General features: G+C 41.5%; 1 protein-coding gene across 1 annotated transcript in view; it reads right to left on the minus strand.

The window, feature by feature from the left end:
- Positions 1-143,894: 143,894 nt before the first annotated feature.
- The window catches only part of LOC140679063 (uncharacterized), a 3,669-nt gene continuing 3,384 nt past the window's right edge, over positions 143,895-144,179 (minus strand). Inside the window, exon 3 of the mRNA XM_072914020.1 lies at positions 143,895-144,179. This exon is cut by the window's right edge and continues 572 nt beyond it. Within this exon, the coding sequence (XP_072770121.1) occupies positions 143,895-144,179 (285 nt within the window).

The following is a 144,179-nucleotide window of genomic DNA, read 5'->3' on the forward strand; positions in this document are numbered from 1 at the left end:
ACCAGTGGTCCACAACCGGTCCGTGACACATTTGCTACCGGGCCGCACAGAAACATTAATTGATTTATAAACTAACACATTTTCTCCAACTTAACTTTCATCCGTCCCACTAAACACACCAATAAGCTTGTTTATAGATGTACATTACAACTCCTGACAGGAAGTCGCCATTTGTTATAGTACATTAATGCACATTAATGAACAGATGCAACTTTAATGTGTCAGGTTGTTACCAAAGGCTAATTTTCATCTGCAGGGTAATTGTATATAGCAGGGGTTCTTAACCTGTTTGACTTTAGGACCTACACTACAGAGGGACCCGGGACCCACTCCAATATCAACACTGAATTAGTACTCTTACTCTTGATTTTGATCATATTAAATAAAATACAATATCTAACCTACTTACAGTTCCCTACCTTGTAAAATGATATAAAAGCATGTGTTAATCACAAAGACAAAATTATTAATACAACAAATAAACCTTAGGCTTAGGTCAGACTGATTAGACCAGTGGTTCTTAACCTGGGTTCGATTGGGCTCAGGGGTTCGACGGAGGTCAAGACACACCTGACTCATCGTGTAAATAAAAACTTCTCCCTATCGGCGTATTACGGATACGGCAACAGCATAAGTCAGACTGATTTGCAGGTGTGTAATTTGTTGTGAGTTTATGCACTGTGTTGGTTTTGTTGTTTGAACAAGGTAATCTTCGTGCACGGTTCATTTTGTGCACCAGTAAAAAAACATGGTAACACTTTAGTATGGGGAACATATTCACCATTAATTAGTTGCTTATTAACATGCAAATTAATAACATATTGGCTCTTAACTAGTCATTATTACGTACTTAATAATGCCTTATTCGGCATGACCTTATTATAACCCTAACCCTCTAACCCTGGCCCTAACCCTCTAACCCTAACCCTAACCAAATAACTCAAAATTAAGCCTTTGTTACTTAGAATATGTTGCACTAGTGTCCAAAAAACTCAAAATTAAGTCTGTGTTACTTAGAATATGTTCCTCATACTAAAGTGTTACCAAAAACATATAACTTTGTCTTGAATTTGAAAACTTTTTTTTTTTTTTTTTTTCACTAAAGAAGGGTTCGGTGAATGCGCATATGAAACTGGTGGGGTTTGGTACCTCCAACAAGGTTAAGAATCACTGGATTAGACAAAATACATTTATATACAATATACATTATGTTCTGCTAAAAGAAATAAACTAAATTAATAATAAATATATTTTTTTTTACTAAACTGTCAATAAAATTAAAGTGCAAATGAAAATACCACTTTAATCATAATTTTTGCGCTTAAGAAATTTCCCTATGAATTTCACTCTGGTTGTTTTATATTGTCATTACTGCCAAAAGTGATAGAATAGTGTATTACAACTAAGTACCGCTGTGGCCTATGCGGACCACAGCTGAAAAAACACATATATTACATTCTAGGGGGCGCTCGCGGCCCAACACTGGGTCCCACCCCTATGGTTAAGAAACACTGGTATATAGTATATGCCATCAACGTGCCGGCGACCATCTTTTGGCAAAGAAACACGCCCAGGGCTCCCATTATTTCAGAGTTATAGTGAGTCGATTTTTCATGCAAATTTTTTTGCTGCTTTTATCTGCCACATGTGAAAAGCCGGTCCGTGAAAATAATGCATCCATTAAACCGGTCCCTGGTGGAAAAAAAGTTGCGGACCACTGGTTTAGACCATCGTTTTTTACAATTCTAACTCCTTTTGGCACTGGTTTTATATGCTCGCTACTGTAATGGTTTTTATCAAACACCTATCTGAGGGCTTTGCCTAGCAGCTAGCAGAACTCAATCATCTGTGCTTAGATGCATCTCTGCAGATTAAAACACTGAATAATAGCAGAACTATGAAGCAGATAGACCATGTGGAAGCTAAAATTGTCCCCTGGAGAAACATCTTCTGCAGTCCCTGACACGTGTCCTGCACACACACACACACACACACACACACACACACACACACACACACACACACACACATTAACATACTACGTTGTAGTCAATACCAGCACCGACAGTACACAAAGTCACACAAATTCAGGATATTCCTTCCTACCATGAAATGGAAATCCATCCATCCATCCATTTTCTACCGCTTGTCCCTTAATTATGCTTGCAAATTCTATCAAATAAGTTTGAATGGTACAAAGTTAGAGGACGTGCAGCTCCTTTGTTTTCAACCTTCAAAGTGGCATTGCTTGTGCAACTGAATAGAACCTGTACTTATAGTAATGTAATGCTGTTGTCATTTACTAATGTATAAGACAAGAAAAAGCACAACATCCAAATAAAACAACAAACAATAGACATGTGATCGAAAATAACTACGTGGATATGGGAATTTCAGCTCTTTGAAGTGGGCCAGCTATTTTGACCCGGCTCCTGAAAAACAGCCAGCTTCTTAGATTTTTTTTTTTGTTGCCTACATTATTAATGACCAAAAACTAGTAAAATTAATAAATGTAAAACTCTAATTATGTCTATGTTTATTGTTTGTATGGCTTTATTTAAATTTTCAACAGGGAACAGATTGGTACATACAGTAAAATACAAAAAACAAAGACCCATTTCAATTGGACAGTAAGGTCCAATCTAAGTGTGTTTTATTTGTATTTACAGTGAAACAACACTAAATCAACACAACATAGATTGAAAAGTGCAAAACTAAAAAGAAAAAGCAGCAAACCATTAACATCTAGTCTTTAGTGAAGATCGGCATAAAAAGTGCCTTAATTTTTGTTTCCTGCTGCTCATTTTCCTCACCTTGCCAGAATGTAGTCTCTAATTGTGTAGCAACTTTCTTTCACTCAGTGGCGCCTCCTTACCTCCCCTTTCTGCTCAATTTAGACTCATACAGCACCATACATTTTGACCAATCACGAGTGGCTTTAAAAGAAGAAAGATGAATATTGGGAGCCAGAGTCGACTTCTTTAATAGCCAGATCGCTCGCAAATGACCCATTACTAGCAGGTTTATTAATGAAGAGCGGCATTGGCAGTTGTAACATAATTATTGTATCTGTACGATCATTTCCCCCTCTGTATGGTGTTCCATCAACAATTCCAAAAATCCTGTAATGTATGCGAGTTAGCCTCATCTATGCAAGCACAAACAGCTGTTGTACAATGTCTCATGTGCTCTTTACAGCCAAATGGGGACGCTGTTCTGCCAGTGCCAGCTTTTTACAACATTGTTGTTAGTTTATTAAGGGATAAAACGGACTTAAAAGCTTTACAGTACTTTACATGGTCTGTGGTAATGTTTAACTGTAGCAGATGTTCCTGAGCAACATCAAATCCAGTATGGACAAACATTTTCCTCAAAATATGTAACTTCTGGTACGATAATTTGTCATTTACCATCTGGCAACACTGATCACACGCCCAGTGTGGTTTTACAGTCCATTGTTTTGGCGGTATGCAGCTCTTCATTTCAGTGATCAGGAAAAGCCCAACTTTAAACCCAATGTGACTTTCACGGCCCGGGCGGACATCAGTGCGCATTCATCTGTGCGTGGCGCTGGGCGCACCTCCAAGAGCACACCACGTGCGCGCCAGCCCGGCTGCAGCAAGCAGCTGCAATCAATCGCCAGCAATCAACGCACCTGTCGTTGATGAGAAGACCTGCCTACTTATGCCAGTGCAAACCTGCATCCTGTGCCAGAACGGAGCTACTTGTTCCTGTGCAGTAAGCCGATATTCTACTCGCTATGTGCATATACTCTCTCTGTGTGTCTCCCCCTCCGTGTTGATTGGTCTCATGTCCCCTTTGTAGTCTTGCAGCAGTCTACCTCAGTTCCCGCGTTACGAGCTGTGTGTCTCGTCTCCCTGAGTTCCCCTCTGGTTCTCTGGCTGCACCTTTGGATCTCGACCTCCCGCCTGGACACAGACACTACGGGTAACATTTAATAACCACACATTGTCACACGCCATACACATATTTGGATTAGTTCACACACCTCATTTATTATTAATATATAATATGGATATATATATATATATATATATATATGTATATATATATATATATATATATATATATATATATATATATATATATATAATATATATATATAAACATTGAGTTAAACCGTAACAGTGATGTTAGAGTAAAATAAATGGATTTATATATTATTTCCCCAAATACAATAAACACCTTTTTTTTTTTAATTGCTATGTTTTCACATTAAATTTGTGAGTGTCATGTTTTTTTTTTTTATCCATTGCTCCTGAAACCACTGCTGTAGACGCTCAGATAAACGCCCCTCAGTTGACGGACTCTTTATATGTCAGCTATTAAATCTCAATGTGCGCTTTAATCAATACGCGTCATCCTCCTACATAGATATGTTATTGAGGGAGAACTCAGGAAGACAGTAATGGACTTACAATGACAAACTTGCTTGAGGTTTATTTTAAAGGGGGTTGTATAGGTGAAAAATGATCTACTACCTTTCACTGTGGTACTGAGGACTGTGTGATGTGACAAATGATATTCTCTTTTAAACTCTATGGTCTTCTAACATATATTTTTCCAAGGGGTGACAATGTGGTTCAAACCAAAGTGCTGTCACATAATACACACGTTTACTTCACCAGGCTGCAGAGGACATAGTAATAATATGGTAGAACAGTGGTTCTCAAATGGGGGTACGCGTACCCCTGGGGGTACTTGAAGGTATGCCAAGGGGTACGTGAGATTTTTTTTTAATATTCTAAAAATAGCAACAATTCAAAAATCCTTTATAAATATATTTATTGAATAATACTTCAACAAAATATGAATGTAAGTTCATAAACTGAACATCAAATCAAGTAGGCTATTCCATTCATTATCATAAACCCAGAGTTTCCCCCATGCCATGATGGTTTGACCCTTCTTTGTGAAGAAATGTTTAGAACTAAGTTCATGAATCTAGATGGATCTCTATTACAATCCCTAAAGAGGGCACTTTAAGTTGATGATTACTTCTATGTGTAGAAATCTTTATTTATAATGGAATCACTTGTTTATTTTTCAACACGTTTTTAGTTATTTTTATATCTTTTTTTCCAAATAGTTCAAGAAAGACCACTACAAATGAGCAATATTTTGCACTGTTATACAATTTAATAAATCAGAAACGGATGACATAGAGCTGCATTTTACTCCTTTATCTCTTTTTTTCAACCAAAAATGCTTTGCTCTGATTAGGGGGTACTTGAATTAAAAAAATGTTCACAGGGGGTACATCACTGAAAAAAGGTTGAGAACAACTGTGGTAGAATACGCGTCAGGGCCCCTAACAAAGGTAATTAATTAATTTCAGCACTAAATTGTAAAAATTGGATTTCCACCTCTTGTATATGCCGGCATTACTAAGGAAATGAAGAAAAACCTGCTCTGTGGCCTTGTGGTTAGAGTGTCCGCCCTGAGGTCGGTAGGTCGTGAGTTTAAACCCCGGCCGAGTCATACCAAAGACTATAAAAATGGGACCCATTACGTCCCTGCTTGGCACTCAGCATCAAGGGTTAGAATTGGGGGTTAAATCACCAAATGATTCCCGAGCGCGACCACCGCTGCTGCTCACTGCTCCCCTCACCTCCCAGGGGGTGGAACAAGGGTCAAACGCAGAGGGTAATTTCACCACACCTAGTGTGTGTGTGACTATCAGTGGTACTTTAAAAACACAACCTTTTAGGGTGAAGCAGTGGTTGTACAATTTGTAATTCCACTAAAGTGTTCCAACTGCAATCATGCATGTTTCCTGAGACTTCAACAAAATCGGACTTCATTTTAGTGTTTATATAAAGTTATACGCCTCACGAGGAAAAACAATAATCTCTCGGTGTGCCTTAGAAATAGTCGACTATTTGGCGGTTTGATTCAGAGGAATCTGACTCAGCCATCAACCTTGCAGTAGAATCGTCGGGACATTGAACTTTCCTTGGGAGCATGTACCGAAGGCCCCCCACGGGCGGTGAGTGTGTTGGGAGGATATTTTGGAGATGGGGGACGGGGGACCCATCACAGGACCAGAGCCCGCAGTGCCACCGAGGCACATGACAGGACTTCACCTGGAGGGCTTCGACCAGTTTGCTCGGGCAGGAGGCATCCCTCACTGCTCGGCTAATGATATGTATGACTTTTTCTGCCGCTAGATCACATGTGTCAAACTCAAAGCCCACGGGCCAAATAAGGCCCGCCATGTCATTTTATGTGGGGGAGCTTAAAATGGTTTGTTTATTATTTGTGTGAAGACCCTCATTTTAAAGCCTTTTACAAACCCCGTTTCCATATGAGTTGGGAAATTGTGTTAGATGTAAATATAAACGGAATACAATGATTTGCAAATCCTTTTCAACCCATATTCAATTGAATGCACTACAAAGACAAGATATTTGATGTTCAAACTCATAAACTTTATTTTTTTTTTGCAAATAATAATTAACTTAGAATTTCATGACTGCAACACGTGCCAAAGTAGTTGGGAAAGGGCATGTTCACCACTGTGTTACATGGCCTTTCCTTTTAACAACACTCAGTAAACGTTTGGGAACTGAGGAGACACATTTTTTAAGCTTCTCAGGTGGAATTCTTTCCCATTCTTGCTTGATGTACAGCTTAAGTTGTTCAACAGTCCGGGGTCTCTGTTGTGGTATTTTAGGCTTCATAATGCGCCACACATTTTCAATAGCAGACAGGTCTGGACTACAGGCAGGCCAGTCTAGTACCCGCACACTGTTACTATGAAGCCACGTTGATGTAACACGTGGCTTGGCATTGTCTTGCTGAAATAAGCAGGGGCGTCCATGGTAACGTTGCTTGGATGGCAACATATGTTGCTCCAAAACCTGTATGTACCTTTCAGCATTAATGGCGCCTTCACAGATGTGTAAGTTACCCATGTCTTGGGCACTAATACACCCCCATACCATCACAGATGCTGGCTTTTACACTTTGCGCCTATAACAATCCGGATGTTTCCTTTCCTCATTGGTCCGGAGGACACGACGTCCACAGTTTCCAAAAACATTTTGAAATGTGGACTCGTCAGACCACAGAACACTTTTCCACTTTGTATCAGTCCATCTTAGATGAGCTCAGGCCCAGCGAAGCCGACAGCGTTTCTGGGTGTTGTTGATAAACGGTTTTCGCCTTGCATAGGAGAGTTTTAACTTGCACTTACAGATGTAGTGACCAACTGTAGTTACTGACAGTGGGTTTCTGAAGTGTTCCTGAGCCCATGTGGTGATATCCTTTACACACTGATGTCGCTTGTTGATGCAGTACAGCCTGAGGGATCGAAGGTCACGGGCTTAGCTGCTTACGTGCAGTGATTTCTCCAGATTATCTGAACCCTTTGATGATATTACAGAGCGTAGATGGTTAAATCCCTAAATTCCCTGCAATAGCTGGTTGAGAAAAGTTTTTCTTAAACTGTTCAACAATTTGCTCACGCATTTGCTGACAAAGTGGTGACCCTCGCCCTATCCTTGTTTGTGAATGACTGAGCATTTCATGGCATCTACTTTTATACCCAATTATGGCACCCACCTGTTCTTAATTTGCCTGTTCACCTGTGGGATGTTCCAAATAAGTGTTTGATGAGCATTCCTCAACTTTATCAGTATTTATTGCCACCTTTCCCAACTTCTTTGTCACGTGTTGCTGGCATCAAATTCTAAAGTTAATGATTATTTGCAAAAAAAAAAAAAGTTAATCAGTTTGAACATCAAATATGTTGTCTTTGTAGCATATTCAACTGAATATGGGTTGAAAAGGATTTGCAAATCATTGTATTCCGTTTATATTTACATCTAACACAATTTCCCAACTCATATGGAAATGGGGTTTGTATTTTGAAAGCGTCAATTTTTCTTGTGTTACATTTACTTAATTTTTTCTCTTTTTCCTCATTCAATCGGTGCACAAGTCATTAACAATGAGTGTTCTAATGTTATAAGAAAACATATTTGAAGCTATATGGCTTCTCCTAAGTTTGTGCAGTGTTTATTTTTGTTTTACCATCGAAGTCGGAATTGTTGCTGTCATTTAGTAAATAGCACCTAGCTGCTATGAGACTAACTATTATTGCTGATCGGCAGTGTTGGGACTAACGCGTTACAAAGTAACGCGTTACTGTAACGCCGTTAGTTTCGGCGGTAACTAGTAATCTAACGCGTTAATTTTTTTTTATTCAGTAATTTAGTTACCGTTACTACATGATGCGTTACTGCGTTATTTTACGTTACTTTTTATGTAGTATCGGCTAGAAACAGAAGCGCTGCGGTGTCTTTCTTCTGAATCTTCCTCTGTCACAAGCCGGAGAGAAGAAAAGAGGCGCGGTCTATGTGTGTGTGGAGGGGTGGGGGTGTGTGTGTGGAGGGGTGGGGGGGCGGGGAGGGGAGGTTTGATCCGCGGTTTGATATATGAAACAAAAAAAAAAAGTTGTTGGCACGTTCAGTCCACACACAGCGTGGTCATGGCGAGCGCAATAACGGAGGAGCTTGAACGCCCCCGCCATTGAATCGGTGTGTTTATAAGTGCAGATTCGGTTGTGCAAAACGAGGGTTTTAAACACATGCTGAACGTGCTTGAACCACGTTACGACATCCCGTCGCGCACCCACTTCAGCAATAAGATTGTGCCAGATCTTTATGAGCAGGAGAAGAAAAAAGTTGTGGATGAACTATCCCGAGCATCATCTGTTGCGCTCTTGACAGACGGGTGGACGTCCAGCGGAACTATAAGCGCTCACTTCATCACAGCAGACTGGGAGATGAGAAGACACGCCCCCTCTACGAGAGTCACCTTGCGCAGGTACTGACACAAGCAGTGGAGGAATGGAAGATAAAGATATCCCAGTCACACGTGATAATGCCAAAAATCAAATAATTACAGTGAATGAGGCAGGACTGGGACCACAGATAGATGCTTTGCACATGTAGTGAATTTGGCATCACAGAAGGGAATCTCAGTCAATAGGATGGAGCGCCTCTTTGGGAGGATCAGGAAGGTTTCTTACTTCCACCCAAGCACAACAGCTGCTCATGTGCTTAAGACAAAGCAAGAAATGCTAAAGCTGCCTGCTCATACATGATGTCCCAACGAGGTGGAACTCCACTTATGATATGTTGGAGCAGCAGGCAGCTATATACTCTGCATTGACCCACAACACCCTGAAGACAAATGTCGCCCTGTCTGATGATGATGTGAGAGTGGCAGGTGAGGTCCTCCAGGTGCTTAAACCCCTCAAAAGTGTTACATCTCTAATGAGCACTGAAACTTCACCATCTGTGTCAATGATCCTGCCACTAAAAACAAGGATTCTACAATCCATGGCTCCAAGTGTGGAAGACAGCAGCATCACTCCAGATGTCAGGCTTTATGTTTCAAGGAAGATGATGTTTCTTCTTATGTTGCACTTAAACTTGTTTTTTATTAATGGTCATTGGTCCAAGTTTAAAGAAAGGAGGAATGCCTTTTTATGTTGCACTGTTTTTCATTAATTATGTTAAAAGGAAAATAAAAATGCATGTCAAGTTGATCAACAGATTGTATTATTCTCCAGTGCAATAACAGTACTGAAATGAAGGCAAAAAGGGCATTAATGGGAGCTTTAAAAAATAGAAGAAAAAAAGAAGTAACTAAATAGTTACTTTTCACAGTAACGCATTACTTTTTGGTGTAAGTAACTGAGTTAGTAACTGAGTTACTTTTGAAATAAAGTAACTAGTAATTGTAACTAGTTACTGGTTTTCAGTAACTAACCCAACACTGCTGATCGGAGACAACAATATAAAGGACTGTTCACATGTATGTTGTATGTTAACTGCCCTTGTTTGAATTGAAGCTCACTTTCTATGGATATAAGTTTAGTGTCTAAAATAAAACTTTACAATAAAACATTTTTTTTCACAAAAAACAGTTATTTAACAATATGTTAAGGATAGTTTTATTTTTCCATACATTTAGTCACATTTACTCTCTGAGTTATAACAAGCAAAACATTTTATGCCTCACAAAAATAAGGTCCTGGGTTCGATCCCAGAGCTAAGGGTCTTTCTGTGTGGAGTTTGCATGTTCTCCCAGTGAATGCGTGGGTCCCCTTCGGGTACGCCAGCTTCCTCCCACCTCCACCTGGGGAAAGGTTGATATGCAAAACTAAATTGCCATTTGTGTGTGAATGGGAGTGTGAATGTTGTCTGTCTATCTGTGTTGGCCCTGCAATGAGGTGGCGACTTGTTTCGGGTGTACCTCGCTTTCCGCCCGAATGCAGCTGGGATAGGCTCCAGCCACTCTTGGGACCCCAAGAGGGACAAGCGGTAGAAAGTGGATGGATGGATGAACAGTTACAACAGGTCCTTTGAAGCAAATATAATGGTTATATAGCCCTCTGTGACAATAAGTTTGACACACTTGCTTTAGATTGTCAAGTTTGACGGTCTTTTCGAAGCCGACCCTCTTGGGGACGATCCAAAGACCTCACTAAACCGTGTTTTAGCCATTTTCTCCCAAATGACATTTGTTTATTTGTGGGGATACCCATGAACAGTGCTCTTGAAATTAAATAAAATGTTTGATGATTAGTCCACTATTCGCAAAATCTAATCATTCAAATTCCACAATGAAAATCCTTAGTCGAAGACAGCCCTAGCAATCTCTTTTTGCATGTTTGTCACTGAAAATTAAAGGGGAACATTATCACCAGACCTATGTAAGCGTCGATATATACCTTGATGTTGCAGAAAAAAGACCATATATTTTTTTAACCGATTTCCGAACTCTAAATGGGTGAATTTTGGCGAATTAAACGCCTTTCTATTATTCGCCCTCGGAGCGATGACGTCACAACGTCACAACGTGACGTCACATCGAGAAGCAATCCGCTATTTTCTCAAACACATTACAAACACTGAGTCAAATCCGCTCTGTTATTTTCAGTTTTTTCGACTGTTTTCCGTACCTTGGAGACATCATGCCTTGTCGGTGTGTTGTCGGAGGGTGTAACAACACGAACAGGGACGGATTCAAGTTGCACCAGTGGCCCAAAGATGCGAAAGTGGCAAGAAATTGGACGTTGTTTCCGCACACTTTACCGACGAAAGCTATGCTACGACAGAGATGGCAAGAATGTGTGGATATCCTGCGACACTCAAAGCAGATGCATTTCCAACGATAAAGTCAAAGAAATCTGCCGTCAGACCCCCATTGAATCTGCCGGAGTGTGTGAGCAATTCAGGGACAAAGGACCTCAGTAGCACGGCAAGCAATGGCAGCAGTTTGTTCCCACAGACGAGCGAGCTAAACCCCCTGGATGTCTTGGCTCACACCGTCCCTTATGCCACCGAAGATGATCAAGAGAAGAATATCGACCCTAGCTTCCCTGGCCTGCTGACATCAACTCCAAAACTAGACAGATCAGCTTTCAGGAAAAAAGAGCGGATGAGGGTATGTCTACAGAATATATTATTGATGAAAATTGGGCTGTCTGCACTCTCAAAGTGTATGTTGTTGCCAAATGTATTTCATATGCTGTAAACCTAGTTCATAGTTGTTAGTTTCCTTTAATGCCAAACAAACACATACCAATCGTTTGTTAGAAGGCGATCGCCGAATTCGTCCTCGCTTTCTCCCGTGTCGCTGGCTGTCGTGTCGTTTTCGTGGGTTTCGCTTGCATACGGTTCAAACCGATATGGCTCAATAGCTTCAGTTTCTTCTTCAATTTCGTTTTCGCTACCTGCCTCCACACTACAACCATCCGTTTCAATACATGCGTAATCTGTTGAATCGCTTAAGCCGCTGAAATCCGAGTCTGAATCCGAGCTAATGTCGCTATAGCTTGCTGTTCTATGCGCCATGTTTGTTTGTGTTGGCATCACTATGTGACGTCACAGGAAAATGGACGGGTTTATATAACGATGGTTAAAATCAGGCACTTTGAAGCTTTTTTTAGGGATATTGCATAATGGGTAAAATTTTGAAAAAAACTTAGAAAAATAAAATAAGCCACTGGGAACTGATTTTTAATGGTTTTAACCCTTCTGTAATTGTGATAATGTTCCCCTTTAAGGTTTAGTCAACATTTGATTATGTTTACGTTCATACAGAGGATGACTTTGCGTGCTCTTACATTCATAGCCTTTTCAACCTTGAAGAAGAGAAAGGGAAACACGGGCGTGAAAACAACTCGTTTCCCTCGACAGTCAAAATGTTTTTCTTTCTTCGGAATGCTGCTCATTTTATCACCTTGTTCTTTCTGATGTGCAAAAGCAACACAACTTTGCCATTACTTTCTTTGCACTCTCACCCTACACATGCCTTATTTGTTACCCTTCCCTCTGTCACACACCCCTACTAAGCACCCTGTTCCTCCAACAAGCATCTGCCCTTGACTGGTAAAGTTGCCACTCCACATTTATTTTACAGTATGACACACATCAACTCTTCCACTTCTCCAATCACAAACACAACACCTCTGTGAGGCAACAACAAGCCATTAGCACTCTCCAGTCAGTGTGTGCACTTTCACAAGGTTCTGACCGGGAACTCTACAGGGATGTCTGTCTCGCTTTTTTTTTATTCCCTTGAAATCCCTTGAGATAAAGTGTTCACTCCATCAAAACACTGAAGACTGGTCACACCTCATTAATCAACTAGGAATCCTTGTTTTTCCGCTGCAATACACCTGTATCGTTTGTAACAATCTCCACAAATCTATCAACACGTAAGGAAGACACATAGGGTAGTGGCACTTTCGCAGTAAGGTGTGCATGAGGAATAGGGCGAGACAAGCTTGATTTAACCACATATTTTCCAAGTTCTTTCCTCTAAGCCACTGTACAGGGTAGAGCACAGACGTATAATTGGGTCCCGTGTTGGACACAGTTAATTGGACATTCCCATCACACCCATACAGATAGACCAGTCCATCTTCACCAATCATCATCTGTTCTCTCCAAGGCTACACACAACCCTTGTGAATGTGTTTCCCTTGAAACCACAAAGATAAACAATGTCCCATTCTGTTTACACCTATGGCTGTCTATTAGCCGTAACACATGATCAAAAGAACATGCGTCCACTTCAAGGACACCACTGTCACGTTCCTGTTTAGATTTTGGTACAGATGGTCTTTACTCTCATCTATGTAACATTACACCCCTACAGTCCATCCCACAGGGAACAAACCTCCCGAAAAAGAGTGTAAGAGTTGAGGTTGACATATTGTACTGTTACTTTACGACAACAACCTCTTGTTATATCTTAAAATGATTTAGAGTTTTTAACATTTTATACAGAACTGAACCAAAATAATTAAATATGTTTTATAAGGTAACATTTTGAGCCAGTGTTAAACCTAGTGCTGAGTGACAACTTTGGACAATAATGATGATTTAAAAATGTTTTTTCATTTTAATGGGGGTGTTCTCCAGTTCTTCCCGAGGCCCTTTTCCACCAAAAGTTCAGGATCTCAAAGTTTCTGGAACCTTTAGTGCCTCGAACGATAGGTTCCTGTAGACCTGTGTGGTTTGTTTTTTACACCGCATTTCTCAGTCCAGGGTAGTTTATTCAAATCAGTTTGATAACATATGAAGGAGTGGTTTAGTATATTATAAATGATAAATGATAAATGGGTTATATTTGTATAGCGCTTTTCTACCTTCAAGGTACTCAAAGCGCTTTGACAGTATTTCCACATTCACCCATTCACACACACATTCACACACTGATGGCGGGAGCTGCCATGCAAGGCGCTAACCAGCACCCATCAGGAGCAAGGGTGAAGTGTCTTGCCCAAGGACACAACGGACGTGACTAGGATGGTAGAAGGTGGGGATTGAACCCTAGTAACCAGCAACCCTCTGATTGCTGACACGGCCACTCTGCCAACTTCGCCACGCCGTCCCACTACACTGCAGTGAAGTGCGGTGAGGTTCATGGCTGGTGAGGCACTGACTTCATCGCAGTCAGATTTACAAACATATGAACCCTAAAGCTTCGATGAGATGGCGACTTGTCCAGGGTGTACCCCGCCTTCCGCCCGATTGTAGCTGAGATAGGCTCCAGTGCACCCGTGCCCCCTAAGGGAATAAGCGGTAGAAAATGGATGGATGGATGGATGAACCCTAAAGAGTATCTTATTCACCATTTGATTGGCAGCAGTTAACGGGTTATGTTTAAAAGCTCATACCAGCATTCTTCCCTGCTTGGCACTCAGCATCAAGGGTTGGAATTGGGGGTTAAATCACCAAAAATGATTCCCGGTCGCGGCGCCGCTGCTGCCCACTGCTCCCCTCACCTCCCAGGGGGTGATCAAGGGGATGGGTCAAATGCAGAGGACAACTTTCACCACACCTAGTGTGTGTGTGACAATCATTGGTACTTTAACTTAACTTTAACTTTACACATACAAACTGTATCACACAAAAAAGCACATTTAATAAAAAAAACGTTATTATGGTCTTACCTTTACTTATAAATGAAGTCCATCCGCCGCTCCTTCTCAACAAAAGCATAGATAACTTGTTTATAGAAGTCTTCCTTATCTTTCTTCAGTTTTAAAAGTCTTTCTGTCTCGATGGAGATCTTCCTTTAAGTATTAACTCCTGCTTCGATTGAAAGTCCAGTTTAGAAAACTGTTTTATTTTAGATATGTAATCCTCCATGTTAAAATTCCAGGCAAGAGGAAAAAATAAACGATCGCTGCTAATTGTTGCTGCTTGTTGTCACTTCTTCTGCAGCCGAGTAATCGCAGAAATGCTCCCTGGGATCACTACCGCCCTCTACCACCAGGAGGCGGGATTACTGCGAGCCTCACACAGTGCGTCTTCGCAGCAGTTTTATGATTGCTCAGCACAAGAAATACGTTACACACATACAGTTGTTGACAAAATACACTGCACATTATATACCTCAGCTAACTAAACTATGGAAATGTATAATATAATTCATATAGCAATACGGTCTCACTGCACAGCAGGCCAGCAGTTAGCCAAGTCATTGCGCAATCCATGGTGAGGCTCAACTCAGTGACGTGGCTTGTGACTCAGCGCAAGTCTCTTCTCAGTATTTGAACGGCAAATGTGAAAATTCAGCGATTTTGAATAAAAATAATCTAAAACTGGTGAAGTTAAATGAAAAATAACTTTGTAGTATAATCACTGGATACATATAACAATTTTTTAATTTTTTTTTATTTTTACATTTTTTTTCATTCCATGATGGCACGTTAGGCCCCGCCTCCCCTGACTGCATGTCACTGCTACACTGATACACTGTACATAAACCCACAATGTTAGGTCTGAATTATTTTACTTAAATGTAGGTAAATAAAATACATAACAATAGGATTTAAAAGTAAAGTGTAACGAATTGTTCATAAAAAGTCAAGCTTTTGTCTCACTTTTTACTCCTATAGTCGGAAAGTCGTCCTGTTAGTAAACAATGAATTCATGAGGGTAATCTGAGTCCTTATGGTCTATTTTATCTGTAAATAACAATATACAATAATAAATGTCAGTGTTTGTCTCCGGTGACAACACGAACACATCAGATTTAGCACTGGCCTGTTAGCAATAGCATTCAGTTAACTCGGGTTGAGACGAATAATAACTACACAAATGGAGTGTCGCTGACTATTTTTACAACATGTAACAAAGAAAATAGTGATTAATCAATTAAATTGACATTTGTTCCGCTTGTGTATCATCTCCTTTATTTCACCTTTATCCAACAAAGTCTCAAGAGTAGTGAGCAACTGAGGTCACCACTTCAAGAGCTTCATAAAAATATGTTGCTTTTAGCGTTATTTCTGTCACTGCATGTCACACGTCAGTGTTATTATGCGCATGCCAAGATTAGATTAAGTTTGAAAATATTACAATATCCTACCTTTTCTTGTGTTTCCTTAAACTCAGCTAGCCTCATGCAGAGCTCCTTCCCGCCTGGCAGATAGATTTACTTAATATCCAAATAAGTACATCCACCTCACTGTGAAATCACAACATAGCCAGACAGCAAAATACTGCAGGCAGAGGCATCCAAAACTGCATGCAAGCAAACGCCCTAATACACCTTATGATCAGTGACGTGCAGTCACTAGAGGCAGGTGAGGCGGGGCCTCACCTGCCATCATGGAAAGAAAAAAATGTAAAAAGAAAAAAAAAAAATTAAATTGTTATATGTATCCAGTGATTATACTACAAAGTTATTTTCCATTTAACTTCACCAGTTTTAGATTATTTGTATTCAAAATCGCTGAATTTTCACATTTGCCGTTCAAATACTGAGAAGAGACGGTGCGGTGAACAGCAGCCAATTGAGGCACGTCACTCAGTGCCTCGACATGGATTCCGGACTCGGCTAACTGCTGGCCTGCTGTGCAGTGAGACCGTATTGCTATATGAACTATATTATACATTTCCATAGTTTAGTTAGCTGAGGTGTATAATGTACAGTGTATTTTGTCAACAACTGTATGTGTGTAACGTATTTCTTGTGCTCAGCGATCATAAAGCGGCTGCAAAAGACGCACTAGCTGAGGCTCCAGTAATCCCGCCTCCTGCACCCCGCCGTAGAATTGTTAAACCAACTAAAGCCCACACTTAAACTTTCCACGTGCAAGATTGAATCTATTTAAAAAAGTTATTTGATAAGAAGCCAACAAGTGCAAAAACAATAATGTTCGTGTTGGAGGAGTTGTGAATGACTGCAGGGCCACATTAGGTACACCTGCAGACTGCAGGTGTATCTAATTCACAACTCCTCCAACACGAACATTATTGTTTTTGCACTTTTTGGCTTCTTATTAAATAACTTTTGTAACCTATTTTCATGGGCTTTTCTCTTTGTGATGTTAAGTTCCTGTTATGCGCTGTTATACAGTATATGCCTTGAGCTCTTATTTTGAAGGCGCTAAGAGCGGAAGTGATGACACGGAGTGGAGCGGAGGTTTTTGAAAGAAGGTAAATAAAGTGGTCCTCGTGTAAACTGAAGCCTCCGTGTTTGTTATTTTGTAGTTTCATACAGTATAGGCGACATTTATAAACCCTCGGTTACACTTTTTTAAATAGATTAAATCTTTCACGTGGAAAGTTTAAGTGAGGGCTTTAGTTGTGGACTTCATTTATAAGTAAATGTAAGACCATAATAACGTTTTTTTTATTAAATGTGCTTTTTTGTGTGCTACAGTTTGTATGTGTAAAGTTAAAGTTAAGTTAAAGTACCAATGATTGTCACACACACACACTAGGTGTAATGCAATTTGTCGTCTGCATTTGACCCATCCCCTTGTTCACCCCCTGGGAGGTGAGGGGAGCAGTGGGCAGCAGCGGCGCCGCGCCCGGGAATCATTTTTGGTGATTTAACCCCCAATTCCAACCCTTGATGCTGAGGGCCAAGCAGGGAAGAATGCTGGTATGAGCTTTTAAACATAACCCGTTAACTGCTGCCAATCAAATGGTGAATAAGATACTCATTAGGGTTCATATTGTCAGGCTTGTCCCTGACAGTTTGACTGTGTTTTAGTTTTTTCTCTGAGTTTGTCTTAGTTTTCTGTCCAGCACTTTTATTTTGTCTTTATTTCCTACTTGTCTCCCTGAGTGCTGTGTCCCCTCAGCTGTGGCTGATTGGCACCTGGCCACACCTGGTGTCAATCAGCCAGCTGCTATTTATACCTGCCCTACCCTCCAGTCACTGCTGGATCATTGTCATCACTACCTGATTGTCATTGCCGATGTCATTGTAGTGTCTACCTGTCCTTGTCGCTGTCGTCATAGCGGTAAGCTGTTCCTTATAGCTATTTACGGTTGGTTTCTCCTAGCTTCTTGTTTTCCTGTTAGCCAGATCCTGTTAGCCGTTTGCTATTTCCAGTTTTTCTGTTTTCTGGTTCCTGTTTCCATTTTGCCTGTTCCTAGTTTGTGTTTTTACTTTATTTCGAACATTAAATCATGTTTTCCTGTATAACGCCTTCCGCCTTCTCTGCATCTTGGGTTTCGCGTCCTACAAACTCTGACATAATGATCCAGCCAAATTCGAACCTCGCAGACATGTCCATGGCGGAGAGGATGAACAAGGCTTTGGAATTAATGGATAAATTAAAGAGAAGTTCGGCCTCATTCCAAGCCCTCTCCCACCCACCCCTGTCGTCTGTGGGCCTATCTGATGATGTCTGGGATCCGTCCCTTGAGGGGGGAGGCTATGAGTGGCTGTGCAGCTAGGGAGGCACAGCTACTTCTCGCCCCAGTGGGTCTGCAAAAGACAACGCCATCATCTCAGGTGGGTCTGCAACAAACGCCACCATCATTTCCGGTGGGCCAGCAGACGCCACCATCATCTCCGGTGGGTCTGCAACCTACGGCGCCACCATGCACTCCGGTGGGCCGGCAGACGCCACCATGCAGTCCGGTGGGCCGGCAGACGCCACCATGCAGTCCGGTGGGCCGGCAGACGCCACCATGCAGTCCGGTGGGCCGGCAGACGCCACCATGCAGTCCGGTGGGCCGGCAGACGCCACCATGCACTCCGGTGGGTCTACAACCGACGGCACCACCATCCTGTCCGGTGGGCCAGCAGCAGACGGCGCCATCATCCTCCTCTCCGGTGGGCCAGCAGCAGACGGCACCACCATCCTCCTCTCCGGTGGGCCAGCAGCAGACGGCGCCAACATCCTCCTCTCCGGTGGGCCAGCAGCAGACGGCGCCACCATCCTCCTCTCCGGTGGGCCAGCAGCAGACGGCGCCACCATCCTCCTCTCCGGTGGGCCAGCAGCAGACGGCGCCACCATCCTCCTCTCCGGTGGGCCAGCAGCAGAGGGCGCCACCATCCTCTTCTCCGGTGGGCCAGCAGCAGAGGGCGCCACCATCCTCTTCTCCGGTGGGCCAGCAGCAGAAGGCGCCACCATCCTCTTCTCCGGTGGGCCAGCAGCATAGGGCGCCACCATCCTCCTCTCCGGTGGGCCATCAGCAGAGGGCGCCACCATCCTCCTCTCCGGTGAGCCAACAGACGCCGCCACCATGCACTCCGGTGGGCCAGCAGAGGGCGCCACCGCCATCCTCCCCGGTGGGCCAGCAGAGGGCGCCACCGCCATCCTCCCCGGTGGGCCAGCAGAGGGCGCCACCGCCATCCTCCCCGGTGGGCCAGCAGAGGGCGCCACAGCCATCTTCTCCGGTGGGCCAGCAGAGGGCGCCACCATCTTCTCCGGTGGGCCAGCAGAGGGCGCCACCATCGTCTCCGGTGGGTTCTCCCACACCGGCGGACAAGCCGCCTCGCCAATTGCGGCGGCGTTCAACTCGCCGTCGCCACCTAACTCTTCCCCGCTGGTTGCGGGGACACTTAGCCTGGTGGCCCACCTCCTTGTCCTCCCTCCACCCTCCTGTGACTTTGGACTTTTTTGGGGCGGGGGGGGGTTCTAGAACGTCTGGTATCCATTATAGGAAGGGGGGCTACTGTCAGGCTTGTCCCTGACAGTTTGACTGTGTTTAATTTTTTTCTCTGAGTTTGTCTTAGTTTTCTGTCCAGCACTTTTATTTTGTCTTTATTTCCTACTTGTCTCCCTGAGTGCTGTGTCCCCTCAGCTGTGGCTGATTGGCACCTGGCCACACCTGGTGTCAATCAGCCAGCTGCTATTTATACCTGCCCTACCCTCCAGTCACTGCTGGATCATTGTCATCACTACCTGATTGTCATTGCCGATGTCATTGTAGTGTCTACCTGTCCTTGTCGCTGTCGTCATAGCGGTAAGCTGTTCCTTATAGCTATTTACGGTTGGTTTCTCCTAGCTTCTTGTTTTCCTGTTAGCCAGATCCTGTTAGCCGTTTGCTATTTCCAGTTTTTCTGTTTTCTGGTTCCTGTTTCCATTTTGCCTGTTCCTAGTTTGTGTTTTTACTTTATTTCGTACATTAAATCATGTTTTCCTGTATAACGCCTTGGGGTTCGCGTCCTACAAACTCTGACACATATGTTTGTAAATCTGACTGTGATGAAGTCAGTGCCTCACCAGCCATGAACCTCACCGCACGTCACTGCTTATGATTTGACGCTTTAACAGTAGCATTTAACATTGTAAGAGTTTTTTTAAAACAGAAAAGATGAAAATCATCATGGATCCCATTTAGAATTAATGCGTTAGCGCAAACTATTGACAAATTATTATATTAATCAGGTAAAATACAGATTAACCAGGCTGTTTATTTTGACTGCGAATGCTCCTTTACCTTAACCCTGGATGGTTACTCGAGTTGTTAACGATAAACCGATGTGACCGGATACCCGGTTTGAGAGGCGGCCGATTCGGCCACGCCGGTTCACTTTGCCTCCGTAATTCCTGCTGCACCTTGGGAGAACGATCTGTGCAGTAAAATGCGACGACAGCGTAATAATTCCTTTCAATTTATGAGGTAACAGCATTAACATGCAGGCAGTGTTACTTAGTACCTGTTGTATTCAGATGCATGCTAGCGTTACTGCTGCTGGGATGACATCGGAGTGGTTCAAAAACACAACATTATAGTTATCGCATGCTGGCTGTTTAAATGGTACAGCAAAATGCTAGTATGTCCTTTTTTGATGAAATATTAGCCTTGTAGTATTTACAATTAGCACTGTTGCAATCTGAATTTGACTATTTTTGACTATTTTTGATGATAACTACACACATACACATAATAAACTTAGTATATGAAATTTGCCATCGTATTTCTGCATGCAAACTATCATATGAGTGTGGTATAAATGTAGGTATTACTGTAAATGGTTAGTTTTAAAGTCATACGTATAAAGGGACACACAATGGGGCGGTATAGCTCGGTTGGTAGAGTGGCCGTGCCAGCAACTTGAGGGTTGCAGGTTCGATTCCCGCTTCCGCCATCCTAGTCACTGTCATTGTGTCCTTGGGCAAGACATTTTACCCAGCTGCTCCCAGTGCCACCCACACTGTTTTAAATGTAACTTAGATATCAGGTTTCACAATGTAAAGCGCTTTGAGTCACTTGAGAAAAAGCGCAATATAAATGTAATTCACTTCACTTCACTTCACAATAGAGCCCTGACATGAGGGTGAGAGGTATTTGCGAGCGGCAATAATCATCAAGATAAGCCAGCAGATGGGACAAAGATAACCCAACATACTTTTGGTAAATAATATGTCAGTCCTTGGGAACAAGGAGAAGACATACATTTTGCGAGGAGCCAGCAGGACGGCTCCCTTTCCCTACTTGTGACCAATTGTATTTCTTCGCTTCAAACAATCACACTGTAAAATAAATCTAAGATGGTGAATCTGAAAATTGACGAGTTGGTGCGTATTATTAGAAATTGAACAAATATGCGTAGAAGAAAAAGTTCTCCTCCCTTCAAATTTTTTCTTGTAAAATGTTGCCTGACTTTGGAGCGTCTCTGCTGCTATGAGCGCAATGTACCTGTCTAACATCACTACCCGCGTTGCCTAATGTTGTCATTCCTGCCCGCAGGAATCGTTAAGAGAATCGTTTTTAAAAAAATGGCAAGCCAGTGTATCAAAGCATGGGAACCAGTTCTGAATACCATACCTAGGTGTTGCCATCATCGTAAGGAGGTATGGTGGTAGATTGCAGTGGCTAGGAATCTTATTCGACTAGAAACCTTTATCTGCTGCGATGGCTGCTGCTTCTTGCTGTAGAGGTGTTATATCTGGATCGGTCTGGCGTGGGTTATTGACCGCCTGGACTAGGACTTGCAGTTACAGATAACAGTGGCAGATAACCATGGTTCTGTGGATAGGAAGCGCAGGGCTTCGGCGATTGGAAATAACTACTTTGGTGGCCCGTGGGGGTGTGCCATTTTTATTAGGCATGACCAACGCTGTTTGTGGTGTCCTCTGCGTTGAGCGTTATGTAAAATATGTAAACAATTTTAGCAAAGCTGTTATGAACACAGCAGTGACGTGCGGTGAGGTTCATGGCTGGTGAGGCACTGACTTCATCACAGTCAGATTTACAAACATATGAACCCTAAAGAGTATCTTATTCACCATTTTATTGGCAGCAGTTAACGGGTTATGTTTAAAAGCTCATACCAGCATTCTTCCCTGCTTGGCACTCAGCATCAAGGGTTGGAATTGGGGGTTAAATCACCAAAAATTATTCCCGGGCGCGGCGCCGCTGCTGCCCACTGCTCCCCTCACCTCCCAGGGGGTGAACAAGGGGATGGGTCAAATGCAGAGGACAAATTTCATTACACCTAGTGTGTGTGTGACAATCATTGGTACTTTAACTTAACTTTAACTTTACACATACAAACTGTAGCACACAAAAAAAGCACATTTAATTAAAAAAACGTTATTATGGTCTTACCTTTACTTATAAATAAAGTCCATGCGCCACTGTTGTGCTGGATTAATGCACCCCCTGACGGGAGTGTTATATCAACTAAAGCCCTCACTTAAACTTTCCACGTGCAAGATTGAATCTATTTAAAAAAGTGTAACCGAGGGTTTATAAATGTCGCCTATACTGTATGAAACTACAAAATAACAAACACGGAGACTCCAGTTTACACGAGGACCATTTTATTTACCTTCTTTCAAAAACCTCCGCTCCACTCCAACGTGCCATCACTTCCGCTCTTAGCGCCTTCAAAATAAGAGCTCAAGGCATATACTGTATAACAGCGCATAACAGGAACTTAACATCACAAAGAGGAAAGTCCATAAAAATAGGTTACAAAAGTTATTTAATAAGAAGCCAAAAAGTGCAAAAACAATAATGTTTGTGTTGGAGGAGTTGTGAATTAGGTACACCTGCAGTCTGCAGGTGTACCTAATGTTGTGGCCCTGCAGTCATTCACAACTCCTCCAACATGAACATTATTGTTTTTGCACTTTTTGGCTTCTTATGAAATAACTTTTTTAAATAGATTCAATCTTGCACGTGGAAAGTTTAAGTGTGGGCTTTAGTTGATATAACACTCCCGTCAGAGGGTGCATTCTACGGCGGGGGTGCAGAAGGCGGGATTACTGCGAGCCTCAGCCAGTGCGTCTTTTGCAGCCGTTTTATGATCGCTCAGCACAAGAAATACGTTACACACATACAGTTGTTGACAAAATACACTGTACATTATATACCTCAGCTAACTAAACTATGGAAATGTATAATATAGTTCATATAGCAATACGGTCTCACTGCACAGCAGGCCAGCAGTTAGCCGAGTCCGCAATCCATGTTGAGGCACAACTGAGTGACGTGCCTCAACTGGCTGCTGATCACCGCACCGTCTCTTCTCAGTATTTGAACGGCAAATGTGAAAATTCAGCGATTTTGAATAAAAATAATCTAAAACTGGTGAAGTTAAATGGAAAATAACTTTATAGTATAATCACTGGATACATATAACAATTTAATTATTTGTTTTTCTTTTTAAATTTTTTTTCTTTCCATGATGGCACGTGAGGCCCCGCCTCACCTGCCTCCAGTGACTACACGTCACTGGAACACAGCCACTGGAGCTAGAAGCCCGTTTAGTCTGGCTGAGAATGGCAAGCAATGATAGCTGGTATGAATTTTACAGTGCATGGTATGCAGAGAGGTGATAGCCTAAATTCATTTTGCATACTTGGTCCATCATCATAGTTTTAAAGATATTGTTTTGTGTGTAAGTGTTTATGTCTTTGTTTGATTTGGCTTTTGTTTTTTCCTGTACACATTTGAGGTACATAAAGAGGAAGACAAAGCAATGAAGAGAACACACAAGTGCAAATGTTGGTTACCAGAATACAGAGAATATGCTAACTTTGTTTTCTGTGTGACTGATGTGTGCCCCTTATGTCATATGTCCACAGTCACCTGGTAAGGAGAAAGCCGACTTCAAAAGTCAACAACTTTATTGGCGGTCTCCATAATTCAGCAGCTATACCAGGGGTCGTAGTCTTTCCTTTGAGGCTGAGCTGCAGAGATGAATCTTTAATGCACTCCTGCCTCGGAATAATGGATGGCACACAGGCAAGCTACTACCCATCCATGCTGTGCTGTAGCTATTGTGAGAAGAGGGGGGGGTAATGAATAGTGGTGAGGATGGGAGTGAGGTGAGCGGGAGAGAGTACAAGTAAGGACCGTAGATGGTGCCTGAATTGAACAAAGTGAGTGAAATGCAGACGTCAGACTGTGGGAGTGAATTAGCATTTAGTTAATAAAATATGTTGGTCTTTCCTTTTTTTTGCAACAGTGTGTTGGCCTGCATGGCTAATATATATGTCTCGTGTGTATATTCATAAGCACACACTGCATCTTATATCACATAGGTTTGCTGTACATAATATGACATTTTCCTGGATGACAGGCTTCTCACAACTGCTGCGCTCCGAGGTGCCTTCAGGGGAAAAAAATGATTGAGCTGCACCACCCTTCCCACAGTGACCCACTAAGCCTCTCTGCCCCATTCAATCCCTTGGCAGTCCTGTTTCTGCCCACCAGCTCTCCTTGCATCTTGACAAGAAAGGTGGGCTGACGCTACTCCTGTCAGTCTGGAAAATGTGAAATCTTTGAGAAACCAGAAGGGTTACAAAGATAGTTAATGCTTGGATGCTATTCGGTGTTACAGCGTTCCCAAACAGCCACCGAAATAGCAGTTTCATGCTTCACATAGGGTTTATTTCTCGCTTTACTCAAACTGGCATCAGATATTACTTAAAGCATAAGTGCATTTTTTTTTAAATATTTTGCCTATCAATCACAATCATTATAAGAGACATGAAAACTCTTCTTTTTTTTAGGATTTTAAAGATGATTAAAAAAAAAAACGCTTGCAAGATGCGATTAACGGAAGTCCTGTTGTAGCCTTCAAAGTCCTCTAAAACAACTATAAAACCCTCCTCCAACGTTATATATACACTCAAGATTCCCCACCTGTGGTAATCTGAAATCTCCTTGTTCATTTCTGTTGTTGTTTGCACACAATGTTCACTCTCTCTCTCATCCTCAGTATGGAGTGCAGCTGGTGCGAGGCAGCAGCACACACCTGACATTAATTAGGAGCAGCCTATTTAACCTGGCTGCTGACGGCCTGTGAGCGCCGGAACTTTGTTACTGCTTGCTACCTGTTGATCTTGCCAGAGAACTCACTAGTTCGTCGTGTGCTCTTCATATCAGGTTTGCCTGTATATTTCCTAGCCTTGTCTAGCGTTTTCATTTTGTACTTTGTTTAGCTATTTACTTCTTCCATGAAGTATGTTTTCCTAGCCTTGTCTAGCGTTTTTAGTTTGTACTTTGTTTTATATTAACTTCTTTCATGAAGTATTTTTTCCTAGCCTTGTCTAGCGCTTTTAGTTTGTGTGTTATCTCTCGTAGTAGTTTTTTTTTACATGGTGTGTTTTGTTGTGTTTACCACCATCGCCTTTATTTTGCTACTTTGTGCTTCCTCCTAAATAAACGGAAGAGCTATTGTACACAATAAGTCTCTGCATCCTTGGGATCCACCCTACCAATTCCTAACAGAAAAGTTCCGGCCAAACTATGGAACCCGCAGAGACAGATGCCTGGAAAAGAGCATTACAAGGCCAGGCTCAACGGATCAACCAGCAGGGGGACCAGCTAGACCACCTGAGTCGAGGTCTACAGGGACTGTCGGAGCATCAAGACACCATGTTGGAGCGAGTCAACATGTTGCTAGCCACTGTTGTACCCACCTCGACCACCGTGCCTGACCAGACATCCGCCCAGCCTACACAACCCGCAAGTACCAGCAACATACGGCTATCCCGACCCGAACGTTTTTCCGGAGAAAGGGAAGACGTAAGACAATTCCTGACTCAGTGTGAACTACATTTCGAGCTAAACGCTTCCGCTTTCACCTCTGAGCGGGCTAAGGTAGCGTTTGTTATCTCCCACCTGTCTGGCCGTGCGGGCACCTGGGCGACTGCTGAATGGAACCGTCAGACCACCTCCAGCTCCACATATGCGAACTTTTCCAAAGCCATGAAGCAAATCTTCCAACGACGACTCCCAGGTAGAGAGGCAGCGAGATCCCTTTTTCGGCTGCAACAGGGTTCACGACGGGTCGCAGATTACGCGATCGAGTTCCGCACCATGGCCGCCGACTGTGACTGGGGTCCCTCGGCGCTGTTGGACGCTTTTTTCCTGGGTCTCGCGGACGAGATTCGTCACATGATGATCCCGCTGTCACTCCCGACGAACCTGGATGATCTCATCGAACTGGCGGTGCAAATCGACTTCCGCCTATTGGAGGAGAGGCGGGATCGACGAGGGAGACAAGCCCCACCTAGCAACCAATCAGCACCTGCTAGACCTGCCATCTGCAAAACTGAGCAATTCGTTCCCGAAGACACCTCTCCTTCAGGGCAGATAGATGAGCCGATGCAACTGGGAGGTCGTCGACTCACCACTGCCGAGAGGGAACGCCGTTTTCGCCTCCAACTCTGCCTATACTGTGGGGCCGCTGATCACCTCATCTCCCGCTGCAAGGAACTGCCGCGCCCCGCCGCACGGCCAAGAGTGCGCCCTCACTCACCAGAGGACACGTCCACCAGAGGTCGCCGTTCTCCTTCGTTGGCCGCAGGCAGAATGCAGCTAAAAGGTACTCTTTCTTGGTCTAACCAACAAATAGACATTTGCGCTCTCATTGACTCAGGAGCAGATGATAACTTTTTGGACTTTGAGTTCATGAGACTCCATAAGATTCCAGTTGTAAAACTGTATGTGCCCAAGAGGGTGTATTCTCTAGATGGGCGCCTATTAGCCAGTATAACCCACCAGACCCTCCCGCTCAACCTGCGCTTGTCTGGTAATCATTGTGAGAAAATAATTTTTTTTATCGTGCCATCACGGTCCGCGCCTGTCATTTTGGGGATAACCTGGCTACATAAGCATAACCCGCACATAGACTGGCCTCGCTCGGCCATTATTAATTGGAGTGTTACCTGCCACATACATTGTCTTCGTTCCGCAGCAGGATCCCACACACCGCCACCTACCTCCGTTATAGAAAACATAGACTTAACAAACGTGCCCACAAACTACCATGATTTAAAAGCGGTATTTAGCAAGGATAGAGCACTCTCACTTCCCCCCCACCGACCCTACGATTGTGGTATCGATTTGCTAGCCGGCGCGGCTTTACCTTCGACCCGTTTGTACAAGGTGTCTAATACCGAACTCAAAGCACTAGAAGAATACATAAACACATCACGAGCTGCGGGCCTCATTCGTCCTTCTACTGCACCGGTAGCTGCTGGATTTTTTTTTGTCGAAAAGAAGGACAAGTCCCTACGGCCTTGTATAGACTACCGTGCTCTTAATCAGATTACTGTCAAGAATAAGTATCCTCTTCCACTCCTTGATTCTGCTTTTACTCCCTTACAGTCTGCAAAGTTTTTTACTAAACTCGATCTACGTAACGCGTACCATCTAGTTCGCATCCGAGAGGGGGATGAATGGAAGACCGCATTCAACACCCCTCTCGGACATTTTGAGTATTTAGTCATGCCTTTTGGACTTACAAATGCACCTGGTGTTTTTCAGGGTTTTATTAATGACATTTTTCGGGACATGACAGGTCGGTTTCTCTTTGTTTACCTGGACGATATATTAATTTATTCATCAACATTTGACGAACATGTGCAGCAGGTTCGATTAGTCCTTCAACGATTGCTCGAGAATAAACTGTTCGTCAAAGCGGAAAAATGCGAGTTTCACTCTTCCTCCATTCCCTTCTTAGGATTTATCATTGAGGAGGGTAGACTCAGACCGGACCCTGCTAAGGTAAAAGCAGTAGTAGATTGGCCCACTCCAGTTTCCAAGAAGCACCTTCAGAGATTCTTGGGCTTCTCTAATTTTTATCGGCGATTTATTCGTAATTTTAGTCGTGTCGCTGAGCCACTTACGAGGCTAACCTCTACTAAGGTTCTGTTTGAATGGACACCCGAAGCCAATTCCGCGTTCTTGAGGCTGAAAAGATTGTTTACTTCGGCTCCTGTTCTTTGTTACCCTGACCGTTCTCTCCAATTTTTTGTTGAGGTGGACGCTTCTGATTCAGGTGTAGGGGCCGTACTCTCCCAGCAATCTATCTCCGACCAGAAGTTGCACCCCTGTGCTTTCTTCTCTCGTCGCCTATCCCCTGCTGAGAGAAATTATGACATTGGCAACAGGGAGCTCCTGGCGGTCATCTGGGCCCTTCAGGAGTGGAGACATTGGCTGGAAGGGGCGGAGCTACCATTCATCATCTACACGGACCACAAGAACCTGTCCTACTTAAGGACTGCACAGAGACTGAACCCCCGCCAAGCCAGGTGGGCACTATTTCTGACCCGTTTCAATTTTATCATCACTTTCCGACCTGGTTCTCAGAATGGGAAGCCCGATGCCCTGTCCCGTCTCTACTCTTCGTCCTTTGAGAATTCTTCACAGGAACCAATTGTTCCCCATACCCACATCATTGGGGGACTCCAGTGGGACATCGAGCGGCAAGTCTTGGAGGCTCTGAAGTCGGACACATCTCCTCGGGGCTGCCCACCAGGTCGGCTATTTGTGGTTCCTCGGCTTCGTTCCAACGTTCTGGATTGGGCACATGGGTCGAAGATCGCTTGCCATCCAGGTATTCGTCGCACCAGTTTTGTCCTCTCCCAGCGTTTTTGGTGGCCATCCATTCTTGCAGATACAAAGGCGTTTGTGGCAGCATGTCGGATCTGCGCCCGGAACAAGGCATCCCACCAGGCTCCAGCAGGACTGTTACACCCATTACCCATCCCCTCCCGCCCGTGGTCACACATAGCTGTGGACTTTGTCACAGGACTGCCCCCTTCCGAGGGAAATGACACGGTCTTGACCATTGTGGACCGGTTCTCGAAGATGGCCCACTTCGTGGCCCTCCCCAAGCTGCCTTCAGCTCTGGAAACAGCCCAACTAGTAGTGCTCCATGCTTTCCGGCTGCACGGCATACCCACTGATGTGGTATCCGACAGAGGGCCACAGTTTTCCTCGGCTGTCTGGAGGGCATTCTGCAAGTCTCTGGGGGCCTCCCCTAGCCTATCCTCCGGCTACCACCCTCAGAGCAATGGACAGACCGAGCGGACCAACCAAGACCTGGAGGCGGCCATCAGGTGCACATGTCATCAGCAACCCTCAACCTGGTCTGAGAATCTCCCATGGATCGAATACGCTCACAATTCCCTCATTAGCTCCGCCACCGGCCTGTCTCCATTTCACGTCGCCTATGGTTTCCAACCCCCAGTTTTTTCTTCTACCCAACCCAATGCTGACGTTCCATCCGTAACGGCACACCTGCGCCGGGCTCATCAAGCTTGGCGTAACACCAGGGCGGCGTTAAGGAGAACATCGGCCAGGAACCAACTCTTAGCCAACCGCCATCGCACACCAGCCCCACACTACCAGTTGGGACAGAAGGTCTGGTTATCGTCCCGGGACCTACCATTGGCCACCGACTCTAAGAAACTGGCTCCCAGGTTCATTGGACCATACCCCATTGTCAAGATCATCAATCGTGTTGCAGTCAGGCTCCATCTCCCAAAATCTCTCAAGTGCCATCCTGTTTTTCACGTGTCCCGCATCAAGCCTGTCGCATCCAGCCCGCTCAGTCCTCCTGAGGTACCGCCTCCTCCACCCAGGCTGGTTGAAGGTCACCCAGCATTTACAGTAAACACCATCTTAGATGTGAGAAGAAGGGGCAGGGGTTTCCAATACCTGGTAGACTGGGAGGGGTACGGCCCGGAGGAGCGGTCATGGATTTCTAGATCGCTTATAATTGACAAGGACTTGATCAAGGAATTTTACGTTCGATTTCCAGACAAACCAGGTAGGCCGCCAGGAGGCGTCCGTTGAGGGGGGGTACTGTGGTAATCTGAAATCTCCTTGTTCATTTCTGTTGTTGTTTGCACACAATGTTCACTCTCTCTCTCATCCTCAGTATGGAGTGCAGCTGGTGCGAGGCAGCAGCACACACCTGACATTAATTAGGAGCAGCCTATTTAACCTGGCTGCTGACGGCCTGTGAGCGCCGGAACTTTGTTACTGCTTGCTACCTGTTGATCTTGCCAGAGAACTCACTAGTTCGTCGTGTGCTCTTCATATCAGGTTTGCCTGTATATTTCCTAGCCTTGTCTAGCGTTTTCATTTTGTACTTTGTTTAGCTATTTACTTCTTCCATGAAGTATGTTTTCCTAGCCTTGTCTAGCGTTTTTAGTTTGTACTTTGTTTTATATTAACTTCTTTCATGAAGTATTTTTTCCTAGCCTTGTCTAGCGCTTTTAGTTTGTGTGTTATCTCTCGTAGTAGTTTTTTTTTACATGGTGTGTTTTGTTGTGTTTACCACCATCGCCTTTATTTTGCTACTTTGTGCTTCCTCCTAAATAAACGGAAGAGCTATTGTACACAATAAGTCTCTGCATCCTTGGGATCCACCCTACCAATTCCTAACACCACCAAGTGTTTGAATCAGTGCCCAGTCTGCATCCAGACGTGACGTTTTGTACAACAGTATCAAAATGTGGCACTGTTTGTTTTTACGTGAATCGATATCCGGGAGAACTGACGGAATTCAGCCAGTGCCTATTAAATTTGGTAGCCATCCCTACAAGTTGTATTCAGACACGTGAGTTTTGAACGGAAGTAAACGAAGTGGTGGGCTACCAAAACAATATGGCTACTGTGCAGAAAACAGAGTGCGACCCATCTAAGTGCGCAAGGGGCCTAGATTGTACCACCAAAAGTAGATAGGAGCAAAAATGTAAACAATGGTGCAATAGAATCTATCCCTATATGTAAATAAAATAAGATTTGTCGTTTGATCTCAAGGATTATCCGTTGGTCACGTTCCCAGGCATGTCAAACTATCTGGTGCTCCAGACATCATTCTGCATGACAAAACAGATGACAACGTGGAAAAGCGTGGAGGTCTACAACTTATTTGTTTGTGGCTGGTTCAAGGAACTAAGTATCAAGATTCTACTGGATAAGTCTTGCATCATTTTTGCATTTTATGATTTAATTTAAGTCATGTTTGTTTCCTATTGTTGTACGCCCCGTTTACAAGTATGCCTATTTTCCCTAGTCTTTATCAAAATGTAGCTATAGATCTCAACATTGTGTATGTGCTGAAAGCTTCATCTATGATTGCTGTCTTTCGTAAAAACTTAACTCTAAAACTTAGCTCACATTTGATTTCTTTTATTTGGTTTACGTAACACTCGTAGCAAAAATGCGTTTTAAGAAATCCAAAACAAGATCAAATACAAATAATATCAAGATAATACTTAAAGGGGAAATACTGAACTTAAAAAGAATATATCGAACAAACCTTTAACAAAGTCCCCACATCTGCGGTACCTTCCAAGGTTTGTCATTGTATCCCGTTGGGTTAGGTTTTTTCTTGCCCTGATGTGGCATCTGAGCCCAGGATGTCGTTGTGGCTTGTGCAGCCCTTTGAGACACTTGTGATTAAGGGCTATATAAATCAACTTTGATTGATTGATTGATTTTTCTTCGAGAAAGGCAACATACTGACGCTCGCTGGACACGTGTCATGTCTGTGATCATGTTTTGTTTAAGTTATGTTCTGTTTGGTTTTTGGACTCTTTTTTGTTCCTGTTCGGTCACCATAGCAACCCATTAGTCCTTTGCACTCACGCACCTGTTGCTATTTATGTTCAAGACTATTTAAGCCGATAGTTGCCAGGAAGTCAGCCTGGCGACATTAACTCTGATACCTCTGTCATTATCATGCCCTGTTTTTTCCTTAGTTTATGCTTCATGCCATGCCACGTAAGTGTTTGTTTTTTCACGTCACAGTAAGTGTAGTTTTTCATGTCCATAGTTTCTATCTAAGTGTTAGTTCTGTTTATAGCCAAGTTTGTTCTACGCCTTGTGCGCCCTTTTTGTTTTTACCCTTTTGTTTGTTCTTTTGTTAGTGTAAAATGTAATTATGTATTTACCTTCATCCCATGTCCGATCCAATTCCTTTGCATTCCGGGAAAACAAACCATCCCACAGTCCACGTCGTGACACCACTTCCCGATTGCATAGTTAACGCGCCAGACATCCGGTAAATACAAACTATTTACTACACTTTAACCTTTTTACAGTATGTTATCTTCCTTAGGTGTTTCTTCATTTACATAAACACACCAGCTCAGGCTGAATAACCAATGTTTATGTCCCTAACGGCCCAAATGAGCTTAAGTCCTTTTGATGTGTTGAGTGCTGTCAGAGTGGTGTCAAGCACAGCACTAACATGCAAACGTACGGCACAGCTGTGCCTGAGGGGAGAGAAAGTAACACAGCAGAATAGCAGAGTTTGTATTTTCCCTCACAGAGTTTGTCGACATATTCCATTAAATCAGATCCACCCAGTGCAAAATAACAGTAATGGATCAAAAGGGGAGGAATACGAGAGGAAGGGAGTCAAAGTGGGTCACTGACTACCATAATGTGAAAACTGCTTCCTCTAAGCCGAAATGAGGTTTAAAATACAAACAAATGAGCTTTTGATGCAATAAACTAAGCATCACGCATTGCCCCAGTTGGCCTGCAGGCACACACACATTTCACATTTCAGCAAGCTCAAGTCAATCTCAGCATTTTAGTCAATCAAATAGAGGACCAATTTCACCACACCTAGTGTGTGTTTGACAATCATTCGTACTTTAACTTTAACTTTAACTTAAACAGAATCTTTCACTCCTTCAGAATCTTTCACTCCTTCCCTCATCTTGGCTCTGTAAAACCATCTTAGGGTGTAGCCAGAGGTGAAGGTACGGTGGAGGGGAGGGGGAAGTGTCAAATCGAGTGATAACGCACATAAAAAAATGAATTCAAGACCCAAGAAAGAGACAAGAGAGGGCAGACCTCTACCAAAGCTAAAACCTTTGTCACACAAAATGTTGAAAGAACCATATTGGACCAAAAATTAAAAATAAAAATCTGTCTGGAGCCGCAAAAAATTAAAAGTCTTATATAAGTGTTATAATGAAGGCAACATATGATGTAAGTGTCTATATTAGCCTACTATCAAAGGCTGACACAAATCTTCGTTGACAGAAATGTTGTATTTAAATTTTTATTCTACACATTTTTGCAACATTGGAAATCATTAGTAAAATTGAGGCTTCTCACATGATGAGATAACTTCTGGAAATTACTGACTCAGAAAGGTATAAATGTGTATGTCCAAGTTAAAGGAAATGGCAGGGTGTCTTCTAATGGATTTATTACAATCGTTGTAAGCTGGGTAACGTTTGCTGTGGTCTGGAACAACACGGCACACAAACAACTATGATAAATGCAGCCAATATTACATACAGATAATGTGTCATGAGACATGCAAATATAAATTAAATACAGAGACGACATACAGTTGTCATGAAGTGGTGGTGACGAACCCCAAGATGCAGAGATGACAGGCTTGGTACAAGAAAACATTGTTTTAATGTTGAAAAAAAGCAAGGAAAACACAAACCAGAAACCAGGAAACAGCAAACAGGGACAGGAGTCAGGATCCAGGGAATTGCTCACAGCATGCAAGAAACAGGCAGTCCACAGCATACAGCAAACAATACTCCAGCACTGACTGGAGGGCAAGGCAGTTTAAAATAATGCCTCTGATTAGTGCTCGGGCAGCAGGTGAGCGGGCGAACACTCATCAGAGGCAGGTGGAATTAATAAGTAACCATGGTAACTAAAACAAACAAGGGTGCACAAAAAACAGGAACTATGGAGTCCAAAACTAACAGAACATAACAAAACATGATCCTGGACATGGATCATGACAACAGTAAGTAAAGGAAATTAAATGAGCTCAAATATACCTACAAACGAGACATAAGGATGTAAAATGTATGTACAGCTAGCCTAAATAGCATGTTAGCATCAATTAGCTTGCGGTAATGTATTGACCAAATATGCCTCATTAGCGCTCCAGCAAATCAATAAAATCAACAAAGCTCACCTTGGTGCATTGACGCACAGCCTAAAACGTTTGGTGGACAAAATGAGACCAAGAAGGAGTTGCATTAAACACGACTTTCTGTGGCAGCATCGGAGAAAATTGTACATGTAAGCAAACTACGATGAGTTCAAGGATCGCTGAAATTAGTAGGACAAAACGGTGCTTGCCAAATACTGTCATCAGTGAAGCATGTATAACATAAACAGTGGGATTTCTAATAATTAGGAAGGTTTGTGTCATGTTTGTTCTCCTACAGAAACTATATTAAAACAAAAACTTTTTTTTTTCTTCATCTTTTTCCATTTTCACACATCTCTGAAAGAAGTCCAGGGAGCCACTAGGGCGGCGCTAAAGAGCCGCATGCGGCTCTAGAGCCGCGGGTTGCTGACCCCTGCACTAAAATGTATATCAGCACTTACATTGCTTCAATGTTGTTGTCTAAGATTTGGAATTAATGATAGTCACATTAAAGTTTATTTAAAACATGCTGAACAGATCTACAATTAAAATATAATTGTTTTTACCTTTTGAAATATCATTCCTGCACTTTCCCAGCCTTAACTGCCACACTTTTGTGTACTCCTTAGAGGGGAACTGCACTTTTTGGGGGGAATTTTGCCTATGAGACAAGAACACAGGTCTTTTTAAAAATATATATATTTTAAAGATGATAAAAAAAACACTTGGAAGAGGCGGATAATGGGAGCCACCATTGTAGCCTTCAAAGCCCTCCAACGTTTTATATACACAATGCAAGTATATATATATAATGCAGTAACTGACACGTTCATAACAATATGTAATATGTACACTATTTACTGTATTTTGGTTGTTTTAATCATTGCCAAAACTAGTTTTGTGGCTCATTTATTTCCGTTTCCATAGCAGCGCACTTCAGAGTTCTGGCAACAACGTGTGTCCTACTTCCGCAAACAAGACATGTGTGTCTTCTAATCATGGCAGACACTGTAACAAACAACAAAAACAACAATTTTTTGACTAATGAGGATTCAAAACCTTATATTTTTAAAGATAAATATACCGAGGATGAACTACCGTATTTTTCGGAGTATAAGTCGCACCGGAGTATAAGTCGCACCTGCCGAAAATGCATAATTAAGAAGGAAAAAAACATATATAAGTCGCACCGGAGCCTGGCCAAACTATGAAAAAAAACTGCGACTTATAGTCCGAAAAATACGGTACTGCTTATAGAAGGCAGCACGAAGGAAGAGTGAGATGTTGGAGCAGATGGAAGCCGAGAGAGTGAGGTGAAAGTTACTCGAAGCTGGAACATGTGGAATTTGAAGCCATTCTATTTTGACATAAATGGCGTGGTTACCCAAAAACAGGGGAAAAAATGCCCCCAGCCAGCTGGACCAAACAGACAAGTACATCGAGTGAGTCACACTTTATATAGATCATGATACACGCAGCTCATCATGCGTGTTAATACAACTACAATACATACACTGTCTGGCAAGCTGTGTACAAACAAAACAAGAAATGTGGGCTAATACTTTACATATACTGTAATATGATGTTTTTCAGTTAGTAAGATTGGTGTCTTAACACATTGTTGTGCATTACAAACTTAAACGCATTTCGATTTGACGTCGAAGCTAGCTTATCTCTTGCCGTAGCTAGCTTTTATGGCTAATATTGTGTTACTACGCTAGAAAAAGAGCTCTTCAGTGTTCACTCTTATAATAACAATGTCGCTACAGCTTGGTTATTATATGGGTTACAGAGCATAAATGAAGTATTGTTGACGGTTTTTGAATGCATTTTTAAGGGATTTAGAGGTAGAATTGTTTGTTCCCATTAAATGCATTTTTAGCCACCAAGAAGAGCCAATTTTTACATGTTAGAATGTGGGGAAAAAAAACTTTTGATTGATTGATTGAGAAGTTTATTGACATCTTAAAGAATTTAATCCATGTAATGCTTTAAAAAGGCAAATGGATGGCACAAAAATCAAAAAGGCTTGTTTCCATTGTGGTCCATTAAATATTCATCACATTTGATACATTCAATAATAAAAGATATATAACCTGTAACATGTATATAAACAATTACGTTAAAAGAATGAATAAATTATACAGTATACATGTCAGGTGATTTGAAAAACAATATATACAAAAAATGGGAGGGGGGGGTTTGCCAAGAGTGTCTCCAAGAATGTGCTAAACAGAATGAAACAATATATATACACTTTAACCACATATAAATTTGATGCTTCGAAGAGTTGCTTCGGATCAATTTTGGTTCAGATCAGGTAGAGGTTGAGCTAAACCATGATTTTATTTTTGGGTGAGAAAAATAATATTCAGTCTAAGTCTGGGCCCCTGGAGAGGGGGTCCAGACTGAGGCCAAGGAAAAAAAACCTCATAGCTATAGCACACATACCGTATTTCCTTGAATTGGCGCCGGCGCGGTAATTAATTTAAAGCCTCTTCTCACTCCAGCGCTTACCAAAGACATGTGGTACATTTAGGCCTGCGCTTTGAGTGTGATGTAAAGATACCATAATGAAAAGCACATTTAATTAAAAAAACGTTATTATGGTCTTACCTTTACTTATAAATGAAGTCCATGCGCAGCTCCTTCTGACCAAAAGCATTGATAACTTGTTTATAGAAGTCTTCCTTATCTTTCTTCAGTTTTAAAAGTCTCTCTGTCTCGATGGAGATATTTCTTTAATTATTACCTCCTGCTTCGATTGAAAGTCCAGTTTAGAAAACGGTTTTATTTTAGATATGTAATCCTCCATGTTAAAAGTGCAAGCGAGAGGAAAAAATAAACAATCACTGCTAACTGTTGCTGCTTGTTGTCACTTCTTATGCAGCCGAGTAGTCGCAAGAAGGATCACTAGCGCCCTCTACCACCAGAAGGCGGGAGTCATTTAATGACTCATATTTGACACACGCAGCTATGATATATTAATAAAACATAGCTGCTTACTGTTCTTTTTAGCATAATCAATAGCTTGGACCTTAAATCCTACTGAATAGCTCTTTATCTTCTTCCCTTTATGCGATTTCAAATTATTGAAATCAGCCTCCTCCATTTTGAAAATGATGACAGGTGAAGTGTCACTCGTGACGTGACGAGTTTGACCCGGCGGAAATTCTAGGCATATGCTAATTATTTTGCGAAACGAGTTTGGCCCGGCGGAAATTCTAGACATGCGCTAATAAAAATAATATTTTGCGAAACGAGTTTGACCCGGCGTTAATCCTGAGCCGGCGGTAATGCTAAGCATGTGCTAATTAGCTTGCGAAACGAGTTTGACCCGGCTGTAATTCTAGGCATGCGCATACTATATACCCGGAGGCAATTCAAGGAATGCACATACTATATACCAGGCGGCAATTCAAGGAAATACGGTAAGCGTGTGTAACAGGGAAACGTCAAAGAACACAAAGGATATTAAAGACATTAAAAGAGCAGCACTGATGCAACCAGCCACTTCTACACACAACCACAAAAGTAAAACAACAACAAAAAAACATATACACTGTGGTGGCCTCCGCGGTGTTCCACGCCATCGTCTGCTGGGGTGAGTAGAGAATGGCCAGAGACAGGAGCAGGCCCAACAAAGCAACCAAGAGAGCCGACTCCACCCTTGGCCGCCCACTAACTCTCGTCCAGTGTCCAGTCCGCATGGATGAGCGAGGATACGTCCAAGGAGACCGAGGTGTCCGATACCTCCTCATTCAGCCAAGACACTGTGAAGCTTGTCTGTCCCAGCTCCGCAGCCCTGTCTCTTTCATCCGCATCTCCTCCAGTCTCACCAAACGGACTCTGGTGTGGCAGATCCATGGACAAAAGGCTCCCGGGAGGCAGATCCAGAAGTTCACTAAAAAGCATCGCAAAAGTCACAAAAGTGCCACCCCTTGTCACACAGTCCCAAAAAGTCCCGAACCAAAAGGCAAAAAAAAACAAAAAACACATGAAAACAAGAGGGAAACATGAGGAACACAAAAGGATGACACGAGAGCACAGAGCACAGGGAAATGCACAACAACAATGAAATGTGAACATTCCAAAACATTTTAGCATGATGATCATTTTAAAACTTTACTTTTTAAGTTGTAAATGGAAAAAAATCCAACAAATGAACCAAAAAAACCCTATGGACAAACCCACCCATATTAAAACACAACCTCCATGGTGCAGAAACAAACATAGAGAGAGAGACAGTGAGTAAGAGAGAGAACATTATCCCTTACTTCAGCTTAAAATACATTCTCCATTCAGTAAATGTGATGGCTGACAAAGCAGCTGAAATCTTGTAATATTGGTATAGAGTTCATTATGGAGTGACACAGACTCCTGCTGATTTGCAGGGGACAAATCACATTGTAGAATGAGTCATATACATTTTTTCCCCTCTCTATTCCTGTTTCCTGGCATGCAATGAAATATTAACTTGTGAATGGCCATTGAAGAGGCTGCCAGCCTGCCTGTAAGATATGTTGAGGGCTGCTGACACAATAGGCCTAGCAAATGTGCTTTTACCTCGTTTTAATTTAAACCATTTTCTTGGCTGCCTGACTGATATCACCTTGGACAGATTGGTGATCTGAGGACTGCAAGAACATTCTGTTTGAGAGTGTTGAATTCCACTCTCACCTCAATTTATAGGATGTATAGCATCCAGATGATCGCATGTTAACTAAGAAGTTCTCTTTTGTTTATAATGCTCCTTTTTAGCACAAAAAACAGAACACATAACAAAACCATGCAAACAATAGGACGAGCGCTGCCGTGGGAGTGGTCTTTGACTAGCTATATTTAAAAATACATACATTGTTCTTGTTTGTCAAATCAGGTATCTTGATCTTGTCGCAGTTTGGTCCTGAACACTGTCCTCCACTTGTTCTTGAATTCCAGTCCCTGTACTCGCAGGTGGTGTATCAGCATTTCCATCAAAACATTTTTATCAACAGTCAAGCCCATTGTTCTTGTGTAGCCTTACCCCATTTATTGTTCTTTGCTTGCTGTCAGCAGTAGCGTTACCTGGCATCTGTCCTTTGCTTGTACAAAACCCGAAACCAGTGAAGTTGGCATGTTGTGTGATTCAGAAATAAAAACAGAATACGATGATTTACAAATCCTTTTCAACTTATATTAAATTGAATTGACTGCAAAGACAAGATATTTAATGTTCGAACTGAGAAAGGTAAACATTTTTTTTTACAAATAATCATTAACTTAGAATTTAATGGCAGCAACACATTGCAAAAAAGTTGGCACGGGGTAATTTTTACCACTGTGTTACATGGCTTTTCCTTTTAACAAGACTCAGAAAACGTTTGGGAACTGAGGAGACCAATTTTTGAAGCTTTTTAGGTGGAATTATTTCCCATTCTTGCTTGATGTACAGTTTAAGTTGTTCAACAGTCCGGGTTCCACGTTCGTAAATTGGTCTGAGGCTACAGTCACACTGCAGGATTTTTTTGTCAAATCCGATCTTTTTATATAGTCAACATTACAAAAAAAATTTATTTCTAATTTGAACGCAAACTGAAGTCACACCTGCTGCTGTGTTTACAACTCTAGTAGGTCTCAGCCCTGGAGCAGTTCTGGCAATTTCAAGGTTTTTTTGTGCAATGAAATGACATTTTCTGGACCAAATTTTTGCGTGCAGAAGATGAAGAGGGAAAGTAATTTGGTTCTGGCAGTTTGTGGGACATTTGTACGACGTCTGCTCCAAAGAGCATCAGAGACAGGAGCGGTAGAACATTGACGTGAATTTCTAAGACATTATTTTCACCTGTTTTATGCTCTTTTGTCAACTATTTGTTTTGTAACGATCTATTTTGGTGAACAATTATGACACTTATCATTTTTTCATGACGTTCCGGTCGGATGTATGCGACCTGTACGTTCACAATTCAGTTGCATTTGATACATATCTAATTTATATCCACATACAAAATTTAATACAATTCGGAATTGCACTGTTTACACTGACATTTAACAAATTTGATACAGGTCACATATGGGCAAAAAAATCGGAATTGACCTACTTTGTAAACACCATTGTCATCCAATTAATAAAATTGATGTTACAAAGTTAACAGATGGCGTTATTTGTATATTCAATCGTCATTTATCATTGTAACCTTTTTTTGTGAAAGTATCATTCTATATTCGGTCGAGATTATTGTTTTCTTGAAAAACTTAATATGACATAGGGCAGACGCTATTTTAAGATGGTGATCAAATGCACCGTTTTGCATCATGTTTCTTATGCAGCCACCGTGTTAAAGGAATCAGTATCATGTTTAATTTTGTAAGGGGATCTTTTCAACCAACTGTTATTCAAATGTTATTTGCTTTACTTCTACCTAAAAGTAATTATTGGGTAAATAAATATAAAAAAATGTGTTGGGCTGTGACCTTAATCACATTTATGGATAGATTTATTTAAAACAAAACACAAACCAGGATATAGCACACTTTCTGTCTTTTTCATTACAGTTTCTATAAAATCATTGCATGGTAAGGGGATATAAACAGGTATTTGATCAATTAAAAGTTTGCTGCTGCACGTCTTTGCAGGATTTCACTTAAACTGTTATACATGTTGTAGACCAGGCCTGGGCAATTAATTTGACCTGGGGGCCAAATTCAGAGAAAAAAATGTGTCTGGGGGCCGGTATATCTGATTTTTAGGAACACTAATACAAAACCTCACAATAATGTCTGATTGAATGCAAAAAACGTTATGACAGACCTCCTTAAACGGAATGGAATTTAACATTTTTTTACTGATTGAGACACCCAGAATGTACATGAAAATAAAGAATGTGGGATTTACAATACAAACTATAAAACATTGAATATTGACAACATATGAACGTCACACCCCCTCTCGATTGGCATAATACAATTTACAATTAAGCGAAATGCAACAAAAATGCAACAAACAGCCAAATATGAAAAATCTCATTCCGCGTCTGTCGCTGACACCCGCATTTCAGGCTGGTTGCTCTGGAAACATTCTGTGGAAACGCTCCCCACCCACACCGCTTGGTGCCTCATCTGCGCTGCTGTGACGTACATTACCATAGTAACTATTATCTCATGGAAAAGTGCAGATTCCACCCATTGAAATACTTTGTATAGTTCAAGACAGTTCTTATATGTCTTGTACATGTTAAACAATGGAAAACAATAAAGCATCCTGAATCTTGATCTTGAATCTTGATGACAACACTTTTTTTTTTGCTATTATTGAATGACTAAATGTACATCTATCTCTCCCAGAATTTCAAAAGAATGTCTTCAAAATTATTTTTGAAATAATTGACTAAATCAAGATTGCTCTGCCAGTCAAAGAGAGTTCATTCTACATAAATCCAGCACAACAATTAATTTGCAGTTTTAACATATGAGCATTAATAAATATTTAAAAAGAAAACATCTCAGCTATTGGTCTTGCAAATACTAAATCAACGTATTTAAAAGTTCAGGGCACTCCATGCAGTTAATATTTTATACATTTTTATTAGTTACACTCAACCGATTAATCGAAGCTACCAAATATAATTTTTTTTTTTTTTTACTGATCAAATGAAATAATGAATGCAGCCCGAGTTTTATTATTTTTGTGTGAGCCAAGCGATGGCTGGATCATTAAAAATTGACTCTAAATGCATTTGATGAATAATCATAAGCATTAGTGAACTACTTCATTCTCTTCAACCTTCTCAACTTGGATGACCGATAACTTTTCCTTAAAGGGGAACTGGACTTTTTAAAAATTCTGCCTCTAAACCTCTAGTAAGAAATTCTAGTTGGCAAAAAGGAACTAAAATAAATAGAAAAATATATAATTTTTATTTAATAAGGAAATCTTTGAGGGCTGCCCCATATAACACATATGGAAAATGGGAGGACTTTTTTGACTGCCCGTTGCCGTGGGATGCCATATTCAAATTAATCTACAAAACTACTATCAATGTGCAAAATCGTTATTTTGAAATTAAAATGATTCATCTTCTTACCCACGGGAAAAATTTTAAAACTATGGAATGTGACAGAGTCGGATGATTGCTGATTTTGTTGTCAGGAGTCTGAATCCACCCTGCATTTGTTTTGGTATTGTCATATTGTGTCTTCGTTTTGGGTGGAAGTTGAAAAAATGTGTTTAATGATTGGTTTGTTTATGAAGCTTGATGTGGTTTCTGTTATTTTAGGAGAGTTCATTGACAGTCATGATTTAGTCAATTTAATTATAGTACTCTGTAAAAGGTTTATTTTTAAGGCCAAAAACAGATATTCACTTAGTATTACTCTCAAAACATTTATTCAGTATTTTTCAACTTTAGAAAGTCATATGGTTGAAACCGATAATGATGCCAAAAAACATAAAAAAAGATGGGACGTCCTTCTAATGCTTGTTTTGAAAATTTAATTTTGTTTACAGATTAAATGCAATCTGTTGTTGTGTTTCCTAATTTGTGTGTACATTAATGAAGGTGTGTGTTGCCGAGTCCGACCTGGACATAATCTGAACTGTACATAAATGCTTATTTTGAAAATGTAATTTTGTTTATAGATTATATGAAATCTGCTGTTGTGTTCCATAATTTTGAATGTACATAAATTAAGGTGTGTGTTGCTGAGCCCACCTGGACAAAGTCTGGACTGTATACAAATGCTTATTTTGAAAATGTACTTTTGTTTACAGATTACATGCAATCTGTTGTTGAAGTTCCCAAATTTTGAGTGTACATAAATGAAGGTGTGTGTTGCTGAGCCCGACCTGGACATAATCTGGACTGGACTTGGTTTTAAGAACCCTTTAAACAATCTAATTTCATTGACAACCAGGTCTGGTGAAGTTAAGGTCCTTTTTAAAAAAAATAAAAAAATAAAATAAAATAAGATAAATAAATTAAAAACATTTTCTTGAATAAAAAAGAAAGTAAAACAATATACAAACAGTTACACAGAAACTAGCAATTAATGAAAATTAGTAAAATTAACTGTTAAAGGTTAGTACTATTAGTGGACCAGCAGCACGCACAATCATGTGTGCTTACGGACTGTATCCCTTGCAGACTGTATTGATATATAATGTAGGAACCAGAATATTAATAACAGAAAGAAACAACTCTTTTGTGTGAATTAATGTAAATGGGGGAGGGAGGTTTTTTGGGTTGGAAAAAAAAATAAAAAATCTGCCTGTCATAATTTATAATCCCTATTTAGGTAAAACGAGCACAAGTTATTATGTTTTAAATGCATTGCAAATTGCAAATACAACATATTTATAAATTAGAATGCATACACAAAAGGTATGTGTGCTTGTCTTACATAGGATTGTGAATGATATGCAACATTCCAAAAAAATATTTCCCCATTAAGCACAGCACTATAGACTTAGACTTAGACTTAGACTTCCTTTTTATTGTCATTCAAATTTGAACTTTACAGCACAGATAAGAACAACATTTTGTTACATAAGCTCATGGTAGTGCAGGATAAAAAAGCAATAAGGTGCATATATAAATAATAAATATATATAAATAATATATAAATATATATATACATATATATATATATATATATATATATATATATATGTATATATATATATATATATATATATATATATATATATATATATATATATATATATATATATATATATAAATAAATAAATAGATTACTGTACAGATAAATACATTGCACTATGGCCCCCAATCTTCAGCACCAGATCAGTGGTACATCTGCGGGAAGGAATTGTACTTGTTAAACACTCCACTTTAGGATCCAGTAATAATCGATGCCCTAGCAGAGGCAGTGTAGCAATGCCTGAACGGACAACCACCCACTCGGATCATTTTAATCATCCCATTTTTCCTCTCTTCTCTGTTAGTATGGAGCACCGAGTGGTCAGTTGCATGTAGTGTGTCACTGCTTCCACTAGCTGAGGAGCTATGTGCAAACGTCAGATGTTGATGTGAACATTGTAGCAGAAGGCTTGCAATGTTCAGTGAGGCTGTTAATGTTAGTGGGACTCATTCTTCATGGAATTTTAGTGATTTGTAACAAGTTCATTGCTACCACGAATATAACTCTCACATCTTCTTATGGACAAAACTGTGTGCATAGCGGTGATCAATTGTCTGTTCACTGGAAATTTCAGACTGCAGACAGCAGTGATTCACAAATCTGAATAGTATATTCAACGTAACCATATAATTAACTTTAGAGTGTGATGAAAAGCACATTTGGTGTAACTGTCTGATTATTGCGAGATGGTTCCTAAACATTTTATGTATCTGACTGCTCTTACCTGTACAAATTCCTGGTTAGATATAATTGAGTTGAGTTTGAAGTTTATTTACCGATAATTACCGTATTTTTCGGACCATAGGGCGCACCGGATTAAAAGGCGCACTGCCGATGAGCGGGTCTATTCAGGTCTTTTTTCATACAAAAGGTGCATTAAAGGGGTCATATTATGATTTTTTTTCCTAAATTTAAAACATATCTTGTGGTCTACATAACATGTAATGGTGGTTCTTTGGTGAAAGTGTTGCATAGATTATGTTTTACAGATCATTTTCAAGTTACTTTCTGAACGTCTCTTCAGGTTGCGCCGTATTGTGTGCGGTCTTACCTACGTGGCTCACCTTCGATAGAGTCTTCTCCCCGTCATCTTTGTTGTAGCGGTGTAGCGTGCAAGGACGGGGGTGGAAGAAGTGTCAAAAGATGGAGCTAATTGTTTAAATGACATTCAGACTTTACTTAAATCAATGACGGAGCAGCATCTCCTTATCCGTGGCTCAATAATGCAACATCAACGCCGGAAATGTGTCCCGCAAAAAACGTCCGACCGGAACCTTCCAATAACTCCAGTTCCATGGGTGAATTATGTAAACCCACTACAATTTTTAGCGCTTTGATAGCTAGTCTACTAAAGTAACTCTCTAAAGTAATAACTTTACGCTACTTTATATTAGAAATGGCAACAGCGGAAGATGAATGCCACATAAGAAGGTAGAGAAAAAGAAGAAGCTTATGACTTCGGTGCGGACGCGCGCACATTTTCAGGACTTATGCAGATCCCAAATGCACATCAGCAGGTACCAGAATGTAAGAAAAGTTGGTTTTGCATATTATTGCGAAACAAAACACCAGGTAATATATCTGCAAATAGGTGCCATTTTGCGGTCCTTATACACGCACCATAATAATACTCGTATGTTTAATGTGCCGACAATCCATCAAGCGGTGCGGCTTCATAGCTTACCGAAGTCGTACTAAAAACATTTTGGCAGATTTTTGAGCGACGTGTGTAATGTTCTATATTCTCAATGGAACATTTAAAGTTTTGGTGTTGTTTACTGCCATCATATTGCAGTCTACACATATCTCTTATGTATGACTGCTGTCTACTGGTCACACTTATCATTACACCATGTACCAAATAAAATTGCTTCAAGGTCAGTGAGCACAACCAGAATTATGCTGTACATTAGGCGCACCATGTTATAAGGCGCACTGTCGATTCTGGAAAAATTAAAGGATTTTAAGTGTGCCTTATAGTCCGAAAAATACGGTACAAGCATTTTTTTACCAATAATTACAAGCAAAATTAAAAACGCTGGAACTAAAAAGACAAACAAGATTCTCAACAGTACCTTAACGACAATTAACATTAACGACCAATAATGCACATACTGTTTGTTCTTCCTCTTTCGTTTTACAACTTTTCTGATCGTACCCCTTTTTTATGTGTTAATATATTAGCCATTCCCTCTAGGCTGTTATGCATCTAATAAATTAAATAATACGTTAACGTTCTGTAAAATGAAATGCATTGCTATAGTTCTGGGTTATATATGTCCAAAATATAAAATCCCCGATTTTTTCACAAAACATTTGATTGACGATTTGTTCCTATTTTTCCCGACAATTAAAAGAACCATAGAATACAAATGATAGAAATAATTTCAAACAAGGTTTTCCTTTTTTTAATCAAAAACTATTAGTTTGAAATGGCACTGCATACACTGCATCTTACACTTGGCGAAATTCTACTTTGTATAATGTTGTTCAGTAAAAGCATTTAAGTCCCATCTTAAAACTCATTTGTATACACTGGCCTTTAAATAGACCCCCCTTTTAGACCAGTTGATCTGCCGTCTCTTTTCTGCTCTGCCCCCCTCTCCTGCGTGGAGAGGTTATTAGGTGACCACAGATGCACCGCTAGCTGTTCAAAGTCGGGATCCGGGGTGGACCACTCATCTGTGCATCAGTTGGGGACGTTTCTTCGCTGCTGACTTGTCTCCGCTCAAGATGATCCCCTGCTGGCCCCACTATGGACTGGACTCTCACACTATTAACTGGATCCACTCGACGTGCATTGCACCGGTCGCCCAGTTGAGAGGACTATAGTTTGTTTCAGTAAGTAGATAATGTAAATGCAAAGTAAACTGGAATGAGTCCGTGGTGCTGATGCCTTTTTGAAACAAACTTTGCAGCGTCCATTCATTTGTTCTACGCCCGCGCCGCACAACAATAACACATCTTTTCTTGGTAACAAACGTCTCGCTCTAGTTAGCGTTAGCCATTTTTTGCTATGTGAGCCGCTAAGGAAGTAAAGGGACAGCGCAAACTACGGAAGCTCCTGAGGGGCAAAAAGTATGCCGGAGCAAGAGGAGAAAAACAAGATTTTTAAATGTTAGAATCGATAGAATCAATATTTTTCCCAGTCCTATATTGCATTATACAAGCAAGGATTTTTGTTAAAAATAACCATAGTGAAAGTAGTCACACAGACAGAAAAAACTTGGCTCCTATGGGTGGGAGCTAAGATGGGGCAAGTAGAGAAAACCCCAAATGTTTGACTCTGCACTTGAATTTATCGATTTTACTTTTATCAAATATCACATAACACAACAAATAGTAAAGTATGAATGATCACTTGTATTATTATATAACAGTTATATCAGCAAGCACTGCTTATTTACCTGAGGATGTTGTTGTGGCTTGTGCAGCCCTTTGAGACATTTGTGATTAAGGGCTATATAAGTAATCTTTGATTGATTGATTGATTAACTAGATTTTTTGGTGTTTCAGGTAGTCCATTTCAAAAGACTGAGAGGTGTAGACAATGCAAACATAAGGTAATTATCTAGCAGGCTTTCCTCTTGCTGGGTTGCACATTGACCTGTACCTTCCGTCTGAGAACTGAGAACTTGAATTACGGGTGACGTTCTCTAGGTCACATAGTTGCAACCCAGCAATAAAGCTTGTGATGTGAAAGCCATTAGTATTTGTTTTTATTTGGTATAAATTGACTAAACGTCTTTTGCAAATCCAGTGAAGCCAGGCAAAATCTTAAACTTACTGAATATTTTCTGAGATACTCAAACTACACATGGGTCGGTTCAAATTCAAAATGTTATTTATTCATGTTTTTTTCCCTAGCATTTTTTAAACTCGTAGCTTAATTTGTAATATTTTGCTGCAAGAATAAAATCAAAAAACGGGAATTTCCGCTTTTCTGTGGATATTTCACATGGCCATCTCTATATCTTGTTATATTCAGAATATATATACTCTAGGGTTGTACGGTATACCGGTACTAATAAAGTACTGCAGTACTGATGAATTAAAAACAGTGTTCAGATAGAAAAGGGAGAATAGACGCATTTTGGCTTAAAACTTAACGATCAATTTGAAGCTATAAATACTGAAGCGCCGCTCTGCAAGAAGTCCTTAGCTCTTGCTCTTGTTAGCTGTTAACTAGCTACATTTTTTTACAAGTAACATGCCCGCAGGACGAGGAATAGCTAAACATGCTTCATGACACTCCGTTGGAAGATGCAATAGCTAACCGCTGACAGCACCCTTGAATCTATTGAAATTCCGTGGGTGGATGGATCTATACAGACATCTACGGTAATGATACCAAGTTCAAAAGCCGTACATTCTCGGTACGACAATGATAACATCGTTATTTTTAATTATCACAATATCTTTTCTGTTTTTTTATTGTTCATAAACCAATGAAATACGTCCCCGGACACAGGAGAACTTAAAATATGACCATTGTATGACTCTGTAACTGCTTGGTATTGGATTGATACCAAAATTTGTAGTATCACCCAAAACTTGTGTAAAGTATCTAACAAGAGAAGAATAAGTGATTATTACATTTCAACAGAAGTGTAGAACATGTTTAAACAGAAAGCAAGCAGTTATTAACAGTAAATGTATGCGTAGATTAACAATCCATTTTTTAATGCTTATTTCTCATAATTTTGACAAAATAATAATATGGGAAATTCAACAATCTGTTACTGCAAATGTCAGCAGCCAAATTAGGATCATGTGTTTGCTTACTTGCTACTAAAAGAGAAGTTGTCAAGCATGTACACTATTTTAATTATTGCCGAAATTGTTCTTTGATTGCAATAAGAAACATATGTTTAATGGAGTGGTTCTTAACCGTGTTGGAGGTACCGAACCCCACCAGTTTTATATGCGCATTCACCAAACCCTTTTTAAGTGAAAAATAAAAAATACACATTTTTCAAATTCAAGGCAAAGTTATATTTTTTTTTACTGGTGCACAAAATGAACCGTGCATGAACATCACCCTGTTCAAAGAACAAAACCAACAAAGTGCATGAAATCACAACAAATTACACACCTGCAATTCAGTGTGACTTCTGCTGTTGCCTTTGAGAGACCAGTTCAGATATGCGTGACTTCACCTTGGCAAGTGCCACTCTTATGTCATTTTAAATGATAAATGATGAAATAAAATAATTTATTTATTTTCACGGCAAAGTCTGTACCTTTTCTTCGTTTTCCACCCAGACATACATTACTAGTACACAACTCATGAAAAACAATATTTGTTATTGTCATTGCAAGTGGGCCAAAACACTTATATTACAAACTAATCTCATGGAAATGACTGCTGTCAGTTGATTATAAAAATAAAACATTTTAATTTGTTATTTAGTCAGGTTTGGGACATGTGTGCTCACATGTGCTCCACTGAATGCTCAAGGAGTTTTTGCATTTGCTGACGCATATGGAAAATTAGAGGGAACATTGTTTGAGGGTATTCATAATACGCCGATAGGGAGAAGTTTTTATTTAAACAATGAGTCGGGTGTGTCTTGACCTCCGCGGCGGAGGCTCCGCCGAACCCCTGAAGCCGACTCACCGAACCCCTAGGGTTCGATCGAACCCAGGTTAAGAACCACTGGTTTAATGTATCATAATATTTTCTGTTAAAATAAAGCTATAATTCCTTTTTTTGTGGTCCCCTTTATTTTGAAAAGTATCGAAATACATTTTGATACTGGTACTGGTACCAAAATATTGCTATCGGGACAACCCTATTATACTCCCAAACAAATACAAACCAATCACTCATACTCAGCACTTCAGCCTTATTGATAAAAAAATAACACTGACTTTGAACAATGGGGTGGTCTAACACCTACCTTCGAGCACCTGCTGGTGGGTGGAGAAGAAATCCTCATCTTAAAGTGCTCCTCCCTAGACTTCCAGTTTATTGGAAATAAACTAGAAAAGTACAACCGCAGTGAAGTGGGAATAGAAAATAACAAAGTACTTGTACTTATGTCTAACATATGTTGTGGTTTCCCATCGCCTTAAAGGCATCTTTGGTACGTACAACTTTCTCTACCAATGTTCGTCTTTGTTTATTTGTGTTCTCCGTTGAGATTGGCTGGAAGGGTGGGAAAGGGCGGACGTAAGCGGAGAATGTGGAGAACATTAGGTTCCCACGCATGTTGAGTGATTAGAAATGACGGAGTAAGACGGTTCTGTTTGTGTCTTAGTTGTTTAAATTGGCGTTGACTATGGATTGTAACGACTTCTTTCAAAGGTTGATAAATCTTTGATAAAGGCTCTAGTCTAGGCATTAAATTATTCAATTAAGTAAGGGCAGCTGGGATAGACTCCAGCACCCTCCGCAATCCCAATATGGACAATCGGTAGAAAATGGACTGATGGATTTTTTGGCGCATCTCTAGATGGAGGCTGTGAGAATCACTGTCTTAATGAATTGCTGGAGACTTTCTGTGCTGCCTCGCGTCTGGTCACCTGTCTTTTTATCGCCGTCTTCTCTAGGCAGATCCACTGCACAGCCCCTTGTTCTCATATCTTGTTCGACATCTGTGCCATTGTCGTAGGTCTTCACCCTGTTGTTCCAATGAATCATTGTCCTCGTCAGCGGCTTCTGGAAGCGGATCCCTCTTTCCTTCAGCAGCCTTTTCATAGCCGTGTAGAATTTTTGCTTCTGGACTATTTCAGCATGGCAATCATGGTCAATAAAGATTTGTTTGCGTCCTACTTGAACTTGTGTTTTTCCATGACGCTTCTAAAATTTCTTCTTTCGTCTCAAACTTGAGAAAGTTAGTAATAATGGATCTTGGTGTAGGTTTCAATTGTGGTTTCTGTGTAAGAGCACGACGTGTACGCTGAATACGCAGCTGTTTCTTCAGGTAGCTTTAGCTCTGTTTTTAACAGTTGCTCAATGTATTGGTAGTTCTTTCACCCGTGTTGTTATTTGTAGCCATCAAGTTAACTTTGTATTGTGGTTTTATTATGTCTGACTCGGAAGAGCTACGCATCTGCCCTCTCCGCCATCTAACCGGAGGTCTTCCAAAAAGTTTTCTTTTATGTGTTTTTTGCTCCTGAAAAAACAATATGGCAGTCATTTCCCATTATGTCAATTAGTTTTGAAAAATCTGTAGTGAGGTACGTAACTGTACTTGAGACAGTACAGTTCCTTTGCCAGACTGTCACGGTGGGTAAAACTGGTGGACCCAAATGCAGGAAAGACAAGCAGAATTAAAGTTCAAGAGTTATTATTAATAAAACCAGAGGGAAAGCAGGTAGCTCTTAGTCTTTGGCTTTGCAGTCCAGGAGAGCACACTGAGGCTAGCAGGCTGAGGCTAGCAGGCTGAGGCTAGCAGGCTGAGGCTAGCAGGCTGAGGCTAGCAGGCTGAGGCTAGCAGGCTGAGCGGGCACACACGGCAGGTGGGGAACTGAAGGCAGAGGGAAAAAACAGGGGTAGAATAAGGAGCCAAAAAACACAAAAATGGCAGATTCACAAGATTATCAAAAGTGCTGGAATTCAAGAACAAACGGGCAAGAAGCGTTACCACATGTAGAAAGGTGAAACGATCTGACGATCGCGCCGAGTGAGGTCCAAACATTTGTAGACTGCAGGTGATGAGTTGATGGCAGGAAGGTGAGTGATTAGGGTGCTGGGATCAGCTGTGCCAGGCTGAGAGCTGGAGCCACGCCTACGCCCAAAACACGCCCACTCTCCCAAAGACACACAGAGACAAACAGACAGAGACTGTGACACAGACTCGATATGCTGGCCCCCATGGTGTGACATCATCTACAGAACTGGGGCCCATTTCCCCGCATAGACAGTATGAATAAAGGCATATAAAACTATTATTTTAATCACTTAGTTGCATGTTTCTGTCGCCCTGGTCCATGATTACTTCAAAACTGATATGGTTAACAATATGAGCAAAAAATAAATACAAAAATATCGCCATTTATCGACTACCCTGCTCTTCCGTCTCCTCTCCCATAGACACCATAGCCTGTTTTTCCTCATGCTCTTTCAGTATTTCCTCAAGCATATTGGGGAAAATATCAGTAGAAGAATATGCAAAGTAAGAATACCAAGCATGTTTTTGTGTTGTTTCGCCAGTTCCGGGTCCTAAATGGCTGTTAAAGTGTACCAACTTGTCGGATTACATCCTCAGCCATCTACTTTCCAGGTGACAGGCATGATTTATGATCTCCAATAAACTTCCAAGGAGCTGGGAAGCGAGGAAACAGCAGACAAGTCGATGATGTAAACATAGGGACACATGGAGGTAGTCACGTCGCCGCTATAAATGGTTTGTCTGCATTAGCATATAAAATAACAATTATCACTAATACTTGGTTAATATTCAAGTCACAAAATGTTAATGGAGTATTGTTGGCACTTTTTGAATAGAAATTGATGGGAAGAGTAGAGGAGCGAAATTTTATTTACATTTATTTAATATTTAGAATGCATAAACATAAAAAATCCATCCGCCCATCTGTCGTTCATAATGATTGTGAACGATAGGCAAAAGTGCAGTTCCCTTTTAAGGACATCCTTGGTTGATGCGAAGCAAATGTTTTCCCTAACAAAAAAAAGAGCTGTCATTCATGTGACATACAAAAAAAAACTTGTTCTATTCTGATTAACTGTTAATTATATTACATAATTGTGTATATTTGTATCAAACACATTGCTGTTTGCATTTCGGCTGTCATGTCATATCAACTCTCTATATGAGAAAATGCAAAATGATGCCCCATTTTGAATATGTTCGTTTAAACTGATGAGATGTTTGCAGTATGTAAATAATTAAACTATTTTATCATCCACAGAACAGTGTCCATATTGTGTTAAACACAATTGTAGTGCACCATTTCTCATCGACCTTAATTTCCATTTCTGCCAAGCTTCTCACTTCATGAAAAATACATTTGGGTTGGCATGTAGTCAACTATTTCAAAGAACCCTTTTGTTATTGCAACCAAAACACATGTACTACAACTACACTACATTGTTTAATTACCTTTTAAAAGAGAGTGTGTTTATATCTTTACTATAGTAAACACATTTACCAACAAATGTTTTTTAATTAAGCATTTTATAATGTGAATTTTGATCAATAATTAATCTTCCCATGCAGATTCATCAATGACAAACCAGCACAATTTAATCAAAAGGACATAAACTGAGTTGACAAGAAGTCAGACACGTGTGGCCTCACAGCTGCTTATTCTCGATTGAATGACATTGGGTACACCAACATGATAAAACGTTGGCCTCATACCAGAAATCACCCAGAAGGTTTTCATCAAGGACGCTAAGTTTTATCTTATAGAAGTTAATCATTTTATAAATGATGTACAGTGTATCAGCTCCATTTATAATCATTGTATCGTCTCTTTAGAAGACCAAAAGACTGTGTATTCTACAGAAAACCACGACCACGGTGATGGAAAGGTACAGCATCCCAAAAGTCAGGAGCATTTTGACAGAAGCACTCGTGTGAGTTTCGAACGTGCAACCAATTCCCTCTAAAAACTCCCCTAGCATTCAGTGGAGCACATGTGAGCAACATCAGACATACCAGCAGTACACCTGGCTCAATGCTGACATCGTAACAATTTAACTGTCTTATTATTTTAATCAAATCACGGCAGTTATTTCCATGATACTATTTTTAATATAGGTGATTTGGCCCACTTTTTGTTTTTCATGAGCTGTGTACTAGTATTGTATATTGTATACCAGATTTCCTACAGCTAAGTTTTTACTAATGTTTTGGTGTGGTTATGGCCGAATATAAACAGTTTTGCTCAATAAAGTAATCAAGGGAATAAGCGGTAGGAAACGGATGGATGGATGGACTTGGATTTTCATGCATCACACCTTAAATCGGAATACTTTACTTTGACATGCGCACCATATACCGTAATAGGAAAGGTGTGTTATTGTTTGTGCTTTAGCGCCATCATTTGGATGAGTTTGCTCACTGCAGGTGCTGAAAAAGCAGTGACTTCCACTGTAAACAAACATGGCTTTGTGCATTTTTGCTTGTCCGACGTCACTATATTTATGTATCTATTTTTTTATTCTCTTCACTACTTTTGTTATACCTCTCTTTTTGAAATGTAGCTGTTCTGTGCCATTAATGTTGCGATATGTACGGGTTGCCGCGCATCTTCATGTCACTACATTCTGTGTATGTGTCATGTCTGTGTAATCATGTTTTGTCTTAGTCATGTTTTGTTTAGTTTCTGGCTTTTTCACTCCCTTGTCTTGTCACCATAGTTACCCATTAGTTTCACCTGTCATGTCACGCACCTGTTTTGAGTCACGCACCTGTTGTTAATCATGTCTGTGTTATTTAAGCTTTTCATTTTCTGTTGTTCGTCCTGGAGTCATAGCCTTTCTCACCCTGCTATCCTCGCATTTATGCCCCCTGTCACACTCTGTCCACGTCTGCGCACTTAATGTCCATGCCAAGTAAGTTTGTTTCTTATTGCCACAGTTAGTGTTTTTTATTGTTCATAGTTTTTTTGCCCCCGTGCAAGTCTTTTGTTTTCATTAGTCAAGTTTGTACATCCGCCTTGAGCGCGCCTTTTGTTCTTTTGAGTGTTATTATTAAAAATGTATTTACCTTCAAGCCATGTCCGATCCAAATCCTTTTGCATCTTGGGAAAACAAAAACTCCACAGTCCAAGTCATGACATTATGACTCCAGCTAATCGCTTTCCCGCAAAGAATTTGGTCGAAGAAGGAAGTTGGGAGTCGTTAGGAGCCATGGCGGAGCGAGACCTGACGTGGGGGCCAAATGGGAAGCTTATTCCTATTAGCTCCATTTGGTCCGAGGACGAGGCTGCGTCACCGCAATCCCGGAAGCGCCGCTCCAGACCGAGGACGTCAGGGAAGGCGAGCAGACCGCACGCAGCGCTCCCGCAGGCTCCTCCCACTCTGGGCGGAAGCAGGCTGCTGCCAGCTCCGCAGCTCCAAAATGACGTCACAGACCAGGATTTTTTTTTCAACTCTTTTTCTCTTGATCACTCACCTCCAGCAAAAGACTCCAATCCCATGACCATGATTCAACACTACCAAAATATGATTTTGAACAATAGATCCTATCAGTCCAAGCCACGTCCCATATTTCATGCCCCGCCCCCCAAGACTCATGCCCCGCCCCCCAAGACTCAAGTCCCGCCCCCGTCACAATTTTTTTCTTTTTTTTCCGCCCACACAACCCCAGGTGGGGGATAAAAAAACAAAACAATTTGGACAATTTAATGGGGAAGTTTCTGCCCTCCTCCGCCCACCCCTACAGAGAGTTCCAGACCGCAGGGAGCGCGTCTGGTATCCGCCCCTTGAGGGGGGGGCTGGGGTCGGGAGCTGTGTTGGTGGGGTGGCTCGGCATCACCATGCCAAGCCACAGCCTCCAGCACGGCCGCCACCACCAGTCTTCCGACCTGCCAAGCCACAGCCTCCAGCACGGCCACCACCACCGGTCTTTCACCATGCCAAGCCGCAACCCCCAGCTAGGCCACCTCCACCTGCACCAAATCTAGCACCTGTAGCTAGCACCTGTAGCTACTCCACGGCTAGCACCTGTCGCCGCACCAAGGCTAGCACCAGCTCCACTACGCCAAGACTCACCACGCCAAGCTCCGGTACCAGCTCCACGACGCCAAGTGCCGCCAGTCGCAGCTCCACGACGTCAAGTGCCGCCAGTCGCAGCCCCACGACGTCAAGTGCCGCCAGTCGTAGCCCCACGACAAGTGCCGCCAGTCGCAGCTCGACGTCAAGACCAAGACCAAGACCAAGACCCGCCATGCCAAGACCAAGACCCGCCATGCCAAGACCAAGACCCGCCATGCCAAGACCAAGACCCGCCATGCCAAGACCAAGACCCGCCATGCCAAGACCAAGACACACCATGCCAAGACCAAGACACGCCATGCCAAGACCAAGACACGCCAAGCCAAGACCAAGACCCGCCAAACCAAGACCAAGACCAAGACCAAGACCCGCTAAACCAAGACCAAGACAAAGACCCACACCAAGACCAAGACAAAGACCCACACCAAGACCAAGACAAAGACCCACACCAAGACCAAGACAAAGACCCACACCAAGACCAAGACCAAGACCCGCCATGCCAAGACCAAGACCCGCCATGCCAAGACCTAGACCAAGGCAAGACCCACGCCGAGCTTCGCCGCCTGACGTGCCACGCCGAGCTTCCACGCCTGCAAAGATGACGACGCGCCTGTCTCCTCGTCGGCCACGGATATGGCCGCTACCTGGTCGCCCGCCACGCCAAGTGCGCCCACCTCCCAGTCGGCCACGGATGTGGCCTGTCCCGGGTCGCCCACCTCGCCTGCTGCAGCGGCGTTCCACTCGCCGCCGCCACATGACTATGCCTCGATGGATTCGGGGCCACTTGGGCTGGCGACCCACCGCCATGTCCCCCTCCCGCCCTCCCATGACTCTTGTTAAGTTTTTTCTTGGACATCTGGGATCTGTCCGTAAGGGGGGAGTTCTGTCATGTCTGTGTAATCATGTTTTGTCTTAGTCATGTTTTGTTTAGTTTCTGGCTTTTTCACTCCCTTGTCTTGTCACCATAGTTACCCATTAGTTTCACCTGTCATGTCACGCACCTGTTTTGAGTCACGCACCTGTTGTTAATCATGTCTGTGTTATTTAAGCTTTTCATTTTCTGTTGTTCGTCCTGGAGTCATAGCCTTTCTCACCCTGCTATCCTCGCATTTATGCCCCCTGTCACACTCTGTCCACGTCTGCGCACTTCATGTCCATGCCAAGTAAGTTTGTTTCTTATTGCCACAGTTAGTGTTTTTTATTGTTCATAGTTTTTTGCCCCCGTGCAAGTCTTTTGTTTTCATTAGTCAAGTTTGTACATCCGCCTTGAGCGCGCCTTTTGTTCTTTTGAGTGTTATTATTAAAAATGTATTTACCTTCAAGCCATGTCCGATCCAAATCCTTTTGCATCTTGGGAAAACAAAAACTCCACAGTCCAAGTCATGACAGTATGTGTTTGAGGTTAACAGTAAGCGCTTGGAGTAGCTATAAGGTCATTGAGATGACAACTGGATCACTCCTTCTATTGTTACATCGACACGTGACACTCTGTAGTATTACAACCGGCCCGCAGGCCACAGCCACCTGCTGCTGTTTTGCACGCACCAATATGCCATCAGTGTTGGCGCTAGGAATTTTCAAAATGGGGTCCCACTTTTTTGTAACCGCTTAGAAAACAAATGATAAATGTATGCATCATCCTGTTATATCTCACATTCTATTTTTGTGCTATAGAAAAAGACTGTCATAAACGTTAATTCATTAAAAAAAAGAATACAAAAGAAAACACATTTTTATGCATATGTAAATGTATTCAGTTATAAACATTCACTCACTTTCTATGTCACATCTATGAACTCCCGCCTGGCTATCCTGATTGGTTCATTATTATTTGCTATCCTGAAGGAGTTTGCAATGCCCTCGAGCCCAGATCCTTGTGTGGAGCTTAGCGAACTACTAGGATCTGGCGAGAGTCATGTTACCAAAGTATAGCTGACGTCAAAGACTTGCGCAGTAAGGATAATTTCAACCCAAATTTTGAAATACCGTATTTTCCGCACTATAAGGCGCACCGGATTATTAGCCGCACCTTCTATGAATTACATATTTCATAATTTTGTCCACCAATAAGCCGCCCCGGACTATAAGCCGCGCCTACGCTGCGCTAAAGTGAATGTCAAAAAAACGCTGCGCTAAAGTAAATGTCAAAAAAACAGTCAGATAGTTCAGTCAAACTTTAATAATATATTGAAAACCAGCGTTCTAACAACTCTGTCCCAAAATGTACGCAAATGTGCAATCACAAACATAGTAAAATTCAAAATGGTGTAGAGCAAAAGCAACATAATGTTGCTCGAACGTTAATGTCACAACACACAAAATAAACATAGCGCTCACCTTCTGAAGTTATTCTTCATTCGTAAATCCTTCGAATTCTTCGTCTTCGGTGTCCGAATTGAAAAGTTGCGCAAGCGTGGGATCCAAAAATGGCCGGCTCCGTCTCGTCGAAGTCATCGGATTCAGTGTCGCTGTTGTTGTGCAGCAGTTCTGTGAATCCTGCCTTCCGGAAAGCTCGGACCACAGTTGTGACCGAAATATCTGCCCAGGCATTTACGATCCACTGGCAAATGTTGTCGTATGTCGTCCGGCGCTGTCTGCCCGTCTTAGTGAAGGTGTGTTCGCCTTCGGAGCTGTGTGAAAAAAGCCACCCGGCCTCTTCGCGTAAACTTCCCTTAACCACTCGCTCATCTTTTCTTCATCCATCCATCCCTTCGAGTTAGCTTTTATGATGACGCCGGCTGGAAAGGTCTCTTTTGGCAAGGTCTTCCTTTTGAATATCACCATGGGTGGAAGTTAGCATGGCAAGCTAGAACCACAGTGAAGGATGACTTCTCATTCCCTGTGGTGCGAATATTCACCGTACGTGCTCCCGTTCCACAGTGCGGTTCACAGGAATATCAGTTGCTGTGAAATACGGTAGTAATCCGTGTGCGGATGGAGAGATTGCGTCTTTTTATGAACCGGATCCTTGTCGCTTTGTAGGAGCCATTTTGTGGTCTTTACAGATGTAAACAGGAAATGAAACGTACGGTGATATCCGCGCGTTTTTTCTTCTTCTTCCGGGGGCGGGTAGAAGAAGAAGCGCTTCCTGTTCTATGGGGGCGGGTGCTTTCCTTGGCGGTTGCTTGCGTAGAAGAAGAAGCGCTTCCTGTTCTACCGGGAAAAAAGATGGCGGCTGTTTACCGAAGTTGCGAGATCGAAACTTTATGAAAATGAATCGTAATAAAGCGCACCGGGTTATAAGGCGCACTGTCAGCTTTTGAGAAAAATTGTGGTTTTTAGGTGCGCCTTATAGTGCGGAAAATACGGTAAGTGTTTTCATGTGCTCCAATCCAAATGACCATTGGCATGAACAACCCGTCTCGATCGGAATTAAATTTTGATCCGAACTTGTGTGATCGGTTCAGAATATACCGAAGAGCGCATTTCCATGCCGGTTAGATCTTTAATCCAATAATTGTGTCCATGTGCACATAGCTAGTGTTGACGCACATTGTTTTATCTGTTGTGATCACTCGTTGTCACCTGTCACTCACAGTTGTATTGCAAATTCATACATTTATTGTGGCCTGTCATGCCATTTTTTGTGGCTAACCACATAATTTTATGCGGTTTTCCGAATCATTTATTGTGGCCCGACATTTAATTTTACCTGGCCTGCGAAAGGCTCGGAAATAATGAAGCAGTTTCTTTGCTATTTGTTCTTTACATTTTGATAGTAAAATGTACTGCATGTATTTTCATATGTTTTACACTTTAATAATATCTGATCATCCAACTAGATATTTCAAAACTTAAATATCTGCTTGTCACCTTTACATAGTAAATCAAAGCAAGTTATCCAACGATATGCTAAAAGGAAATATAATAAAAACAGCTGCCTATGAGAATTGTGAAACAAGGCTATTATATGTTTATAATCATATACATACACTATATTCACTGTTATAAGGGGCCGTCTGATGGCAGACATTTTTGGGATGTGGCTCATGCTATGGCTTGATTTGTAGAGCGGTCGTGCCAGCAACATGTTCCAGGTTCAATCCCCGCTTCTGCCATCCTCGTCACTGCCGTTGTGTCCTTGGGCAAGAAACTTTACCCACCTGCTCCCAGTGCCACCCACACTGGTTTAAATGTAACTTGGATAATGGGTTTCACTGTGTAAAGCGCTTTGAGTCGCTAAAGAATGTAATTCACTTCACGAAAAAAGCAAGTTTGACATTCCTGCTCTACATTATGCCAAACTGGTGTCGTTCCTCTCTGATTGGCTGGCCTAGGGTGTATCCGTCTTCTCACCCGAAGTCAGCATGGGATAGGCTCCATCTAGTCCAAGACTCTAACGTGGACAAGGTGTTACAAGATGTATTTTAAAGCAATGACATCACCCCACTTGCTCCACATTGAGGGATGTTGTCTTTTGTGTTGTGTTTGTGCTGGTTTGTGCCCGTAAAATTGTCATTTGTGCTATTGTGTTTTTAAAGATATCACAAGAGTTATTCTCAAGCAATGACATCATCCAGACCCACACGTGCTACAAGATCTTTCATTGTTCATTTGTGCTTTAAAAAAAGGTTTATTCCGCGCTACAATTCAGTCTTAGCTTACTTATACACTATATTGCCAAAAGTATTTGGCCACCTGCCTTGACTCACATATGAACTTGAAGTGCCATCCCATTCCTAACCCACAGGGTTCATAATGATGTCGGTCCACCTTTTGCAGCTATTACAGCTTCAACTCCTCTGGGAAGGCTGTCCACGAGGTTGCGGAGTGTGTTTATAAGATTTTTCAACCATTCTTCCAAAAGCACATTGGTGAGGTCACACACTGATGTTGGTCGAGAAGGCCTGGCTCTCAGTCTCCGTTTTAATTCCTCCCAACGGTGTTCTATCGGGTTCAGGTCAGGACTCTGTGCAGGCCAGTCAAGTTCATCCACACCAGACTCTGTCATCCATGTCTTTATAGTCATGTTGGAAGAGGAAGGGGCCCGCTCCAAACTGTTTCCACAAGATTGGGAGCATGGAATTGTCCAAAATGTGTTTATCCTGGAGCATTCAAAGTTTCTTTCACTGTAACTAAGGGGCGAAGCCTAACTCCTGAAAAACAACCCCACACCATAATTCCTCCTCCACCAAATTTCACACATCTACCATTTTGTGGCTGAGTTGCTGTTGTTCCCAAACTCTTCCATTTTCTTATAATAAAGCCGACAGTTGACTTTGGAATATTTAGGAGTGAGGAAATTTCACAACTGGATTTGTTGCACAGGTGGCATCCTATGATAGTTCCACGCTGGAAATCACTGAGCTCCTGAGAGCGGCCCATTCTTTCACAAATGTTTGTGAAAGAAAGTGGCCTAGTGGTTAGAGTGTCCGCCCTGGGATCGGTAGGTTGTGAGTTCAAACCCCGGCCGAGTCATACCAAAAACTATAAAAATGGGACCCATTACCTTCCTGCTTGGCACTCAGCATCAAGGGTTGGAATTGGGGGTTAAATCACCAAAATGATTCCCGGGCGCGGCACCGTTGCTGCCCACTGCTCCCCTCACCTCCCAGGGGGTGAACAAGGGGATGGGTCAAATGCAGTGGACAAATTTCACCACACCTCGTGTGTGTGACAATCATTGGTACTTTAACTTTAAACAGTTTCCATGCTTGAATTTAGACACCTGTGGCCGGGCCAAGTAATTAGGACACTTGATTCTGATCATTTGGATGGGTGGCCAAATACTTTTGGCAATATAGTGTATCATTACAAACCAATTAAATTGCAAGTGTCTTTTTCCCAGGACTTATATGTGCAGAATCTCCGCAAGCTTTGTTTTGCTTTTTCTTTGCAAGGAATTCAAAACCCCAAATCCTTCTCCAGGAGCCGTAACTTTATTTTACATTGATGATTACAACTACCACACCTCTGGTTTCCCTCGTAACGCCTCTCTGAGGAATTTGGTTGGGGTCCAATTAGCCGCGTTGCTTGATTATATGGAACATGTGCAATGCTCTTTTCGTAGGTGCAGGGTTGTGGGAGTCTTGAGAGTCTTTGTCGACGCAGTGGTTCCCTTTAGGAGAGTGCTGGCCATTAGCAGGCCTCTCACCCAGCCAACATGGGGGATTAAGGGAATAAAGGAATGAGACTGCCTGACCTTGGACTCACACTGCCACACCAGCATCAGCTCATCACACAGAGGTTGTGTTGCCAGTAGCCTTGCATGCAATGTGTGTACATGGTGTTCTTTTGTGTACAGGATGTACACAAGTGTGTGTTTGTGTTGGGACTGTTGCCCTACCCTCTGAGATGTGGGGGAAAAAACAGATAGAAAACACTTCCTTCAAGGGCAGCCCCTACTGCACAAACCACCTCTTATTCTCGACACATGTGTTTTCTTTGTCAACTGAGATGTGGAAATGGAATGAAGGTTCATCACATTGCATGCTGAGATACTGACATTATCTACGGGATGAGCTGAGATTTCCAGAGAGACAGTGTAGAAAGGGGGAATTGCGCCGCAGAGTACTCAGCGAGAAGTCGTTTTATCTCTCGGTCTGTCTCTATCAACCTATCAATTAACATCAAAATGATCCCATGGCACTTGACAGCCTATCCCCAATGGGTTGCATGCTGGGAAAGAAGCATGGATAAAAACAAACAATCCCCATGCAACTCTATTTAGGGCAAATGCCATACATTCATCCCCCGCAGAGATAGTAGGCCATTTACAAACAATTTGGTTTCTTTTCATTTATTATTTTTTGTCTTTCTGTTGCATGCATCATCCCTCCCGCTACAGCTATTATTCCTGTTCTTAATTGGATGCCACCATGGCTTCTCTCCTGAAAGCACACACTGTGCAATGTGCAGAAATACTAATATGAACATAACTTGCATTATGTGACATTAAATGGTGGTTTCCTTCAGTACCAGTAGAGGGCAACAAAGCACTATCGTTTCTTCATGTGCAGCTTTTTAATGTGCTGGTTACGAGGTTATCAGTGTTTTTGAGCTGGTTGATAGCATCAAGTAAATTAGTTACATGCATCGAGTACCTTTATGGTGACATGATTCAAACACGCATAGGGACAAGAGAGGCGAATGGTGTGCTGAGCTATTCAGCTATGTTGGACGTGTGAAACTACATCATTCACTCGTGTTTGGCAATGAAGAGCCCCAGTGATCATTCTCCATAGTCCATTTTGCAATGCATTAACATGAATCAGACCAAAATGTGTGAGATGGAGAGAGCCATTCATCATAGTTATCTGCACAATGCTTGAAAAGATTTTCTTTCACCCTTATCAATGCCAAACTTTTTATTCTTACTTAACGCTCAACGCCCCTCCCTGTTGAATAAAAGAAGGACATTGTGCATCAAAGTTTATTCACCTGTGACCTTGTGTTTTTGGCCAATATGAAGAAATGTTTTTCCATGAAACTGACTTGCATAAATTACATTAAAGGGGAACATTATCACAATTTCAGAAGGGTTAAAACCATAAAAAATCAGTTCCCAGTGGCTTATTTTATTTTTCAAAGTTTTTTTCAAAATTTTACCCATCACGCAATATCCCTAAAAAAAGCTTCAAAGTGCCTGATTTTAACCATCGTTATAAACACCCGTCCATTTTCCTGTGACGTCACACAGTGATGCCAATACAAACAAACATGGCGGAAAGAACAGCAAGGGAAAGCAACATTAGCTCTGATTCAGACTCGGATTTCAGACGCTTAAGCGATTCAACAGATTACGCATGTATTGAAACGGATGGTTGTAGTGTGGAGGCAGGTAGCGAAAATGAAATTGAAGAAGAAACTGAAGCTATTGAGCCATATCGGTTTGAACCGTATGCAAGCAAAACCGACGAAAACGACACGACAGCCAGCGACACGGGAGAAAGCGAGGACGAATTTGGCGATCGCCTTCTAACCAACGAGTGGCATGTGTTTGTTTGGCATTAAAGGAAACTAACAACTATGAACTAGGTTTACAGCATATGAAATACATTTGGCAACAACATGCACTTTGAGAGTGCAGACAGCCCAGTTTTCATCAATTAATATATTCTGTAGACCAGGGACGTGCACATGATTATAGAGGGGCAGGGGCTCAAAGTCAGAAAAGGGCAGGACATTTTTTTTTGGTCCTTTACACAATATGGAAATTAATGTAAAATTTAATTTGCTATTAGGAAGCTAACTATTTAGCTGTGTGTCCTTTGTAGGTAAAAGTGATTGCCATTTCTTTTGTGTCAACAAATTATTGTCATAATGAGTTAATTCACATTATCATAGGCTTGGAAGACATGAAAAGCAACAAAACACTGGTTTATTATTAGGCTATTTATTGTTAAAGATAAGCACTTTAATATTGAACATTGAACAGTGCAACATCTCAGGTGTGACACATTCTGAGGTCTGTGGTCTTTCTTGAATTCTGGTGCAGTACTTGGTTTTAGCCATGCATTAAGAGGTCTGCTACCCTTAGCTGCTTCCTGGCGCTCCTTCTCCTTCCTTTTCTGTATCCTTTCTTTTTTTTGGCATTGTGCTGCAGGCATAATCTACATGAATCAAGTTTAAATACAGATGGTAATATTCCTAACAGATAACCTACATCTTATATCCCCAGAATGCTGAAATTATTATTATTATTAATAATTAGTATTATTATTATCATTATCATTATTATTATTCTTACTATTGTTATTATTATCATTATTATTATTATTATTATTATTATTTTGTTAACCCACACAGTAATAGCAAAGTCACAATAAACTTTATATCTAAACCTCTACTGTGAGAGAAATGTGATCCTCCGTAAACACAGTGCATTTTATTTTGAAAATTAACCCAGTGTTTTATTTTGTATTCTGTACACTACTTCCTGTCCCGCACGATCCGCTCTGCTCTGTGCGGAATTGATGTGCCGTGCTCCGACGTCCGGCAAAAACAGAAGCTGACTCATTGAATAATAGAATAATACAGCGTTTTTCTAAAATATTACCCACATTAGATGCTGAATAAGTGAACGGCGACCAGACCATAACTCACAGGTTCAAGTTGCTCTACTGTCACGTCTCCTCTCACTTACTCACTCACTCGCCCTCTCTCTCTCTCTCTGGCGGAAGCGGCAGGCTCAAACAACCCGGTATTACAAGAAAACGTGGAGTTTTTGTACCGCTGTTATTTTGTGTGTTTTTTTTACATCCCTGACAGGAATTTATTAATGTTGTTTAAAGAAAAAAAAAGAAAAAAAAAAAAAAAAAACACACACACAGGCAGAGGGCACTTTTTAAGACGAGGCAAAAAAGGGCAGGGGCTCAAGCACCCATAGGGCCCTATGTGTGCACGTGCCTGCTGTAGACATACCCTCATCCGCTCTCTTTTCCTGAAAGTTGATCTGTCCAGTCCAGTTGGAAATGCATCTGCTTTGAGTGTCGCAGGATATCCACACATTCTTGCCATCTCTGTCGTAGCATAGCTTTCGTCGGTAAAGTGTGCTGAACAAACGTCCAATTTCTTGCCACTTTCGCATCTTTGGGCCACTGGTGCAACTTGAATCCGTCCCTGTTCGTGTTGTTACACCCTCCGACAACACACCGACGAGGCATGATGTCTCCAAGGTACGGAAAACAGTCGAAAAAACGGAAAATAACAGAGCTGATTTGACTCTGTGTTTGTAATGTGTTTGAGAAAATGGCGGATTGCTTCCCGATGTGACATAATAGAAAGGTGTTTAATTCGCCAAAATTCACCCATTTAGAGTTCGGAAATCGGTTAAAAAAATATATGGTCTTTTTTCTGCAACATCAAGGTATATATTGACTCTTACATAGGTCTGGTGATAATGTTCCCCTTTAATTATCCATACATTTAGTGTGCACATTATCTTTTGTAGTTAATGACTGCTTTTACATGCCTTATATTGAATGCCCTAAATGGGGGGAGGCAACAATAAAAAGAGGGGTCACTAATGTACAATAATAATAATGACTCAACCTTCTGTCAGGATTTGTTGCGCTGGTCATGTTATGTTTAGTTTGGTATTTCCTTAGTTGTTTATTTCTCTTTGAGCACCTGTCTCTGATTAGTGGTCGGGATGCTCACTGCTCCCGGTCACTAATCAGAGAGCCTCACATGACGCTTACTTTCATTGATTATTTTCATGCAAGTTTATATGTACTGGCTTCTTGCTCCGTTGTTGCTAGTTTTCCTTGTTAAGATTTGCCGTAGCCACATATCAAGAAAAGTATATTTGGCTCTAAAGTGCTTGTAGGTTTGAATGCGAGTGTGGAGGGTTGTCAGTCCTGTAATGCAGTGGTTCTCAACCTTTTTTCAGTGATGTACCCCCTGTGAAATTTTTTTTTAATTCAAGTACCCCCTAATCAGAGCAAAGCATTTCTGGTTCAAAGAAAGAGATAAAGAAGTAAAATACAGCACTATGTCATCAGTTTCTGATTTATTAAATTGTATAACAGTGCAAAATATTGCTCATTTGTAGTGGTCTTTCTTGAACTATTTGGAAAACAAGATTGGTTTTTGTTTATATTTATAAAGGATTTTTGAATTGTTGCTATTTTTAGAATATTTGAAAAAAATCTCACGTACCCCTTGGCATACCTTCAAGTACCCCCAGGGGTACACATACCCCCATTTGAGAACCACTGCTGTAATGGACTGGCAAACTGTCAAGGGTGTACTCTCCAGCTTGTCCTTAGTCAATAGGGATGGATGGAGGTGTGACAACAAAGGGCCTGTGGTACTAAGATCCAAATGAACATGCGCTAAACAGCGTGTGCAAACGATAAAATTGTGTGCACTATTAGTTTGCGTGTTACGGTTTATCTACTAAGACTGTGTGCTCAATTGATAAATGCAAAAGTAGTGCAGACCTGGGAAAAATTTGGCCCCTTAGGCTTTTCAGTCCAGCCCGCCAAACCTTTCCAAATTATTTTTTAAAAAACTTTAAAAGGGGGATGTTAGCAACTCTCTCAGTTACATTTTTCAAAGCAAAATATATAAAGACACCATTGGCCAGCTTATGTTACTATTAGTGGTTTAACAGCACAAATTAGTTTTAAAATGTTCTTAATTTTTTACAATTAGTAAGTTTATGTTATAAAAAATTTCGATTAAGTGAATGAAATAATTGGTGTTTACGGCAGTCACTGACCCTGTCCCGTCCACACGTATGCGCAGGGAGTGTGTGCACACATACAAAAACAGTCCAAAAGAAGCAACAAACAATTTGCAGTCACGTTGTTGTTACGATAGAATATATATTCAATGAAAGCTAATGCTAACTATCCAAATCACACTACAGTCTCCTTGGACTGATTCTCAATCAATCAAAGTTTAATTGTAAGTACAGAATATTTACACCTCCACCTTCTAGTGTTGTGAGCGTTCTTATAATCAGCATGTTTGCTGATTTATTGCTAATTGCTATCAAATTTAGTAGGTAAGCTTTATTGTGCTATCAAGTTTTCATGTGTTCTTATACACAAAACACCTTTAGTAAATCAGCCTCTTTGTCTCTTTGTTGGAGCTGCAGTTAAGCATAATACTTGATCAAAAGTAAACAAGCTGAAATTAATTGTTTCACCTCGTGTTTGAGATGCAGTTTGAGCTCATGTTGAAGCTAGAGTCTACAATCCTGTTTGTACTTGGCATCTTAATATTTTTTGTCATCCATCCATCCATTTTCTACCGCTTATTCCCTTTTGGGGTCGCGGGGGGCGCTGTAGCCTATCTCAGCTACAATCGGGCGGAAGGCGGGGTACACCCTGGACAAGTCGCCACCTCATCGCAGGGCCAACACAGATAGACAGACAACATTCACACTCACATTCACGCACTAGGGCCAATTTAGTGTTGTCACTTACTAGAAAATATTTTCCCAATTTAATCGTCAGTTTTTGTTCTCATCTTTCCTTCTGTTTGTAATTTGTTTACACTTCTGTATTATTACATTAATTTAATCTACGTACGAGACTTTGTTGCACCTACCTATGCTTACGGGGTCCAACCATTGGATAAACATAACAATTTAAAAACTATAATTTTAATTTCACCTTAAAACGAACCTATTGAAAGCATTTTAATAATTATTTGTCTTATAAAATGAATAACTGTTTCCATGTCATTACTAGTGATTACCTACTTTAATGGCATATGATGATGGTGAACCTACTACATGTCTAATCCCCGGAAACGGGGTTTGTAATTTGGCACCGGTATCGGACAAAACATAAACAATGCTCAACCCTACTTGGTCATAGAGCTCAAAAACAGCACAGAATATCTAAACAATTGGTCACATTAGAACCCTTGCCAATTGGCTAAACTGAAGAAGTCATTGAGCAGAGCTCCCCAACTCACCTCAGTCATAGGCCTCATGCTGTTTAAACTCTAGCCTACATATGTGCTATAGAGCCTTTAAATAAATAAAAAACACCTAAATATCACAATAACCCTGCAAAACATAGACACATATGTTTGCACATGTGTTATTGCTGTACTGTTAATCAATTCAGGTCAATCTCAGCTGACTGTATGCAAGAGGATGGTTGACAACCTCAATTCAACCTCCAATAAAGTCACACTTGTACGAATAGTCAGGAACAATACCAACTGTTCTCTACTATTTACTCAGTTAATTACATATGTGACAGTTTTCATGTAGAATGCCAATTATTTGGTCAGAGTAAAACTTGAAAGATGATTTCGAACTGATTTTTGTCACTATTTTATATCAGAATGTGCAGGGAAGACTCTTAAGAAGCACATTAATATGTTACGACAGGTGCCAATGTCTATCATATCACTATGTTGATATGCATGCTGCTGCAGTAATGTGCTAGACCGCGACTTTTATTGCAATCTTCTTGGCAGCTACCAATTCTTACAGTGTTTATGAGCAGGCCCGTTACAACCGGGTAGGCAAAATTCCCTAGGGACCCCAGCTAAAAGGAGGCCCCCTGACAACAACTTAAGTTAAGGATGCAAATTTAACAGCAAATACTACTTTGTGATTTTTATAACCGGAAAATACAATGACAATGTCAGAATAATGTCAAAGACGCTGTCGGATTGCCCCTCAAGGCAGAGAAGAGGCATAGAAGCATACTGCAACAGTGTCAACACTGGTATAGGAATCCCACTCGAGGGGGCCCCTCCCAGCAGCCAAAAAGTCTGTGCGCGGCAACTTGTCGTGACGCAATGTTATCATCTCTGATGTTTCGCGTTGAACTACAATTCAAATATGAAGTGAAATTACCCCTCAGGAAGCCAGAACGAAAGAAGAAAAGAGGATGAAGAAGATAAGAAAAACCAGTAAGACTTATGGTAAATGGTAAACGGGTTATACTTGCATAGCGCTTTTCTACCTTCAAGGTACTCAAAGCGCTTTGACATGATTTCCACAATCACCCATTCACACGGCCCATCAGGAGCAAGGGTGAAGTGTCTTGCTCAAGGACACAACGGCCGTGACTAGGAAGGTAGAAGCTGGGGATCGAGCCAGGAACCCTCAGGTTGTGGGCACGGCCACTCTCCCAACAGCACCACGCCGTCCCCCGGCTATATCGGGGCACTTATGGCCACTTTCCATTATGGCACTGAAACTACTGCATGAACCGCAACCTACAGTACCTTAGTGCTCATGTAATATCCATCATGCACACCGAAAGAGATGTGCCTAATCATTCCAATTTGCATTGCCGTTTGCAGGTTACTGAGTGGATTTTTGTCTGTAAAAACAACCAATTTATTTTCCAGCAAGTACTCTCAAAACGTTTGGGTTACAGACAATTTAAGGGCTAAAACTCAAGCTTTCTCGAACTGCAGTTTGACTTTGTTTTTTTTTCTGTGAGTCTAAGCTCTCGGCTTGCAAATACCTTAGGTCGTTGTCTTCCTTCTTAGTCTTGAGACAAAGCTGCTCCAAGCCTTGCATGACTCGCGTCAATTTGTAAAATAAATGGCTTGGTGAAATTGGCATTACATAACTTAACACTGGTGCGTTACTTAACATCTGCTTGAGTGTGTGAAAGGCCTGCTCACAATCATGTTGCCAGAGATCAGCAGTGGCTCCTTTTTCTTCAACTTTCCTTTTTTCGGTGCCTCCCTGCGGATGCCTTCAAGCACTCTTCCCCTCACCAGTTTTCTGTTTGTCATTAAGACTATTTAAGTTGAGTGTGAGCCACCATTCTTTGTCGGGACATTGTTTGTTTGTTGAGACTGGCTGATTACTCTTCGTGACACAGGACCTCTGATTCATGCTCTGGATTCTTCTCCTTAGTTCAGGTTCCTACACAACCTTTGGCCTTCCTGCCCTGTATAGTCTTCCTCCCGGGTAAGGTAGGCACTCTGTTCTTGTTTATCTTATTTTACCTGTTGCAGTATTTTTCGCGGTGCAATCCTTTGTTCTTTTGTTATGCACCATTGTGTCAGGTAGTGTTGGTGAAGAACCCCAAGATGCAGAGATGGCAGGCTTGGTGAGGGAAAACATGATTGCATGTCCAAAATTCAGGAAAAACACAAACCAGGAACCAGGAACAGGCAAACTGGAAACAGTGAACAGGAACCAGCAAACAGGAAACAAGGAACTCGAAGACAACAAGCTGCAAACAGCTATCAGGATACAGCATACAGTTAGTAGTCCACAGCATACAGCTACAATACTCCAGCACCGACTGGAGGGCGAGGCAAGTATAATTAGCAGCCGGCTGATTGACACCAGGTGTGGCCAGGTGCCAATCAGCCGCAGCTGAGGGGAAACAGCGCTCAGGGAGACAAGCAGGAAACTGAACAAAAATAAGAGCGCTGACAGGAAATAAAACAAACAGAGGAAAAACTAAAACATCACCAAACTGTCAGTGACAAGCCTGACAGTAGCTCCCCTTCCGATAACGGACACCAGATGTTGTAGAAAAACAAAAAAAAGCCCAAAGTCACGGGAGGGCGGAGGGAGGACAAGGTGGTGGGCCGCCAGGCCAAGGGTCCCCGCAACCAGCGGGGAAGAACGGCGAGTTGAACGCCGGAGCAATTTGCGAGGTGGTCGCCCATGGAACGGCCACAAATGTGGCCGACAAGAGGGCCGCATGCCGGCGCCTAATGGCCGCCTGTGTGTCAGGCCAGCTGGAGGTCGTGGAGGCGACGATGCTGGAGACGCTGGCAAAGCTGGGGGATGGCCCACCAGAGACAAGGAAACTGATGTTGTCGGCGTGGGCGGAGCCAGACGAGGAAGACGATGTTGTCGGTGTGGGCAGAGCCAGAGACGAGGAAGACGATGTAGTTGGTATGGGCGGAGCCAGAGGAGCAGACGTGGGAACGCCCCCCGGGGTGGATGGCGGCGTCCACAGGCTCCCAGTGTGGATGACGGCGTCCGCAGGACCACCTGGGTTAATGGCGGCGACTGTGGCAGAGCCACAGGAGTTAGAAGTAGCTGTGCCTCCCCAGCTGCATAGCTACTCATAGCCCACCCCCCCACCCCCCAAGGGACGGATCCAATACGTCCCGAAAGAGGCCCACAGACGACAGGGATGGGTGGGAGGGAGCTTGAAAGGAGGCAAATCCTTTCCTCAATTCGGCCATCGGCGCCAAGATCCTGTCAAGCCTCTCCGCCATAGAAATCGCCGCGGGGTTCAAGTTTGGCTGGAGTATTCTGTCAGGTAGTGTTGGTGACGAACCCTATGATGCAGATATGGCAGGCTTGGTGCAGGAAAACATGATTTAATGTCCAAAATTCAGGAAAAACACAAACCAGGAATCAGGAACAGGCAAACTGGAAACAGTGAACAGGAACCAGCAAACAGGAAACGAGGAACTAGAAGACAGCAAACAGGAAACGAGGAAATAGAAGACAGCAAGCTGCAAAAGGCTATCAAGATACAGCATACATCTAATAGTCCACACCGGAGGGCGAGGCAAGTATAAATAGCAGCCGGCTGATTGACACCAGGTGTGGCCAGGTGCCAATCAGCCGCAGCTGAGGGGAAACAGCGCTCAGGGAGACAAGCAGGAAACTGAACAAAAATAGGAGCGCTGACAGGAAATAAAACAAACAGAGGAAAAACTAAAACATAACGAAACTGTCAGTGACAAGTCTGACACGTAGTTTTTTGTTGTCTCCTTAAATGTTGCTCTTAAACCGTGTCTTGAACAATAAATACCCATTTTTCTTCACGCTTCAACCTCGTGAATCTCCATCCCTAAAATCACGACAACTTCCGGCGTCTCCCATGACATACCGCTCATCATCGCATGACAGAATGCCCCGCCGTTGTGATTTTGCAGACGAGGAATACGAGCTATTTTTTTTGTGAATCTGGAAGCAGAGGCTTTGCCATACCCCCCGAGGTACAAGAGACATTGATGTGGGGGCCAGATGGTGGTCTGGTCCCAATATACTCTTGTTGGCCAAGTGCCCAGCATGCGCATCGTCGATCAAAGCGGAAGCCACCTTCATCACGCCATCTCAACGCGCAGCCTCCTTTCCTGTCACTGGCTCAATGACAGCACGACTCCTCTCTTAAGGAAGTGGAATATGGGAACCCCATAAACCACTTTGCTTCCTCATGCACTGCTTGGGCTATTAGCTAGTGTAGCCCAGGGGCTGGAGACCAGAAGGCCACCACGCCACTTTTCTTCTTTTCCCGCGCAGGTTGATGGTCGGGTGCTCCTCCCTCAAACCAGTGACAGTGTCTGGTATCCGCTTCCTGAGGGGGGCGGGGGCTAGGGCTGGTAGCTGTGCAACTGAGGAGGCACAGCTGCACCCAGCCAGGCTGCTACCTCCTGCAGGGGCTAGGCTGCCAGCGACTCATCCTGTAGCAGAAATTGAGGAGATTTCTATGACCCAGCAGCTTGAGAGGATTGTTGCACTAATGGCCACAGCGAAGCATTCTCTAGCGTCGCCTCCGCCGCACCTTCCTGTTCTCCTGCTCTGCAGACGCCGACGCTGCAGCGGACATCTGTTGCTTCTGCGCTGCATCCGCCATCTTCTTACTCTCCTGCTGTGCAGCTGCCATGTTCTTCGTCTCCGGCTGTGCAGCCGCCATCTTCTCAACCTCGTTAATCTGCATCCCTAAAATCACGACAATCTCTGGCATCTCCGCCATGACGCACCGCTCATCATCGGATGACAAAAATGCAATTCTTTAACAGTAGCTCTGAATTAAAACCAGTACTATTATAAGACCTGAATAAATCTTGAAACTTAGACCTGAATTGCATACCAAATAAACGGAAATAAGCTCAACCGCTTTCATGTACACTGCCTTTTCAAATTACTAATAGTGAAATGGCAGGACCAAGTCCCTGATACAGAAATCCTGGAAAGGACAGGCATGCACGGTGTCTTCAGCATGCTTCACCAGTCTCAACAACGATGGGCGGGGCATGTAACAAGGATGTCAGATGAGTGCCTTTCCAAGCGAATCCTGCATGAAATAAACTGCAGGCTAGAGCACACTCCAAAGGTGGTCAAAAGAAGCGCTTCAAGGACACTCTGAAAGCCTCCCTAAATGAATTCGGTATTGACCATAACTCCTGGGAGACTCTTGCCCAGGATCGTCCAGAATGGCAAGGGGCAATTGGGAAAGGAACTGCAGCGTATGAGGTACAGCGCATGCAAATTGCCAAGTTAACGAGCGCATCAAGCAAGTCTCGTGTCAAAGGCATGTCTTTCCCACTAGCTGCTGTTGGACTCCTTTGCCTCTACTTTCGAATAATCTTCAAGGGACGGCTTGGCTTCATCAGCCATATTCGTACCCATCCCACTCCACAATTGAATCACGGAAAAGAATGTCCTCTTTCCACGGGAAGGACAAACAACATACATAGTTATTTTTTTAAATTATTTTGCCTGTCTGTGTATTTTATTGTACTGTTTGTTATGTCCAATGTGTTGTCTACATTTTATGTACATGTTTTTTTGTTGTATGATGCATCAACCTGTTGGGGACTGCAAATGGAAATGTTGATAATCTCTGGTTCCTTTGCATTTTTATGTTCGTCAATGTGCATTGTCCCACATACAAAGTAAAGATAATCTAATCTAAAGAATAAACTCAACAAAGGTGTTTTATTGATTGCCTTTTGTTGTTGTTCTGCATAAAACATAAGAGATTATTTCTGTCACGATTCAACAAACTGGCGGACCCAAAAGCAGACAAGAGGACCGATCCAAAGTCCAAAGGTTTTAATTCAAATAAACGAGGGATGAGGAGAGGAGTCGTCAGCTGGAGTGGAGGTGTTTGACAGGCATGCAGGCTTGTTGGAGGTAGACACTGAAGGCAGAGGAAAAGTCTAGGAGCAAAAAAAAAAAAAAATAGATCCAGATCCACAAGATTTTTAAAAATGCTAGGAAAACTGTCTAGAAGCGTTACCACGTGGAGAACTGTGAAACGATCTAGCAGGGCCGTGTGAGAAGACCAGGGCTTTTGTAGAGTGGAGGTGATGAGAAGATGGCAGGCAGGTGAGTGAAATGATCAGCGACAGGTGTGCCAAACTGGGAAGCCAGGAACCAAAACTCCGCCCACACATAACCGCACTCAGACAGACAACACATAGAAATACAAGACACTGCAGGGACTGTGACAATTTCAACCTTAGCATAAATGAACACGTTCACCAGGTGTCACGCTTTGGACAGATAGTATCTGTAGTTGTGATCCCGAGATGCAGAAACAGGAGCAGCTGAAACTAATCAATCAATCAAATCAATCAATCAATCAATTCCTTTACTGTCATTGTCATAATAACACTTAAGTCATACATGTCAACGAGATTTTGTTTGAGCTTTGTCGAGCTCAAATTAATAGACCGGATTAACAAACGAGAACAGGTGTGCTGGCAAACAAAGTAAAGGTGCTGCAAGACAAGTAACCGGAAGAAGAACTAAAAAATAAGAGCACAAGACAGAAACCAAACATAAGACAACACAAGCACATGGCCAACCTGTCAGAAGCAATCCTGACACCAGGGCCCGATATCAGTTTCTATAGTCACTGCTATCACATTAACTTCAATGAAGAGCCAGTGACAATGTGCCTGATGATTTTTACACACTCATGTGTTCCACCAAAATATTTATTCATTTAACTCATTCTTTTCTTTTCCCATTAAATATTGAGGTAAATATTGACATGAAGCCACAGACAACTGGACTCCTGAATGTCCCCAACATGGTGCAGCAGTACACACAAAAGCAGACAAAAGGCCCTTAATGCACATGTTTTTGATGTCAACTATACTTTGGTAGTGGAGCGGAGACTAATTTAAATAGTCTTGGAATGAAGCGATTGTCTTGCTGCTGTATCCCCCCATTGAACATGTACAGAAGCTACATTAGATTCTGTTGAGTTTGTTGCTTTAAAACGAGACTAGCAAAAACAAAAGTATGGTCTGGAGTGCCATGTGTCGATGTAACAATAAAAGAAGGGATCCAGTTGTCGTCTTAACGAGCTGTTATTCACGACTTTACAGCTAATTCAAGAGCTAACTGTTAGCCTCAAACACATACACAGAGTGTCGTAACATAAAGTCGCACTGCAACCCGTACATAATCACAACATGAGAAGCACAGAACTATTCTATTTCAAAAAGAGAGGTAAAACAAAAGTAGTGAACAGAAGGGACAAAAATGATAAATAAAAACAGTGATAATGTTGAACAAGCAGACATGCACAAAGCCATGTTTATTTACAGTGGAAGTCATTACTTAGTCAGCACCTGCAGTGAGCAACTCGTCCCAAAGATGGCGCCATAGCCCAATAATAACACAACTTTCCGTTTATGTTAGGTTCTACGCATGTCAAAGTAAAGTATTCTCATTAAAGGTGTGATGCATTAAAATGCACGTCATAATCAGAGTCTTTTTTTCAAGGTCCATGTACATAGTAACATTCTAATCCGAGTGATGATCAGATTAAATAAATGTTGTCCATGTACACATGGCTATGGTTACAAAAGTTGCTTGTTGCACGCTCTCTATGTTCTGCATTGCTGCAATAATTAAGGACAATTTTTTGTAGATTTTATTTTTGAATGTATTACTTCATTAACATTTAATTTACATAAATGAAGCATTTCAATTATGTGTCTGTTCAATTTGAATGTCACAAAATTCCAGAAAAATAAAAAGTGTTTTTTACAAAAATGTGCATTTTTTCCATTTTATAAATACAATCATCCTTCGTCACATCACATTTTTTAAAACATTTTTTAATGCATATTATTGCATTTTTTACCTAAATTAAGGGTTTTCAAATATATAAATGGCTTAATGAACTAAACATATTAATACCACAGTAGTGTTGGCCACTAGTTAAGACCAAACCAATCAAAGAATGCTGTCCAGTATTGGAGTCACTAATTGGCTCACCCTCAGGAAGCATTACTATATACTTGACTAAAGGGTGTTATTTCACGTTCTCCTAATGTTAAAAAAATGAAATACAAAAATAGTAAACAGTTTACTGTTGTATAAATACTGATTCCTACTTTGTAGAAATGTATTTATCGTGGTCATGTCCAGAACTAATTAACACAGGGATGTCAAAGTCCTTTTAGCTCAGGGGCCGCATGGAGGAAAATCTATTCCCAAGTGAGCTGGAATGGTAAAATCATGGCATGATAACTTAAAAATAAAGACAACTTCAGGTTGTGTTGTTTGTTTTACTTTGGCCACAAATAGAACAAGCACATTCTGAAAACGTACAAATCACAAATAATCCTCTGGACAAAACACTTCAAATTTGTTGAAAATTCTGAGCAAATTGGTGCTGTTTCAACAACACAATGAGTTTAGACTTGGTCTCAGTGTATCTACAAAGCCAGGATTCAACTTTTAAGTCACAGTCTTTCTGGGATTGAACAAAAACACAACATGTAAACTCTTCTAGGTATCAAATACCTCCCTTGTCATGTCCACGTATCAATCCAGACCTAACCCAAAAAAACGTAAGAAACGGTAAAAACTATTCAAAAGGGTCAAGTTCACTTTTCTCGTGTTTGACAAGAGACATTTTGGGGCAACGAGGTTGCTAAATGACGATCTGTTCGAAGCAGAAGACGTATAACAGCAGGTTTTAGGTTTCATGTGGGTCGAGGAGGAGGAGGAGCCACAGTCTCCCTTTACTGTGTACCTCTTGCTTGGCCCCGGTATAAACCGTTTGCTTGCCTAACAGAATTGCTATTGTGACATCCAGTGGACCTATTTAGAACAGCAGTTTCTTTCGTTCCAAAAAAAAAAAAAGCAGCTCATTTTTATACTTGGCAAACTCATCACACGGGCTGGATGATTGGGGCCTATACATTTGACACCCCTGAATTAACAGCAATAAATGAGGGATTTTTCAAGGACCGATTTAGTGTATTGGTTAAAATGTCAACAACACCCATCTCTAGTCATGTTGTACTATGCTCTCTTATATTCCATTCTTCCAGTTTGGATTGTCCTTATTTGCTTTGTTGTATTTTATTTTATTTTTTTCTGAAAGCTGTCACAGTGAGACATTACAATGCAATTTTGGCTCACATTCTGTCATTCTGTGGCTTGAAGTGCAACTAAAACAAGACCATTTGGAACGAGGCAGCAGCCACCACAATCCATAGTGACAAACACACCTCAACTGTAAAATTGTGCAGGCCCGATGACCCAAATGCTTTCCGCTTTGGCCTTGTCTCTTCACTATTCTGCCAAGCAGGCAGAGCAGAAGGGATGCTTTCTCCTCCACTCGTATCTGAGCGTCTCTATGCCCATTTTGCTCAAGTGCTCACAGCCCGCGTCGCACCGATAAGACAACCTTTTGACGGGTGGCAGCAACTCCATGTGTCATGCTCGTGAGTGTTTTTTCATTTTGTGCTTGTCAGAGTAGTGGGTGGCCGGTTGCCCCACTTTATTGGCTTTTTGAGCAAACAGAAATGCTCTCTGCCATGTTGTTGAAATAGAAAATGGAAACATCTAAATCCGTGAGCATCACCACCAACCAGCAGTGGTGTGTTTAAGGATGCGGTTAATGCGTTTCAGGCCTTTCTTAGTCATCAGCCAAGGTAGGAGAATGTATGTGGAACATATTGTATGTGAAACCAAAGGCTAATTTATGAGTAAAAAAACCCACCTCAATACTATGTTTAATACTATACATTTCTGCCGTACTACAGTACTTATAAAAAACTTAAACACATTCTGCCAGTCACTTAACATACACTATATTGCCAAAAGTATTTGGCCACCTGCCTTGACTCACAAATGAACTTGAAGTTCCATCCCATTCCTAACCCATAGGGTTCAATATGATGTCGGTCCACCTTTTGCAGCTATTACGGCTTCAACTCTTCTGGGAAGGCTGTCCACAAGGTTGCGGAGTGTGTTTATTGGAATTTTCGACCATTCTTCCAAAAGCGCATTGGTGATGTCACACGATGATGTTGGTCGAGAAGGCCTGACTCTCAGTCTCCGTACTAATTCCTCCCAAAGGTGTTCTATCGGGTTCAGGTCAGGACTCTGTGCAGGCCAATCAAGTTCATCCACACCAGACTCTGTCATTCATGTCTTTATGGACCTTGCTTTGTGCACTGGTGCACAGTCATTTTGGAAGAGGAAGGGGCCCGCTCCAAACTGTTCCCACAATGTTGGGAGCATGGAATTGTCCAAAATGCTTTGGTATCCTGGAGCATTCAAAGTTCCTTTCACTGGAACTAAGAGGCCAAGCCCAACTCCTGAAAAACAACCCCACACCATAATTCCTCCTCCTCCAAATTACACACTCCTACCACTTTGTGGCTGAATTGCTGTTGTTCCCAAACGCTTCCATTTTCTTACAATAAAGCCGACAGTTGACTTTGGAATATTTAAGAGTGAGAACATTTCACAGTTGCACAGGTGGCATCCAATGACAGTTCCACGCTGGAAACCACTGAGCTCCTGAGAGCGACCCATTCTTTCAGAAATGTTTGTAGAAACAGTCTCCATGCCTAAGTGATTGAATTTATACACCTGTGGCTGTAGGACACCTGATTCTGATCATTTGGATGGGTGGTCAAAAATTTTGGCAATATAGTGTATATCCCTTATCCACTGAGGTTACAGTTATCTAAGGCTACATTCACACTGCAGGGTAGGATGTACAATCTTTTTAAGTAGTCTTTTACATTACCAACAAAAAAATGTGATGTCTAATGGGAACACAATCTGACATGTGGTCATGACATCACACGTGCTGCAATTTTTTGCAGAACACGGCTTCAATTCTAGGAGGTTTCAGTCCTGCCGCATTTGTAGCAATTTTAATTGTTTTGTACAATCAAAGTCAAAATGTTTTGAACCAAATGATTGCATGTAAGAGATTAAGACGGAAAAGGGCAAGCATTTTGTCTCTCACGGTTCGTAGGACATTTGTTTCGACGTCTGCTGTGAAGAGCATGTGGGCGAGCAGTCAGAGATAAGAGTGGTGGAACATTGACGTGAGTTCCTAAAGCATTATTACGGGCCTGCTACTATGCGAGTACGCATTCGCTGCTGTGAATATGTGCTTGGATAGCAAGCAACTCATCTTATCATTGCTTGGACTTCAACTATTTTAAAAATGTTTTCTTGTTATAGATTTTTCGTCCTAAACTGTTTAATACGGGGAAAACCGTCCGACAAACCCCAACATATCTTATATCGTCAGAAAGGTCTCGATGGTGGCTACATCTGTACTTAATTTTTGGAACATTTTGTTTTACCATAGCGATTCTTTTCAGGAAAAAGATTACTATGGGCCCATTGAATAGGTACATCACCTTTACAATTGAGCTTTTCTCAGAAAACCCCATAATTCAGTGAGAATACCTCTTCTTGTAGCTCAGGCATACTTTCACGTAGCTTGGTGCTTAATATCTCATTTTGTTCACACACTTGTCTATATCATTCCTGGCTAAAAACTATTAGTTTTGGCTGGATGGCCATCAGAAGGCGGTAAGCGCCGTGATGATTTATTAATGTAAGTGAATGACATACACTTTCATTTCCTAGAGGCTGGTAGTTTGTTTGTTGTTTTTGTGTTCTGGTAAACACATAGATAAAGTTGTCTTATCTCAGAAAATGTAACTTTTATGGCGGACATGTGTATCATTTTGCTTTTGTTGGCCCTGAAAGCCAGAAAAGTTTCCCTGTTAAATACTTCGCTGTCGTCACGACAAAAACAAAAAATTACACTTTTATAACTCGCTTAAATTTGGCTATTTCTTCACCTATTTGAAATCTAAGAACACTGCAACGTTTCCCAAAGTCTTCAGGCGCTGACGGTGTTTTCTAGAAGTCGCTATCTCAAAGTGTTTGGCCACAATCAGACTTTGTTTGACATGATGTTTTTCGAAAATTACACAAACTGCTGCGACATAACGATGTCTGCAGCCAATTAGATGAAGTCATTTCAAGTCACATGACAGCCCCTTCCCTGAAATGTTTCTAAGCTAAGCATGTACAATCTGTGTCAGTGGCTGTTAAACTATGACCTTCAATGGGCATTCTTCCGAAGAATTTAACAAAATTAAAAATATGTGGAAATTATACAATAATATAACATTTAGTAATATTTTAAAACTATTTTGTCATCTCCTCAGAAAATGTATTAGTGAAACAAACAAAAAAAGAATATCATGCAAAGGTTTGTTTGGTTTTACAAGGTGAAACTAATATATTGCAGCCTCATAACAAGCACCACAATATAGTTCAAGCTTTCTTTTAATATAATGCTGATGTTTATTGCTTAAAGCTAATTAAAACCTTGAATTGAAAATCTTAAAAAAATTATGTTTTCAAAAACTGTAAGCAATGATCATCAAAATTATAATAAATAAAGGTTTGACATACCTCACTTTGCATGAGTTAATGTCACATTTGAATTGCTGACATAGTTGGACTTTTACACAATATTCTAATTTTATAAGTTCCACCTGTACAACATAATGACTGAGTGAAAATATGGTTGGTGAAAAACTTTTCTCTTACTACAATTAGACTTGGACTTAGACAAACTTTATTGAAACACAAGGGAAATTGTTCCAAGTAATTGAACATTCACCCACCATAGGAGCATCCATGTGGCAAATATATGCAAGCTTTTAACCACAAACTTGGTCACTGCTCGGTGAGATTTGTGAGTCTTTGTCCTCTTTCCTGCCGTGGTGAATGCTAGCGACCGGAATGAACTAGTACTTACTGCCCGCCTCAAAACCAGTCAGAATGTCTTCTTGTGAGCTTTTTTGACACCACTTCCGACTTTAAAAGGATCATTAACCTGTAGTTACAACAAATTACCGTATTTTTCGGAGTATAAGTCGCACCGGAGTATAAGTCACACCTGCCGAAAATGCATAATAAAGAAGGAAAAAAACATATATAAGTCGCACTGGAGGCACCCGGCCAAACTATAAAAAAAACTGCGACTTGTAATCCGAAAAATACGGTAAGTCACGATTTGAGGGTGACAGTGACCCTATCTGAGAAGAGCTGGACATAGATTTTAAGAAGAGTTCATAAATCTTCTATTTGTGCTCGACACAGCCTTATTCAATGCAAGCTAATACATCGTACTTACTATGGCTGATATATGACACAATATCGGTAATTTTGTGATCGGTGTCAACTGTCTCCAGTTAACTTAAGTTGGCTTTGCCCATCCCTGTGCAGTTATTGGACTGAAATGTTTCATACTTTGTCTTTGGTAACTGGCGAAAAGATGGAACTGAATCCTTAATGTGGACTATTTGGTGTAGCACCTTAGTCATCTAACTTTAGCAAATCCAAAAAATAATCTTGTAGCATTCACTACTTTATTGGCTAGAAGACCTTTTGTGTTCAATTGTCCCTTCTTGCCACACCCGCTGGATTTAAGATGTTCTGTATTTTCTCAAACCCGGAGAAAATTAGGCTAACATTAAAGGGTTGTTCTTTAAAGTTTTAGGGAGTATGGGGCAGTTTCAGAAAATATGTAAAACAGACTGATCTCAGATTTAACGCTGATATAAGAGTAATTGAAAGGTAGATAATTGATGAGCATTTTGTCTGCTTTTGTGTATTGCTGCACCGTGTTAGGGACATTCAGGAGTGCAGTTGTGTGTGGCTTCATATCAATATTTGTCTATACTTATTTGACTGATACATGGTATTTTTCATAGTTTATTATTTGTATTTAATTTTTTTATATAATTCTTGTGTGTTACATAAGCAGGGAAGCGAGGAAGCAACATACCACTCGATGATGTAAACATAGGCACACAGGAAGTGATCACGGCACCGCTATAAATAGTTTATCTGCGTTAGCGCTTATAATAACAAGTTCACTAATACTAGGTTAAAATTCAAGTCACAAAATATAAATGTAAATTTATTGAATTTTATGGGCAAAATAGAGGCACTCCCATAGGCTCCGCTATAAGCGGACTTTTATTTAAAAGTTAGAATGCACAAAAAAAAAAAAAATATATCATATCTTTCATAATAATTGTGAACAATACCAAAAAAAAAGTGCAGTTCCCCTTTAAGCCACTAATGGTAACATGCTAGTTGGTGGTGTTCTCGTTATATTTTTTGGTTTAAAAAATCTAACTTTGAGCCAATTGAAAAAGCTCCTTCAAGTATGTATGAGGCTGTATAAATAATGTATTCTGATATGCAATCAAATCACTCACCCTGCTTTGATGACATGGCTGAGTGAATATTAAGTAGACATTCTTAGCTGTAATACAAGTGTAGAAATACACCTTCTTAACCATAACCCAGCAAATTATTTTGGCCTATGCTGTCCAATCCCTGCACATATCTCTGCTCTGAATGTGAGAACACAACATTTATTGTAAGCCTCTTCACACATAATATGCTTTTCTTTTATTAATGACGTATTTCTATGGCTGTAAACCAGAATACCCTTATTTTAAACACCGTGCCTAGAATGTAATAATGCTACTGCCCGGGTTGATACTTCCATGTCCTATGTGTCTAAGTGTCTGTACCTCTGCAACATTCCCCTGAAATAATGCACACAAAGACACAACAAATCCCTGACCGCATCATTAGGTTATACCACTTATTCCTGACCAACAATACTGTTGTTTCAGTGGCTTGTACAAATCACCTCCATTTACCTCCATGCTTGCTCAACTACAACAGGCTCTGCTTCTTAAAAGTGCATGAGAAAAGGTACAGGAGGAAGACCGGCCACAAAACACTGGAGGCAGATAGGGAATGCAACAGCTCTCCATGGCATGTGGAAGAAATGGAATGATCTGGCCTTTTTCTGCCCGCTAAATGCAGAACGGCTGCGGTTGTGCCTCATTATTCCACCCATTAAACAAGGAAACCAAGCAACCTGGAGTAGAACAAAGAACACAGTGAGTATATCAGAACAAAGCCACATAACCAATAATGTAATATATGCGGGATCAACCTTGAGTCAATCAGTCGTTCACTAAAAACTTTACAGATACACTACATTGCCAAAAGTATTTGGCCACCTGCCTTGACTCACATATGAACTTGAAGTGCCATCCCATTCCTAACCCATAGGGTTCAATATGATGTCGGTCCACCTTTTGCAGCTATTACAGCTTCAATTCTTCTGGGAAGGCTGTCCACAAGGTTGCGGAGTGTGTTTATAGGAATTTTCGACCATTCTTCCAAAAGCACACTGATGTTGGTCGAAAAGGCCTGGCTCTCAGTCTCCGTTCTAATGAATCCCAAAGGTGATCTATCAGGTTCAGGTCAGGACTCTGTGCAGGCCAGTCAAGTTCATCCACACCAGACTCTGTCATCCATGTCTCTATGGACCTTGCTTTGTGCACTGGTGCACAGTCATGTTGGAAGAGGAAGGGGTCCACTCCAAACTGTTCCAACAAGGTTTGGAGCATGGAATTGTCTTATGTTTGTAGAAACAGTCTCCATGCCTAAGTGCTTGATTTTATACACCTGTGGCCGGGCCAAGTGATTAGGACACCTGATTCTGATCATTTGGATGTGTGGCCAAATACATTTGGCAATAGAGTGTATCTTGAAGTAAACGTTTTGGCTTCAACTTCCATTTTCGCCTGCTCAACAACTACACAGACTGCACCTCATTGAGATTTCATTTTCGACTACAATGTTAAATCAAAACAGTACTGAGTATGTTAACAGCTATAGAAATGTCAAATGTGGTCACTGAAATAAAAAGCCATCAGTTATATTTGTAACCTGGAGGTTCCTTGGCACTCAGAAAGTGGTGCCTCCCAAGCAGGGATTTCCTTTCGCCACGAAACAATTCGGCAACAATTCTCGTGGTCTAAATGTACAGTTCCTGGGTAAAGTATGTGGTTCTTGGGTTCCTGTCCTCTTTGCCATTGCAGTACTGTTTCCCTTCTGTGGTGGCATCACAGAAAAGCCAAAGAAAAATCTAGACACATCCGTAGAGTCAATCCTATCCAAGTCATATGAGATTTGGGGATATCTGGCATGGATACCATCAGTGACGATTGTCCAAGGGCACGTTCTTTCGAGGCATGTGTCTTCCTAAAGTTTTAGCTGAACCTAATTTGTAAAATTTTAGATGTATTTGACTACGGAAGTTCCACAGAATATTGCTGCACAGTTACTATTTAGTAGAGATGTACTTTACAAATGACAGATGGAAAGGGTTAACTGGACAATCACTCGGAGAAACTAAATATGTGGTCTATTACATGATAAGAGAAATGAATGAAAGAGAAAATAACTACCACACTGCGTGCTTAACAGCTACATCATACACCTCTCTGGGGGAAGGTGTCTTGGGCTGCTATTCATCTTCTGAGGCTTATTTTTTACTACTTTCTTTCTTACTGTTCAAGTATAATAACATTTGCGAGACATGCAGAGCCAGCATTATTGTTTATAGAATGTTAATCTTCTTTTGACGTCATCTAATTAGGATTATATTGGGTTGCACCGAGAAGTTCTTTGCACATGTGAGCAGAAACCCGGTGAAGTAATTTAAACCTGGAAAGATGTTTTTAGCAGAGTCCATTCAGCTAGCTGCTACATGACGCAGAACTGTACAGTCTACCACGGTCTGATACAAGAGCAAAACAAGGTATTAGATGGCTAATAGTTTGTATTCACCTGACGTCACGTCCGACTCATTAACTATGCGAGGCTCGAAGTGGTGGGCCAGTGAGCGTCTGTTGTCAGACGCATTTTGCCTCTCTCAAAGAAAAATGTAGTATATTTGCGTTGTTTTATGCGAATTGGAACTGCTGAAATCGCAAAAATGATAGAAGTGTCTTCAGAGTTCTTCAAAAGGTAATCAAGAACGGCAAAAGATTTCAAGATTTTATGAAAAATCAAGAGAAAAGTGGCATGCACTACAATCCCGAGGGAGCAGAGTCAAGGAAAGCACGAGTTTGCATTGATCACATTGTTAGATATATGTTTGATATACTTTTAATATTTCCCATTTTAGGAATTATCTTGATATTATTTGTATTTTATCTTTTTTTGGAGTTCTTAAAATGCATTTTAGCTCCAAGTGTTTCGTAAAGCACCAACTTGGGGAGTCTAAATAAAATAAATCAAATGTGAGCAAAACCCAAAATAATTAAACTTTTCCCAAAACCAGCAATCGTAAATGAAGCTTTCAGCACATACAAGGAAAAGCATGTATACTCATAACAGCGCAACAACAATAAGGCAACAAAGATGGCTGTAGATAAATCATGAAATGCAACATTACCCGAGCAAAAAAGATAGATGAATTATTCGGGACAGTCTTGATACCAATTTCCTTGACACAGCCACACACAAAGAAGTTGTAGGCCTCTCTGTTTTAAAAGTTTTCATCTGTTTTGTTGTGTAGAATAACGTCCGGAGCATCAGATAGTTCGACATGTCTGGGAACGCGACCGACGGTTAATCCTTGAGATCACTTGACAAATCTTTTAATGACAACATATAGCAGTGGTCCCCAAACTTTTTGTAACTGCGGACCGGTCAACGCTTGAAAATTTGTCCCACGGACCGGGGGGGTTGTCATAAAAAATACAATCATATGTGCTTGCAGACTGTATTGATCTATATGTAGGAACCAGAAATATTAATAACAGAAAGAAACAACCCTTTTGTGCGAATGAGTGTGAATGGGGGAGGGAGTTTTTTTTGGGTTGGTGCACTATTTGTAAGTTTATCTTGTGTTTTTTATGTTGATTTAATTATTATTTTTTTTAATTAAAAAAAATTATTGTGTGGCCCGGTACCAATCGACCCACGGAGCGGTACTGGGCTGCGGCCCAGGGGTTGGGGACCACTGACATATAGGGATAAATTACATTGCATAGTTTGCATTTTTTGCTCATATTTGCTATTAGTGGTAAGATTTAGGCCTCTTGTGTACTCGGATAGTTTGCAAAGGGTTTCTGCGGGCCAGTAGCCATGTTGGTATGGTGGCCCACCACTTTGTTTACATCTGGTCAAAAGTCATGTGACTAAGAACAATCTATAGACTGTCCTAATCCAAATGTTTTTTGTAGATTTGCACATACTGTACAATTTCAACATGAGGAAAGCATGCCAACCACCTGCAGCACAGAAGAAAAAAGTTGTTGATAGACTAAGGTAAGTCCAGACCAGTTCTGGTAGACAAGGAAGGTGCAGGTAGTTCGCACTTTCAGCACAAGTACCTCGTAATTTGGCTATTAAATAAGCTGGACAGGTCTAGCGAGATAGACCATATGTACAAGCCAGGCCAGGGCAGACTGTACCATTGTTGCCAACTCCTCAGCAAGGCAAGTCGCCTCATTTGCATAATTTATGGCAGATGTCGGAGAGATACAAAAGCGAGTTTTAAAAAATTATAGTTATGATTAAAACTGCAGATTACCTTTCTTCTTTTGATTCTTAGTTTTTTTTTTTAATGAATTTTATTCTGCATTGATAAATGTTAGAGTATCACATTTGATCAAAAGAATGGAGGGTTGTGATATTCATTAACAAACCATATCTAATGACTGGCTCATCAACATGAAGGATGCAATTGGGACGTTGCAGTGATTTTATATTGGCTTGACATGACAGTGAATAAATATTTACATGTCACTCTTTAAACCAAGGCGGAAACAGAGGCAGCTTTGCACATGCACATTCAATTTGCAACCTGGAGGTGTGTGGGTCCTCCTCTTCACTGACATGATGAGCTAGAAAGTGAGATGTTTGACTTTTGTCACAGAGAGACACACACCCACAGACAATATTGAGGTGAGTAAGAGGCTGTGTACAGTAGGCAAATCAAATCAGGTGATTTATTTAAGTGTGACAGTTAAAGGGGAACATTATCACCAGACCTATGTAAGCGTCAATATATACCTTGATGTTGCAGAAAAAAGACCATATATTTTTTTAACCGATTTCCGAACTCTAAATGGGTGAATTTTGGCAAATTAAACGCCTTTCTAATATTCGCTTTCGGAGCAATGACGTCACAACGTGGCGTCACATCGGGAAGTAAACACCGAGTCAAATCAGCTCTGTTATTTTCCGTTTTTTCGACTGTTTTCCGTACCTTGGAGACATCATGCCTTGTCGGTGTGTTGTCGGAGGGTGTAACAACACGAACAGGGACGGATTCAAGTTGCACCAGTGGCCCAAAGATGCGAAAGTGGCAAGAAATTGGACGTTTGTTCCGCACACTTTACCGACGAAAGCTATGCTACGACAGAGATGGCAAGAATGTGTGGATATCCTGCGACACTCAAAGCAGATGCATTTCCAACGATAAAGTCAAAGAAATCTGCCCCCAGACCCCCATTGAATCTGCCGGAGTGTGTGAGCAATTCAGGAACAAAGGACCTCGGTAGCACGGCAAGCAATGGCGGCAGTTTGTTCCCGCAGATGAGCGAGCTAAACCCCCTATCGACCCTAGCTTCCCTGGCCTGCTGACATCAACTCCAAAACTGGACAGATCAGCTTTCAGGAAAAGAGCGCGGATGAGGGTATGTCTCCAGAATATATTAATTGATGAAAATTGGGCTGTCTGCACTCTCAAAGTGCATGTCGTTGCCAAATGTATTTCATATGCTGTAAACCTAGTTCATAGTTGTTAGTTTCCTTTAATGCCAAACAAACACATACCAATCGTTGGTTAGAAGGCGATCGCCGAATTTGTCCTTGCTTTCTCCTGTGTCGCTGGCTGTCGTGTCGTTTCCGTCGGTTTCGCTTGCATACGGTTCAAACCGATATGGCTCAATAGCTTCAGTTTCTTCTTCAATTTCGTTTTCGCTACCTGCCTCCACACTACAACCATCCGTTTCAATACATTCGTAATCTGTTGAATCGCTTAAACCGCTGAAATCCGAGTCTGAATCCGAGCTAATGTCGCTATAGCTTGCTGCCATGTTTGTTTGTGTTGGCTTCACTATGTGACGTCACAGGAAAATGGACGGGTGGTTAAAATCAGGCACTTTGAAGCTTTTTTTAGGGATATTGCGTGATGGGTAAAATTTTGAAAAAAACTTCGAAAAATATAATAAGCCACTGGGAACTGATTTTTAATGGTTTTAACCATTCTGAAATTGTGATAATGTTCCCCTTTAAGAAACATTTGCGTTTAAAATTCCAGTCGATACTTCCGGCTCGGAACTCGGAAATTCTGACTTCCGCCTTCAAATGGAACAAACCATAAAACTCCAAACGACAAATAATTAGCGCATGCGCGAAACGCTGCAATTCCCTCCCTGTGAGTTTTCCACTTGGCTCGCAGCACCAAAGCTGACCGGCAGCACCCGTCACAGCTTGTTGACACTTTTACCTCAGTCTCCAAGACTCAAAAAAAAGTATCTAAGACACAAAAAAGTCTCCATCAACAAAGGACAAAGTTTCTAGATTTGTTGCTAGTAGCTGTTGACCAAAAAAAGTAGCCAAGAGGATTGGAAAGTCGCCAGATTTAGCGACAAAGCTGGTAACACTGGACTGTACTTCCTGGGAAAGCTGTGGTCTTTTATTGTCTGCAGGAAACTAACTACAAGCCAAGCTGGTTATGTAATTGGCATGGAGCTGGCTCCCTGGTGACTTGCAGAGAAAAGATCTCCGGGCAAACTGCTGGCCATCATAGATGATACCATCTACCCTGGCAACGCTCGGCCTTCAGCGCACACTTAAGTATGTTTAGCCACAGGCTGTTCCTCCTCTGGAGCAAAACCCAGAGACTTAAAGATTCATTTGTTCCCTGTGACATCCAACTATACTACTCCTCACTAAGAGGTTAGGGCACATGGACAACCGTGACTTTTTTGTTTTGATTGTTATACATATTGTAACGGTACCAGGGGTAAGAAGACGGCACAGAGGCAGGTGAACAGTTTAGCCTTAGGCATTATTATTATAATGAGTATATTTAAGTGTGTAACTAGACTAAAGATATTGTGTGGGATTTAAATGGTAAATGTGTTATACTTGTATAGCGCTTTTCTAACTTTAAGGTACTCAAAGCGCTTTGACACTATTTCCACATTCACCCATTCACACACACATTCAAACATTGCCATGCAAGGCCCTAACCATGACCCATCAGGAACAAGGGTGAAGTGTCTTGCTCAAGGACACCATGGACGTGACGAGGTTGGCAGTGGGTGGGGATCGAACCAGGAACCCTCAGGTTGCTGGCACGGCCACTCTACCAACCGTGCCGCGCTTTATATGGAGAATATTACCAGCGGTTGTTGTTAGTGCGTGTTGAGAGGTCGAGGACAGGAGACAGGCTTTGAAGTCCATGGGCAAGCGAAAAGTCGGGATCCGGGAGAGCGACGAAAATTCCAGGGGTGATTCAGGGAAGCGAGACACACAGCTCAAGTCGAGGAGGCGGACGGATTTCTGCGGGGCGAGGAAAAAAAACAACAAAAAGTTCAAGTTTGATGAAACATCAAAAAGCTGTAGAAACGCAGAGTGAGGGCGAGAGACGTATAAACACTGTACCATACAGATGGCTACGTCCTGGCACCGGAGCGTAGGACACACTGGTTAAAATAGTGTGCGGCGTCCTCATCATCATCAGGTGCGTTGAATAGTAATTTGGAACCGCTGTGCTGGGGCCCGGCCATGGCTGGAGAGGAGCCCGCCCGAGCCGTGACACATACATATTTAGTATTTTACATTATGACTTTATTTTAATTATTACCTTTATACTTTGGCTGTGCTGCTTTTGCAACTGTCTTGTATAACGTATACTGTTGCTGTTACTCGACCCGTAAATTTCCCTCAGAAGAAAGCCCATTAGGATCAATAAAGTGCTAGCTAATCATTCTATCCATCCATCCATCCATTTTCTACTGCTTGTCCCTTTCAGGGTCGCGGGGGGCGCTGGAGCCTTTCTCAGCTGCATTCGGGCGGAAGGCGGGGTACGCCTTGGACAAGTCGCCGCCTCATCGCAGGGCCAACACACATAGACCGACAACATTCACACTCACATTCACACACTAGGACCAATTTAATGTTGCCAATCAACCTATCCCCAGGTGCATGTTTTTGGAGGTGGGAGGAAGCCGGAGGGAACCCACGCAGTCACAGGGAGAACATGCAAACTCCACACAGAAAGATCCCGAGCCTGGGATTGAACTCAGGACCTTCGTATTGTGAGGCACATGCACTAACCCCTGTTCCACCATGCTGCACCTAATCTATCTAAACTAACATATATATTTATTCAATTTTGATTTGGTTATGATCTTTGATCCTCATTAAAATTACATTGTAATCAAATTAAATTGACCCATAGAAGTCGTCTCACATATGAACACCTGCCGCAGTCCATCCTAAGAGTCTCAACCCTGACTCCAAACATTAATGAAGTCGATGCAAAGTATTGATCTGAGACAAAAGTTCAAGGTAGGAGATATACTGGATTGCAAACACAGAATGTTGGCAGCTCTGTAACTACACAGTATGTGTAAAAAAAAATTAAAAAAAACCCTGCTAGTGGTAGATTGAGGTATACGTTTTTTTTTTAATGTTTAATAGAACATCAATGTACATTAAATTGAAAACAGTGATAAGATCTAAACCGTGGATTTTTTTTAACCATTCCACCTCTAATTCAGGAAAAACACAAATGGCTAATCAGAAAAGTTCAAACAAAATATTATGTGCACCAGAAGAGTCACAAAGGTTGGGAAACGCTGCATTAAAACAAAAGGTACACTTCCATTTAGTGTTGTCCCGATACCAATATTTTGGTACCGGTACCAAAATGTATTTTGGTACTTTTGTAAATAAAGGGGACCACACAAAAATTCATTATTGGCTTTATTTTAACAAAAAATCTTAAGGTACATTAAACATATGTTTATTATTGCAAGTTTGTCCTTAAACAAAATAGTGAACATACAAGACAATTTGTCTTTTAGTAGTAAGTAAACAAACAAAGACTCTTAATTAGTTTGCTGACATAAGCAGTAACTTATTCTATTATTTTGTCAAAATTATTAAGGACAAGTGGTAGAAAATGAATTATTAATATACTTGTTAATTAACTGTTAATATCTGGTTATTTTCTATTTCAACATGTTCTATCTACACTTCTGTTAAAATGTAATAATCATTTATTCGTCTGTTGTTAGACACTTTACATTAGTTTTGGATGATACCACAATTTTGGGTATCATAGCCGCTAGACCGGTACTTTTTAGAAGCACTATAGTACAGAATACGATTCATTAGTATTGCGGTACTATACTAATACCGGTATACCGTACAACCCTACTTCCACCATACTTTTATTCTATCCCTTTTTGTAATTATTCAGTTCGTTCACAGCAACAAAGTTAGACATTTTTTGAGACCCTACATGGGTGATTAAAATTTGGGAGGTCTTTCTTGAACAAAAATGAGTCGCTGCCAATCTATTAAAGTTGTTTTTAATCTTTATATTTCAAGGACAAAAGATTACAAGCATTAAAATGGCATTTTGGATTGAACGGTGAAGTGCTTTTGGCATAAAGAGAACAATGCACAAATTAAATGAGAACAGAGTTTCGTTAAACCGTGTCCTCTGCGCAATTGGTCTCATCATTGTTTCTATAAATGTTCACTTAATTCCTTGGTGGATGTAATGTTGTTCAATTGTCTTAGGATATGGCTGCTTTGACGTTAGCAGCACAGTCAGGCTGGCTGGGGGAGACCATTACCCTACCCATTGTTATAAAGAACAGGGTCATGAAGTTAGGAGACTGTGGGAAATGGGTCACTGAACCCACCCTCTGGGGCTGCGATGACCTCTGGAACAGAAATACCAACACTTGGATGTCATTGCTACAGTACCATATTTAGAAATATAGAGTTGTTCATATGCCAAGTCACAGTTGGGATATGGCGGAAAAGCAAGGTGGCCACAATTGCAGGGACGCAAAGAGAAAGAAAGAGTGAAGTACACATACAATAATACAAAAACACTGTGGAACTCAGGATCCAAAAGTACAAAATATAAAGTAAAGGACATTAATATCCAAAATACACAAACAAAGGCAAAAAGTTGGTTGCAGGAAATCTTGGACTGGCTTGGAAAAGGACTTACCACAAATGACAACAATTTAACAAACCCAGTAAAGAGAGAACTAAATGACACGACACAATGCAATTGGACTAGGCACGAAAGGAAGAAGAGAACTGATTGGCAAAAAGCTGTATATTCTAGAGAAAAATGCACGCATTATATAATTGATCACAAGCCTCCCCGTGTTCTTAGAACCTTGTGACACCTCAGTAACAGAGACTGCAATCTTCATTTGGAATTTTTCCATAATTTATTGCGTAGTATTTAATCCTCTAAAAAGCTGCCACTTCACTTATTTACAAAGTCCAATCCAGAAATGTAGAGTCTTCTGTCATCTGTTTACAAATCATAATGCTTATCCGAGAGAGAATAATGTCTCTAAATAATTTGAAGCAGAGCTGCGTCAGCCTGAATACAAATACTGTATGTGTGCGTCACCCTTTGTCTAGACTGGAAGCATCACATTTACATTGTGTTTGTGAAACTATGACATTCATGCAATAACTGAGGAGGTGACTGTGAATTATTATGCACACTGTTCAAAATGTATGGTCAAAGAGCAAACTGATGCTACAAAAAAATGATGGTAATATGACATTGTCTCAATACATTGTATTACACCTTATTTATCCATATTTGACATATTGTAACATTGTTTGGGCCAATTTATATTCCTCATACCTGTAGCAGATACTCTTAATACAGCAAAATTCTTGAAAATTATGATGACCTCTGTGACAGCTTTTGGAGTTGTGTGTTTTTTTCCCCCCCTGTCTGTCTCCCACACCTGGACACATCTGTTCCTAGCTGCCATTCAGGCACCTATATATGCCCATTGCAAATGGATGGATCATTGTTCCATGTGAGTGATTGTCTTTGTCAGTACTAATCATCCTGGAATAGTTGTGCAAGTTTTGTTTCTGTGCATTCCTTCGCTGCACTTACCTAATTATGTATTAAATATATTTTTACCTGCAATTCCGCCTGCCGTTTTCTGCATACTTGCATTCACACTGCAAGCACCGCTTTCCCAATCCCGACACAAACTTAACTAACAAAGAGCTATCTGCACCTTTTAATATGGAAATTTTCGCTTTTGTCGATTAGTTCTATTAATTTGCTTCACACATGATTGAGTTCATTCATTATAAACGAGACATTCCAGACAACTCCTATGGCACACTCTTTTCTAACTGCCAGATGTTTAAGTCTGGTTTGGTGTAACTAAGTTTTTTTCCTTGTTTCTCTGTTATATTAGTAATTATCTTCTCATTTTATTTTTATTGGGTGACCTGTTTTTAATTAGATTTTTTTTTTGAGAGTTTATTTGCAAAACATAAAGTCATAAAAAATTCCTTATTGCCTGAGGTGCAACAAAAATCGATCGAGCTTGTAAACCCGTTACATATCTCAAATGTGGAAACAGTACTGCCACACCGAAATAGGGTCTACTGTTCTCTGGCTCTCCAAAAGCTACGCCAAACAGTATTATACTTTCTGTGGTCTGTATCATTTCCTGTCCTGGTGCCTTTATTTGGGTTCTACTTCCTTGGACTCCTTGTGCTGCTGCACCTAAATTCTCTGTTTAGTTTCTTGCCAAGGCTGTAACCAGGCCCGGCCCTAACCAATCAGGCGCCCTAGGCAAGATTTTAGGTGGCGCCCCCCCACATCGGCAGTGAAGTGTATATACCAGCGGTCGGCAACCTTTACCAGTCAAAGAGCCATTTTGACCAGTTTCACAAATTATAAAAAACAATGGGAGCCGCAAATTTTTTTTGAAATTTTAAATGAAATAACACTGCATTCAAAGTTTTTTTTTTGCTTTGTGCTATGTATAACCAGGGGTCTCAGACACGTTGCCCACACCTTCAGGTGGAATTTGAAAGCTGGTGCGGCACGCGGGTTTTAAATGAATGGCGCTTGTCAGCGTCATGCATGCCGTGATGGTACAGTATATAGCGCCCACTACACCCAGCGTGCCTGATCAGCCACACGTTGTATGGGGCTTCCGCTTGCTCACGTAGGTGACAGCAAGGCATACTTGGTCAACAACCACACAGGTCACACTGACGGTGGCGGTATAAAAAAACAAAACTTTAACACTCTTACTAATAATGCGCCACACTGTGAATCCTCACCAAACAAGAATGACAAACAAATTTCGGGAGAACATCTGCACCGTAACACAACATAAACACAACAGGACAAATACCCAGAATCCCATGCAGCCCTAACTCTTCCGGGATACATTATACACCCCCCCCACAGTGTGGCACATTATTAGTAAGAGTGTTAAAGTTTTTTTTTTTTATACCGCCACCGTCAGTGTGACCTGTGTGGTTGTTGACCAAGTATGCCTTGCTGTCACGTACGTGTGCAAGCAGAAGATGTATATTGTATAACAAGTGTTGGGCTGGCACGCTGTTAATACAGATTGTAGAGGGCGCCAAATGTTGTACCATCATGGCACGCCCTTATTATAGCCGTAAGGGTGAAAATCGGTGATTATTAATCCCGGGTGTTTTCTGCGAGAGGCACTGAAATCCGGAAGTCTCACGGGAAAATTGGGGGGTTCAGCAAGTAAGCTGCTGAGCCGCATCCGAGTGATCAAAGAGCCGCATGCGGCTCCGGAGCCGCGGGTTGCCGACCCCTGGTATATACTCACAAGAAACCGAATAGCTTTGTCTTTGACCTTTTTTTTACTTACAACTATACCTAATATATAAAGGGGTGGAAAAGTGACTATTACCTGCAGGGCAAACATTAGCTAACCAGAAGGCAATAACAATGTAAACAAAAAACACCTGCTTAAAAGATCTAATACAAATGTCCCTGAGGAATGTAAGGTGGGAGTACTGTAATTACCTAACATTACCTTATTATTTTCCATAACAATTTAGCCCCCTCCACAATATTAACCCGACGTTAAAACAGAACTAGCTATTTATTGATTAGCAATTGCCGAATCATTTAACATTAGCTTAATGCTAAAAAGCCAGGTTACTATCACATTCTGTATCAGACAAATAATTTCATGTAGGCTAAAGTTACCTACCTGCTACCTCTGTCTTTTCTCGTTTCTCCTCCTCTTCTTTTCTCTTGTTTCTTCCCTGGGCACCTGACAGTTTTGGCCGTTTTGACATCTTGTGTTGATTTTTTGATGTGTCCAAAAAGAGTCATGATACGGGAAGGGAGGGGGCGCACCGTGCGGGGGGCGTAATGTTGTAACAAATAATATTTCTATTAAATAGGCTTTACTTTGCATTTGAATTAACGTGGGAATATTTTTTGTATAAATAATAGTACCAACTTTTTTTTTTTTTTTTTCTCCAACATTTGTGGCACTGGCATGGCGCCCCCTGATGGACGGCGCCCTTAGCATTTGCCTATACGGCCTATGCCACGGGCCGGCCCTGGCTGTAACGGTACAGCGGAGGAGACGACACTGAGACAGGGACGTTGCTTAGCTTGCAGCTAAGGTTAATACACAAGAATGATGTGTGTAATTAATCCAAATATATGTGCTGTGACTATGTGAAGCAATTATATGTAGAGTGTTACCGGAAGGTGTTGAAGGTGCGTGTTGAGATAGATGCGGGAGTCCAGAAAGGGCAAGGCAGGCTCGGAGGTCCTGGGACAGGCAAGTGGTCCGGGGCTGGAGCAAGGCGTGAGGTCGAGATCCGGGGAGGCAGCAGGAAGTCCAGAGGGAATCCGAGGAGACGAGACACACAGTTCGAAACCAGGGGATAACACGGAGCTGCTGGATGACGATACAGGACAAGACACGATGAGCACAAAGGAAGGGAAACACGAAGAGCAAGGAAGCATATAGGCAAGAAAGCTATAGAAGTGTAAGGCTTACTGTACTGGTACAGGTAGCTACGTTCTGGCATTGGAACACAGGACATGCTGGCTTAATAAGGCAAGGGAGCTTTCATCAGCGTAAAGTGATTGTAGATTGAGTCTGCGCGGCTACAGCAGGAGAGGAACGTCCGTGTGTGTCCAGCGGTGCACTCAGAGGACCGCACAGCAGAATGTGTAGCGGCAGGTATTTGAACCGTCACAAAGGCACCGTTTTTTTTAAATTCTAATCAAGTGTATTTAGATTCCCCTGTTGCTTCTTACCAGAGCTGGATTGTTGCTTTTTTGTCGGTGTGCATGTGCTACTCTGCTGCCGCTACATGCTTTGCATGGACCTTTTGTTTCTGCTGTATTTTGCTCTCAAGTAAAACATGTTATTCATTGACATGCACACCGCCTTCTGTCTCAGTATCCTGTGGTCATCAGCCAACATGCGCCACCATGACACTTTTATATCCCTAATATACAAAACGCATATAGCTTTCCCTGTCCCCGTATCAGCTGATATTTGACACAGGCCACCAATTTTCTCACTGGCACTTAATAAGGGTGGTCGCTCCTTTTCTCTCTCCCTTATCTCTCCTGCTTGCTTCTTTGTTTTGTCTTGTCTTAACTATCTTTTTGCCCTGTTCTCCAAATCTAAACAATGGAATTGATTCACTTGCCTCTCAACAAAATTGACAAGATCTTGGGTTTGGGGGAACCTGCCTGTATTGACGGAGCGGTTGTTGCTGGACACACAATGGATTCTTGGGAGGAGAAGTGAGTGCCGTGTGCCTGGCGACCGTTTCGGTCAAGGACGTTGAAGATATCAACCTTATTGGAATTATGACGACAGGACATCTGCTGATTGGAGTAAGCTTTGCTCTGGTTTGTCAACAAATGGACCCCAAATCTGCCACAAATGATTGGAGGATGTGGGCAGAACTGTGGACAATCTTGTGATTTGGATAACATCGGACGGTCTGCCCTGCAGGATGAATTTGAGGACCAGTAATAGACAAGAGTGAAAAGCAAATTTTATTTGTGCTCGCAAAGAAAACATTTAAACTTAAAAGAAAATATGAAAGTAAACCGGATATATTTATCCTGTGTATGTGCATGACTTTCTGTCCAACACAAGCAGATTTGAGCTAAATTTAACAGATTTTTTGCGGCGTCCATGCGTATAGAGAAGATCTACTGTATGACGATGATGTTGGGGAATTTTGCCTATTGTTCACAATCATTATGAGGGACAAGAACACACGTCTTTTTTTAATAGGATTTTAAAGACGATATAAAACGCTTGGAAGATGTGGCTAATGGGAGTCACCATTGTAACCTTCAAAGTCCTCTAAAACAACTTCCAAACCCTCCATCAACGTTTTATATACACACTGCAAGTCTATATATAATGTAGTAACAGACATGTTCATGACAATGTTGTGTTTGGACTAAGGGGAGGTGACGGCAAACAGACACCAGGGGGCAGTATATACAATTATTTATTTTATATGTATATATATATATATATATATATATATATATATATATATATATGTATATATATATATATATATATATATATATATATATATATATATATATATATATATATAAATAATAACAAACAATACTACTAAACTAAGGAAATGGAGTGTGAACTAGAATACCAGAGTGTGTGGTGTAAGACTATGTGTGTAGTTAACTGAAGTGAGTGTTACCAACGTGTTGAACGAGATACGAGGAAGTCCATGGGGCAGGCAGGTTATCCGGGGCGAGAGAGAGGCGTCGGAATCCAGGGGCGAGCAAGAGGTCGAGGAACGAAGGAAGCAGTCAGAGTCCAGAGGGAGATCCAGGGGAAAATGAGACGCACAGGCTCACTTTCCAGGCGACGGAGGGTACTGCGGGGACACGGGAGAAGACAAGGGACAAATCAAGGCACGGAGAGGAAACACGAATATAGCATAAAGCTTGTTGCTTACGGTACACCATGAGAAAGCTAAGTTCCTGCGCCGATCCTAGGGTCCACTGGTCTTTTATTGAGCTTGCCCTCATCAGACCCAGGAGTGTAGATTGCCGGTGAGTGATTGCAGCTGGTGGCTGCTGCAGGGCGGGGACGCGCGCGGCGCGTCCCTGGATGTGCGCACCCGTGGGCGTGTCCCGAGGTGCGCACAGACGGATGAGCGGCGTTGGCAGGAGCCTGAGCCGTAACAGACAATATGTAATATATTAAATTATTACCGTATTTTGGTCATTTTAATCATTGCCGGGACTGACTTTTTCTGCGCTTTGATTTCACGTCCAACTTCCAGTGTGTTCCTCCTTCCAGATACAAAATGCTTGTGTGTCTTCTAATCATGGCAGACTTAGTAACAACAAAGAAAACCTTTTTTGGATGAATGAGGATTTACATCCTAATCTTTTTTAACCTGAATGAACAAAGGATGAACTGCAGCTTCTAGAAGCCAGTACAAAGAAGAGGGTGAAACGTTGGAGCAGATAGAAGCCGATAGACTAGAGTGAGGTGAAATCATCTCGAAGCTGCAAATGTGTAATTTGGAGACAAGCTATTTTGACATAAATGGTGTGCAAATAAAACAGAAAAAAACATACCCAGCCAGCTGGACCAAAAAGACAAATGTCCATTGAGTGAGCCACACTTTATATTGATAATAATACACGGAGCACGTCATGTGTGTATCATAGTAAAATGTCAACGTGTTACAACGGCAGAAAAATAGTTCCTCAGTGTTCGCTCTTACAATAACTGTTGCTACAGTTAGGTTATTATACAGATTACGGAACGTAAATGAAGTATTGTTGACGGTTTTTCAATTAATTTTAAAGTGAATTACCGGTAGAATTGATTGCTTCCATTAGCTGCATTGCTAGCTACGTAGAATGAGACGATTTTAACATGTTAGAATGCAAAAAAAACAAAAACGTTTTTGTCTTCTTGTCTCTCCAAATGATTGTGATCGATAGGCAAAATTCCAAAAAAAGTGCAGTTCCTCTTTAACTTGAATAAAAACGGAAATAGTCCGCAGCGGTGCGGGTGCCTCTGCGGCTGTTTCGCATTCAGTGGAAATCCGGGTTAAGAAAGCTAAATTTAAAAGATAGCGCAAATCAAAACCAATTGAAAGTTTTAAAAACAAAAGCTAAACATGACAAAACCATCAGGCATTAAGTAACAAACCCCCAATCAATGTACCGCTGAAAATGTCAGTGTTATGTTGGCAAGTAGAGAAACCTATTGATGGTTCCTCTCCCTAGAGACTGATAAGGTGGCCAAGCTGACGGATGTTGTGCTCTGCATATCTTTGGTGAAAGAATTGAGCTCTGGGATTAATACTTGCCCCAGAGGAGGTCAAGGCAATCAACCAGTGTTTCTTTAACATATTTAATCAGCGCTACTATGTTAAAATGTGCTGACTCAACATAATGTCATGCTGGGAATTCTATGTGGGATAACATACACATTCTGCCTTCAGAAATACAGTATGCCCCAAATTCCTTTTTTGAAAGCCACAGCTAAAAGCACGTATTTTCTTTTTGCTTACAACCTCCATAAAATATATGATACCAGGTGAAAACTCAGCACTACTGTAACAGCCAAGAGGCAACACCCCATTAGTGTTTTATTGGTGAAGTGTATGCTGATATAGAGGCATGCTGACTTTGAAATGTGCCAGACTTTTATTAAGCTGTGCTCCCCTGAACAAGTACAAAGGTTTATCAAGCTGACCATCCTTTTTTCTTTAATAACCTGAAATTGCCAAGTTGTTGAGCTAAATAGTATATCCCAATGCAATACATTGAAGAACAATGGTCATAATGGTATACCGTATACCAGACCTGGGCAAATGAAGGCCCGGGGGCCACATGCGGCCCGTTATGCTTTTTAATCTGGCCCGCTGAACATTCCCAAATAATTTGTTTAGGGACGGTATAGCTCGGTTGGGAGAGCGGCCGTGCCAGCAACTTGAGGGTTGCAGGTTCGATCCCCGCTTCCGCCATCCTAGTCACTACCGTTGTGTCCTTGGGCAAGACACTTTACCCACCTGCTCCCAGTGCCACCCACACTGGTTTAAATGTAACTTAGATATTGGGTTTCACGATGTAAAGCGCTTTGAGTCACTTGAGGAAAAGCGCTATATAAATGTAATTCACTTCACTAATTCACTTCACTTTGTTTACATCTTTAAGATGGAAACTGTAGCTGCCATTATGATGTGCAGTGATGTTTTCAAATGACCGTAAGTCTTGAACTACACAAAGTATTTCAATTGTTGGAATCTGTGCTTTTGCCTTATATACTAGTTACTATGGTAATCTAAGTCACAGCAGCTCGGACGAGGCACCAAGCTGTCTGGGTGGGGAGCGTTTCCACAGAGTGTTTCCAGAGCGGCCAGCATGAAATGTGGGTGTCAGGGACAGGTGCGGAAGGAGATTAGTGATATATCAGATTGTAGGTGGGTTTTTTTTACCTTTCGCGTTCATATTTTGGGGGTGTGACATTCATATGTTGTAAATATTCACTGTTTTACCGTCCATAGTTAATATTGTAAATCCCTCATTCTTTATTTACATTCTCATTCAGTAAAACATTTAAAATTCCATTCCGTTTTAGCATTCAATCAGACATTATTGTGAGGTTTTGTAAGTGTTCCTAAAAATTAGATATACCGGCCCCCAGACACATTTTTTTCTCTAAATTTGGCCCCCCAAGTCAAAATAATTGCCCAGGCCTGCCTTATACCGTAGCCATTGCTTGTGAGCTACTCTACCAGTTGAGTAACCTGTGTTAGCATCTGCTTCTATTAACTGGCAAATGTACAGGCTAATTCTTCTGAGAGACAAATATGCAGTGTCTGAAGATAAGTGGTAAGTTGGTAATTACTTTTGACATGATTTGAGAGGTAAAGGCTTCAAAATGGCTCAGAACGGGGTATTGGGAGAAGTTGGTCAACTGATGAAATCACTAGGCAAGATGCTTGTTTCCTCCCAGAATCTTTTATCTACTTCACCTGATTTTTGCAAAAATGTTCTAATTAAATGGGGAGCACAAGTCTTGTGCTGAAAGATATAAACATCCCATCAGTCGGCAACCCAGTGAACGTGGACATTGTAAGACACTGCTTTAACATGATAATAGTTTGTATTTCTTGTTAAGCACTTCATATTATTGCTACATGATGGCTTTGTGTTTCACTATAGCATCATTTTCTTGTAGTTCATTGTTCGTCTATTCATGCTTAAAAATTGTGAATCATCATTTGCGCCAAAGTAGTTATCGTTGGCTCTCAGGAAATCTGCCATGATTAGTGGTAGTTGTTCTTGTTGTTGAAGGAAATAGCGCTCTGTGAAATCAATGCACCACGGAAAGAAGTTCCGATAATGCTTAAAATGTACTGTACATATTACGTTATCATCACTGCATTACATACATATTTACAGCATGTATAAATAATGTTGTTGGAGGTTTTTTCAAGGGCTATATTGGCTGAATTGATTGCATCCTTATTACGAGCATTATTAGCCTTCCTTATCCACAGTTTTTAATTATTTAGAGTGCACAGAAAAGAGACGTGTTCTTGTCTCACATGGGGATTGTGGATTAAAAGCAAAATAAAAAAAGTGCAGTTCCCCTTTAAGACTTGAATTTGATCAAATTTAGACTATTGAAGATGAGTACTTATACATTTAGATTACTTATGGTTCAATCACGGACCCCGACTTAAACAAGTTGAAACACTTATTCAGGTGTTACCATTTAGTGGTCAATTGTACGAAATATGTACTTCACTGTGCAACCTACTAATAAAAGTCTCAATCAATCAATCAATCAAGCATTTTAGGGTTCAAAGCAAAGTTTTTAACATGATGTCAGAGGTTAGCTATGTTGGAAGTAATCACAGCGCAAAGCAGTACAGCATAAAGTTTTAAAAAGCTAAATGGTTAACTATTGACTTATTTTTGGCTGTCACAGTCAATCAGACAGAGAAAAACACTAAGGGAAAGGTTTGCATGTACTAAGATGCGTGCAAACTTGAGAGCGCACACAAAGCTGATCGACTAAGCTTGTGCACAAGGGATTGCTTCCATACCTGTCAACATATGCATTTTAAAACATAAGAAATTATCTCAAAAATGGGTACAAATAAGATTTTCATTTTTTTGATATGCTGTCCATCGCTGTTAGAATAAAATAAGGACTGTTGTCTTTTGAAACTAGTTAGCTATTTTTTTCACTTGGATTTTAATATGTCTTACCCTAAAAAACTATTTGCACTTGTTTTGTCCCCTATTTGTTTTACTCTCCTGGAAGTAAGAGCATTGTCCATTACCTGGCAAGTAAGGCAAACAACTATAAACATGTGTGAAAGTTGGATAACGATACATTGAGTTGCTTTAATTAATGATAATTGCCAAAAAGCTGTAGGTGTGACTAAAAATGTAACTGGGAATAGGTTTTGAAATATGAATCAAAGTTTATTTATATAGCTCTTAATCACAAGTGTCTCAAAGGGCTGACATTCTCGGCTCAGATCCCACATCAGGGCAAAATATCAATTTGAGAATATTACCAATGTTTGGCTGCATGACTGTCAGGTTTGTCTTGACGATTTAACTGATATATGTTAAGTCGGAGTGTGTTTGCTTCAAGCCAAACAAAATGGAATTTTAATCATTGCTAAGTTAAAGTGTGTAAACTAAAATTCTTCTGAACACAGCGTTAATACATTTTCATTTTTTTACAAACACCGCCTGTAAGCATAGTATAAAACTATGCAAAATGTTTTGCATTTGTACATAATGTAGTAATTTTTGGACTTTAGAGCGAGCCAGTCTATAATTCGCCTTAGAAGAAAATAATAATCTACAAAAACGTATAATAAACCATAGAAGAAAAACATATTTTTCCATATTTTAGCCGCACCAGACTATAAGTCGCAGATGTATACGTTGTGAAATTAGTTATTTACACAGATATTTTGTAAATGTTTATTTACATACCTTAATTGTTTCCAAACAGTGTCAGTAACACGGCGGTAACAATAAAAAAAGAATGCCGTTGTAAGCAAATAATAATAACAAAGACACTCGTAAACGTTTTAGCAAAAGAGCTAATTCAAGCAATGCTAGCTTCATTACACTAAAATAGTACGTACAAATATGCATTAAAGCACTCCTACAGACATCACACGTAGGACGGTTTAGTCAGTATAAATTGTTTTATTTATACTGTAAATCTTACAAACGTTGCTTAGAGTGATGAATGAAGGATCCATATGAGTAGTGACGTTATGGATGTCTAAAAGACGGAACAGCACTTGTACTTATGATTGAAATCTCAGTCTAAACAGAAGGCCCATGCAGCACATGCAGTGAGTGAACGAGTCAAAAAGAAGGCGCCATAGCACAAACAATAACAACTATTCACCTATTTGAATTATGGCCGTCAGCAAAGAAACATTCATAAATTTTCTACATCGTTTTATAAGCCGCAGGGTTCAAAGCATAGGAAAAAAAAGTAGCAGCTTATAGTCCGGAATTCATGGTAAGTCCCTAAAGCGTTATAGATGGCCACACAGGCTAAAAATCATAGCCGTTTGTCAATCTAAATATTCGTGTGGCTCTGCGGGTGTACGCAGTTGCGCAGGATCCAGATGGAGTGTTATGTTGTTAAATGTATGCTTGGACGAGCAGAGCATCCTAACAGCTGGGCTTTAGGTAGACTACAACCATCAGAATGATGGGAAACTGGGAGGGAGAAAAATTAAGTGACTCGTCTCCCATTCTGTGCTGAAGGGCCCTTTTGCTGTCAAGCTTGATTTACCGTCAGCTGCCGTCTTTTGAGAGAGGTAACAACACTCATTCTACCAAATGTTCGTGTTTAACACCAGGTGAGACAAGAATAGTCTCCAAGGTCATGTGTTTGGGTTTAAGCACCAATGGCATCCATTTCATTAGGATGATTATTGCTTCTGGGTAAACATTTGGGTGGATGATTTTGATAGCCGAGCATGCTGAACTAAATTGATATAGTAGCAACACTTCTCTTTTGTTCGTCTTTGCCTTTGGTCCTGCATCATTTACTCATGGCCGTTGTTGTGGTGCAACACAACTGACGTGGGTGCGGCATATGCTTCCATCAAACTCTCATTAACCTTCTATCTGATTATGTCCCGCATAGGGAGATTACTCTCCGTGACTCACCCCCGTCAACAGAGTGGCCATTTACAGGAGGATGATGATCAACAATACAAACATGTGCCCAGCAGGGTAAGAAGTATAATGGACTCTTCAAGGGGAGTTGCACTTTTTTGGGGAATTTTCCTATCGTTCACAAACATTATAAAAGACATGACGACGGACGGATTTTTTTTTTTAATGCGTTTTAATTTGTAAATAAAAGTCAGCTTAGAGCAAAGCCAATGGGAGCTCCTCTATTTCTCCATAACATTCAATAAATAATGATTCAAAAAGCGCCAACAATACTCCATTTACATGTAGTGATTTGAATATTAACCAAGTATAAGTGATATTGTTATTGTAAGCGCTAACACAGACAAACTATGGCGGCGCCGTGATCACTAATCTGTGTGTCCCTATGTTCACATCATCCAGCTGTTTCCTCGCTTCCTTGCTCCCCGCAAGTTTATTCTAGATCATAAATTATGCATATCACTTGGACAGAAGACGTCTGAGCAGGTATTCCGACAAGTTGGTACAACTTGACAGCCATTTAAAACCCGAGACTGGCGAGGACGACACGGAAAGACGCTTGGTCCCCCCAACACCTGCACCCTTTTTCTTTGTGAGGATTTTGAGTCATTCTTCACCTAAATGGGAATATATGAACATCCTAGCAGGCTGCATCCTAATGACAGCAGACCTTGCACAGTAAGTGTTTTATTCTGTTTTTTGGCTCGCATGAAATCTACAGTGAACAATAATCAGTGATGAAGAAAAAAATAAGCAAAATAACCAACTTTTCTTACTTTTTGGTACCTGCTGATGTGTATTTGGGATCCGCATAAGTCCTGAAAATGCGCACATGTCAGCCATTGTAGTCCGTGCCGACACCATAGTCAATAAGCTTCTTCTTTGTGTCTATCTTCTTGTTATGGAGCATTCAGCCTCAGCTGTTGCCATTTCTAATATATAGTAGCGTAAAGTGCTAACTTATATCTGTCAGTAGACTCGCTATGAAAGCGCAAAAAATTACCGTTGTAATGGGTTTACATTATTCACCCACGGAACTTTAGTTATTAGAGAGACGGCTTTTCACGGGACACATTTCTAGCCTTGTTTTTGCACTAGTGAGCCACGAATGAGGAGATGCTGTTCTATTAATGATTTAAGTAAAGTCTGAATGTCATTAAAACAGTTAGCTCCATTTTTTGACACTTCTACCACATCCGTCCTTGCACGCTACACCGCTACAACAAAGATGACGGGGAGAAGACGCTGTCGAAGGTAAGCCACGTAAATAAGACCGATCACAAAACAGCGCATCCTGAAGCGACTGTCAGAAAGCGACTTGAAGATGATCTGTAAAACATAATCTATGCAACATTTTGATCAAAGAACCACCATTACATGTTATGTAGACCACAAGGAAGTGTTTTAAATTTAGAAAAAAAAATCATAATGTAACCCTTTTAATGCGCCTTATAATCCGGTGCGCCTTTTGTATGAAAATAGCCCTGCGCCCTGTTATCAGGCGCGCCCTATGGTCCGAAGAAAACGGTAATAAGAAAACAATATATACCAACTACACAGCACAGTTTTAATCAGCTCAATTTGAAATGTTGTACGAAATTTTACAGGCACATAAGTAGTGAAATTTGGTACTATTGAGCACCGATATTAATTCCTAGACTGGGAATTGGGACCGTATTCGTTCCACAGAGAGACATCTATTTTCATTTAACACCAAACAGTGGGTTTGATGTTAAATGTATTAACCACCTAGTGACAACAATCTGCATAATCACGACTCAATAAATATTACATGACATACAATTACAAATTTAAATGGATGAGGATAAAACGAATTAGGGTCCTTTCCAGTGGTGCACTATTTGTTTGCGTTCAGTAAACATTTAATAAAGTTTGTCGAAATACCAGCATGTGGTTAATATTTGTTTTCATTCCATTCAAGCTGAGTTAACACACAGCAATCAATATTTCATGTCTTCAGCGATATGTATAATTACGTTATGAGGAATAGCTTGGCAGCGCACGGCCCCAGTTTTAAAGCAGGAAAACTTCTTTCCATAGCTAATTGTTACCCTCCCGGTAACAATTAGAGATGCTACCTCAGTAGAAGCATTTAATCCCATCTTAAAACTCATTTGTATACTCTAGCCTTTAAATAGACCCCCCTTTTAGACCAGTTGATCTGCCGTTTATTTTATTTTCTCCTCTGCTCCCCTCTTCCTTGTGGAGGAGGGGGGGGGGCACAGGTCCGGTGGCCATGGATGAAGTGCTGGCTGTCCAGAGTCGGGACCCGGGGTGGACCGCTCGCCTGTGCATCGGCTGGGAACATCTCTGCGCTGCTGACCCGTCTCCGCTCGTGATGGTGTCCTGCTGGCCTCACTATGGACTGGACTCTTACTATTATGTTGGATCCACTATGGACTGGACTCTCACAATATTATGTCAGACCCACTCAACATCCATTGCATTCGGTCTCCCCTAGAGGGGGGGGGTTACCCACATATGCGGTCCTCTCCAAGGTTTCTCATAGTCATTCACATCGACGTCCCACTGGGGTGAGTTTTTCCTTGCCCTTATGTGGGCTTTGTACCGAGGATGTCGTTGTGGCTTGTGCAGCCCTTTGAGACACTTGTGATTTAGGGCTATATAAATAAACATTGATTGATTGATTGATTGATTGAATTTTTCCAGCATGTTTTTATTGAAGATGGAACATGTTTTCTCTGTGTAAAGCAGTGAAACTTTTTTTTGTACAGTTATCAGTTATCAGAACCACATTTCTGATAAAAAACAAAAACTTTGTGGCCTCTATTCATATAAATCGTCCACTGATATGTTTGTTGTGTTACTTTCAACGACACCTATAAAAAGTAATAGTGTCACAAAGCCTTAAAATATAAGAGATTACACTCAGCCTTCCAATTATAAGTACGGGTTATTGTGCCACCCCTCAGGGTCAGCGGCAGTTCATAAACATTCGCCCAGCAGAGGACAAGGCAAGGGAGAAGCAGGGGACAGCCACCCCCAAACCAGCGAGAGACCACACCCTACGTGGACAGAAGGGCGGGACGCCCTGCGCTCGGGGGACCCAGAGACGCCCCGCAACCCGATGGGAAAACCGCCCCGCCCCACCAGCAACCGGGCCCCCACAAGCCCAACCCCCCAGGAGAGCACAACGGGGCCCACCCTACCCAAGTCGGCTGCCGCAGGACCGCCCAGCACGGGGCCACAGGAACCAACCTCCCTGCCCCTACCCCATTGTTGAGGTCCCTGTAGGACATCCAGCAACTGCCCAGGTGGTAAAAAGAAGAAGAAGAAAAATAATTATAGTGAACGATAAGCAACATTTTTAAAAAAAAGTGCAGTTTCATGGCTCAAATAGATATGGGCTGACACAATCCTGCTTCGACCGCAGTCCGTCCAGCCTGGACTAGGATAAGTAAATAAATAGATGGATGGGTTAGGCTATGTTTTTCAACGATTTCATTTGGTCTCTCTTTGGTGTAAGTAATCTAAGTGAAGTAATGAAACATATTTCATGCAAAACGACCATCGGAACATTTGACAGTAGGCAGTAGACTAAAACATTTTATGTATTCATCCCACTGAGAATATGAACCTCTTTTTCAATTGAGTCCCGTCTAAGAAAGCACAGCAGTAATAAGACAAAGTTAAATCATACACAGTGTCACTTTAAAGCAGGGGTGTCAAACTCAAATACAGAGTGGGCCAAAATTTAAAACTGAACAAAGGCGCGGGCCAAGGTTGAACAAATTAACCTTTTAATAGGGACCCAAACAAGTTTTGCATTGAATATTGAACAAGCAAGGCTTATATAACTTTATAGTGGCATGCAAAATCGAGTTTCAAACAATAATAATAATAATTAAAAAATATCAATGGCATATCAAATACAATTTAAATAAAAATTTAATGCCTCTTTTCTATTTGCAGCCTTCAGAGGTAAATATCAACATTAACTTTTTCCACAGGCTGATACATTTGAAAATAAAATAACAATGAATAAACCAACCATTCAGGACTTTAAACTGCTCAGGTTGCAACACACTGATCTAATCTGATGTGCCCAAGCTAGATACCTGCCATCTTTTCTTGGATGCTAGTTCATTAATGTCAGGGCTCAGGCTTTGAGCTGAGGCAACCTTCATTATCGAACGAAGGTGTTCATCAGTCATTATATCTCGTAACCCACCCGGGCCAAAGTCTTGGGGGCGTGCCTTAAAGACACTGCCTTTAACGTCCTCTTTGAGCTGTCGTCACGTCCGCTTTTCATCCATTCTAACAACGTGCCGGCCCAGTCACAAGATATGTGCGGCCTCTGTACACACACACGGTAATGCAACGCATACTTGTTCAACAGCAATACAGGTCACACTGAGGGTGGCCGTATAAACAACTTTAACAATGTTAGAAATATACGCCACACTGTGAATCCACACCAAACAAGAATGACAAACACATTTCGGGAGAACATCCGCACCGTAACACAACATAAACACAACAGAACAAATACCCAGAACCCTTTGCAGCACTAACTCTTCCGGGACGCTACATTATACAACCCCGCTACCACCAAATCCCACCCCCCTGACCCCCCACCTTGTAGCTCCCGGAAGAGTTAGTGCTGCAAAGGGTTCTGGGTATTTGTTCTGTTGTGTTTATGTTGTGTTACGGTGCGGATATTCTCCTGAAATGTGTTTGTCATTCTTGTTTGGTGTGGGTTCACAGTGTGGCGTATATTTCTAACAAAACTTAAAGTTGTTTATACGGCAACCCTTAGTGTAAACTGTATCGCTGTTGATCAAGTATGCGTTGCATTCACTCTAGAGTGCATGCAGAATCGGCACATAGTATGTGACTGGGCCAGCACACGTTGGACTGGATGAAAAGCGGATGTGAAGCGGATGTGACAATTTTCGGGACGGGCACTGAAATCTGGTACTCTCCTGGGAGGGTTGGCAAGTATGAGATTTAGCGGTGAATGCGGTGTTACCGCATCACCGCCGCTGAATATAATCGGCGGGCCAGCTCTAGTGTTAATTTGATATCGCCTCAAGGGCCAAGTGAAATTACACGGTGGGCCAAATTTGGCCCGTGGTCCAGAGTTTGACACCCATGCTTTAAACAAAGATCAATACACATTAAAACTAAAACATAATCAAAAACATATTCAGTTATCCACTTGTATCTAATATTGAGTGGTAATGTAACAAATTAAAGTTAAAGTACCACTGATAGTCACACACACACTAGGTGTGGGGAAATTACTCTCTGCATTTGACCCATCCCCTTGTTCCACCCCCTGGGAGGTGAGGGGAGCAGTGAGCAGCAGCAGTTGCCGCGGTCGGGAATCATTTTGGTGATTTAACCCCCAATTCCAACCTTTCATGCTGAGTGCCAAGCAAGGAGGTAATGGGTCCCATTTGCGTGATCTTATATAGTTATATAGTTATAGTACCAATGATTGTCACACACACTAGGTGTGGCGAAATTATTCTCTGCATTTGACCCATCACCCTTGATCACCCCATGGCAGGAGAGGGGAGCAGTGGGCAGCAGCGGTGGGCGCGCCCGGGAATTGGTATGACTCGGCCGGGGTTTGAACTCACGACCTACCGATCTCAGGGCGGACACTCTAACCACAAGGCCACTGAGCAGGTTTTTTAATTAATTACATTTTTTATTAAGAGTAAAGAAACGATCATGGAATAAGGTCCCATTAGAACTTATCATTGTTCATTAAAAATTGTGTGTATTTTTCGTTTTTTTAAACAGTACTTAATTGGCATTACTACACAAACTTGTGAAAACGGCACAAGCCTAAAAGTCTCTTCTTGTTCTTCTGTTGGCCCACGCAAGTTTTTGAGCAGAACCCAAAAGCCATTGTGCTGTTTTACTGCATCGAGCAGATCTTGCTCATAAAATAATATAGTGTATAGATTAGGGAATTAGTTACGCTTGTCTTTTATGTATGGCAACTATAATTTAATAATGCAGTGCACATAAAATAAATAACAAAAGGACATCCATTGAAGTAAGCGACTGCTGCACTAAGCCTCTTACGTACTGACTGTAATCCTTTGGTACTCAGCACATTAGAGTCAGACACACTTGGACCCGTAAAATATGTTTAATGTGTACTCTTCTTTTGATGAACTACTGTAATCTGCACAGCATTGTTTGCCTGTTTTAATTCACGAAGCAGTACACTTGCGGTGGAACTAAAAAGTGGTGCTTGTCAGAGCCGTGGCTTTCACATTAATCTATTTCCATAACGCAACTGTCAGAAGACTACATCTTTTAGGACTTGAACTCAATAAGCAGCCAAAGGATTAACTTTGCACATTGATTTAACTTTTCTAATACTATCGTCCCTTGGTTATCGCGCCTATCGGTCTCAGACTTCCATCCATCCATTTTCTACCGCTTGTCCCTTTCTGGGGGTGCTGGAGCCTATCTCAGCTGCATTCGGGCGGAAGGCGGGGTACACCCTGGACAAGTCGCTATCTCATCACAGGGCCAACACAGATAGACAGACAACATTCACACACTAGGGACTATTTAGTGTTGCCAATCAACCTATCCCCAGGTGCTTGTTTTTGGAGGTGGGAGGAAGCCTGAGTACCCGGAGGGAACCCACACAGTCACGGGGAGAACATGCAAACTCCACACAGAAAGATCCCGAGCCCGGGATTGAACTCAGGACTACTCAGGACCTTCGTATTGTGAGTCAGATGCACTAACCCCTCTGCCACCTCAGACTTGACCGTGTTAAATTTGTATAGAGAATTATTTGTAAATAGAAAATATTCATAATTAGAACACAACCTTTTTTTTTTACAACCTTAAAAATAAAGAAATCCCACACATATAGTGACTAGGGTTCGGCTACTTCGGATACAGCCCCCTCAATCTAAAATATTCAGCTGTGAATTATTGGGTTAATTGAGTGTAAACACATAAACTGGTTATCGCGCTGAACTAAAAATCTGTTGACGGTTTTTGTTTTTAAAACGACATGAGAGACATTGCTGTCCGTGAAGAGTCACACGCTTGTTACTTACGTCAACGTTTTTCAACCACTGTGCCGCGACACACTAGTGTGCTGTGAGATACAGTCTGGTGTGCCGTGGGAGATGATCTAATTTCACCTGTTTGGGTTAAAGATATTGTTTGCAGAGCAGTAATTATGGTCTGCAAATGATGTGTTGTTGTTGAGTGTCGGTGCTGTCTAGAGCTCAACAGAGTAACCGTGTAATACTCTTCCATATCAGTAGGTGGCAGCAGGTAGCTTATTGCTTTGTAGATGTCGGGAACAGCGGGAGGCAGTGTGAAGGTAAAAAGGTATCTAATGCTGAAACCAAAAATAAACAAAAGGTGAGTGCCCCTACAAAAAGGCATTGAAGCTTAGGGAAGGTTATGCAGAACAAAACTAAAACTGAACTGGCTGCAGAGTAAACAAAAACAGAATGCTGGACGACAGCAAAGACTTACTGTGGAGCAAAGACGGCGTCCACAATGTACATCCGAACATGACATGACAATCAACAATGTCCCCACAAAGATGGATAAAATCAACTGAAATATTCTTGATTGCTCAAACAAAGTAGATGCGGGAAATAACGCTCGAAGGAAGACATGAAACTGCTACAAGAAAATACCAACAAAACAGGAAAAGCCACCAAAATAGGAGCGCAAGACAAGAAGTAAAACACTACACACAGGAAAACAGCAAAAAAGTCCAAATAATCCAGGGTGTGATGTGACAGCTCGTGACAGTACAGCTACTTTGAGACAAGAGCTATAGTGATGCATGCTTGGTTATGCTTTAAAGTCATACCCAACAATTAAGACGTTTTACTGTCAACTGAGTTTAGTTTTTGAATGATTTCTGCTGGTGGTGTGCCCCCGCATTTCTTCAACGCAAAAATTGTGCCTTGGCTCAAAAAAGGTTGAAAAACACTGACTTACGTAACCGAAGATGAGTATAGACGTAACGATCAGACAGTTTATCTTTAAATCAACACAAGAGTGTAAAAGCTGTGAACCGTCTCCGTGCTGTGCCGTCCGTCAATAGTGTAACATCCCAAGTAATGGCGGCTCAGACAGATTCTTTCATTTGTTTTTCTTTATTTCACAAAATGCAAAATTTTCAGACAATGGGCTCAATCTTCGTGTCTTGCTCTCTTTACCGGCAACTTTAATAATAATAATAATAATACATTTTATTTGGTATAGCGCTTTTCAGGGTACCCAATGACGCTTAACAGGATAAATATTAAAATATAAAACAGTTCAAAGTAATAATACATTATACAGGAAATATAAAAGCAGTACATAGTAAAATACATAATAACACTGGACATTACAAGACGGGACATTGCAGGACACAGAACACTAATCACAGGTTAAAAGCAGATCTGAAGAGGTGTGTTTTGAGAAGGTAGGAAGGTCTGAGCAGTCACGGATGGGTTTGAGGAGAGAGTTCCAGAGGGTGGGAGCAGCGATGGAGAAGGTTCTAACACCCCAGGTCCGGAGCTTGGTTCTGAGTGGTGGGGAGAGGAGGTTGGCGTCGGAGGAGCGCAGGCTGCGTGAAGGGGTATGGCGGTGAGGCAGGTTGGTGAGGTAGCAGGGGGCCTGGTTGTGGAGGGCTTTGTGGGTGAGGAGGAGGATTTTAAAGTGGATCCGGTGAGGAACGGGGAGCCAGTGGAGTTTCGGAAGGACTGGGGTGATGTGCTCACGGGAGCGGGTGTGGGTGAGCAGGCGGGCGGCGGAGTTTTGAATGTATTGGAGTTTGAGGATTTTGGAAGATGAGCCGTTTCTTTCTCTTTCGACTCTAATACTCATGTCACTTCCCATCCTTGTCCCGGGAGTCCTGCCCCCCAGTCAAGCCATTGGCTAAAACCGTGGTGTAAATAATTTCTTGCCTTGTTCATGCTATTAAACCTTATTTTGTTGCATCTTCAACTTATCATAAACTTAATTATGCCACGTTTTAACAAATTAAAAAAACCTGTTGCGACAATATTTTGAAAAGCATCACTAAGTAACTTTTCAACCTTCATTTAATATTTGAATAACTTTGGGGATGATACATTGATTTACAACTAGTTGAATGACACTTCTGTCATGGCCTGAGAAGGTCTGTATTACTTTCACTGCCAATAAGCAACTCTGAGGAGGGTAGCAGGAACTCTGCCACACAAAAAACTACAAATATGCAGACTGCTTTATAGCATACGTCGCTTACCCCTTTTCCCATTTGTTAAAAAGATGGAAGTTAATGTGAACGCCTACTTGCAATTACTGCTATCATGGCCGAAGCTGCAAAACAACAACGTTTCGTCTGAAAGAGACAAAAAAAGGAAAAAGGGAGGCTACCCGGTTACAAAGACAGTCAAGGATCAACATTGGCCGAGTTTTTGCTCGCTGGCGTGTGTTCAAAGACCAGGAGGGATTTCAGACCCATCCTGCCTTGGCTCTGTTCCTGCTTTACCAGTAAGAACCTTTTGATGCTCAAATCAAAATGATAATGCTTATGTTAGCTATCGAAAATTTGCGTGCTATCAATAAATAGCCACTAGCTTGACAGTCCGCAGTTCCACACTGACACGGACAGCCACGCAAAAAACTCAAAAGTACTGTATAAAGAAAAAAACAATTAGAAGACTGCGAACTACAAATATAAAGTTCGAGTAAAATATGTTCCGACCGTGGAAAATATCAATCATACTAAATCATTGTGGTAATAAACTGTCAGTTTGTATGTACGTGACAGTAGTTTCAGGCGATTTACGACGCCATGTGCTGGTCTTCATAGGAAATGTGGTCTTCCTTCAGGAACACTCCCACTTTGGTCCACAAATCAATCAAAACTGAAAGTTCTTAAGTGTGTCATGATCCATGGTCTGGATCATGTTTTGTGTTTTGGTTTGTTTTGGACTCCCTCAGGTCCTGGTTGTGCTCCTCCTGAGTTTGTTTAGTCACCATGGTTACGTATTATTTTCACCTGCCTCTGTTATTCGGGAAGCTCACCTGTTTCCAATCAGAGACAATATTTAAGCCTGCCTTTGTCGGTCACTCGTCCTGGCTTCTTTGTTTGCTCCATGCAACTGTTACGTTTTGATATTCTTGGTTCTTGTTTCTGTTACCTCTGCTACCAATGAGATTCATGTTTTCCATAGTTTTGCCCAAGTGCTAGTTTTTGTTTCTTACCCAAGTTTGTTCTCCGCCTTCTGCGCGCCTTTTGTTTACACTTTTTGTTAGAGTTAAAATAAAAGATCTCCTACTTCACGCTGTCATCCGGAGTAGTCCGTTCTGCATTCCTGGGAGAACGACCCCGCATAAAGATGCGACCCCCGCATGTGTGTCTGCTTGCGGGTCGGATTCTGTTTACATTAGACATCGCATTTTTTTGTAATGTCAACGACTACATAAAAAGGTCATATTTGACCTTTGCAGTGTGAACGTAGCCTACATCGGGTATACATGCAATGCGTCATGCTCCCGTGCTCAGGCCGCATTCATCTTACCAGTTTGTCATCAAAAAGCGATAAGCGTAATAGTTATTTGTTGCTAACATGGGTGTAGGGCTGGGCAATTTGGACCTAAACTCATATCCTGATTTAGTTTGGCGTATAAACTAACCCATAAGTGGAAGCATTTATGGGGCGGTATAGCTTGGTTGGTAGAGTGGCCGTGCCAGCAACTTGAGGGTTCCAGGTTCGATCCCCGCTTCCGCCATCCTTGTCACTGCTGTTGTGTCTTTGGGTAAGACACTTTACCCACCTGCTCCCAGTGCCACCCACACTGGTTTAAATGTAACTTAGATATTGGGTTTAACTACATGTAAAAGCGCTTTGAGTCACTAGAGAAAAGCGCTATATAAATATATTTCACAATTCACTTCACATCCGTAACTAAATATCTCCACCACGCCTTGAATTAAAATTTTCGGGACTGATGAGGATCCCAAATTCACTAAAACAGGTACCAACAAGTAAATAGGTGTTGCATATTATGATTCCAACTCAAGAGGTGTTTTAAGACAAGAAAAAAGAAAAAGCCTTGAAAATAATTTAAGAAAAGGTAAAATATAATCTCCAATCTTCTTGAAAAAAACAACAACGTTCCGCTTCACTTCTTCAGCTAACAAAAACACAAAATAGCAAAATGTGAAAGAAAGGGCCCTGGTTCAATAGGACACGTTTAAACGTCAAAAGCAACATGAAAGTAATTGACATTTAACAATGGCGCGTTTATCGGTTAACATCATTAGAGGACATTCACGCAAATATTTTTGTCAGGAACCCTTGCCAACTTCATGATGCGGAGTAACAGGCTGTGTTCTGAAAATTACTTTAAAACAGTAATTAATTATAGTTACTTTTTAAATTACCCCAAAAGTTATTGAATCACTATATAATAAATGTAATTAATTACGAGGGAAATTAATTGTTACTTAAAAAAAAAAACTATATATGAGCAGCGTGTGCGTCTGTTTGTGTGCCTTTTAAAGGCAGTGCCTGTTGCCTAGTGACGTGTGACGTGAGCGAGTCCACGCTCAGTCCGAGTCTCACAACTTGAACTGTTTTTGTTAGCTTAGCAGGCTAGCAGCAGCAGTTTCTCGATTCTAATTGCAGCTCTTTTGAATCTTTCACTGGTTTGTGTTATCTCCGCTTAATCAATAGATTGAATGTGCTTCCATGGCTGTATGTTCCTGTCAACAAACAGGGTATTGTTTGTATGGCAAGTTTGTCATTATAGTCATTGATTTGTTGTACAATATTCCCTTTGACCCTCGTAGTTACTAGAGCACAGAGCAATTAGTGTTAAGTTTTAAGGTGGTGAAAAAAAACGTTTGTCCTTCTCCAACTAAGACCTTGTTTCTCTGTGTTGGGAAACTAAGTGTGCAAGCAGCTGCAGCGTCGCTCCCCTCTGTGCATGGCGCAGGAGGAAGGGACACACACAGCTTTCAGCACACCGAGTGATCAGTGACACTTCCGCGTTATTCACTTGTCCATTTGGTTATGGTTATTGTTTTAAGTTGATTTCAAACATGTCATACCGATAGGCACAAATCTTACTTTAGCTTGTTAAAATTAGGATGTATTTATTTTAGGTGCAACATGCTAATTAAAGGGTTAAAATCTAAATTTGCACGTGTGCTACTTTTTTTTTTTTATCAAGACTCGCTCAAACTATTTTTAGTTGCAAACGCGCGAGTAAAATGCTTGCACTGTACAGCCCTGGATGTGCCCTACAAAGCAAAAGGTCATGTTTAAAGGGCTGTTCTTGTGGTCAATAAACAATACTATTTATAGTGTGCACACTTACATGATTGACTGATTGATTGAAACTTTTATTAGTAGATTGCACAGTACAGTACATATTCCGTACAATTGACCACTAAATGGTAACACCCGAATAGGTTTTTCAACTTGTTTAAGTCGAGATCCACGTAAATCAATTAATGGTACAAATATATATTAACAGCATAATAAGTCATCACACAAGTTCATCATCAGAGTATAGTATAGTTAGGTTTGGTTGATATCAGCACTTCAGTCATCAACAATTGCATCATCAGAGAAATGGGGATTGAAACAGTGTAGGTCTGACTTGGTAGGATATGTACAGCGAGCAGAGAACATAGTGAGTTCAGAAAGCATAAGAACAAGTATATACATTTGATTATTTACAATACGGGGAGGTGGGATGTGGAGGGGGAGGGGGTTAGGCTAGGGTTGTAGCTGCCTGGAGGTGTCCGTTTAGTGCAGTTTTGAGGATAGAGATGCACTTTCTTTTACACCTGTTGGGAGTGCATTCCATATTGATGTGGCATAGAAGGAGAATGAGTTAAGAAATCCAAACCTATATTTGTGATAAGATAAATCCCAATTACATGATCTCTGAGGGCAAAAAAAGAAATCAAGGCTTATGTTTGTGGGGGAAAAAATATAAGTAGGGTCAGTACAATCATATCAAATCAGCCATAGCTATTCTAGTGTTGTACAATGAGGGGACAGGACAGTGTGTGAAAAAAAAAATTAGATTTGATGAGTATGTGTTTGAAAATGGTCTGTATGCTTAACCAAAAACCTGTTTTAACTGGTTTATATGAAGCTAACAATTTTTATATAAAAATACATCTGTAAATAAGTGCGCAGAATGTTGGGTTTTTAATTTATCTTTGAAACAGAGGTTAGTCACTAGTGGTCAAATTAAAACAGACCTCCCCTGGGAGGCACCAGAAGTCTCTGGGCGAGTTGCAACAGGTTAAGAAAAAAAAAAAATTCTAAACCTGCCGTGGTAATTTAAGGTACATAAAATTAATAGATCTTTAGTTCCTATAGCTAGGCCTGGGCCAATAATCAATCAGTCATTTAATCAAACAATCAATCAAAGTTTACTTATATAGCCCTAAATCACGAATGTCTCAAAGGGCTGCACAAGCCACAACAACATCCTCAGCTCAGATCCCACATACAATGAATGAAGAGAAACTCGATAAATATTGCAGACATTAATAAATAGCCATGTTTGTGTGTGTTTGTTTTCTTCATCTCCTGCTTCCGCACATTGTGAAATAGGTTCACTCCTTGCATCATTCTCAGCACCTGAGCTTGTTTGTTCACTAGCAGAATTGAATGAACGCAGTGAATTCTTCTTGTCAGTCAACCACATTTTTTGTCTCTGTGAGTGGAGGCGGGAATGCGAGCTTCCGAGAGCTACAGAGCCTTGCTTATCACTGAGAAGCATCACAAGGTAAAAAGAATTAGGAGGAAAAAATATGAATGCAAAGACAAATGTCTCGTTGTGGGAATAGTTCAAATTGAATTGAATTTAATTGCATTTTGTATTCAATTCGAATGAGCAAGATTAGCATATCCAGTATGATATTTGATGGTAATGTGATTGCAACAAAAAATGTATATGTATTGTTTATCTGCAGTGAGTACATTGTTTCGCTAAATGTGTTATCGGCCCAGGCCTATACCTACAGTGGACGGTTTGGGGTGAGCAGAAAACTTGACATATGCTCCAGAAAATCAGTTTTTCGGTGAGTAGGCCAGGCTCCAACCTTATTATATTCTCTGAAGGGAGGCTCGCCGTGTCACACTTTAAAAATCCCTTGCTCAGAATGCAATTACTACGGTGTGGGTATGGGATTCCATCACACAGCCAATTAACTCAAACATCTTCCCATAAATATTTCATCATACACAGAGTAGAGTAACTCTACAATTTGCACCAATTCACATCATTGAACTGCTTAATCCCATTAGGACATTTGTTTTCCCTTGCTGAATCGAGGAGAAAAATTTACATAACGGCTAATAATTCATAACATTTCGTCACTTCACTGGTGTATACAATACTTTTTTAGGGGGATTGGGGTGCAATCTGCAATCATCACATCTAGATTAAGGGTTGTTCTTCTTCTGCAGGCTTTGCGCTACTGACTGGCAGCTTTTATTTACCACAATTGGTGTCTCAACAGAGAGGCGTTTAATTATTTTCACATCTACAATTTATTTGACGCTTTAGAATAAAAATTTAATTAAAGGAAAACAAACCCTATTTTCAACCATGCTTGAAAACAAGCCCAATTTATCTTAAAGGCTACACTCACACTGCAAGGTCGAATATTCACTTTGGATTTTTTTATCAAGTCTGATCTAATTATGTAGTCGTTCCCATTACAAAATAAAAATGCATTCTCTGATGTGAACGCAATATGACCCAAATATAGACGTGACATCAGGACGCCATAACGTGTTGATGACGGAAGTAAACATGGCTCCTCGTGTGGGTCTCAGTCCTAGCACAATTGTGGCAATTTCAAGGATTTTGTGCATTCAAAATAAGCTTTCTTTAAACATAATTATTGCTTGTGGAAGGAAGAGGGCAATAATTTTAGCTCTGTTAGTTTGCTCCGAAAAGCATGTGGGTGAAGAGTTGGAGGTGGGACACTGATGTGAGCCACTTCACAGACAATTATTTTTTCAATAATTTTCAAATGACAAGAATACATTTTGCCTACATCTGTGAGCAACTTTCCCCAAATCTTGGATGGCAAAACACTAATTTCCCCGAATGTATTTCCATGCACAAGCATGTTGCACTTGGGCTGTAATTGTTGGCAACAGGTGCTTGTTTACGTACATCATCCAACTTTGTATTATTGCTAAATTAACAGTCCGCACAATAAACCATGATTTCAGCAGGGCAGTACGCCGAGTATTCCTGCAAGAAGTACTACCAGCACTAACCCCTGCTCCACTGTGCTGCCTGTTGTACAGACAGCCTTATCTAAATGAGGATTGTGCGTGTACTATACAGGGCATCACCACAGAGACATTCTCATTTACTACACATTGATGTTATCATGTTCCTACCTGTGGCGTTTTGCTATCTTTTCAAATATGCAAAGAGACATTTACCACTTCTTATGGGCACTTTAGAAGCAGTCCTTGATTTGATGAACTTTGTTTTGTTTTTTCGCCACTGAAGGTGCATGGGAGAGAGGTTGCCCTTAGTTCGGTCAATAGGCAAAAATGCATACTTCAAAAAAGTTTTTTTACATATAAGAAATATTTGAATAATATATATTCTATGTGGAAAAAAAAAAAGAAAGTCATTATAAAAGTAGTAAAGGACACTAAAATGCACACATTTGTTTTAATCAGCCCCTTAAGTCCTCCAGCAGCTATACAATGATGTTGCTGATGTTGTCTAAAATGTGCGTATGTGCAGCACGAGCGCTGATCCTGCAGCCGTGTGTGGAACTGTCAGTTTGCACAGTGACTAAATAAAGTGCAAAATAGTGGTCACAAAACAGAGATGAGTGTTGATAACTCACATTGCACGTAATCTAGGCTATTTTTTTTAGCAATATTAGCAGGTAATACACGACAGCAGCATTAGTATATATATATATATATATATATATATATATATATATATATATACGTCAAACAATACTATCGATATGTTAGTTCAACGGTGGCCATACTTTTCAGTAGGCAAGCTTTCTTTTCAAATAACCAAGTTGAGGTGATCTACCTCCTCATCCTCGTATATACACACACACACACACACATATATGCATTTGTGTATATGTATATCAATATTTATATGCAAATATGTGTATATATGTGTATATATATATATATAAATATATATATATACACACACACATATATATGCATTTGTGTACGTATATATGTATGTGTATATATATATATATATATATATATATATATATATATATATATATATATATATATATATGTTTTTATTTTTTTATTTTTTTATTGTATATATTTATTTATTTCTGAAACAAGTCAGGAAAACTGACTTTGTGAAGATTGCTAATTGCTAATTTTTAGGTCTATTTTTTTGAATGCCTGGCTGGCGATCGACTGACAAACCCTCCACAATCAACCAGTAGCTTGCGATCGACCTAATGGGCACTTCTGTATTAGTTCGACAAACAAATAGTATGAAATGCTAATAAACTGATGATTACAGTAGCTTCTACTTACTGTTAACATTCAGGTAGCCATCTTAGAAGATGTTACGTATTACTATTAACGTGCATTTGTTTTGATTAGTTACCAACAGGGGAAACTACGCAGTTGATGACTAAGATAACAATTATTAGTCAACATCACACATAGACTACAGGGAGGAGGTGAATCATCTGGTTGACTGGTGCAGAACCAACAACCTGGTCCTGAACGTCGTCAAGACCAAAGAGATCATCGTTGACTTCAGGAGGCACCTGTCCAGCCACACTCCACTCTTCGTCAACGGCACAGCAGTGGAGATCGTAAGCAGCACCACGATCCTGGGGGTGCAGATAACTGACAATATGACCTGGTCCCTACACACCGGAGCTTTTGTAAAAAGAGCTCAGCAGCGCATGCACTTTTTTGCGTCGGATGAAAAGAGCACAGCTCCTTCCCCCCATTCTCACCACATTCTACAGAGGCACTATGGAGAGCCTACTGACCAACTGCATCTCTGTCTGGACTGGAGCCTGCAGTGCCTCAGACTGGAAGTCTCTGCAGAGAGTGGTGAGGACGGCGGAAAAGAGCATCAGGACTCCTCTTCCTCCTATCCAGGAAATCGCAAAAAGCCACTGCCTGACCAGGGCTCAGAAAATCTGTACAGACTCCTCCCACCTTCACCAAGGACTGTTTTCACTGCTGGACTCTAAAAAGAGGTCCCACAGCCTCCGCAGCAGAACCTCCAGGTTCTGTAACAGCTTCTTCCCTCAGGCCATCAGACTCTTCAACGCATCAAAATAATTCCCTCAATTCCCCCCCAAAAACGGATTAACTCGCTGGAATATAAAGGCAATAAAACATGCATGCATAAACGTGGATGCATATGGAAAAGTGCTATGTATTTATTATTTATCGGTACAGTAATCTATTTATTTATATCTGCACATTGTTCCTCTTTTATCCTGCACTACAACGAGCTAATGCAACAAAATGTTGTTATTATCTGTACTGTAAAGTTCAAATTTGAAAGACAATAAAAGGAAGTCTAAGTCTCTAAGTCTAACTACAGAATGCAGTGTTTTACAAAGCAATACATTGTAAACAAGTGTGTGACACAAGGTGGTGGCTATGCATTAAACAATCCCAATATGTCCGCACAGGCAGAATTATGCTGCCTGTAGAAACCTTTTTATGGCTTGTTTTCTCAATTAGTCACCACAGACAGGAAAAGCAACAGTGAGGAAAATGATCCTTCAGAGACCACATCCCACTGGGAAAATGGTTTTAGAGCTGAAAGTGCCCATTGACAACTGACTTTCGGGGGGAATGTCTGAACTGTCTTGCGGTAGTGTAAGTAATTGGCAGGTTAGCTACACCTCTTGTATCCTGGACCCCACAGGCCGGGTATGTTTTTACTGTCTGCATCTTTTATAGCAGTGGTTTTCAACCACTGTGCCATGGCACACTAGTGTGCTGTGAGATACAGTCTGGTGTTCCGTGGGAGATTATCTAATTTCACCTATTTGGGTTAAAAATATTTTTTGCAAACCAGTAATTATAGTCTGCAAATTATGTGTTGTTGTTGAGTGTCGGTGATGTCTAGAGCTCAGCAGAGTAACCGTGTAATACTCTTCCATATCAGTAGGTGGCAGCCGGTAGCTAATTGCTTTGTAGATGTCGGAAACAGCGGGAGGCAGCGTGCAGGTAAAAAGGTGTCTAATGCTTAAATAAACAAAAGGTGAGTGCCCCTAAGAAAAGGCATTGAAGGTTAGGGAAGGCTATGCAGAACGAAACTAAAACTGAACTTGCTGCAAAGTAAACAAAAACAGAATGCTGGACGACAGCAAAGACTTACTGTGGAGCAAAGACGGCGTCCACAATGTACATCCGAACATCCGAACATGACATGACAATCAACAATGTCCCCACAAAGAAGGATAAAAACATCTGAAATATTCTTGATTGCTAAAACAAAGTAGATGCGGGAAATATCTCTCAAAGGAAGACATGGAACTGTTACAGGAAAATACCAAAAAAAGAGAAAAAGGCACCAAAATAGAAGTGCAAGACAAGAACTAAAACACTACACACAGGAAAACAGCAAACAACTCAAAATAATCACGGCGTGATGTGACAGGTCGTGACAGTACACCTACTTTGAGACAAGAGCTATATTGAAGCACGGTTGGTTAAGGTATAAAGTTATTTCCAATAATTGCGACAACTACTTTTTTCTGTCAACTGAGTTTAGTTTTTTAATGATTTCTGCTGGTGGTGTACATCTGGATTTTTTCAACACAAAAAATGTGCCTTTGCTCAAAAAAGGTTAAAAACACTGTTTTATGGAGTGTGTTTTTGAGGTGCTGACATCATAGTCGTCCACAAAAGCTGTTTCAATCGGTCAAAGCTCAAAAGATCATTTAAATGTGCCCAACATATGCGCCTGCTCTGGCTTTGTTTTGAATTGTTCATCATGACTTTCCTTCATGTTTGGAAAAGAGTAAACAATCAGCATTAGCAAAAATACCTATCTTAAAGAAACACATGGGTCTACAATACTAACTCAATTATTTCCAAAATATAATGTATGTGCTTGTGCAATATGTTTTTATGTTCTCAAAATCTGCTTTTGCTACCTCCAAAGTAAGGTCCAAAAATAACTCCAGATGCATTCTGTTTGGACAGCATGTTGTGCATTCATTATGAACCCAAAATGTGAAGAAAAGAAACAGACGCATAAACATATTCAACACTATAGGGAACAGCTGGTATCTAATTGGTGCTGACAGAAGTAGCATGGCAGACATAGGAAAACTTATAATAGTAATAATCATAAAAAAATAATATAGTAATGCAGCCAAGCACAATAACAAAATAGTCAATGCAATTATAAATGCAAAAGTCATTTTACAACATACTTTGTAACCCAATTTTATTGTCACTCGGAACATTTTGCAATTTCTACCTGCCTTCAACTATTAACATTCTAGCTGTAGTCCGCTCCCTCATCAGTTTCCCAGTTGACGCGTTAAACAAAACATCAACAAGGACAGAGAAAAGCATCATAAAATAGGTCAGTGAACCATTGTTCCCAACCACATGTTCAGGTATATTTCTGTGGACAAAGTGAAGAGGGGTGCTTGGCGACCCGTGTCCTCCACGTTTCAAATCCAATCTCTCTCAATGAAATCAGGTGTCAGAGTTTGCAGAGAATGTAGTAAAAACAAGCCAAACTCAATCATTGCTGTAGCTGTCACAGCTGTTGGGAGGGATGATAAAATAAACTAATAAAGAGGAGAGAGTTGTTATCAGGTCAGTGTCACTATTGTGGACAATAAGCCTGGCATAATTTCCAATATTGTCCCCTCTACAGATTCTATTGATGATAAACATGAAACATGAACATTTTAAAGTGTGGTCATACATTTATGTAATGTTCTGGTAGGGGCAGCATTTGACAATACATGTTTTTTCCACCAATTTAGCAGCTCTGTTTCATACAATAAAGTAGATGCATTAATAAAAAAGGGTAACTAAAATCTCGGGTTTTGCCATAATAAATCAATTATTACTGCACCTAAATTTAAGGTTAGACAAACATTGTACAGGTTGACAGAACAGGAACAGTGATGGATCACCAATACGGTGCCCTGTAAAAGGTGAGAAAAAGGTAGACGATGGGAAAGGATGAGTAAAAAAAGTGGATGTAGGGAAGGGGCACAGACAGGGGCCGAGAAAAACACTTGATAGTCGATAAGCACACACACATTTTACACAGAAGCCGCAAGACTTGCAACAGGAGGGGAGGGGGTAAACATCAGGCTCGAAGCTGCCAGCCACTAGTGCGCTGCTCTTTTGTCCTTCATTCCACGTGGGGTGAAGCAGTGGCAAAAGCATGGGATGGGGTGGGGATATGTGAGCATATGGTCCATGGCGTGTGTGTGTGTATGTTAAGTCTATAGACCTGTAGTCACTCCACTAGCAATGGCAAAGCAACAGAGTTTATCTTTCCAGGTGTTGACAGAGAAGGAGTTTGTTTTGTCTTCACTGCACTGTTCTCGATGGTAATCTTGAAGCAACGACCTTGCCATGTCTCCACCAGAGAAAACAATCAAGATTAGAATGTTGCGTTTGAGCGAGCAAAAACTAATTTTAACTTTTCACTCTTAATTGTCTGTTTCTGGTCCTCAAATACTTCCTGCAGGGCAGAAAGTCCAATGTTGTAAAGTCTGAATGTCCACAGTTCTGTCAACATCCTCCAGTCATTTGTGGCAGGTTTGGGGTACTTTGAATGGATGTAAGCATCTTCCAATGTTTTGATACAGAACAACGCTTACTCAAATCAGAAGGTGTCCTGTTATCATGATTCCGAATAAGTAGATATCGTCAACGTCATCAACTGAGAGGCTCGCCAGGCACGGGCCACTCCGCTTCTCCCAAGTGTCCATCTTGTGTCCAGCAACAACTGTTCCGACAGAACGGACAGGTTCCCCTGAACCCAAGATTTTGTCATTTTTGTTGAGGTGACAGTTAATCAATTCCATTTTTAAGCGCGTTTCCTGTTTGAGCCAGAAGCAATGTGCATGGATAACGGCAAGTATCTTCTACGCCTGGGATCTGTAACATCTTCACATCTCACTTTCTGTTAGCAAATTATGTCCCATTTAAGCAAGACAAAAATAGTCAGAATCAGAATCAGATTATTGATTTCATTTATATTGTGATTAGAGATGTCCGATAATATCGGCAGGCCGATAGTATCGCCTGATATATGCGTTAAAATATAATATTGGAAATTATCGGTATCGTTTTTTTTATTATCGGTATCGGTTTTTTTTGTTTTTTGTTTGTTTTTTGTTAAATCAACATAAAAAACACAAGATACACTTACAATTAGTGCACCAACCCAAAAAACCTCCCTCCCCCATTTACACTCATTCACACAAAAGAGTTGTTTCTTTCTGTTATTAATATTCTGGTTCCTACATTATATATCAATACAGTCTGCAAGATATACAGTCCGTAAGCACACATGATTGTGTGTGCTGCTGGTCCACTAATAGCACTAACCATTAACAGTTAATTTGACTAATTTGCATTAATTACTAGTTTCTATGTAACTGTTTTTATATTGTTTTACTTTATTTTTTATTCAAGAAAATGTTTTTAATTTATTTGACTTATTTTATTTTATAATTTTTTTTTTAAAAGTGCCTTATCTTCACCATACCTGGTTGTCTAACTTAGGCATAATAATGTGTTAATTCCACGACTGTATATATCGGTTGATATCGGTATCGGTTGATATCGGTATCGGTAATTAAAGAGTTGGACAATATCGGAATATCGGATATCGGCAAAAAAGCCATTATTGGACATCCCTAATTGTGATACATATCGATATCGACTGATGCAAATAAAAATATTGTGATATTTCCCATACGGCCCTGCTCTAGGTGTGGGGGGAAAGCTGCATCTGGAAATTGGAAATTGCAGCACATCATTTCTGATCAGAACACAAAAACAACAAAAGTGGCATTCACAGATAGTAGGCCTCGACCAAGGCTGAATAGTTCAAATTTGGACATGCAATTTAGTGATTCTCATTTACAGATAACCACCCATCGCATAAGGCAAAACGTTGGAACTAATTAATACATACTAGACAGTAAAACAAAGAGAAATCCGGTTTGCTGACAATGTTACCAAAAAAATTAGCTAGCATCTGTGCTCCATACTTTTTTATAAAAGGTATTTTCCTGGTAAAACTTTTGTGAGAATGTATTTAGTTATTTTGTTGATAAAGCAACATCAACGCTTTCCCAAAATATGGCCAATATGGCTCATGTGATACCTGTCAAACTGGCTCAAATAGTGTTTTAATTCATACACTGGTAAAACATCTTTTAACTGTTTTATATTCTTTAAGTGGCCCCTTCTTTTTCAGGTCATAGACTGTTCACAAATTAGACCATCTGTGCCATTAATTAAATGCTAAGATCAATTGGAGAAGCGTTATCTTGGCCAGCAGCCTGGTTTGAGCAGTAAGAGATGGTACAAAGATAGGGAGAAGGCAGAGGGTGACACAGTCAGGCCATAACGAGCTGTGTCTTCCCCATTAATCAATGCTGTCTGCACAATTCGCTGTCTGTAAATTGTCACTGACCTGTCTCAAGGGTCACTTCCCAATTCCCGTCTGGAGCCAGCCTTCATTGCACTGAGCTCTGTACTTATGCCGAGTGTTCCTTTTGAGTGGTTCCATCTATAAAGATCTTGGCTGCTGCATAGAGCTCTCTCTTTTGCTGATATCATTTCCACAAATACACAAGATCTTCCACGTTATCCAGGCCAAAGACATCCAAACTGATGGAGCGATGGAGCAGGGACCCCTGTAATTATGTCGACCTCCGTTTTTGAAGGCTTATCGCGAGCTACTCGTCGATCGTGGAGGGTGTGTCAATCGGCAGGCAAATAGAGCTAAAAATTTCCGATCATCAATCTTTACGACTCACTTTTGTCACTTGATTGATATACACTGAAGTGAGGATCTTGTGAGATGACACTGGCTGCTGTGAGTGCCATGCTTCTGTATTCAACATGCAATGCCAGATCTGCTCTCAACATGTCTTCTGCGGTAGTATTTTTTCAGGACAACATCACTTTTTGTTAATCTTTTGGATTTATTAGAGTTTTCACACACCCGTGTCCTCTGTTACATCTTTTTAAATTGACTGTTGCCTCCTGGTGGCGTGTGGTTGCTGGTCGCAGTTTTTTTTTGATCGCTTTGATTTGATTGGCTGGTGCTGGCTGTCTGGGGTTATTGCGGCTGCTGTTTCTGCTGCCGTTTGTTTGTGGTGTGGGCGCCCGTGGCTGCTGGGTCTGGTGCAGGGGTGTGGCTGATGTTGTGACTGGTGGCAGCGCGCGCGCGTGATGGCTGTCGGGGCTGACGAACTGTGTATATGTATGTATATGTGTGTGTATGTATGTATGTTTATATATGTGTATGTGTATGTATATGTATATATGTGTATGTGTGGGTATATATACATGTATGTGTGTATGTGTATGTATATATGTATGTATGTATGTATATTTCTGGGGGTACGCTCTGGGCCTGCCTGTCAGACGGGGGTCGACGCCTCAGGCTACTGCCTCCGAACTGCGTGTCTGGAGCTCCTGGGTCCCGCTGTCCATCCCTTCCGGGTGCCCGTCTTGGTTGGGGCCTGTTGGGCCTAGTCCCTGCGTCTATTGTGGTAGCTTGGTGCTGCAAGGTATTCCGAGGTGCTGCGAGTCGGCCAGTTGCTGGGGTAGTGACCTTGTTTGTCAGCATGTCTGTGATCTTCTTTTAATTCTTTTTTTTTTAATTAATTAATTAATTTATTTATTTATTTATTTATTTTTTAATATATTTTATTAATATTATTTTTTAATTTTTCCCCTCCCTCAGGGGGGGGGCTCGGCGGGGCGGTTGCTGGTTGTTCCATCTCCATCGTTGGGGTCCCTGCGGGTGGGGTGGGTGGTTCCCGTGGCCCTGTGCCTGGGTGGTCCTGCGGCGGCCGGTTTGGGTGGGGTGGCCGGGGGTTGGCCTCGCCGCGCTCTCCGGGGGTGGGGGGTGGGCTCGTGGGGGCCCGGTTGCCGGTGGGGCGGGGGCGGTCTTCCCGTCCGGTTGCGGGGAGTCTCTGGGTCCCTCGGGCGGGGCGTCTCGCCTTTCTGCCCGTGTGGGGTGTGGTCTCTCGCTGGCTTGGGGTCTGGCTGTCCCCTGCTTTTCTCGTGCCCTGTCCTCTGCCGGGTGCGTCTGTCTGCGGCCTGCTGCTGGCCCTTGTGGGCGGTACGGTGGGTCGGGCTCTGGGGTTCCTGTCGCTGACCGGCTTGGCTGCGTGGGGGCGGTGGTCCCTGGTTCCCTGGGCACCACGCCTCCTGTTTGTGGGTTGGGCTCTCGGGGGTGATGGGGCCGTGCTCTGGCTCCCACGCACTCTGGGAGTCGAATGTATTGTACATGCAAATTCACATATGCTCACATACGTACATAGGTACCTACGCTCCCACATACATACACAAATACAGTACATATTTACCTACCTAATGTTCGTACATCCACACGCACATTCAATATACAAACATACACATACACATACTGTACATATACATTCACTGTACAAACACATATACACATTCTGTACATATACATTCATTGTACAAACACATATACACATTCTGTACATATACAAGTACATATGCATACTTACACTCATGCACATAATCACGTTTCATCAAACATATATTAACGTTGTTGCCCTAGGGTAAACTGGGTGTAACACATGGCACACTGACAAAGCTTAACCTATTGTGACTATAACAATCTACAAGGTTAATGTAGGTTGCTTCTCTTTCTCCCCCTCCATTTTTCTGCATTCTTTCGTATCTCAAGTTATCATTACGTATATGTATTGTTGCATTTAAACAACTGTATTGTTGATAATAAAGGTAAATTATTGGTATTGTTCATTATCAATAGCGCTATTTCTATTGGTATTTGTATTGATCCATTTGTAGTGTAATAATGCTCATTGTCATTTCTGTATTATTTTTTATTTTTCGCTAACTGCTTATTTGCTATTACTTTTACCATCATATTTGTACATGTCATATTTGCTGATGTTGCTCTATTGTTGTTGTTGTTGTTGTTTGCTGTTGTTGTTTTTGTCTCTCTGTCTAATCCCCCTCTTGTCCCCACAATTTCCCCCTCTGTCTTCTTTTTTTTTCTCTTTCTATCCCCTCCTGCTCCGGCCCGGCTGCACTAAATGATAATATAAATACATTTAATAAAGTCAAATACAAATAAGGCAAAGTAAATAAAGTAAAAATAAAGTAAATCTGAACAGCCGACATGGGCATCAAAAAAAAATAAAAAAATAAAAATAAAAAATAAAATAAAAATTGACTGTTGCCTGAGTCTCTGCTTTCGGGTCCAATTATGCTGCCAAACCGGCTCCTAACGGAATAATCCGGTCACCATGGACCCCGCAGACTCAGAGCGTTTGCATCTGGCTGATGGTTATCCAACTTGAACAATGGATTGATGTCAAATTGTGTCACTTTGAGCACACAGGTGCAACTGTGTTACAATAAGGCTGCCGCGCGGGAATACTGCTCCAGATCGTTCATCCATTGCTCCAGATCTGAGATTCGCCGATCCTTCTCCTCATTCTGGAGCCTCAGCCATTTGACTTCCTCCAGGAGAGCAAGGAGCTGTTTTCGCTGCACTCGGACGACCGTTGCGTCTTCGGCCAAGAAGTCCAGGGATTTTTTAACTTCCTCGACTTCTTCTGATGGTGGGTTCCTATTGGGGGTATGCTGGCATTGACCAGTCAGGTTGTGGTTAGTTTGCTGGCGGCTTAGCTCTGCTAGCTTGAGAGTAGCTTAGCTCTGTCTTGAGAGCAAACAAGATCGGATCCGTGATCCAAGAAGCGCCAAAACCATGCAGTGGTCGTATGCCAAAAAAACAATCAAGGGTGTCCGCTATCCGAAATCAAGTTCAATAATCCAGAAAAATATTTTCGTTCTACAAAAAGACAGGAAGTCAAAAATGAGAAGAGGTGTGGAAAATTTGGTGGAAAAATAAAGACAGGTATTTTGGACTCACTTTGAACAAGCCTGTAATTACACTAATAAATGCATTGTTGCCAGTAATGTAAACAACATCATTTGTATTGGAGTTTATTAGTTTGTATGAGTGCTATGTGGCTAGTGAGTGCAAGCCCCTTAACGTCATTTTATCACACAACATGTGCACTGGGGACAACAGCAAATTCTGATGGCTCATTTTATGTAAACAACTTTGTTGAATAATTACTCACACAGCAAGAAAGGAAAATGAGATTGATGTGATTAAAGTCCCGAGAGAACATGTGCTGGCAGACTGCCTTTGTCTTTTGCCTTTGGTCCGTGAAGGAATTCTTAAACGCTGTTTGATTCTCATAAGCTTGAATATGGAATGTTTTAACAAAGATATTAATATCATTACTTGCCTTAATATTGGTTGATATTAGGTATTTCATGTCAAATTGTTTTTTTGGTATTTTGCTTAAAGCTCGATATATACACCTCCTCTAATTAGCTGCGTCAAGAACAATATAACTAAACTAAATTATTGAAAAGCATGAACATGTAGACATATCTTAGTAATTATGTAAATGCAGTAATTATAATATATAATTTTTGAAACTAGTCCTTTTGTAAGGTTCAATTTAACAAAGAGAGATACAGGATATACATAAATATTTGTACCAATTTTCTAATAAAATTAATATATCATAAAAAATAATCAGATCTTGTAAATCCAAAGTCAGCATGTAATCAAATAGTTATATATTGAATTAATGTATCCTATTCTCTGCTGTTTCTGCCAACTGGTAATGACTATAACTGTTTTTGTATAATTGTTTCAAGAGTGGTATCCATAACTTTTATAAAACAGTGTTCATGGCATGAACAAATTCATTGTATACATGTACGTGAGGCAAGTGTAGGTTTAGAACATGCTTTTTAATGATGTATAGAAAACAACTACATCTTGTTCAATAATTCAGATGTTCTTAACCTTTTTGACCTCAGGGGCTCGACTTTTCCACTTCCAGAGGAGCTCACTCACATATTAACACTGAATTAGTAATCCTATTCTTGATTTTAATCGTGTTTAATAATTATATCTAACCTACTTACAGTTTAACAGTATACATTATGTCAAATGATATGAAACCATGTGTTAATCACTTAGGCTTAGGTCAGGCTGGTTACAAAAATAAATACTAATTAAATACACTGCAAAACAAACTGATGAAAGATACATTTTCATACAATTACACAGTGCAAAAATACATTCATTTGAACAAAATTACTAATAAGTAATAATAATAATAATGTATGTGTTGGTCTTTAAATTTAAGTGCAAATGAAAACACAGCTTCATAACTTCAGTCATAATTATTGTGCGAAAGACACTTCTCTATGATTTTAGCTCCAGACTTCTTCTGTTTGTTTGATATTGTCATTTCTGCCACAGACGGTGGAAAAGTGTATTAAAACTGTGTGCCGCTGCGGCCCATACGGACCACAGCTGTGAAACATGTCTTTTTTTAGCGGCCCAACAATGGGCCCTATGGATAATAAACACTGCAATATATGACATTGTCATAGAGCGCACAAACGCTCCTAATTTACTAAACAGTCTCTTCGACAACTACCGGCATTGTTGCCATTTATTTTTCTCTGCAGCAGGAGAGCTCAGCAATGTTTGGTATTGGTTGAGCCATTTCCACTCAAGAGTGCTTACACTTTGTCTCTGAGGCATGGCTGAGATCAATTTTGTGTCAACCACCTCCTCTCTCACAGATTTCATCCAGTTTAGCCCTCATATGATGAGTATAATCTGCACTTCTTTTCACACTCTCAACATTAATATGCTATCCATGAAGATTTTTTTTGTGCCAGCTGGGGCTTTCTGATCTTCTACTGGAAGCCTAGCCTCAGTTTTGGGATGGTGTTGGGCAAATTACTTTTCAAAAGTAATTAATAATCGTTAAATGGGCTATACTTCTATAGCGCTGTTCTACCTTCAAGGTACTGAAAGCGCTTTGACACTATTTCCACATTCACCCATTCACACACTGATGGCGGGAGCTGCCATGCAAGGCCCTAACCACGACCCGTCAGGAGCAAGGGTGAAGTGTCTTGCTCAAGGACACAACGGACGTGACTAGGTTGGTAGAAGGTGGGGATCGAACCAGTAACCCTCAGGTTGCTGGCACGGCCACTCTTCCAACTGTACCACGCCGTCCCCATAGTTACTTGTTACTTTTTACTTAAAATATCTGACATGTGCAATTGAGAGATGTTTCATGAAACCAGAGTGTTTGTGTGTCCGTGTGCCTTTGAAAAGGGGTAACTGTTGCCGTGATGAGAGTGCGCTCGGAGCCGCATGCTAGCTCAGCTATGTTTGTTAGCTTAGCAGCTGCAGTTTGCCTGCAGTGACGGCAGATCCGTAGAATCTTTTCACTGGAATATGTTGATTGGCAACACTAAATTGGCCCTAGTGTGTGGATGTGAGTGTGAATGTTGTCTGTCTATCTGTGTTGGCCCTGCGATGAGGTGGCGACTTGTCCAGGGTGTACCCCGCCTTCCGCCCGATTGTAGCTGAGATAGGCTCCAGCGCCCCCCGCGACCCCAAAGGGAATAAGCGGTAGAAAATGGATGGATGGATGGATGTTAGCACTATTCAATAAAGACATTAAATGTGCTTTGATGGCTGTGGTCTCCTTGTCTACAAACAGTATTGTAGGATTGTAAGCTTTTCAATTCAGTCATTAATTTGTTTTTCCATTAGTTCCTCATAGTAGTAGGAACGTATCCAGGAAATCGCAAAAAGCCGCTGCCTGACCAGGGCTCAGAAAATCTGTAGAGACTCCTCCCACCCCCACGGGTGAGAAGAGTTGGGGGTATTGTCATGATCCATTGCCCGGATCGTGTTTTATTTAGTTACAGACTACCTTAGTTTTGTTTAGGCACCCCTGGGTTTGTGTGTCCTTGGTTTCCATGAGTGCTGATTAGTTTCACCTGCCTCTGATTAGTGTTCGGGACGCTCACCTGCTAATCAGAGAACTTTTCGCCACACTTAGTCTGGCTGTCTTGTTTGCGCAATGCAACAAGTTACGTGTGTTACCTCTTGATTCCTGAGCCATTTGTATGCCATGCTAAGCTTTCCTGTTCGCTAGTTCCTTAGTTTCCCGTACAATCTGCACACTTTTCTGTATGTTTCTATCCTGACTGATTTATGGACAATAAAAATACATTTCCTTACCTGCAACGCTGCCACTGGAGTTAAGTCTGCATCTTGGGAAAAAGATCTGCGCAGTGACCTGCGACCCCGACCTGACACATTATTGTATTTGTCTTAAAGAACTAATCAAAATTGGCAACCATAAATCATGAAGCATTTAATACAATGCCAATAAAGCTTGCTAACCTAATTCTAGATTATGGCAGGCTATATGTAATATGCAAACATACTTGCTAACCTTGAGACCTCCGATTTCGGGAGGTGGGGTGGGTCGGTCGGGGGTGGGTTGGGGGCGTGGTTAAGAGGGGAGGAGTATATTTACAGCTAGAATTCACCAAGTCAAGTATTTCATATATATATTTATAAGAAATACTTGACTTTCAGTGAATTCTAGCTATATGTATATATATATATATATGAATATATATATATATATATATATATATATATATATATATATATATATATATATATATATATATATATATATATATATATATAAATAAGAGGAATACTTGAATTTCAGTATTCATTTACTTACATATATACACCCACATAACACTCATCTACTCATTGTTGAGTTAAGGGTTGAATTGTCCATCCTTGTTCTATTCTCTGTCACTATTTTTCTAACCATGTTGTAACCTTGTTGTGTGCACAGTTGTGCACTGCACTCTCTAAAAGCCGTAGATGTTATTGTCACATATGCATGTACAGTAGATGGCAGTATTGTCCTGTTTAAGAGTGTCACAATATTGCTGTTTACGGCAGACGAACTGCTTTACGGTAGACAAAAACGTGACTGCTGTTGTTGTGTGTTGTTACCGCGCTGGGAGGACGTTAATGAAACTACCTACCAATAAACCCACATAAGAAATCAAGAACTCGCCTTCGATCATTTTGCAGTTATAACGTGATTTGGCAGGCACAATGTTTATATTGTGGAAAAGCGGACGTGAAAACAGGCTGTCGACCCGTCACTCAGGTCCGCCTGAATTTCGGGAGATTTTCGGGAGAAAATTTGTCCCGGGAGGTTTTCGGGAGAGGCGCTGAATTTCGGGAGTCTCCCAGAGAATCCGGGAGGGTTGGCAAGTATGTATGCAAAATAATGGTAAACGTTTCTTTGAGTGAAATAAAAAAAAAGCCCAGTGTATTTCCATCCATCCATTTTCTATCGCTTGTCCCTCTCGGGGTCGCGGGGGCTGCTGGAGCCTATCTCAGCTGCATTCGACAGTAGAGTGGCTTTTTAGTACAGTTTAGCCAATAAAAGCCAGCAACCACTTGTATATTTTTAATATCAGTGTTATTTAGAATAAATGCATTTGTTGTTTAAGTACTAACACAATAATGGCAATACATGTATATAAAAATGAGACTTTATTGAAATAGTCTCTCTGCATAAGTATTTTTTTTAATGATCAACACAATTAAAACCCTTAAAAAAAACTAAATACATAACCACATCTATCATTGCGTTGTTTTTTTTTTTATTACTTGCATAGGATTGTTGTTGTTTTTCAATCCCACAGTTAAAATTCAGTAGGAGACTTGCTAACGTTTATATCTCAAGTTTTAAGGTCACAGAAAAGAGGCAATTTTCTGGCAATATATATTTTTATCATGTTGGAACTTTTCAATCTTGTTACTACCCTCAGCACAAGTCAATGAACAAATCAATGAGGTTATTTAAGTTAAAGTCTCACAACAACTTGTGGCTGCTTTACCAGCCACACTGTCCTTTAAAGTTGAGGCCAACAAACTAATTAAAAGTCCACCTCATTATTTTTTTTTTAAGTTGCTTTGTGTGCTTACTTGTTTTTGCCCGGACAATATTGTCACCTATAGTAATACACGGACTGCAACAATTTCCTTACGACAACTTTATTTCACATCTGCAACTACTGTGGTTGTAGTATTTCAGCACAGCATACCAGGGGGTATCCAAAGTGTGGTCCAAGGGCCATTTGAGACCTGTGGTGTCTTTATTGGTCTATGCACACTGTAGAAATATAAATAAACAGCAACAATTGGGAAAATAGAGCAAAAAGGAACAATGTGAGGAGGGACATATAAACTGTTCAAGCACTTCACCAAGTTGTAAGGGTTATATTTGTAATTTACTTTTTACTGTTTCAGTCTACAACACATTTTGAATGGACTATACCAGTGATGTTCAACCACTGTGCCGCGGCACACTAGTGTGCCGTGAGATACAGTCTGGTGTGCCGTGTGAGATTTTCTAATGTCACCTATTTGGGGTAAAAAAATATTTTTTGCAAACCAATAATTATAGTCTGCAAATTATGTGTTTTTGTTGAGTGTCGGTGCTGTCTAAAGCTTGGCAGAGTAACCGTGTAATACTCTTTCATATCAGTAGGTGGCAGCAGGTAGCTAATTGCTTTGTAGATGTCGGAATCAGCGGAGTCAGTGTGCAGGTAAAAAGGTTTCTAATGCTTAAACCAAAACTAAACAAAAGGTGAATGCCCCTAAGAAAAGGCATTGAAGCTTAGGGAAGGCTATGCAGAACGAGACTAAAACTGAACTGGCTACAAAGTAAACAAAAACAGAATGCTGGACGACAGCAAAGACTTACTGTGGAGCAAAGATGGCGTCCGCAATGTACATCCGGACATGACATGACAATCAACAATGTCCACGCAAAGAAGGATAAAAACAGCTGAAATATCCTTGATTGCTAAACCAAAAAAGATGCGGGAAATATCGCTCAAAGGAAGACATGAAACTGCTACAGGAAAATACCAAAAAAAGAGAAAAAGCCACCAAAATTGGAGCGCAAGACAAGAACTAAAACACTACACACAGGAAAACAGCAAAAAACTTCAAATATGTCAAAGAGTGATGTGACAGGTGGTGACAGTACACCTACTTTGAGACAAGAGCTATATTGATGCATGCTTGGTTATGGTTTAAAGTCATATCCAACAATTGTGACAACGACTTTTTTCTGTCAACTGAGTTTCGTTGTTTAATGATTTCGGCTGGTGGTGTGCCTCCGGATTTTGTCAACACAAAAAATGTTCCTTGGCTCAAAAAAGGTTGAAAATCACTGGACTATACCAACCAAACTATCCTTTTAATGTGTTGAGCCACAACTCTAACTTTAGAAAACACTCTTAACCCTTTTGATTTTGGCGCCCAACTTTTCCACCGCTGAGGGTCCCGATGGCCCAATGAAATATTAACACTGAGTTAGTAATTACTCTTGATTATTAACTACTTACTCTTAATTTTAATCGCATTCAATAATTATATCTAACCTACCTACAGTTTAACAGGATTAACCTTGTCAAATTATATGAATCCGTTATTTAACCTTGATTATTATCAAGGATTAGGTCAGGCTGATCACTAAAATTAATACTAATCAAATATACAGCAAAAAAGGGACTCATAAAAATGTATGAAAAATACATTTCCATACATTTCCATGATCAAGTAGATTAATAATAATTGTTTTACTGCTTGTACCTCATAATTTTAACAAAATAGTAGAATGACAAATGACACAATATGTTACTGCATACGTCAGCAACCAAATTAGGAGCCTTTGTTTGCTTACATACTACTAAAAGACAAGTTGTCTATGTCATGGACTCGCATGGCTACAGTAGTTGTGACCCCAAGATGCAGGAGACAGGAGGTCGACGCACAGGTAAGAGTCTTTTAATGTCCACAAAATGGCTCGAGGTGCAGCACGAAAGTGCACAAAATCAATAAACAGCATATAAGGCGAGCCAGACAGTATGTGACATTTAACACACAATAATCCTTGAGCACTGAAGAAAGGGCGAGGCAGGCATTTATAGAAGTCAGCTGATTGACAAGCACTACCAGGTGTGGCCAGGCTGCCAATCAGCGGCAGGTGAGGGGGAAAAGCGCTCAGGGAGACATGCAGGAAAAGGAACCAAAAAGAAGAGGGCATCACGGGAAATAAACACAAACTAAGGAAACATAAGACATGATGTGATAGATCTAGTCTAGTATGTTCACTATTTTATTTAAGGCCAAAATTATTCATCGATTGCAATAAGAAACGTATGTTTAATGTACCGTAAACATTTTTTTTGTTAAAACAAAGCCAATAATGTCAGGGCTTGGTAAAAGGATAGGACTCAGATGCAGAGTAGGGAATTTAGACAGGCTTTTATTTTGACAGCTTCCTTTTCACCTCTAAAGTCAATGATTACAATATCTATTAATCCAAAAAAAACTAACCGGCAAAAAAGGTTCCAAAAAATAGTAACAACCAAAATTCGCTCCGAACGGAGGAAAGCACAAAAGCAAAGACGAACTATAATTAATATATGCTATAAAATGTATAAACAAAAAACGCTCCAACAGGAGGAAGAAACAACAACTATGAAAAAATGATATACTATCTAATCTAATAAAGTATTAACAAAAATTGTCACTCAACAATGTGAGGAAAGAATGAAAAATAACTGAAACTTACCACTTCGGCTGAATAAACTAAATAACAAAAAATCACTCTGCTGAGGAGGAAAAAAGGAAAACTCAAAATAGCAACGAAGGGTTTCAGAATCAAAGATCATAAGCACAAGACGAGGCAAGGCAAGACAAGGCATGGAAATGGGCATGGAAGCTAGAGAGTACGAACAAACGAAACAATCTGGCACAGAACAAAGGAAAGAGTGGGCTTATAAGACACATGAGGGTAATAGGGAACAGGTGGAAACAATTAGGGAATCGGGATGACGTCAGACTGATGACACAAAAGGAAGGGCAAGTGACCTGAAACGAGAGGAGAGTTACTTTTCAAACTAAAACATGCACATCACAAGACAGAAAAAAACCAAGACAAGACATCCCTCACCGCGGTGTGACAGTACCCCCCCTTCTAGGGCCGACTCCTGACGGCCCAGATTGTCCAGGATGGTCCCTATGAAAGTCTTCAATGAGGGTGGAGTCCATGATATATCGAGAAGGCACCCACTGTCTCTCCTCCGGACCGTACCCCTCCCAGTCTACCAAGTACTGTCTGCCCCGACCCCGACTGCGAACTGCCAACAACTTCTTGACCTTGTAGACAGGGCCACCCTCAATCATCTCGGGTGGTGGAGGGGACGTGGTGGCCGGAACCAGCGGGCTCTCTTTAACAGGTTTTACTCTGCTGACGTGGAAGGTCAGGTGTACACGCAGGGACCGAGGCAGACGGAGTCTTACTGCTGAGGGCCCTATGATTTTAGTAATGGGGTATGGACGAACCGTGGTGCTAGCTTCTTGGAGGGAACTTTGAGCCGCATGTCTTTTGCTGAGAGCCATACTCTCTGCCCTGGTCGATATGCCGGGGCGGGTCGCCTCTTGCGATCCGCTGCCTTCTTTACTCTGTCCCCTTGTCGAACCAGCACCTGACGAACTGCTGCCCAGATGCGTCGGCAGCGTCGGACCATGGCATGTGCAGAGGGGACCGACACTTCCAGCTCATTGTCTGGAAAGACTGGAGGTTGAAAACCATAAGCACTTTTGAAAGGTGAGAACCCTGTGGCAGATGTAGGTAAAGAATTGTGAGCATACTCGACCCAGACCAGGTGTTTGCTCCATGTAGGGGGATTTTGGGACACAGGGCACCGGAGGCAGTTTTGCAGTTGTTGGTTGAGGCGTTCGGTCTGGCCGTTGGCCTCCGGGTGATAACCTGAGGTCAGGCTGGCCTTAGCTCCGATGAGCCTGCAGAACTCCCTCCAAAACCGTGACACAAACTGGGGGCCCCGGTCGGAGACAATGTCTTTAGGGAAGCCGTGAATCTTAAAAACATTGTTCATCATGATTTCTGCTGTCTCCTTGGCGGAGGGCAGCTTAGGCAAGGCAATGAATCTCACCATTTTGGTGAAACGGTCCACCACCGTGAAGACGGTGGTGTTACCTTGAGAGACCGGGAGCCCCGTGACGAAGTCCATGGAGATGTCGGACCACGGTCTGGAGGGAATGGGTAGGGGCTGCAATAGGCCCATACGGGAACCAGAGGACGTCTTGTTCCGAGCGCAGACCGAACATGCCTCCACGTACTCCCGTACCTCCGGCTCCATGGATGGCCACCAAAACCGCCGAGAGATGGCGAACATCGTTCTCCGAACTCCCGGGTGGCATGAAAGCAGGGAGGTGTGAGCCCAGTGGATCACCTGTGGGCGCAACTCAACTGGGACAAATAAGCGATTATCTGGGCACCCACTAGGTGGCGGGACTCCACCATTTGCCTGCTTCACCTCATCTTCTATTTGCCAGGAGATTATTCCAACCACACGGGTAAGTGGAAGGATAGTTTCGGGTTCCTTGGCATCAGGCTCGGGGTCGAACAGTCAAGACAAAACGTCTGGCTTGATGTTTCGGGACCCCGGCCTGTAAGAGAGAGAAAAAAAAAAGCGGTTGAAAAAGAGCGCCCACCTGGCCTGGCGAGAATTGAGTCTTTTAGCTTTTTTGATATACTCAAGATTTTTATGGTCAGTCCAGACAATGAACGGGAAAACGGCCCCCTCTAGCCAGTGCCTCCACTCCTCCAGAGCGATTTTGACCGCCAACAACTCACGGTTACCGACATCATAATTCCTCTCAGCTTTGGATAGGCGTCTTGACAGGAAGGCGCAGGGATGCATTTTACCATCCTTCTCCGAGCGTTGGGAGAGGACGGCTCCGATTCCTTCGTTGGATGCATCCACCTCTACAACAAACTGGCGTTGGGGATCTGGCATGGTGAGGATAGGAGCTGAAGTAAAGCGATGCTTGAGGTTCTGGAACGCCCTTTCAGCCTCTGGAGACCAGTGGAACTGCACCTGGGTGGGAGTGAGAGCATGGAGAGGAGCAGCTATTGTGCTAAAATTTCTGATAAATCTTCTGTAAAAATTAGCAAACCCCAAAAACTGTTGAACCCTCTTCCGGCTATCAGGAGTAGGCCAGTCGGCTACAGCGCTAACTTTAGCCGGGTCCATCTTAACTCCTCCAGGAGCTACAATAAAGCCCAAGAAGGAGATAATGTTGACATGAAACTCACTCTTTTCAGCTTTGACAAATAGCTGGTTCTCCAGTAGCCTTTTCAGGACCTTGGTCACATGGACCTTGTGAGTCTCAATGTCTGTAGAATAAATTAAAATGTCATCAAGGTACACATATACAAAATGGTCTAGGAAGTCTCTTAGCACATCATTTATCATGGCTTGAAATACAGCAGGAGCATTGGTGAGTCCAAATGGCATGACTAAATACTCATAGTGTCCACTGGGAGTGTTAAAACCAGTTTTCCACTCATCCCCCTCCCTTATGCGCATGAGATGATAGGCATTACGAAGGTCAAGTTTAGTAAATACCTTGGCTTGCTGGAGTTGGTCAAACACCGAGTTCATGAGAGGGAGGGGGTACCGGTTTTTTATGGTGATGTCGTTCAGTGGGCTGTAGTCGATGCAGGGTCTCAGGGTTCCATCCTTTTCCCCACGAAGAAGAATCCGGCACCTGCCGGTGATGAGGAGGGGCGAATCAGTCCTGCTTTTAATGAGGCGGTGAGGTACTCCTTCATGGCCGCCCTCTCAGGTCCGGAAACGGAGTACAGGCGTCCTTTGGGGATGGTGGATCCTGGGACCAAATCAATGGCGCAGTCGTACGGGCGGTGAGGAGGGAGCGACATGGCCTTTGTTTTGCTGAAAACCTCTCGTATGTGGTGGTAGCATGGAGGAACCGAGTTCAGGTCCGGGTACTCTGATTCTGTGGTGGGGTTCGTAGAAAACAAATTAAGTTGTGCTGCATCTTTATTTCGTGCAGCACCGGTGACACATTCATTGACACAGTCCTTCCCCCAAGCTTTAATTTCACCCGACCTCCAGTCTATATGGGGGTTGTGGTGAAAAAGCCAAGGTTTTCCCAAAATCATAGTGTGTGAAGAAGTCTTGAACAGATACAGGCAAATCTTTTCTTCATGGTTATTTATGCGCATGCGTATGGGTTCTGTGGTGTGTGTGATAAGAAAAAGTTCCTTTCCATCTAGGGCTTTGGCTCTCATGGGTCGGGCTAATGGCTCAGACTTGATACCTAGTTTAGCAGCTAGACCCCAGTCCATTAAACTCTCATCTGCCCCCGAGTCAATAAGTACACCAATGTCTGTGATAGTGTGATGTTTTACCTGCACTTTAGTGAGAGTGCGCGTAATGGGAGTAGAAGCTGAGATTTGACTCAATCCTATGGGTCGCTTAACTGGACAGGTGGCGACGAGGTGACCAACCTCTCCGCAGTAAAAACACCTTCCTTCAATCTGTCGTCTCTGTCGTTCCTCCTGCGACAGCCGCGCTCTTCCCAGTTGCATGGGATCCTCACCTCCCTCCACGGAAGGGTGATGACTCGGCTCGGGTGAAGCGCGGTGGATGGCTGGTCCATGCTGCGTCCGAGTGTATGTGGCCCTTCCCGCAGTAGTGGTCCGTGCGCTCCGATGTCGTCTGAGCTGAGTGAGTCTGTTGTCCGTGCGAATGGCAAGCGTGATAAGCTCGTCCAAACCGGCAGGTAAATCCAACGGAATGAGAAGGTCCTGAATCGGTGCGGCCAGCCCTTTCAAAAATACGTCATAGAGGGCTGTGGAGTTCCAACCGCTCTCCGCCGATAGCGTGCGGAACCGGATGGCGTAGTCGCATACAGAGTCTTGGCCTTGCCTCAATCTGCTCAGCTCCTGTGCTTTCTCCCGGTCGTCGGTGACTGGATCAAAAGTCATTCGTAGGGCCGCTTGGAATTCCATGAGCGAGCCGCAGATAGCTGAGCGCCGTCCCCATTCGGCGGAAGCCCAAGCTTTGGCTCTCCCCGTTAGATGGGACATCATGAAAGCAATCTTTGCTCGGTCAGTGGGGAAAGCGTGATGGTTAAATTCAAAATGAATAGAACAGTCTATGATGAATGTCTTGCATTGTCCTGTTTCACCTGAATACTTAGTCGGAGCCGCCAATTCACTTCCTGCTCCGTCATATGACGTAGGCGGAGCGGGTACGGGAGCCGAAGCGGTGGTTTGCGGAATCCGCATGACCGCCTCCTGTAGCTGGGAGGTAAGGCGGCTCATGTAATCGGCCATCGCCATCTGAAACTCCTCCTGGCGAGAGAGGCGTGATTCTTGAGCTTGTAGGATCGCTGAAAACTGTCCTTTCTCTGCTGGGTCCATACTGGCCAGATTGTAATGTCAGGGCTTGGTAAAAGGATAGGACTCAGATGCAGAGTAGGGAATTTAGACAGGCTTTTATTTTGACAGCTTCCTTTTCACCTCCAAAGTCAATGATTACAATATCTATTAATCCAAAAAAAACTAACCGGCAAAAAAGGTTCCAAAAAATAGGAACAACCAAAATTCGCTCCGAACGGAGGAAAGCACAAAAGCAAAGACGAACTATAATTAATATATGCTATAAAATGTATAAACAAAAAACGCTCCAACAGGAGGAAGAAACAACAACTATGAAACAATTCTATACTATCTAATCTAATAAAGTATTAATAAACATTGTCACTCAACAATGTGAGGAAAGAATGAAAAATAACTGAAACTTACCACTTCGGCTGAATAAACTAAATAACAAAAAATCACTCTGCTGAGGAGGAAAAAAGGAAAACTCAAAATAGCAACGAAGGGTTTCAGAATCAAAGATCATAAGCACAAGACGAGGCAAGGCAAGACAAGGCATGGACATGGGCATGGAAGCTAGAGAGTACGAACAAACGAAACAATCTGGCACAGAACAAAGGAAAGAGTGGGCTTATAAGACACATGAGGGTAATAGGGAACAGGTGGAAACAATTAGGGAATCGGGATGACGTCAGACTGATGACACAAAAGGAAGGGCAAGTGACCTGAAACGAGAGGAGAGTTACTTTTCAAACTAAAACATGCACATCACAAGACAGAAAAAAACCAAGACAAGACATCCCTCACCGCGGTGTGACAAATAATGCCATTTATTGTGGTCCCCTTTATTTTTCGAAAAGTATCAAAATACATTTTAGTATCGGTACTGCTACCAAAATAGACTGAAGCAATCGATCTGTCTCAGAACAAACTAATGAGGTGTCAAGCTTGAAGTCACGTGACACGGGTCTTGCAAAACAGAAAAGAAAGGCAGTTTACTGGGCTACCTTTGCATAATACAACATAATAAATCAATCAATCAATGTTTATTTATATAGCCCTGAATCACAAGTGTCTCAAAAGGCTGCACAAGCCACAACGAGAGCCCACATAAGGGCAAAAAAAAACTCACCCCCGTGGGACGTCGATGTGAATGACTATGAGAAACCTTGGAGAGGACCGCATATGTGGGTAACCCCCCGGCCCCCCTCTAGGGGAGACCGAATGCAATGGATGTCGAGTGGGTCTGACATAATATTGTGAGAGTCCAGTCCATAGTGGATCCAACATAATAGTAATAGTCTAGTCCATAGTGGGGCCAGCAGGAAACCATCCCGAGTGGAGATGGGTCAGCAGCGCAGAGATGTTCCCAACCGATGCACAGGCGAGCGGTCCACCCCGGGTCCCGACTCTGGACAGCCAGTACTTCATCCATGGCCACCGGACCTGTGTGTCTCCCCCTCCACAAGGGAGGGGGGGGGAGCAGAGGAGAAAAGAAAAGAAACGACAGATCAACTGGTCTAAAAAAGGGGGGCTATTTAAAGGCTAGAGTATACAAATTAGTTTTAAGATGGGACTTAAATGCTTCTACTGAGGAAGCATCTCTAACTGTTACCGGGAGGGCATTCCAGAGTACTGGAGCCCGAATAGAAAACGCTCTATAGCCCGCAGACTTTTTTTGGGCTCTGGGAATCACTAATAAGCCGGAGTTCTTTGAACACAGATTTCTTGCCGGGACATATGGTACAATACAATCGACAAGATAGGCTAGAGCTAGACTGTGTAGTATTTTATACGTAAGTAGTAAAACCTTAAAGTC

This window comes from Nerophis lumbriciformis, linkage group LG10 (genome assembly GCF_033978685.3).
Source record: "Nerophis lumbriciformis linkage group LG10, RoL_Nlum_v2.1, whole genome shotgun sequence".
Lineage (NCBI taxonomy): Eukaryota > Metazoa > Chordata > Actinopteri > Syngnathiformes > Syngnathidae > Nerophis > Nerophis lumbriciformis.